At 41.0% G+C, this 144,179-nt stretch overlaps 1 protein-coding gene and 2 non-coding genes across 4 annotated transcripts; 1 reads left to right on the top strand and 2 right to left on the bottom strand.

Moving 5' to 3' along the window:
- Positions 1 to 69,307: 69,307 nt before the first annotated feature.
- Positions 69,308 to 127,715, bottom strand: LOC131225764 (putative pectinesterase 14). 2 transcript variants are annotated; one of them, XM_058221352.1, is made up of 5 exons: positions 127,204 to 127,715; positions 126,025 to 126,196; positions 74,718 to 74,924; positions 71,348 to 71,607; positions 69,308 to 69,748 (listed from the first exon to the last, which is right to left on the bottom strand). In XM_058221352.1, the coding sequence occupies exons 1-5, from the start codon at positions 127,662 to 127,664 to the stop codon at positions 69,529 to 69,531; spliced, it is 1,320 nt and encodes a 439-aa protein (XP_058077335.1). In that variant the 5' UTR covers positions 127,665 to 127,715; the 3' UTR covers positions 69,308 to 69,528. The 2 variants fall into 2 exon arrangements, with proteins under 2 accessions (XP_058077335.1, XP_058077336.1); XM_058221353.1 differs by lacking the exon at positions 74,718 to 74,924.
- On the bottom strand, positions 79,433 to 79,539 carry LOC131226458 (small nucleolar RNA R71). The gene has a single exon (XR_009161841.1). It is a non-coding gene; the product is annotated as a small nucleolar RNA R71 (small nucleolar RNA).
- On the top strand, positions 90,666 to 90,771 carry LOC131226360 (small nucleolar RNA R71). Its single transcript, XR_009161750.1, has one exon. It is a non-coding gene; the product is annotated as a small nucleolar RNA R71 (small nucleolar RNA).
- Positions 127,716 to 144,179: the final 16,464 nt, after the last annotated feature.

The following is a 144,179-nucleotide window of genomic DNA, read 5'->3' as shown; positions in this document are numbered from 1 at the left end:
CTTATGTATGATAGATGCATGCAGGTGGTGCTAGGTTGGAGAAATGTTGAGCTTGGAGCATGCAGCTGTCTTCTGGAGCTTTAATTTTTGATATATGTATTTCCCATTTAGCACTGTATTCAACTATTTATATTAGTGAATATGTGATGATGATGTTGCCTTTGTGATTTGGGTAAACTTGTGGTTATGCTTCTTTCGAGATAAATGTACGTTAAAAAATCCTCCTTGTAGGATCCTAGGATCGGAATCTGGCGTATGGGTGCTGGGAGCCGAGAATGGGGTACTACGGAGGCTGTCGGCACTGGATTCAGCGATCGAGAATTTTGTAAGCCTGGTTTCTGAGTTTAGGGTGTGACAAGAAGACATAGGGGGCTTTTACGTCGCCCATGGAATGCTGAGCAGTTAAAAGATCTACTACTCCTGAGGACTTAAGAAGTCCTCCGACCAGGAGCACGTCGACTGACCAACCTACTTGAGGAGGATGACCCCCCTTTCTAAAAGGGAAAAAGGTGCTTCCAACATTATCGCCATTCTTTCTACTGTTCAACGATTTGTACAATAAAAGAACTTCCCTAGGTTAGAGGAAGAGAACTTATTTCAAATTTTTATAATCCGAGCTACGCGAATTACTGAGGACTTCCCTTGGTACAAGGAAAAAACAGCCTTCAACCAGTCATCCAACTCATAGAGAAGAGGTTGGACCACTAATTAGTAACACTACTTAGATTGCACAATCTACAATAAGGACTTCCCTTAGTATAAGGGAAGAAAGTCATCTACCAAGTGCTCGGCCTACTACTATGTGAATGACTAGGACTCCCCTCAGTTGAAGGGAAGAAAATTCCCTCCTATTAATTCTACTGTACATGATGTACCACTAAACAATCGACTTATTGATCTTATGATTGCTCAACCAACAAGCTCTACTCCGTCCGACCTCTTCGATGCAAGTCATCACACAGTGTCAATCCACATTAACTTACTTCTCGAGCTTTTGAAGAATGCTCGGAAGTAGGGGACTACTGTTATGGATAAAAATTTACTAACCATATGAATAGACTCGAAGACTATGGATTGCTTGAGGGCTGAAAAATCACCCCTACCTCGAACTCGAGTACCAACCTTGACCAAAGAACTCGACCTCGATTACTAACTTTAGAAGTCAGCCTCAGATACCGACCTCAATCCCAGGAACCAACTTTGGAGGTCGTCTTTGGATATTGACCACCACCTTAGAATTAAATACACTTGTAATATATTAAGGATTCTCCTCCGAGATATTCACGAGGATCTCAGAAAATCAATTACGACATGTCTAGAGGAAAATATCTTTCATAACATGCAATCATCATATATGCCATGCCTATGGTGAAAGGTACGCAAAATCTTTCACCCAAAACCCCTCAATACTACTAGACCCAGATTCCTAGCCTGACTTTGGCATTAGAGGGTCCCCTGCTCTAGCTAGGGTCTCCTTTGTTTTCTTCTTATGCAGGTACTCGAAGGTCAGAAAAGGGTGGACCAGATTTTTGCATCAACAGTTTGGTGCCGTCTATGGGAATGACATCAAAGCCGTTCATGCTTTACCAAAAATTTACAATGGTGAAAAGAAAGAAGAAAGCTCTAGTTGTCATTGTTGCAGCCATCCTAGCTCTTCCTAAATCATCAGCCGAGTAGGGTGTCCAAACCTACCAACATACTAACCGACATCCAAAAAGTCGTTTACATCAATACACTCCCTTGAACACCAAGCTGGAGTAGGTACTGAAAGAAGCTGAGCTGAACCAATTAACCAAGCCCGGTAGTAAGGCTCATCGGTCAACTCTGAACTCAACAACAAATACTGAAGGATGTATCGACTAGAAGACATAAGGGGCTTTTACCTCGCCCATGGAATGCTGACTACTTAAAAGATCTACTACTCCTGAGGACTTAAGAAGTCCTCCAACCAGGAGCGCGTCGACTGACCAACCTACTTGACAAGGATGACCTCCCATTCTAAAAGGGAAAAAGGTGCTCTCAACATTATCGTCGTTCTTTCTACTATTCGACGATTTGTACAATATAAGAACTTCCCTAGGTCGGGGGAAGAGAACTTATTTCAAAATTTTCTAATCTGAGCTACGTGAACTACTGAGGACTTCCCTTGGTGCAACGGAAAAACAGTCCTCAACCAGTCATCCAACTCATAGAGAAGAGGTCGAACCACTAATTAGTAACACTACTTGGACTGTGCGATCTATAATAAGGACTTCCCTTAGTATAAGGGAAGAAAGTCATCTACCGAGTGCACGGCCTACTACAATGTGAACGACTAGGACTTCCCTCAGTTGAAGGGAAAAAAATTCCCTCTTATTAATTCTACTATGCATACCACTGAACAAGCGACTTATCGGTCTTACGATTGCTTGGCCCACTAGCTCTACTCCGTCCGACCTCTTCGGTGCAAGTCATCATAAAGTGTCAGTCCACACTAACTTACTTCTCGAGCTTCTAAAGAATGCTCGGAAGTAGGGGACTACTATTATGGATAAAAATGTACTGACCAGATGAATAGACTCGAAGACTATGGATTGCTTGAGGGCTGAAAAATCACCCTGACCTCGACCTCAGGTACCAACCTCGACCAAAGAACTCGAGATCGGTTACCAACTTTGGAGGTCAGCCTTGGATATCAACCTTGGTCTTGGGAGCCAACTTTGGAGGTCGGCTTCGGATATGGACCACCACCTTGGAATCAAATACACTTGCATTATATTAAGGATTCTCCTCTGAGATATTCACGAGGATCTCAGAAAATCAATTACGACACGTCCAGAGGAAGATATCTTCCGTAACACGCAATCATCATATACGCCATGCCTATGGTGAAAGGTACGCAGAATCTCTCACCCAAAACCCCTCAATACTACTAGACCCAGATTCTTAGCCTAACTTTGGCATTGGAGGGTCCCCTGCTCTAGCTAAGGTCTCCTTTGTCTTCTTCCTGTGCAAGTACTCGAAGGTCAGAAAAGGGTGGACCCAATTTTTGCATCAACAGTTTGGCGCCGTCTATGGGAATGACATCAAAGCCGTTCATGCTTTACTAGAAATCTACAATGGTGAAAAGAAAGAAGAAAGTTCTAGTTGCCATTGCTGTAGCCATCCCAACTCTTCCAAAATCATCAGCTGAGTAGGGTGTTCAGCCCTACCAACATACCAATCGACATCCACAAAGTTGCTTCCATCAGTACACTCCCTTGAACACCAAGCCGGAGTAGGTACCGAAAGAAGCCGAGATGAACCAATTAACCAAGCTCGGTAATAAGGCTCATCGGCCAACTCTAAACTCGACATCAAATACTGAAGGACATATCAACTACAAGACATAAGGGGTTTTACCTCGCCTATGGAATGCTGACCACTTAAAAGATCTACGACTCCTGAAGACTTATGAAGTCCTTTGACTAGGAGCACGTCGACTGACCGACCTATTCGTTAAGGATGACCTCCCTTTCTAAAAGAGGAAAAGGTGCTTGTGACATTATTGTCATGCTTTCTACTGTTCGACAATTTCTATAATAAAAGATCTTCCCCAGGTCAGGGAAGAGAACTTCTTTCAAATTTCTACAATCCAAGCTACGTGAACTATCGAGGACTTCCCTTGGTGCAAGGGAAAAACAGTTCTCAACTAGTCATCCAACTCATAGAGAAGAGGTCGGACCACTAATTAGTAACACTACTTGGACTGCGCGATCTATAATAAGGACTTCCCTTAGTATAAGGGAAGAAAGTTATCTACCGAGTGCTCGGCCTATTGCTATGTGAACGATTGAGACTTCCCTCAGTTGAAGGGAAGAAAATTCCCTCCTATTAATTCTACCATGCACGATCTACCATTGAACAATTAACTTATCGATCTTAAGATTGCTTGGACCACTAGCTCTACTCTGTCTGACCTCTTCGGCACAAGTCGTCAGACAGTGTCAGTCCACACTAGCTTACTTCCCGAGCTTCTGAAGAATGCTCGAAAGTAGGGGACTATTGTTACAGGTAATAATGGACTGACCAAATGAATAGACTCGATGACTATGGATTGCTTGAGGGCCGAAAAATCACCCCGACCTCGGCCTTGGGTACCAACCTCGACCAAAGAACTCGACCTCGGTTACCAACTTTAGAAATCGGCCTCGGATACCGACCTCTACCTTGGGAACCAACTTTGGAGGTCAGCTTCGGATATTCACAACTACCTCAAAATAAATACACTTGCAGTATATTAAGGATTATCTTCCAAGATATTCACGAGGATCTTGGGAAATCAATTACGACATGTCCGTAGGAAAATATCTTCTATAACACGCAATCACCCTATATGCCACACCTACAGTGAAAGGTATGCAAATCTCTCACCTAAAACCCCTCAATACTACTAGACCCAGATTCCTAGCCTGACTTTGGCATTGGAGGGTCCCTTGCTCTAGCCAGGGTCTCCTTTGTCTTCTTCCTATGTAGGTACTTGAAGGTCAAAAAAGGGTGGACCAAATTTTTGCATCAACAACATGTTCATGATAACATGTCTACCTTTAATAACATACTTGATTATAACATGTTTAGTGGATTATATGCCTATGGTTGTTTTGGACGTATTTATGGGAGCACCCTGATTAGCTGTGTTTTACTCCCAGCACGTAGTAGATCATGAGCGATGGTTTACTCATACAGATGACTTATACTTTTTCAGGCTGCATGCAAGAGTTGTTGGAGTTTGCTACTGTTGAGCTTATGCACCATCTTATATGTGACATGTCGAACAAGTTCATTTCTTGGATAAGTGTTGATATCATATACAAAATGTGTAACTACCTAATCAGATTAATCATTCAAAAAAAAAAATCCTCTGCCATAAGCTGTGTTTAGTGTTCGAGAAGTTCGCTAACCATTCACAAAGCCCCACGAGTGGAGAGGAAGTTTCTCTAACACGAGTTCGGAACTTGGGAAGTAGTAGTACCCGGGTTCCGAATTCGGGGTGTGACACTTCAACTCCAAGATCTAACACTTGCATACAATGCTCCTTTCAGTGACCAACGTGATGGGAGGTTAGGTAAAATCTCCTACAACTAATAGGAAGTTATAATCCATAGAAGATTCACCTAGATGGGTGTTGTATAGGGTTTAGATAAGGATTTAACTATTTTGTTCAAGTCTAATCTCTACAAGAAGGTGGAAATCAAGTTCATCTCCATCATTAAGGATGAAATCCTCTTTCAGGTGATAATCACAAGGAAGATAACTTAGATCTCATAGACTAAGAGGCTTGGGATGAGGGATATGATCATGGAATCACCTAAGCTTTCATTACACCAAAAACCATCCAAATGCCCAAAAACCAAATGCCTTATATATGGAGTTTGAGTTCGAATGGTAAAAAAAGTAGAGATAACGGATCTATCGATGGCATTGAGCATGGATTTGATGGCAAAAAAAAAGGTTTCTACCTGAATTATTACTGGACAGTTTACACACTACTACCCGATGCCATCAAGTGGTCTTCAATGGGATCGAGGGAACCCTTCGATGTCACCAAAGGTTCCTCGATTCCATAGAGAAACTCAGATAAAAAAAATTAGTTCTTGCTAGATAAATCTAAGTTACCTACTCGATTCCATCGAGTGGTCTTCGATGCCATCAAAGAACCCTTGAGGACTGCTGATGAGATCGAGTATTACTCGAAAATCTATTTGTTATAGGCATACAATTTCATAGTAGCGTTGCACCTCTTATAACCTTACTTATCATATTCTAATTAAGCTTCTAAGGATAAAGGATTATCAATAAGGTTTACCCATAAGGCTAAGGATCATCTATAGGTTGAAGTAGTTGTTTTGGGTCAAGGGTTAGAGTTATCAAAACACCTCATTTACCTATTCTTTGTTCCTTGATGCTCATGTCCTCTTGTGTTTTCGGTCTTTAACTCACAAGGGCTTAACCAGTTACATGACACACAGACTCACATGGTTGACAAACAAGATGTACAAATTAGTGCACTAACAATCTCCCACGTTGTCAATTACATGACAAAAACCTAATCTTGACAATTTCATGGTTTGTACCAATGCCTACCAACAAAATATAAAATATTACATGTCTAAGATTACAATGATTTACATATTTACATACAGGACTTGAGACATAACATTACCAATACTCCCCCATACTCGCTCCTTTTATCTTGTCAATTCCTACAACAACAAACCAATCCTGCAAAATAGAATTAAATTTTCTTTAGTGGGACTTGATTTTTCTCTCCCTTTTTTGTTAGTATTTCACAAAGAGTTAATTCCAATAAATATACCAACAAAAACATAGCATGGAACAACTCTACAAGTCATAGATTTACCAATTATATGGCAATACTAATATGAGTTTAAAGGGTGTATATAATCATTAAAACATGGAGATGCTTATTATAGTGATTTAAAAGATATACCAATTAAAGTAATAATGATTAATGATACTCTAAGCTAAAAACACATGATACCAAAATTCAACAACTTTAAAGCGTAAACTATTAAAATAAACGAGGCTTTATCCTCAGATTTACCAATTAAGCACAATATTATGCTAGATTCCTCAAATTTTTAATTAAGCTCATAATTGAGGCTGAAATCCTTAGATTTACTATTGAGCTCAAAGGTGAGGCTTGATACTATGATTTAACGATTCAGCCTAAATAGACCTTATAAGGCCACCTTCTTGAGGTGTTATAGTCTCCTAAGCCTCTAAGGAGGGATACTGTGGTGTATGCCATTAAGACAAGTAAGTGACTAAGGTCTTCATTGAAATTACAGTTTACACCGCTGATACTGAAGAATGAATATGAGGCAATGTCCTAGAGGGGGGTGAATAGGACTTTTCAAATAATTTTTCTATTTAAAAATCCTAATTGCCTAACTTAAATAATCATTCTCTTTTAAGCAAGCAAGGCAATATAACTCTAACGACTTCCAAACCAGTTAAAGGATCCAATAAAAAAGGCTATCAAAGATATGCAGATATAATGACTAGCCTAGTGTTGTGTGCTTGTGTGTGGAATGTGTTTCCTATCAGTGAATAACAATCATTCAATCATGTATACAAAATTAAACTTTAAGCATATATAAGTATGATTTAAACAGATGCGCAAATGATCATTCCAAACACAAGCATTTTTAATGGTTCGGCTATGTGCCTACTCCACTCCCGGCCTCCACACTCAATCCTAGAGTGCACCAGATTTCACTATAATGGTTTTAAAATAGGTTCACCATTAACCTTTATAGTCCTATACTAAGGACACAATTTATGCTCTCCGCAAGAGCAAAGATCCTACACCTAAAACCCACGTTTAGGCCCCACAGCCAAGGTCCTATACTAAGCACCTCAAGTTTAGGCCCGTTGGCCAAAGTCCCACACCAGGCACCTCATGTTTAGGCTCACTAGCCAAGGTCCCACACAAGGCACCTTATGTTTAGGCCCACCGGCTAAGGTCCCACACAAGGAACTTGTTCGAGTTTAAGGATGTCAAACTCTTAGCCTCAATCCTACAAGAGGAAGGAGACTAAACTCTTGAACTCTTAAATTGACACTTACTTGTCAGAATGAGTTCTCTTTTGTAGCTTGTCTTAGGTTGCTTAATCTTCACGCTCGCGTGCTTGAATCAGCTACCTGATGCTCCTCCGATCACGTAGCTTAGATTTACCTATTGGCTCGGCTTCATGATCAAGAACCTTGCATAAGATGTACCTAAAAGGTGACCATGGTTATGGGAGTTGGTTAAAACTCCTATCTAGGATAATGAGTGAATTTCCTATGGGATTCAACTGATGGATACACTAGAGTATGATTGAGACTACGGATATGCCTATGGGTTTCATCTCAATACTATAGTGAAGTCTTGAGATCATGTTCTTCATAAATAAGAGCTTTGAATGCTCATAAGTGATGAATCACAATGAAAAGAACATGAATCTCATGTGGATAGAGTCTAGGATGAGATATTTGATCTTGGGACAACTAAGGGACTCTGAATAGCCTTAATCCACGCTTTCTGCAAGTTTCCTCAAGCCACTTTTATAGATAAAAGCTTACAACGGATATAAAACGGCTAGTTTACACTACTACCGAGGTCAACTTCGGTATCACCAAACTTGCTTCGGTGGTACCGAAATATCAATCGGTAGTACTGAGTTTATCCCTCAAGTTGTTGTTTAAAATTTGTCCATTTCGGTGGCACCAAAAATTATTCGTCAGTGGCTATCGGTGTCACTGAATTATCCAATCGGTGATACCAAATTATAACGTGAGGTTGCTGGACAGTTTTGATCCCCTTCGGTAACACTGAAGGTATCTTCAGTGATATTTAGTGTTACCGAAGGTGACATTCTGTGACACCTTCCTAACGAAGGTGGACAGTTTTTTCCATTTTTGTCTTTTTAATCATTTAACAACTTGGGATTTGCTTAAGCCAATACTATAGGATATAAACTATGGATTTGGGATTGGCTTAGAATAGATGACCTAAGTAGGTATTCCTATTCGGGTCGAGATCATCTATATGCAAGGTCTAAGATCGCAGAAGCAGTTCTTTGTCTTCAATGTAGCTTTGATGCTTCTGATCCAATTGCATCGCCTGTCTTCACTTGCCAAGAACTCATCCGACTATAAGACACAGCTTGTCACGTAATTGAAAAACATGGGTGAAAATAAGTGCACTAAGAATCTCTCCCTTTGTCAATTACGTGACAAAAACAACCTAACCTATGACCATGTCATGGTCCATACTAATGACATGCCAAAACAAAAAGACTTACATATCAAACATTTAGATTTACAACTCAATACTTGACATGTAATACAAAATCACGCTGCTCCCCCTTAGTGTTTTCCAAGAATAACCTGCAATAAGGGAAATAAACAATTTCTGCAAGAAATAACATTGTTTTGGTGGATAAGTTTCTTCTCCCCCTTTTTATTAGTTATTGGCAAAGAGTTTATCAAGACATATTCCAATAACATATGAGAAGTGATAATGCAGAGGGTAAGAGAATAGAAGAGTCAGATGATATAAGTGTAAAGATCTTCATTCAGATAGTGAAATATATATCATCATAAGTAGTCAAACCATATGTTAGATAGAAAAGATAATCGTAGAAGGAATATCTAACATGTGTAGAAAGGATCTTACCATAAATTCATCAAAATTACTACTCTACGATTGGGTAGAATAAACCATTATCCAAAAAGAAAACACACAGGCCCTTAAGGGCATAAATATCCAAAAAGAAGTATTATGATTCAGCAACAACATAATGAAAATCATCTGAATGATCCACCCTCATACGAAGGAATATGAGAACGACAAGTCAGAACCAATTCAGTGATGTGTTCCCCAGTATGTTGAAGAGCGTCAAGATGCAATTCAATCTCGGAGAGTCGAATTTTGTACTGCCGGAGGCGAGCTTCTATGTTTGACCGTCCTTCAAGAAGAAGACACATTGGATTGTTTTGGCGAAGAAAACGCCCAGTGCTAGCTAATAATGGTCTTGGTGCAGGCACTGGAGTGAGACAAGAGTCTTAGCTAGTGGCTATAGGAGTTTCTTGAACATCTTCTTCACTACTCCATTCTTGATGAGTTTTGATGATTTTTAATTGGAGTAAGTTTTTCTTGGTAAGATACACGGCCGGATATATTGTATCATGAGTAGGTGGCAGTGCTAAAAACTTGGAGAGTTTGCAGATGATATTTGGAAAGGGAAGACTTGTGTGGTGAATACCTTTGACAACTTGAATTAACTATCTCAAGATTAGAGTGGGTAAACATATTTCAGTTCTTCGATAGATATCACAAATGGTATTCAGAACAATAGGTGAGAGTATATCTTTAAAAACTTCACATGGACATGCATTGGTACTCATTTTGTGAAGCACTTTTGTGGCAGAGTCCAGATGTAATGAAGACAAGTAATTTCTTTTATTTTTGGACATCATTGACTCAACACACAGTGTTCTTGTCACTTCTTTCCAGACACTTAGATCATTTAAACAACGATCAGTTGGTGAGTTATGTGTGACTGGAAGATTCAGAATTTGTCCAAGCATCAAAGGAGTGATATCCTTGGTTTAATTCATGTAATCGAGGCTGATTGAAGGAGGATCATCTTGAGTGTTATGATAAAAATAAAGAAATTGATAAATAAGGTCATATTATATTTCTCCTCCCCACCCCATTGATCTTAGGTAGATATCTATTCCATATGACTCTATGAGACTTGGTCTGATAAATCGATCAAAGGTAAATTCTCTTGCCTTGGTATTAGAATGTGGGTATGGAGTATAGGGTCTGATTCTTCTAAATGAGGTTTCTCCTTTTGCATCTTCCTTTCCTTTATTCTTGACCATGCTGTGCTAAAATCATAATTTAGAAATATTAAGCAATCATAAAGATATTTAATCCGGCCTCTAATATGAGCTTTTAAATCACAGTAAGTGTACATGGAATATTTTAGCAAAAATTTAAACCATTTATATTCAGCATTAACAGTTGACAAACATAGAGATTTTCAAAATACTATTATGAAGATAAGAGCCTAGAATATTATATAACAGATATGCTTAAATCATTTAACCTGAAAAGATACCATCTATAGAATTCCAATTATACCAGCAAACAAAATGGTTTAAACCTTGGATTCACACAAAGAAAAAAATCTGAAATAATTATATATATAAAATATTTGAAAGTATCCAGGAATCCTCAACACAACAAAATACAAAGCGAATATCAATTTTGTCACATCTAGGGAAGACCACTATCTGCATCATCTTACGGACATGACAGATGTGCTGCTATTTGTTGCACCGACTGTTGGAGTGAATGTAGTTTTTCTTCCAACGACTGCATAATCTATCCTAGTCTTAACCATTGCTTCAAAATTTGCACAAGAGCATCATTCTGAACGGTGGTAGGAGTAGAGGTTGGAACATAATCATCTAGTGTTTTTGTTTCATCCCTATTGTCTTGGAACTCTTCTTCTTCTGGCATTGGATTACTAGATTTACTTGCAGAAGTGAGATTCATTTTTCTGATGCTATGCACACTAATATTTGAGGCAGACAGGAATATCCCTTCGAGCTCCTTGAACCCACACTGAAAAGCCAACTTACACAACAAATGCCCGAAAGGTATTGCTATAAAATTTGACTCAATTGTTAAAAATATTTGATCATATATCAAGGTAGGCAGACAAATGGGCTCTCCTTTTCCAATGTGGTAAAGGGTTTCCACCATAAATGGTGTGAGCTCAGTATGCTTACCAAATCTGGGATATACATTAGAGATACAAATCAGATGAAGTATCCGGTAATCATAGGACATACTTGTAGCTCGTAAGGCAATCCCGTGATGTTAGGGTACGTTCTCCCCATTACATAGGAATTTTGTCCAAACACCCCATTTAGCTTCAGTGGGTAGTTGTAATTCATTGGGTTGTTCGGAGCACATGGATATCCCTATGAGAGTCGATATGCAATACGGGGTGATTTTCACTATTCGTCCATCACAATCAAACTCAAGACCCCTAGATAGAGTGCAATGAGATAAGAATGTTCTGACCAAGTTTTCTTTTACTGGCCCCCCAATTGATAAGATTGGTAGCCATTCTCGGTGAGAGAGAATTTCTTGGACCCTAAACTTTTCAATACACGTCACATCTACATCTCTTTCGCATATAATTTTTCTCTCCAAAAACCTAGTAGCAAAGTGCCTGGGAGGATTAAGGTTTGAAGGAGACCAAGGTCTTTGTGCTTGGCTCGAGGACGTCCTCTTTTTGAAACACAAGTTTTCTGCTTAGTTTCGGATGGTCCTGCCACGTCATGCTTCCTCTTGGAACGACTTTCACAGGGCTGAGATGTCTCTAGTCTTGAAAATCGATAGCTCTAAGGTAATCTTCTAATAATGTTTGAGATTTAAGCTTAGAAAATACCTTAGATTTGCTGACTTGTGCTTAGACAACCCTCCAGTCGTTTTTGGAACGACACAGGATAGGTGATAGACTGAGCAGAATTGAACAGATAGGGATTTAAATATATTGGCGCAGCTCGATTTCGGTAACACCGAAGATAAGTTCGGTGTTACCGAAATGTTCCTGGAGTTCAAATGATTGACTTCACATTTTTAAAAATTCCAAGATATAGTTGAGAGTGAAAGCCTTTTATGGAATATTTAAAATGTTCATAGACAAGAATCTTTAGATTTAAAAAAATGTTATATATATATATATATATACACACACTTTTTCTTATCAACACCTCCACTTTTTAAATTTCTTGACTCATTACCAAATATATATATACATACATACATACATGCATACATACATACATACATACATATATATATATATATATATATATATATATATATATATATACATACATATATATATATATATATATATATCAAAAGATGGGTCAAAGTAACTTGTTAATTCACATGGACCAAGTGTTATAAGGACCCGAAATGTTTTCAGGGCACTTGTATCTATTTTATGTTACCCATTAGGTAATCATTTTCTTTAAGTTAGAGGAGTATCTCTCTGAGTGACTTCCAAATGATTTAGATGTGACTTTGTGATTTATCTTGGAACTAGCATCAGATTTATTGACCATAGGACATTCCCATTTGTAGTGTCCTATCTTTCCACAGTGATGGAAATCAACCGAATATTTCTGATTTTGAGTAGTTGATTTGTCATCATTGATGAGGTAGGGGAGGATTCTGATTCATATCCTAGGCCTGTCATATTTTTGGATTTTCTTCTCATGCCTAGAAGTTTCTCAAAATTTTCAACTTTTAATTCTAGAAGTTCAATTTTCTTGATTAGATTGTCAAAAGTTATGCTCCTAACTCTAATTCCTCTCCCCTTTTTAATTTCCTCAAGATCAAGTTCTTTTTTCTCATCCGATTTTTTAAGACTGACTGTAGTGGTGGAGGCCATGAGAATTTTTAATGATTTTTTGTCTCCATCACTACTTAACTTATCCGAATTTGAATTTGAGTCATCAGTGTCATCCCAGGTGGCTGCCATGGCTTTTCCTTTGGATTTCTTTATAGGGTATTCTGTGGAGATGTGACCAAACTTTTTACAATTGTAGCATTGAAGCTCTTTGGACTTGTTGAAATTTCCAGTTTGGTGCTTGTGGTCCGGTTGAGCTCCCTTGTTGTTATATGGTCTTCCATGGTTCCTATTAAAGAATCTTTTGAATTTTTTAGCTAGGAGGGTAACTTCCTCATCTCCATCTTCGTTCTCACTATCTTCTTCCTCTTTTGTATTAAGGTTTTTAGAGGTTTTGAGAATAATATTTTTAGATTTTGTGGGTGGTTTGAAGTTTAGTTCAAAGATCTATAGGGAACCTACTAGTTCTACTTTCATTTCTTCTACATTTCTACACTCTTCAATGGTGGTGACCTTGGAGTTAAAGCGTTCCGGTAGGGATCTCAGAATTTTTTTACATATTTTGGGTATTGGAATTCTCTCTCTAAGTCCACCCATAGAGTTGTATATACTATTTACTTTTGTGAAAAAGTCCATGAATGTCTCATCTTCTTCCATCTTTATGTTTTCAAATTGAGATGTTAGAAGCTGAAGCATTGACATTTTCACTATATTGGTTCCTTCATGGATAGTTTTTAATAACTCCCATGCTACCTTCAAGTTTTCACACATACTTATTTGATGAAATACTTCTTGTGAAACTCTACAGTAGATTGCATTATGGCTTTAGCTTCGCACATCCTCATTTCCTTGTCATATTGGGTCCATTTGGCCTTTGGTTTTAGTTTGGTGATTGTTGTACCATCCTTAAGAACAATTTGTACTGTTGGTGCGATATAGCCTCTTTCAATAATCTTCCAAGCATCATCATCTAAGGCCTGGAGAAAATATATCATTCTGGCCTTCTAGTTTGCATAGTTTGTTCCATTAAAGATGGGTGGTCCTGAGACAGATGGTCCCTCTCCTTTGCCCATAATTCTTTCTTCAGTCAAGATCTTCCTCTAGGTTATTAGACCTTTTTCAGAGGAACCTCGCTCTAATACCAATTGAAATTGTGGCTTACATCGTTGATATTGAAGAATGAATATGAAGCAAATGTCCTAGAGGGGGGTGAATGGAATTCAAATAATTTTCCTATTTAAAAATCCTAATTGCCTAACTTAAATAATCATTCTCTTTTAAGTAAGCAAGGCAATATAACTCTTACGGCTTCCAAGCCAGTTAGAGGATCCAATCACAAAGGTTATCAAAGATATGTAGATATAATGACCAGCCTAGTGTTGTGTGCTTGTGTGTGGAATATGCTTCCTATTAGTGAATAACATTCATTCAATCATGTATATAAAATTAAACTTTAAGCATATATAAGCATGATTTAAATAGATGCGCAAATGATCATTCCAAACACAAGCATTTATAGTGATTTGACTACATGCCTACTCCACTCCCGGCCTCTACTCTCAATCCCATAGTGCACCAGATTTCACTATAATGGTTTTAAAACAGGTTCACCATTAACCTTTACAGTCATACACCAAGGACACAATTTATGCTCTCCACAAGAGCAAAGGTCCTACACCTAGAACCCACGTTTAGGCCCCACGGCCAACGTCCCACACTAGGCACCTCAAGTTTAGGCCCAACGGCCAAGGTCCCACATAAGGCACCTCACGTTTAGGCCCACCGGCTAAGGTCCCACACAAGGCACCACACGTTTAGGCCCACCGGCCAAGGTCCCACTCAAGGAACCTATTCGAGTTTGAGGATGTCAAACTCTTAGCCTCAATCCTACAAGAGGAAGGAGACTAAACTCGAACTCTTAAATTGACACTTACTTGTAGGAATGAGTTCTCTTTTGTAGCTTGTCTTGGGTTGCTTAATCTTCGCACTCACGTGCTTGAATCAGCTCCCCGATGCTCCCCCGATCACGTAGCTTGGATTTACCTATTGGCTCGGCTTCACGATTAAGAACCTTGCATGAGATGTACCTAAAAGGTGACCAAGGTTATGGGAGCTGGTCGAATCTCCTATCTAGGATAATCAGTGGATTTCCTAAGGGATTCAACCGATGGATACACTAGAGTATGATTGAGACTAAGGATATACCTATGGGTTTGGTCTCAATGCTATAGTGAAGTCTTGAGATCATGTTCTTCATAAATAAGAGCTTTGAATGCTCATGAGTGATGAATCACAATGAAAAGAACATGAATCTCATGTGGATAGAGTCTACGATGAGATATTTAAGCTTGGGACAACCTAGGGACTTTGAATAGCCTTAATCCACACTTTCTACAAGTTTCTTTAAGCCGCTTTTATAGACGAAAGCTTCCAACGAATATAAAATGGCTAGTTTACGGTGCTACCAAAGTCAACTTCGGTATCACCGAACTTGTTTCAGTGGTACCAAAATATCATTAGGTAGTACCGAATTTATCCCTTAAGTTGTGTTCAAAATATGTCCATTTCTATGGCATCGAACATTATTCATTGGTGGCTATCGGTGTCACCAAATTATCCAGTCAGTGATACCGAATTTTAATGTGAGGTTGCTGGACAATTTTGATCCCCTTCAGTAACACCGAAGGTATCTTCGGTGATACCAAATTTTAATGTGAGGTTACTGGACAGTTTTGATCCCCTTCGGTAACACTGAAGGTATCTTCGGTGATACCAAAGGTGACATTTGGTGACACCTTCTTCCTATCGAAGGTGGACAGTTTTTCCTATTTTTGTCCTTTTAATCATTTAACAACTTGGGATTTTCTTAAGTCAATACTATAGGATATAAACTATATGGACTTGGGATTGGCTTAGAATAGATGACCTAAGTAGGTATTCCTATTTGGGTTGGGATCATTTATATGCAAGGTCTAAGATCGTAGAAGCAGTTGTTTGTATTCAATGTAGCTTTGATGCTTCTGATCCAGTTGTGTCGCCGGTCTTCACTTGCCAATAACTCATCCGACTACAAGACACAACTTGTCACGTAATTGACAAACATGGGTGCAAATAAGTGCACTAACATTCAACACTAGAGGAGTCTTCTTAAGCGGATTCGGACTCCTCCGTATTATCCCATGTCGCCTGGATAGTTTTGTCTTTAGATCTTATTTTGATAGGGCAACTAGTGGCAAGATGTCCATAACCCTCATAGTTGTGACATTGGATTAGTTTAACTTGTTTAACAAATTTTCCTTTTCGTTTCTCAATTTTCTTATCCTTTTAATCACATTTCTTCCCTCTACTAAACTTGATGAATTTCTTAAATTTTCTAGATAATTTCTCCTCCTCATCCTCATCATCACTATCACTTTTAGATTTAACAATCTCATATCTATGTGAATGGTTATGAGATATTTTGAGACGGTTAATTTATTTGCACTAGAGGAAGCCTTAAATCATAGTTCATATGTTTGTAGGAAACCTAAGAGTTCATTTACTTTCATCTCATCTATATTTCTACACTTTTTTATCAATGCTATCTTGGGAGTAAACTCATCTAATAAGGATCTTAGTATTTTTCCTACATATACGCCCTTTTGGAATCCTCTCTTCTAAACCCCACTTGAAATTGTAAATATCATTCAATTTATAGTAGAATTTCATGAAAGTTTCAGACTCTTCCATTTTAATATTTTTAAAATTTGTCATTAAGAGTTAAGGTTTCAATCTCTTTACTGTGTTAGTTCCCTCATGGGAGACTTCCAATGTGTCTCACATTTCCTTCCCTATTTCACATATGCATATACATTTAAATTCATTGGGGGAAACTACATAGTAAATAACATTGAAAGATTTGACATCATAAGTATACTATGCTCTCTCATTGGCAGTCCATTTAGATTTATCTTTGGGAACGTTAATGGTTCTACCATCAACCACGATTTGTTCCATGGGCATCATCCATGCTTGTTCGGAAATAACCCAAATCATAGAGTCAATGGATATTAGAAAGACCCTCATCCCAGCCTTCCAATAGGCATAGTTAGACCCGTCAAAATATGACAGTCATGTGACGACACACCCCTCTTGGGTAGACTTCATTCTAAGGCTCCTTGGATCAACTCAAGGCATTTAATCCCTTTAAGAGCCACATGCTTTAATACCAACTGAAATTGTATATGGACGGTTCACAAGTTATGCACAGAAGCTTGGTGGAGCTAAGGAATGATGGTTATGTCATAGAATGGGGGTGATTAGGACCAAATAAAATTTTTACGTCTTAAACACAATTGCCTACTTAAACTATTATGCAAATTAAACTAAGAAAATTAACTCTAAGGCTTCCAAGCCAATAGAGAGTTTAATTATATAAACTACAAAAGATGTGACAATTAAGCAACATGTCTATAAATATGATAGTGTAAATTTGTGTGTGGGATGTGTTATCTATCAACTCTTAGCATTCGTCTAATCATGCATACATATAATTAAACATTCATCACATAAGCATAATTAAACAAGTGCTCAAAGACAATCCCAAACACAAGCATGTATAGTAGTTCGGTTTTCCTACTCTACTTCTCGCGAACGTACTCAACCCATGAGTGTTCTGGATTTCACTATCAGAGTTTTTAAACTAGGTTCACCTCTAACCTTTACAATCCTATACAAGGATCAGCTCCTACAAAACTCTTGGTTTTCTATAGGCTCACCGCGAACCTTGGTCTTACACAAGAACCTATGAACGTACACTTCCATCGGATGCTCGTTAAGGAGACTTAAGTTGGCTTTATATAGGTTAACCAACAACCTCGGTCCTAATTTAAGGACTTACGTTTAATCTCGTTGGAGGCTCTCTCGGATATTAACACATACACACCCATGTCTGGTGCCCTATATAAGGACTTGAATTTAGGTCCTACACAAGAACCTAGTCAAGTTTGGTAATTCAAACTCTACACTCAATTATACACAAGGAAGGAGTGTACATAGAATCTTACATATGATAACTTACTTATTGGATTGAGCTACTTTTGTAGCACCTTCTTAGGTTGCTTGATTGAAGCACGTGATACTCTCACATGGTTCAATCAGTGCCCCTTTACTCCCGTGATCATGATGCCGATGCTTCGCCAATGCTTCAATCCAGGATCAAACACCTTATATGCGATGCTCCTTTCAGTGGACAAGGTGATAGGAGGTTAGGTAGAATCTCCTATAACTATGAAAAGTTGTAATCCCTAAAAGATTCACCTATATGGGTGTTCTAGAGGGTTTAGACAAGGAATTAAATATTAGTTCAAGTCTAATCTCTAGAACAAGGTGGAGATCAAGTTCATCTTCAACATTGAGGATGAAATCCTCTTTTAAATGATAAATCATAAGGAAGATAACTTAGATCTCATGGACTAAGTATTAGTACATTGATTTGTGGATCTTGTTTATCAATCACAGTAGTTTATGTGTCATGTAGTCGATTGAGCCCTTGAAAGTTGAAGACTAACGACAAAAAAGGACATTAGCATCAAGGAGCAAAGAATAGGTAAATGAGGTGCCTTGGTGATCCTAACCCTTGATCTAGTACAACCCTTAAACCTCTAGATGATCCTTAGCCTTATAGGTAAACCTTGTTGATCATCTCTTAGCCTTAGAAGCTTAATTGAAAAATAATAAGTAAGGTTAAATGATGTGTAAAGCTGCTGTGAAATAGTGTGCCCAAAATAATAGTTTTCGAGTGATCTTCAATCCCATTGACAGGTTATCGATGAGACTCAATCTAATTAATGGTTCACTTGATCAGATCGAAGAATGAGTCCAACAACCAATAAAGATAATTCTGAATTTTCTTGATGGGATTGATATAAGGTTCAATCATATCGAATGGGCTTCAATTCCATCGAAGGGCCTTTCGATCCTATCGAAAGAGCTATTAATTAGTCGTTTTATAGCCATTGCAAATCAATTTCTTAGAAAAAGGCATTCCATGCTTGGGCATTTGGATGAATTTTTGGTATAATAGAAGTCTAGATGATTCCATGTTCTTATCCTTCATCCCAAGCCTTTAAAACAATGAGTTCTAAGTCATATTCCTTAGGATTAACTCTCTAATGAGGATTCCAACCTCCACCTTAAAGATGAGCTTAAACTCCACTTTTCTAGAGATTAGACCTAACCATATTGGTATACCCTTTGTCTAAATCCTCTAAATGACTCGTTCAGGTGAATCCCCTACGAATTACAACCTTCCATTAGTTGTAGGAGATTTTACCCAACCTCCCATCACCTTAGTTACCGCATCGGAGCATCACATGCAAGGTTTTTTTTTATCTTGGAGTTGAAGCATTAGCAACGCATCAGCGTCATGATCAGGGGAGAAATTGAGGAGTGGATTCAAGCATGGGAGAGCTTTGCAGAAGTTACTCAAGAACGACACATCAAAGGGGCCCAATTCGATAAGTAAGTGTCATTGAGTGAGTCTATACTCTTTTTCTTATATAAGATTGAGGGTAAGAGATTATAACCCAAATTCGATAAGTTCTTATGTAGGAATTAGTCTCTTATGTAAGGATGAATTCACTAGAAATGAGTGTGTACGTGTTAGTCTCTATAAGAGCATCCAGCGGGAGTAAACGTTGGTCCTTCGACTAGGACTATGTTGTTGGTTAACATATAAAAAACCAACTCAAGTCTATTACGGGAACCTCCAGTGGGAGTGTACATCAGTAGGTTCTTGTGTATGATCGGGGTTCATGGCGAGCCATTAGAAAACCACGTAGAGACTCTACCGAAAGTCGGTCCCTATGTAGGATGGTGAAGGTTAGAGTTGAACCTGATTTAAAACATCCAATAGTGAAATTCGGTACACAAATGGGTTGAGCACGTCCACCAGGAATGGAGTAGGGAAACCGAACCACTATACATGTCCATGTTTGGGATTGCCTTTAAGCACTTATTGAATTATGCTTATGTGATTGCATGTTTAATCACATGTATGCATGATTAGATGAATGTTATAAGTTGATAGGTAGTACATCCCACACAAAATTGTACACTATCATGTTTATAAACTAGTTGCTTAATTGTCATATCTTTTGTAGTCTATATGATTGGACCCTCTACTGGCTTAGCGACCTTAGAGTTAATTGCCTTAGTTTAATTTGCATATTAGTTTAAGTAGGAAATTGTGTTTTAAAAGTAAAAATTTTATTTGATCCTAATCACCCCTTTAGGACATAGCCATCATTCCTTATCTCCTCCAAGCTTTCGCACATATATCATGTGGGCTCACCACACATAATTTTACTAAGAGGCTTGGGATGAGGGATATGATCATGGATTCACCTAAGCTTGTATTGCACCAAAAACAGATCCAAATGCCCAAGAACCGAATGCTCTATATATGGAGTTAGAGCTTCAACAATAAAAAAAATGGACAGATAATGACTTTATCGATGGCATTGAGGGTGGCTTCGATGGCATCAAGAAAATCAAGTTTCTAGTTAAATTATTATTGAACAATTTACACACTGCTACCCAATGTCATCGAGTGGTCTTTGATGGGATTGAGGGTACTTCCTCGATTCCATCGAGAAACTCAGATAAAAAAATCATATCTTGCAAGACAGATCTGAGTTACCTACTCAATTACATCGAGTAGTCTTCGATGGCATTGAAGACCCCTCGATAACTAGTCGATGAGATCGAGCACCACTTGAAAGTGTGATGTTTTGGACACACGATTTCACAGTAGCTTATCACCTCTTATAGTCTTACTTATTATATTCTAATTAAACTTCTAAGGCTAAGGGATGATTAACAAGGTTTACGTATAAGGCTAAGGATTATCTAGAGATTAAGGGGTTATTTTGGGTCAAGGGTTGGGGTCACCAAGGCACCTCATTTACCTATTCTTTGCTCCTTGACAGTCATGTCCTCTTGTGTCTTCGATCTTCAGCTCCCAAGGGCCCAACCAACTACATGACACACAGACTCATGAGATTGACAAACAAATGAAGCTACTAAGGTAATGGGAGGATGTGGAATCTCCTACAACAAATGGATAGTTAGTTTTGATAAGGAGATTCACCTAGATGGATATTGTTGAGGCACAAAAAATATTCCATCTTTCTCTCTTTGAAAATCTCATTACATGCCCATTACATTAGCAGGGGAATTCCATTGTGCAGATCCTTCCCAGGGCTGTGCGCCCATAACAGTATAGAAGCCTTATGAAGTGTTGCTCCATGTTAGAAGAGGTTGTGCACTCCACATTCTAGGATAGAAGAAGAATGGATGTCATCTGATATAGAAGAATGAATGTCATCTGATATAGAAGAATGGATGTCATTTGATATAGAAGAATGGATGTCATCTGATATAGAAGAATGGATGGATATCATTTTGATATAGAAGAATAGATGGATATCATTTTGATATAGAGGAGTGCATGGGCATCATTTGGGATAGAGGAATGCATGGGCATCATCTGGGATAGAAGAGTGCATGGGCGTCATTTGGAATGGAGGGATGCATGGGCATCATCTGGTAAGGAAAGGAGGGATGGATGTTGCTTTGTATGAAGGGAGAAGTGGGTGAACACCACTACTTAAGGAAGAAAGGTTAGGAGTTGTATTAAAGAGAGAGAAGTGGTGGTGATCACCACTATTTAAAGAGGGAGGAGCCCAGGAGGCCTATAAATACCCCCTCCTCTCCTCATTTGGACAGGACAAGAAGTGAAGAGAAGTGAAGAGAAGAAAGGAAGAGAGAGGGAAGCCCTCTTGAGCGCAACCGCGCAAACCCCCTTGGAGAAGCTCTTGCATGCAACCGTGTAATCCCTTTAATGAAGGGCTTTTGTGCCACATTTCAAGAGGACTTTATCCTGAGGAAGGCCTTTGTGCCACTCTTTGTGGAAGCTGTCTTGAAGGAATCCTCTTGTGCGCAACTGCGCAAACCTCTTGAAGAATGCCTTTTGTGCCACTCCTTGTGGAAGGATGTCCTAAGACATGCCTTTTGCGCCACTTCTTGTGGAAGGATATCTTGAAGAATGCCTTTTGCACCACTTCTTGTGGCAGGATGTCTTAAAGATAGGCTTTTTGCATGTCACCGCGCCATCTTGTCCTAAAGAAGCTTTGTGCGCAACCGCGTAAACCTCCTAAAGGATGGCTCATACGCCACTTTGCATGGAAACCTATCCTGATGCAAGGGCTTCATGTGCCATTTTTAGTGGAAGGATGTCCTGAAGGAGAGGCTTTGTGCCATTTCATGCGGAAGCTTATCCAGAAGCAAGGGCTTTGCGCCATTTCATGTGGAAGCTTGTCCAGAGGGAAGGCCTTTGCGCCATTTCTCAAGGGAACATGTCCCGAAGGATGGTTCATGTGCCACTTTGCATGGGACTTTGTCCTAATGCAAGTCCTCTACGCCATGCCTTATGGAAACTTGTCCTAAGACAAGGCTCTTACGCCTCTTTATATGGATTCTTGTCCTGAGGATAGGTCTGGGCGCCTCTTTACATGGACTCATGTCCTGAAGGAAGGCCTTGTGCGCTCCCACATTTAGAAAGGCCTTATGCGCTCCCACCTTCAGAGAGAGAAGTGCGAGAAGACAGAAGTTGGAAAGTTTCAAGGAGCTCCCAGAGGAGAGAAGAAAAGTGAAGTATGATGGAAGATTCACGTAACCCAAGTTTGAGAAGTCTCTGCCATTTCCTCAATTGTTCACTTGCTCAACCCAAGTTCGTGAAGTTTCCAGATCAATACTTATCGTACAACCAAATCAAGGGCTTTAAGTCTGCACAACCCACCTGCCTTTGCGATGGACATCAAAAGCGTCGAAATGCTGCTAAAATTGACATCGAATTGCCATTGCGACTGCCTTCTCTTTCATTCATTGTGTTGATTCATTGTACTTTATTTTTAGAATTAAGGGAAATGCGAGGATGTAAATGAACTCAGACTAAATAAAACATTTTGTGATCATTGTTCTCTCATCCTTTCTTTATTATCATTGAATAAATTCCCCCAATGAAAATAGATATCCTAAAGATTGTAGACAAGGATTTACCTATTAGATTTGCATATAATCTCTAGAAAATGAAGCCCATCCACATCTTCATAATAGAGCTTGGAATGCTCATTAGAGTGATTAATCACAAGAAGAGAGACATGAAACTCTTTGGGATAGAGCTTATGAGTGTTGGTAAGGCTTTGGATACATTAGGGTATCTAAAACACCAAATTCCATCATTTTTGCAAAGATCTGAATGCCAAATATATAGACAAAAAGTTCTAACAGATATATAACAGATAATCGTCGATCGAATGTAACTTCAATTCAATCAACCTTATCTTTGATACGATCAAGAAATTTCAGGATATTATAATTTTTTTGTTAGGCTTTTCATATAATCTTCAATTAAAACTTTTGATCGATCGATCAGAACCTTCGATCGAATTGAGTCCAATCGATGAACTGTCGATTCAATCGATAGTTCTCATAAAACTACTATTTGGGGTTTCTGTTTTATAGTAGCTCTGAGCCTCTTAGAGCGTCGCTTATGATGATCATTTTAAGTGTAAGGTTGGGGATGATAGATACAAGGTTTTCTTATTTGAAATGTATCATCTAAAGGTAAGTTGTTTTGAAACTAAATGGGGTCTAGGGCTAGGATTTCCAATGCACCTCACTTTTACCTATCTTCAAGCCTTGATGCTTTAATGTCTTCCTAAGGAGGCTCAACCAAAACAAGACTCCCTAGCTCATGTCATTGACGAAATGAAGCACTGACAGTGGGTACTTGTTCTTAATGGTCACCTTGTTAAGTTGGCGGTAATTTATTCACAGTCTCATGGATCCATCTTTCTTCTTGACAAACAAAAAAGGTGCTCCCAAGGTTTAGGCACCAGTACGAATGAATCCTTGCTCTAATAATTTCTCTATTTTCTACTTCAGTTCCTTCAGTTCTACTGATGTCATTCGATACGGGGCCATAAACACTGGTGTACTCCCAAGGATTAATTTAATACAGAAATCAACCATCTAATGTGGAGGTAGTCTTGGTATATCCTGAAATACATCCCAGAACTCACAAACCAAATGAATTTAGTCCATGGTATCCTTTAGCTAGTCCTTCCCTTCTTCTTCTTCTTCTTTTTCTTCTACTATTGACAGTAGAAATGCTTTGCTTGCTCCTTCTTTCTACTTTTCTAAGTACTAAAATGATGGTTGCCCGGGTACTTGGAATGTTAAATAATAAATTTGGGCAACATTTTCTACTAGCCAATCCATCCCTAGGATAACCTTGAAATCTTCCATCTCTAATAGTATTAGGTCTACGGGCATAACATTGTTCATAATTTTAATGGGACATGATTTACATACTTGATTTATCGATGATAATCTTCCTAATAGGGTGCAGATCTGTAGCACCTCATAGTTTTCAGTACTCGGGTATTACCATGAAGATCTAACCTATTATAAATGCAAATCTAGCTTAATTCAGTATTCACATTTATTTTAACCTAAATCTAACCGTTGGTAAAAATATTCATCCATAGATCAAATCATTCATCTGTTGATTTCCAAAATGAACCATCAAAACATCAGAGAAACCAATTTTTAGGATTTCGGTGACCTTGCTAGACAAATAAAATCTTATATCATCATTTTCAGGACTCAAATAGTTAGATCCATCATCCATCGGACTCCCTAACTTACATTTATGCGAACTGACACTAATTCACCTTAATTCGGATAATTAAAATGCAAATTAATAGTATACAACAACCTAAATCAATCACTAAAACCCCTAACATCATTATGGACCAAATGAAGACCAATCGGACCGTTGAATTGTCAAGAATCAACACGTAAAGCTCAAAATTCACTTGATATTGCCCACCTTAAGGTTGTGCATAAAACCAGCAAGTGTACACCTGCAAAAGAACGAACCTAGAACTAGAGCTAGGCATTAAGTTGAGTCGGCCCGAATTGGGTCCAACTCAACTTGGTCCGAAAGTTTTCATGAACTAACCCGAACTCGATTCGATCCAGGACTGAGTCCAGGTCATTTGAGTCGATCCGATCCGATGCATTACTAGCCTCATCTGATCTGAGTTGGATCGAATTGGGTATTGTTCGGATCGGGCACTTTATTTATTTTTTATTTTTTTTAATTTTAAAATATATATATATATATATATATATGAAAAATTCCAAAAAATTGTATAAAAATAAGAAATTAAGGGTAACTTTCCTAAGTTATTAAATAACTAATTTTACATATGTTTAAAATATATTTGAGAGAAATAAAATAAATTAAGAGAGAGATTAAGACCACTTGAAGTGGAAATATAAGAGAGAGAGAGATTAAGAGTCCATACATCGCATATGCATGTCATTTGTGCCAGATCACATATTCCATGATCGTATATTTGTATATATTAATATGTTAGACCATTTAGATAGGTCATTTAACTATTAAAAACTTAAAATATCACAGATCTAACTTCCAAAGTAAAAAAACTACGTCCATAAAATGAACAAAGTAAATAAACCCTGTCCAAAATCAAAAGTAAATAAACCCTGTTCAATAACCTTTGTATGATGAATGCCTTTGTGGCGTGTAACCAGATAAACCTTGTCCGTAACTGTAATAATAACCCCCTCCTCCACCTCTACCTTCGTCGCCAGAATCATCCTTTTGTTCTCTTTTTTATGGCTTCAACTGCAGGAGAACTCTAGGCCGACTTCGATCTGGAGGTGTCCAAAAGATGGTCGTTCACCTCTGTTGAATCGGATGGTGGAGATGTCTTTCCATCGTCCTCATTCATAGATGCAACAAGTTTTTTCAGCCGCTTTTTATGATCTGATTTGTATGAGGTTCCCAACCACCTATAAAATACTATAAAACTTTTAAGAAACTTTGATGGTTTACTCATGCCTACTTCAGCATCATGTTGTCTCGGAGGTGGATGTTGTTGTCTGGTACTCCTTGATCTGGATGTCATTTTTAAGCTTTCTTTTATGGTCTCTTTATAATCGTCTTATTCTTGTTCCCTTAAATTTCTCTCTCGTTCTTCTTCTCTACTAACTGTGGAAGGCCTGGAACCGTAGGTAGTTCCTATGCTTAACCCTTCTTCATTTATAATAGGCCTACTTCTATATATTATGTGGCTAGTTGTATTGGTTGTAGTTGTAAAGGGATGGGTGTAGAAAGTCTTTATATTTGAGTCGTGAATGGCTCAAAATAAATCCCAGACTTTCTGAGGAGCTTTGCTACATGGTGCGGTGTCTCCTCCCCAACAAGCTAAATGTAATTTCAGCGATTTGTTTTATTTACGAATTACTTTCTACACAACTTACATTGTAACTTTATCTTTCTATATCTTGGGAGTAGACTTGGATTCCATAATCCCAAATATTTATCGATGCATCATCTTCTGATGACATATCTACAGGTGTATATCTGGTTAGGTTAAGGTAACATAAAAAAATAAGTTATAGTGATTAATGAACATAATTACCCAACAATATAATATGAGATTTAAGCAATATTAACTAATTGAATAGTACAAATGAAAAGATATAAATATCCATCTACCCATAAAATATTACAATTTAAGCCATCAAAAAATAATTATAAATATCCTGATATAACTTGTAAGCAAATGCAAGAGAAATAGAATGCAGTGTCTTATCCTATAGGTACTGTCTCATCTTGCCTGTGACTCTCCTCTTCCTTAAACTCCTCATCAACAGAGTTTCCTTCCCCTCATATCGGACACAGCCAATCCTATGTACAAATAAGCACTTTAACTGATTTAGGTATAAGTCAGCTTTGATACTTGTTCACGACCCTACTCCATGTACTAAAAATAGATTCTGAAGCCACGGTTGAAATTAGAATTGATAAAATGTCTCATGCCATTAACGAGAGCACGGGGTATTGTGAATAATGAGATTTCGTCTTCCACCAATCCAAAACATCAAATTCATCACTTTTAAATTTTACAAGTGGCTCCTTGAGATAGTTTTTAAGTTCTAATACAGGTGTCTGCATTTGAGTCTCATGTTGCTGTGGTACAAAAGACATGAAATCATCTATCGTTTCTTCTGGCGGTTCATCAACAGTAGAACTAGAACTCACCTGAGGAGATTTGTCTTTTGCGACGCACACATAGAAATTATATAAATCATTGACTGCATCACAAATCTTATCAACCTTAGGAGCACTCATCGCACCATATAACTTACTACATATGAATTTAACCATGATCATCTTGTATCGAGGATCAAGAACGACTGCAACAACCATTACCAGACTAAACTCAGACCAATACTTATCAAACTTTACCTTCATACCCATGTTCATTAATTGTAAAAAGTCAAGTCCACTACTGCTTTTGCACAAGGTATCTTTTACCTTCCAAAGTTCTGGCAAAAATATATTTGTTGTTGGATACTTGCTTCTCGAAAGTTTCTTCATAATGTTATAAAAAACTGTAAGGACCTTGCGAACTGATTCAGCTCTTGACCAATCATCTTCAGAAGGCAACCAAAGATACACACTATCACGCTCCGTGTAGTGAGAGAATGCATGTCTGAAAGCTATTGCTGAATTCAACATTTTTAAAAGTTGAATTCCAATGTGTCATGACGCCCAACTTCATCGTTCTCTGAGTTGAAAAATTCAACCGCTTCACGATCTCATTTCATGTATGTAATCATGAAGGTGACCCCCTATGTACTTTACACTCTCTCTTATGTTCTTTATCATTGACTCAATTTTTTTAAGGCCATCTTGTATAATCAAGTTTAGGATGTGGGCACAACATCTAACATGAAATATCTTTCCACCAAAATACAAGTCATCGGTGGCCCTAAACTGGTTCCGCAAATTCATTATCACACTATCATTTATAGAGGCATTATCTAGAGTTATTGAGGAGATTTTCTTCTCAATTCCCCACTCCATAAGACATTTGTACATGCAGTCTGAAATCATCAATCTAGTATGAGGAGCGCAAGATAACGAAAGTTTATGATTCTCTTGCAGAGCCTCCATTCGGCATCAACGTAGTGAGAAGTTAGTGACATATACCCCCTTTCGTTAATTAGATGTCATCCAAAAATCTGATGTCGGGCTAATTGAGGAAATTGATTCCAACTCTCCTTTCAACTTGAGCTTCTCATTTTCATACATCTTCATGCATACTCTCTTTATTGTTATACGAGAGACCTTCTCGTATTTGGGGTTAAGGCATCTAGCTAATTCGACAAAAGCAGGACTCTCTACCAATTGAAATGGTCTTTCATCGGTAATAATTAATTTAGTTGTCAACTCATTCACCAGCTCTTTGTTATACTTGTAGATGGACAATGTACCCTGCGATGAACCCACTAAAGATTGGGTAAATGAAAGTATCTGTTGCCTTGAGGTTTGAGTTCTCACTTTTTTTTATAACACTTCAAACTATGTTTCTTCAGAGTTGTGGTCAAACCATCTGCTTGCTTAGCATATTGAGTCTGGCAGTATTTGCATTGTATCTTTACGGTGTCGTTCTTCAGGGTTACTTCTTCAAAATCGTCCCACACTACCAATCGTTTTTTTCGCTTTTCCCCCAATATGTGACTGTGAGGTACTAGTATCAATGGACACCTCTTCATCTTCTAGTCTTAATCCTTCATCTTCCAGGATCATCGGTAATGACAAACCGCCTAGGGTATTGGAAAGACCCTCACTTTACATCTAATAGTTGAAATATATTAAATCATGTTAGCATTAGCAATTTAATACTAAAAGAGTTATACTAAATCTTAAATTAGTTACTCATCTCCCCATGCCTCTTTAGATAAGTTAATCTTCCATTACATTCTAATACCAAATATATAAGCAATGTGAAAATATTTGTCATTGGAAATGAAACGGAAGAAATATATCCAGAGAGAAATGAGAAAATAGACCGCAGATCAGGCATGATATGAAAGCATACTATCCACTAACCTTAAACTGTCCAAAATGGGATAATCTGAGTGATGTCTATGCTACCAAAAACACACTATATCTATGTATGGCCACAAAAATCCTCTAATGGGCAACTAATTATCTAACTCACAATCACAAGTCAAAATAATAAGCTATGCAAAATAAGCAATGTAATACATATTAAGCTAACTATACAATGCACAAAAATAAGATAAGCAAAAAAGCTAGTGTAATATAATTATACAAGCATATTAAGCAGTAAGCAATAAGCAATAAGCAACGTAAATGGTAATACCAAAAAGCAATGTAAATGGTAATTCCAACAAATTAACTACTAATTGCAATTTATGAATTAGGGTTTAGGGATTAGGTTTAGGGTTTATGGTTAGGATTTAGGGTTAGGGTTTAGGGTTAGGGTTAGGGGAGGGTTAAGGGTTAGGATTAGCCTCCACTGATTCCAATTTTTAGTTATCTATGTTATACATATCTAGGGTTGGCATAAGTTAGGTCAAATTGTAAGTCAATTGACTTGTCCCGCTTCTAGTTTGGTTGGGCTCATGCAAAAAATTTAGCTCATTCAAATAAAGGGGTACGATTGGGTTTAGCCCAACCCTATCCAAACGACCCATATAATGCATCAATGGGTGAGTCCAAATGATCTAATCTAACCCGACCCAACCAATAAAACAAAACAAAAATGCCCATCATATATTTTTAGTACATTATATATGAAGAGAAAATCTAACAGCCAATGCATGCTATCAAGGCGAGATCAAAATCACAATGCATACTTAAGTAAGAATCAATAAACAAAACTAATAACACTTATTGCATGTCAGCTTTAACCAAAATTACTTACATGTTTATCAAATGGGATAGGATCAAGTAATAATGACATTTCAAGGTTGAAATTTTGTGTATTAAGTAATATATCATTCACTGCCAATATTCAATTATTCACTGCCATTATGATGTTTATATGCCATCCAGCAAGCCAGGGCCGGACCACCAGCAAGCTAGGTTTGGACCACCAGTGAGCAAAGTCTAGACTAACAACGAGTTAGGATCAGACCACCAGCGAGCCAGGTTCGAACCAACAGCGAGCCAGGGCTGGACCACCAGCGAGCCAGGTTCAGACCAACAGCGAGCCAGGGTCGGACCACTAGTGAGCCAGGTCCGGACTATGATGCCCCGGTCACTACTTCAATGTGGGCGGGTGCGATGTGGGTGGGGCCTGAGGGCCTATGCGAGCTACCGCGCTGTACGAGCTACTATTGCAGTTGACTATAGCATAACTTGTCCCACATTGGAAGCACTGTCCGAAGTTATGATGGTTATATGTGGAGTTAGTACCTTCATAGTATGAGGCCTTTTGGGGGAAACCATGAGAACAAAACCATGCGGGTGTGAGCCCAGAGCGGACAATATCATACTGTACTGGTCGAGCTATTACACAGACCAACAGCGAGCCATGGCCGGACCAACATCAAGCTATGGTCGGACCACCAGCGAGCCAGTGCGGTCCATCAGCGAGCCAGGGTGGCCATCGCTCGAAAATACACAATAAAAATAAAAATAAATAAATGGAACCTACCTAGAGGAGGATGAATGGTCAAGATGTCTTGTCGGGCTGGGGCTGCTGAGCGGCCGGATCGAGATGGGTGGGTGCGGCACCGCTCGATCGGGCAGAGAAGAGGGGTTAGGGATTTAGGGCTCATTCGAGTAGAGAGTGTAATAAAAAATATTTTTTTTAAAAAAATATATATATATAGGACCCAACTGAATCAGATCGGATCGGTCTGGATTGGCCATTGACCCAAACTTGACTCGATGTACGGTCGAATTTGAGTGGGCCTGCTCAATCCGACCCGATCCTGGCCTTTGATTCGAGTCGGATCGGTTCGGATCGTGCCCAGTTCTACTTAGAACCCGGTCAAATTCGGGTTGACCCAACGAATTCTAAGAAAAGAGATTTTCTCTCTTTCTCTATTCCCACCAGTGAAGATTTAAATGGACAAATGACCATTTGATCATCAGAAGGCCCACCATCTGCTATTTTTTAGATGATCCAAATTGTTCATCTCCTGGGGCATAGTGTTCTGACCAAACTCTGGGTTTTTTCTCATGCTGACATATGTGTGCATGCACACAATTTTTGGTGCAAGCCAGAGTTGTGTTTCCAAAAGTGAAAAGTCATTTCGGAGTATCGAGCTGGAAATCCACATGCGCTTTCCTCTTGAAATCTCGACCCTCCTCCTTACTGAATCTCAACCTTATAGCCCAAGATGGTTTTAAGGTTTTCATTACAATAGAAGAGTTACTGCTAGAGGAATTCTTTCTATTAGTAAAATTAGATCTGAGATTGAATTTGGACCATTCGAAGACTTCTAGAAGATCTCTGAGACCATTTATATCATCGGATTTAGGGTTTTTGAGAGCCCTCCAGGTCAGCTGTGAGTTCTCATAAGAGGCCTCACTATGTCAGGCATTACTGCCCGCGGCTGAAATTCTCACTCACCACCAAGATTTCGGTGATATTTCCTCAAATGGTGTGTCCCATAATGATCAATAGGTAAATCCATGTCGTTCATGCCCATTGGATCAGAAGATTATCTATTAGATCTAAATACAACATTAATAAGGAGGTTATCTTCTTCGTTCATTCGAAAAACCCATCAATTGGTGATGGGGCCCACTTACTACTCTTGAACATTCATTAGGTGGCCCATAGTTCCAGAAAAACTTGCATGTTAGTTGTTTAAAACCATACAGTTAGATGAGGCCACGTCGACTGCTATTCAGCAAGAGATATACCAATTTTTACACTCGATCGGGTGTAATTAATCCAACAATTAGTTGGGTTCGAATCATCTATAAAAGGATTAGAGAACCCTATTAAAGGCCATCTTTTAGGGCTTCTCTTTCAAAATAGAAAGTCAGAGAGAGTTAGTGAGCATTGTTTCTCCTTTTGTTGCACTAAGTGGCTTGACCAAGTATCACATCGAGTCATTGGGTTGTGGAGCAAGTCCACTCGAGTCTGGTCTAGAGAAGAGAAGATAGAAGAAAGAAAGGAGAAAGGAGAGATAGATAGAAAGAAATAAGTGAGAAAGAGAGACCATTAGAGTAAAAAAGAAGAAGAAAGAGAATCAGAAAAGAAAAAGAAGAGAAGAAGCAGAGAGTCGATCCGAGTTGCTGACTTGCTACCTATAGATCGGGCTGAGTTCACCCTGGCTTGGACCTGTTTAGGTTCAGTATCCTTCCTGGTCAAGCTGTAGAGGAAGATAAGAGAAAGGAAAGGAAAATAAAGGAAAGGAAGAAGAAGGAAGAAGTAGAAGAAGAAAGAGAGGGAGGAGGTGCTCTGAGTTCTGGTTCTAGTTGTTGTCAAGTTGAGCGTTTTGACTCGCTTAGGATAAGTTGGTTCGAGTTTTGATCCCTCTATCTTATTGGATGTGGGTTGCAGAGACAAAAAAAAATTAAAAAATGGAAGAAGGGAAGTAAAAGAAAGGAAGAAAAAGAGTGTGGAAGGAGAAGAGAGTTGAGGGCTATGTTTAGTTAGTTGACTCACTCATCTCTGGGATGAGTCAAGTAAATTACAGGTCGAGTTTGGTTGGGTTAGCAGCATTGCATCAGGTAAATGCCTCTTGTATGTTCCATTTAATCAATGCAAGTTTGTGGTATTTCCTAGTTAATTTAATGTCTTACTGAGTTGGCTCAGTTGAGTCCATCGACTCCAAGGTTGTGGTTGATCTAAGGTCACTTGTTTAAGCCCATCTTTATAGTTGTTGGTTCGTGACATTCGAGGTCTTACTAATCCACAATTGTGCTTGAGATTGAGTTGGAGTCATGTTAAGTCAAACTAAGTCCTACCAAGTTAACTTGGATTCGAGTGTTTGATCTTACCCTAAAGAATAACATTCAAGTCTAGTTGGTGGTGTTCCATTGGATTTAGATCGGGAGTACATTAAGCTGCTCAAAGTCGAAAAATCAAGTGCTTTGATTCTGTAGTGATCACAACTTAAGCAAGAAGAAAATCCAGTCCAATGTGAGGTTTTCCACTTTAAGCTTTCCACTTAAGTTTGTTAATCTTGTTATGGATGATGTTTTAATTTCATGTATTTTGAATCTCTTGAGTTCTTGATTAATCTACTTGTCTCACTACATGCATATGCTAATCTTTTGTGTAATTGACTCTTGAATTAAATGATTGACTTGCCTCTTTAATTTTAGTAAGCATGAATGATTTGATTGCCACATGTTATCTCAAATTGAAATTGGTTAATCAATTAGATGTACGCCACTTGTGATTACTTGATGATATTTTTGGAGGTCCTCGAATTAGTGGATATTTTTGTCTAATAGATTAAATGGAATTTGTTATGGACTTACCGTCTTGTAGATCATTATGTCTATGTGGCTTTTGAGGATAATCATTTTTATTACATCTATGGATGGATTATTTTCCCTATGTGACTTTGATGGAATATGTGCCTTTTTATGGCTTTGATGGTTTATTTTGTATAAGCTTGCTAATTTTCAAGTTATTAGGCAGAGTTCTTGATGATTTTCGAATGACGTTGAAGTTCACGTGTTGAGTTTATATTCACCTTGCGGAGTTCACTTGTATTGTAATTTTCTAGTGAAGCTGAAGTTCACTTATTGATTTTCTAATCACCTTGCGGAGTTCCATATGATTTCTAGGTGAAGCCAAAGTTCACTTATTGATTTTTTAGTCACCTAGCGGAGTTCCATAGATTTTCGGGTGAAGCTGAAGTTCACTTGTTGATTTTGTAGTCATTTTGCGGAGTTTACATATAACGTGATTCTCTGAGTGAAGTAGAATGTCACATGTTGATCTATTTGATTATCTTGGTATGTTCACTCGTATTGCAGTTTCTAACACATTTTCTTAATGGTGGAATTATGTTGGTTGGCTATATTCTTTGTGTATATGATCATAAGTTAGAATTTCATTGTTGAATATATCTCTTTCTATGTCCTGCAAACTATACTTGATTATGAATATTGGGTGTATAATCTTAGAGGGTATTTCTCACTGTGATAGCCATTAACACTATCAAAACATATCAGTTAATGCACGTGTAGAGTGAGCCGACGCTATTCACATGGTTGCTGGAAAGGATCAGGTAGTTGAGGAGCTAGACAAGGTCCCAGTGGAGTATATTGAGCATCATCATTGAGCGTCATCATTAGTTGATATATATATATATATATATATAGAGAGAGAGAGAGAGAGAGAGAGAGAGAGAGAGAGAAAGTAATGCTCACACACAACTAGTTGGACATTGCATTTTTGTCCAACTAGGCATGCATTTAATGAAAGCAATCCCACTTAATTAATGAAAGTTAAGGCTTCCACCGCATGCTAATCCCTCTTAATTACCTTATAAAGAATGGTGGAGACTGTATTAGGTGTTACTCGTAACAGGGGTGACTCCTTGACCATGGGGCCCACCTTAAAGCATGTATCGTATATCCATACCGTCCATTATTTTTTCACAGATCATTTTAGTGCATGATTCTATAAATGAAGCAAATCCAAATATCAAGTGAACCACATTATAGGAAATAGTGGACATTAAATGCCCACCATTAAAAGCTCCTAAGGCCCATTGTTATGTTTATTTGCCATCTAACCTTTTGATAAGGTAACACAAATCTATATGAAGGGAAAACTCAAATATCAGCATAGGTAGGGCAGACCCCACGGCTAGGGAATACTAAGTTCTATGTTACACGAGTTACACACTAATCCTTTTGCTACTCAGATTGCGTAACAACTCACATTTGTGGTTAGGGGTGTACATGAACCGAGCTAACTTGGTTGGCTCGCTCGACTCGACTTGAAAAGCTCGAATCAACTCGACTTGAAAAGCTCGAATCAACTCGACTTGAACCTGAGTTCGAAACGAGTCGAGCTAATTTTTGGAGCTCAAAAATGAGTTCGAGCCGAGTTTAAGCTTGCCCCAGCTCAACTCGACTCAAATCCTTTTCCTCCCTCTCTCTCTAGTCTCTCCCTCCTCTCTGGCTTGCCCTGTCCGGCACACCTCTAATCTTCTTTTCAAGTTTTGATTTTTTAGATAATGGATGGAGAGAGAGAGAGAGAGAGAGAGAGAGAGAGAGAGAGAGAGAGAGACCTGCTGGAAATGAAGGGGATTTCTCCTAGCAAGATTTACAGATGGAAGCGTCATATCCGAGAGGTAAAAGACCGTTGGTGATGATCCTTCTGCAATCGTCTTTTCACTTGCAGATCTTGTTCTTCTCGATGATCTTCGTAGCATGAGCTAGAAGAATCCACTCTGAAATGCTCGTTCAAGGAACCAAGCTCTACAACACCCAGATCCATAGCTTAAGTGGTAGACTGAGTGAAAGATACCTCATTTCAATACTGAGGTCTTGGTATTGATTCCCTAAGAGAGGGTGGCTAACAGTGATGTGTGAACTGACAGTGGGTGTACTAACAAGCTAACCAAAAAAAGAAGGAACTAAGCTCTGCAAGATCAAGAGGTTTGTGCCTTTCTTATTGTACTGAAAATTGATAGATAATAGGATTCGAGGATTTCAACGATCTTGATCGAACTCGGCTCGAAAGCTTGAAAGCTTGAAGCTGGCTCGAACTCGGCTTGAACTAGTCCGATTGCTGACCAAGCCGAGCTGAGCTGGAGATGCTGGCTCGGTCACCGAGCCGAGCCAAGTTCGAGTAGGGTGTGCCTGGTGACCTAGCCGAGCCGAGCTGAGGCTAGCTCGACTCGGTTCGGCTCGATGTACACCCCTATTTATGGTTACATTCCTAGGAAACTTTTAAGTTCAACTACTTGGACTAAACGTTACGCCCATCATATGATAACTTATAAAGTATGATGTTTATATTTAATCTAGCCCTTTCAAAATTTTGGCCCCATAATTTGGATTGTATTTTTAAATGATCATTAATATCTACACATCAAATGCCCCACACCCTTTAAAATAACATTCAAATAGTGATAAAGAGAAAATAAGTTCTGGCCCCATATTTGTGTTTTCCTTTCATCCAGGTCTATGTGACCTAATGAGCAGGTTGGATGGAAATTAAACATTATAGTAGGCCATATGAAGTTCTCAATGGTAAGCATTCAATCACCATTATTTCTTATGGTGTAGTCCACCTAGGATTTTGATCTATCTCGATTTTGGGCACAAGCTATACTATGAGATATAAAAATTAATGAACGACGTGGATAAAACACTTACATCATGAGGATGGCCATAGATCACCAAACAACACCTACATCAGTAGCAGATGAGTCATTGTCGAACTCGACTCCCCATCTGGGTTAAAACTCCATCTATATCCAGTGGATGCGGAATGCCGATCATTGCCTTTGGCTGGAACTTTCAGAGACAGCAAGCTAAGAGGGACCACAATGATGTTTATGTCAAATACACACCGCATGTTTTTGCCGATCATGCTAGGAAATGGACAAAACAATGAGGCAGATCTAAAAATCATGTGGGCTGCAAGATGAAAAAAGTGGGAATGCTACTATTTAAACCTCCCTGGGTTCTACGGCCGTGATGTTTATATACCACCTATACTGTTCAAAAGGTCCTTCCAACTTAGGATGAATTGAAAATACAAAAATGTTAACCTAATCAAGAACTTCTATGGCCTCATAAATGTTTCACTGTAAATGTTCAATTCTTACCTTTTCTTATGTGACCCACTTGAGTTTTGGAGCTAACTCATTTTTACCGATGTCCTAACTTATCTTATAAAAATTGATAAAGGCCTTAGATTTATCATAAACATCACAGAAAGCTCACCTAGCTTTTGGAGGCAATTCCCTAGTTTCCAATAGAATAGGTAGGGGTGTACACAAACCGAGCTAGCTCGGTTAGCTCGCTCAACTTGACTCGAAAAAGCTCGATTCGACTCGGTTCGAAGCTAAGTTTGAGCCGAGTCGAGCTGATTTTTTTAGCTCGAAAATGAGTTCGATCCAAGTTCGAGCAAGCCCCAGCTTGACTCGACTCAAATCGAATCCAGCTCGAATCGAACTCGGATCGAACCAGTTCGGTGACTCGGTTACTTTACCATTGATGTTACTCACGAACTGTTTGATAAAATGACTCAACGAAATGTGGCTGGTTGCAAGGAAGGTATGTACATGAAACAAATACCCTTTTTCTCTTTGTTTTTCTTGGTTTTATGTTTCTTAGAAGGTGTTTGATAAAATACCTATAAAATCATTGCTTCTGTTTGTAAAATAGTGGAATTTTGAAGTTGCAGTTCAGATGTTTGTGCAATGCCTCAATGGCGAGCTCGGCTCAATCTTGGCTCGAACTCGGCTCAAGCAGGCCCGAGTTACTGACCAAACTGAGCCAAGCTAGCTAGTCAAGATCGAGGACCGAGCCGAGCCGAGTTCGAGCTGAGGTCAGCTAGTGGCCGAGCCGAGTTTGAGCTGTGGTCGACCAGTGGCCAAGCCAAGTTTGAGATGAGGTCAGCTAGTGGCCGAGCCGAGTTCGAGCTGAGGCCAGTTTAACTCGTTCGACTCGATGTACACCCCTCAGAATAGGAAAAGATATTATTAAATAAGGAGAGAGAAGCTATTAAATGAAGCGCTAGAGGAGAGGGAGGTTTGTTTTCAAATAAAATGAGATAATTGGACATGTCATACACGTGCGATGTATTTATATAATGAACCACATGTGTAAGAAATCTGGTCTATTAATCAGGTAGGTTACTTTGTAAGTATGTAAATAATATAAAATGTTATTTTTTTGTAATCAATAGTAGGATATTCTTTTACAAGAAACATGAGATGTTAGAAATTCATTCCATCTGTCCAAATTCAACTGGCATGTGTGGCTCTAATGATGGGATTCATTTATTAATTTTTTAAACATACAATTTAATTAGTGAACTCTATTTGATGAACAAACTGGATCTATGAGTACTTATGTAATACTAGATGTCACATGTACACATGAATAAAGAGAAGTATTTTTCATATTTAATGCACATTAGCTAGTTGGACCAATTTGAATAGTCCAACTAGTTGTGTGTGAGCATTTCTCATATATATATATATATATATATATATATATATATATATATATATATATATATATATATATATATATATATATATATATATGAGAGAAATGTTCCAATCTGGAAGGCCATCGATTGGAACATTTCCATTGCCTACCATGATTGCTTATGGACCCTATTATGTCACCATCTTTAGAGATTGTTATTAGTATGTTTAGGCCTGTTTCCATACATGCTTACTTGGAGTGGGCCCATTGCCATGAAAGCCCACTCAAGTATAGCCTTATAGGGCTCATTAGACTTGGATTCCGAGCGGGGCCCACCACTTGTGAATGGTATGTCTACCTTGTGGGATGTTTAGTGTTACGCTTTATGTTGGTTGGATGTTTACATTGTATTACTATGGTACTTCCTTTGGGAATAATACGTTGCTTACTCTATGTTAGACGTAGCATTACTCTTATGTTGTTTTAGCTTTACTCTTATGATTGAGATAACATTACCATTATACTTGATGAGGCATGGCATTACACGCCACATGTATGGTTGGCTATATGATTGTACATCATTATACTCGATTTGTATAATGTGTGTATGACATTGGATGATGGTTGATTATGGTTGAATACAATCGAATTAGGGACGTTGTCAAGGAGGTGGCACTCCTACTACCCAATGGACGGTGGTTGGAATTCATGACATGGTTTTGGCTTGCTTATGCGCGACAATGTTAAATTGATGACCCTAAGGTTTGGGGCTTTTTAGGGGACCCATATGAGATGGGGCCGCCCTGTATAAATGCATGGCTTGCATGACATGGTTGCATGACTTAGATTATAGACTCATACATTCATGCATTTTGCATGAGGCACTTGCATCTATACCCTAGGAACATCAAGGTTGTAGTAAACACCCTAGCGACATCAAAGGTTGTAGCTTCTATGACTATGCCGTGGTTGGCGTATATGATTATGGACACCAGAAATATGTTCTAAATATATTGAGCACATAGGATGTCCACAGGTGAAAGGCCTTAAACCCAATGGTCGCATGATGCTCTAATGTCGAGACTAAGTGGATAAATGAGTGCATGAGTGTCGAATACCAGTAAGTTGTATCTCCCCTTGTTGTGTAGTCGGTTAGAAAGGGGTTCAACCTCTCCTTCTTAGACTATGTGGTGGCAATGAGGTCAAGTCTGGCCAGCTTGAAAATGGGTCTGCTACTAAAAAACCAGGTGGGTATTGGCATTACCATTACCGAGACGAGTAGTGAGGTCTCTTACTATGACAACGGTTGTGCTATGCGAACCAGTGCTTGAGTATTCGGTGATCCCAAATGAAACTATATTAAGATGTGTATTAGACATCAAGATTGGCACGCTTGCACACATAACTGCATGTGACATTCGATTCGGTTGGTCTTTCGCATAGCCTTAGTATGGCTAGTTGCACGCATGGACATTGGCATGATTGGCCCTCCATCTTTGGTACTTAGTCTCATATTAATACACTATATGTGTAGTATGCATTATGCACACACACAGACACTCTACTAAGCTTCATATGAGCTTATGCGCATTTGTCTACATTGCGGCCTATGCTAGAACATACCAGCAATATTGAGACTGGAGCGTGCACCTGATCTTTTGAATTTTTTTTATATCATGTATTTACTTTATCAGCATTGTACCTTGAACCATTGTTTAGTGAAGATGTATATTGCTTGTGGAATTCATTGGTTATGCTCAGTTATTAAGTTTCCCTTGAAAATCCTCCTTATGGGATCTCACTTTTGAAACTTGGCGTATGCGAGGTAGGAGTTGAAATCGAGGTACTATGGAGGTTGTCACCTCTGGATTTAGGTTAAGACGAATGGGCGTTGGAAACCAAATTTGGGGCATGACATTGGTAGTTAGAAAACTTGAAGCTTATTTTTCAATATTTCATTTCGTTTTCTTATTTCCATTGTATTCTTTTCTAAAGGTTATAAGATGTTCACTATGTAACTTTCCCTGCTTATTTAACCTATTTTCCTTTTTAATGCATCATGAGATTAGCTCATTTAATGTTCGCTTTTTCTTTTGAGTATTATAGTTGATTTTTGAAATTAAGGGTGAAAGTTCAAAACTAAAAAGACCAAGAGTTTCATCTTATATCTTTAAGGCCAATGCATGAATTTTCGAAGCCACATTGAATAACTTTAAGATGTACTCTCAAATATTTTCTTGGCTATTACAGCGTGTGTTAGTTAATTGTATAGAAGTGAACTCTCCTCTACTTTATTTATTTTTTTTAAATCAAGTTTCTTTTTTTTTCATGATTTTTTTTTTTGTATTCTTAATGTTGGGCATCGCATCCTTCATTGTTTCAAAAATCAAATGCTTCATAATTTGAAATCAAAATTTATTATACTTGCCCTAACTATTAGTGCACCTTTTTTGTCAATCACATGAGTCCATGTGTTAGGGAGTTAGTTGAACCATTGGAAGTTGAAGATCGAAGACACAAGAGGATATAAAGCATGAAGGAGCAAACAACAAGTATATGAGGTTCATTGTGTTAATGCACTAATTTGTGCACCATATTTGTCTAAGGTTTAGGGTCATTGTGTAAAGGATTTGATTGAGCCTTTAGAAGCTTTAGACCAAAGTCACAAGTGGAGGAGCAACATCAAGGAGCAAAAAATAGTAAATGAGGTGCATTGGTGACACTAACCTTGACCCAATATAACACTTAAACCACTAGATGATCTCAACCTTAATAGGTATACCTTGTTGATCATCCCTTTGCCTTAGGACCCTTAATTGAACATACTTAGATTCCCTTTAGAACTATCAAGTTGTAGGAAAATCTATACAATTTCAGCAACCTTTGATACCACTAAACCCACCTTCCATCCCACCAAAATCGACGATAGCTACAACCAAATGCCACATTTAGTACTACCAAAGACTATGGTTAGTCTGACCAAAGGCCATATTCGGTGCCACTGAAAGTGCCAAAATTTGTCCAGCAGCTTTCCTATCTAATTCGGTGCGACCGAAGTTCAATTTGATCGAACTGAAGACTAGCTGTTTCTATCCATTTTATTACTGTTAAAACTTGATTTCTTTATTTAGAGCATCCGATCTTTGAGCATTTTTTATGGGTTTTTGGTGTAATAAAAGCTTAGGTGAATCTCCACTCATATCTCATACCCTAAGCATCAAATCCCATGAGATTTGATTTATCTTCTTGAGCTTTAACACTCTAATGAGGATTACAACCTCAATATTGAAGACGAACTCAATGTCCATCATTTTCATGGTATACTATTTATCTAAATACAATAGAACACACATCTATGTGAATCCCCTAAGATTACAACCTTTCATTAGTTATATAAGATTCACCCAACCTTCCATCCCCTTTGTCACTATAAAGGAGCATCGCATACAAGGTGTTTGATCATGAAGCTGAAGCATTGGCAGCGCATCAGCATCAATGATTGGGGGAGCAAAGGGGGATCTTATTAAAGTATGGGAGGACATCGATCTAGCAACCCAAGATAACACATAAAAGGGACTCATTTCGACAAGGGTCATGTATGAGTCCATGCACTCTTTCCCTATGTAAGATTGAGGGTAAGAGTTTGTAACACAAACTCGATAGGTTCTTGTGTAGGACCTAAGCTCTTGTGTAGGGCCAAATTCACCGGACAAGGGTATATACATGTTAACTCTATGGGAACCTTCGGCGAGAGTAAACATAGGTCATTGGACTAAGACCGAGGTTCATGTCTAACTTTTGAAAATCATGTAAGTCTCTAAGGTTAGCCGGTCCTTATGTAAGATTGTAAAGGTTAGAGGTGAACCTGATTTAAAACCTCTGATAGTGAAATCCGGTACACCCATGGGTTGAGTGCGTCTGCCATGAGTGGAGTAAGAAAACCGAACCACTATACATGCTTATGTTTGGAATTATTTTTTTAGCACTTTTCTAGTTATGCTTATGTGATTGGTTGATGAATTATATGTATGCATGATTAGACAAATGTTAGGATTTGATAGTTAGCACATCTCATACACTCATGTACACTATCATATATAGACTAGTTGCTTCTTTGGAATATGATTTGTATTCTATGTGATTGGACGCACCATTGGCTTGGAAGCCTTAATTGTAAATTGCTCTATTTAATTTAATTTGCATATTAGTTTAAGTAAGAAATTGTAGATTTAATTATCTAAAATTTTATTTGGTCCTGATCACTCCCTTCTAGGACACAACCTTCATCTTATAGCCCTGTCAAGCTTCCATGTATAGCCTGTGGCCACCACCACTTGCAATTTCACCTTGATGACCCTAACCCTTGACCCAAAATATCCTATACCTCTAGATGATCCTAAACTTATCATCTCTTAGCCTTAAAAGCCTAATTGGAATATAATAAGGCTAAAAGAAGTGCAAAGTTTTCGTAATAATTTCAGCCCAAAAATATTAGTTTTCGAGTGTAGGGCTGAATTCACTAGACACGAGTGTGTAAGTGTTAGTCTTCATAGGAGCCTTCGCCGGGAGTAAACGTGAGTCCTTAGACTAAGACCAAAGTTGTTGCTTAGCCGATAGAAAAACAACTAAAGTCTCTAATGGGAGCCTCTGATGGGAATGTATGCTTGATAGATTCTTGTATAGGACATCGGTCCTTTTATAGGGCTGTAAAGGTTAGAGGTAAACCTGATTTAAAACCTACGATAGTGAATACCGGTACACTCAAGGAGAGTGCGTCCATCGAGAGTAGAATAGGGAAACTGAACCACTATATATGGTTGTGTTTATGATTTTGAAATACGTACCTTTCTATTCATGATTATGCTTGAGCAGTTAAATCATATGAATGCTTGAATTAGGTTGTATGCTAGGCACTTGACTTGCAAAGCACACACAAGCTCACTATCTCTTTTAGATAAGTTGCTTCATTAGCATATATATTGTACTCTATGTGATTAATTGGAACCACTATTGGTTTGGAAGCCTTGGTGTTAATTTTTCTTACTTAGTTTAATTGGAAAATTGGTTTAAGTTAGGAAATTATGTTGAATTGGTATAATTTTTATTTGGTCCTCATTACCCCCCCTTAAGGACAACGATTCATTCTATAACTTTTATAAGCTTCTTCATATAGCCGTGGTATCCCACCATACAATTTCAATGCCTAAGTCCCATAACGTATAATATTTTTAACTTTGTACTAATGTCAGATGGCTTACGAGGTTCGTCATCTTCTAGGGCAAGGTATAAGCCAATGTAACTTAAGAAAATCTCAATAGATTATTTCCATTTGGAATAGTTGGTTTTAGTTAGAGACATTATGGAATTGTATTAAGTTGGAATGTTAAAAAAGTTCATAGCTGAATGTGCAAAATAGACACACATGTAAATTAATAAAATATCCTATCTAAGTAATTCATGAATACAAACTATATGTGCTTTAAAAAACATCACACAATGTACCATCATGCAATTGATTAAGGACTTCAATCGAATTACATAAATTGAAAATGGGCCTACTTTATCAATTCTGGCAAGAACTTGGCATATCATTGTGATTTCTCTTTTGGATAAAATCACAATAAACAAGTGGCTCTACTGAACATGAAGCCAATCAAGGTTCATTACATAAGGCATCGAATGCCTTTACGTGAGATGGATCTCTTAAACTTATGTTACCAGCACCATTCACTCTGCACTACTCATGTTTTACTAAACAATGACCTTATTTGTTTCAATCAAAATGGACCCAAATGCAACCTCATGCAATCCTAAACGTATATACAGGTTATTTAATTTCACATACGTGTTTAAGGTTTTAAAAAAAATCACCAATTGAGGTCACTTTGGTGGCTAGCATGTCACGTCTCAAACTCAGAAACTAGGCTCACAAAATTTTCGATCGCCGAATCCGGTACCGACAGCCTCCGTAGTACCCCATTCTCGACTTCCAGTGCCCATACACCAGATTTCGATCTTGGGATCCTACAAGGAGGATTTTTCAATGTACATTTATCTTGTAAGGAGCATAACCACAAGTTTACCCAAATTACAAAGGCAATATCATCATCACATATCCACTAATATAAACAGCTGAATACAGTGCTGAAAGGGAAATACATATATCAAAAATCAAAGCTCCAGAAGACAACTGCCCGCTCCAAGCTAAACACTGCTGCGACTTAATGCCACCTGCATGCATCTATTGTGCATAAGCTTATAGAAAGCTTAGAGGGTGGTGTAAGTATGTGCACAGGGTAAGTGCCAAGTATGCAATATCAAATCAATGCGAAAACATGCTGTTAAGTCCATAAATATCGTCAGCCTTATCCAGGCTATGCGATATAAAAACATAATAAGCCAATATCATATAGTGAGGAAACAATGTAGATCAGTTATGTAATGCGGAGACATAGTAAGCCAAATATCATATACTGACGAAATAATGTAGATCAGCTATGCAATGCAGAGACATAGTAAGTTAAATATCATATACTAAGGAAACAATGTAGATCAGCTATGCAATGCAGAGACATAGTAAGCCAAATATCATATACTAATGATGTAATGCAATATGTAAATCCTAATGAGTCCATAATACCATCAACCTTATTCAGACTATGCAAAATAGAAGGATAGTAAACCAAATGCTATGTGTTGAGGATGAAATGCAATATGTGTTGTGAATGAAATGACCAAGCTGGAGTATGAAGTCGGGATAATAGTACGTAGTATCGCAGGCTATGGGGTCCATCACAAGGGACTTCTATCCAAACTAGTCCCATACCTAAATTTGGATAGCCAGACTCAATGTGCTAAACTCCTGATCTCCGGTTGGTCGCACACCCCAACCGAAATCCTGGCCACTATAAAGGTACACACGATGACTTGATTACACACCACCAGCCTGAGTGGATAGTGAATGAATGAATGAATGAGTCAAATGCTGAGTACATAAGTCCTACTCAGTAAGTCCACATATCAGTGTAACTCATCTCTGAGATATCACCGGGGTCTAGTACACTCCACAATGGCTACCGCCTCCCTATCCGCACAACCAGTGAGTGAAAAAGACCTCACTATCTACCTAGCCAGTAGTCTGCTAATACCTACCCGGCTCATATATCCACTCTGTCTAGACGTTGGAGTATCCTTTGGTACTAAGAGGATTTTAGGACTCACCCAAGGACATCCTTTGTGCCCACAGTGCTAGAACCAAATATTTTTGGTATCCTATCTGGTCATCCACGATAAACCTGTGGAGGCCATAACCCTGATATCACTAGGGTACCAAGTGATCATGTCATAAATGTGAGATGCATGAGTCATACCATCCAGTCATGCGTCAAACCTGCGCATGCCAAGCGATTATGTGGGGCAACTCCGTCTCTCAGGAAGTCCCATAATAATCTGCCCAATGGCATGTGCTATGATCAATCACTCCTCATATCAAGCATACATATGATGCGCATGGGCATGGATTGTGGAGCTATACTAAGCATGTTATATGATGATGATATACTCTCCTCATGTCAAGGATGGGCCTAGACGACCTACTCATATCAAGAATGGGCTTAACGAGGCCTAAGGGAAGGTCATTATATGGACATTTAACCATCATTGCCCATCAATGTGGACATTCAACCAACATTATTCCCAAGGAGTGGCCCTCATAGGGCCAAACATATAGTGGGGCCCATGCCTCACACAAGGGCCTCAAATACACCACAATGGGCCTCATCATATGGGCCTTAAATACATCACAATGGACCTCACACATGGGCCACATATACATCACAATGGGCCTCACCACACAAGCTTATTATACATCACAATGGGCCGCTCACATGTGCCCAATATACATCACAATAGGCCACTCACAAGGGCCTAATATACATTACAATGGGCCACTCACACAGGCCTAATATACATCACAATGGGCCACTCACACGGGCCTAATATACATTACAATGGGATGCTCACATGGGCTTAATATACATCACAATGGGCCGCTCACACGGGCCGCAACAATGGGCCTCATATACATCAAGTGGGCCTCATCACATGGGCCACAACAATGGGCCTCATATACATTACATTGGGCCCCACACAAGGGCTTTATATACATCGCATTGGGCCTCACTCATGGGCCTCATATAGATCACATTGGGCCTCAATTACTTCACATTGGGCCTGGCCATCTAGGCCTTGAATACATCACAATGGGCCTCATACACGGGTTGTATATACACCACAATGGGCCACATCACATGAGGTGGGTAGTGTGTGTAACACATACATCCTAGTGGACCTCATGGACAACTTAAGGCCTGGAAGAAAATGGATGAACAATATGTATATAACACATACATCATGGTGGGCCTCACAAGACAATGGGGCTCATGACCTTAAAAATAGCTGGAAAAAGGATGGACAGCGAGTATATATAATAAGGTAGGCCCTGCACAAGCAGTAGGTGGGCTTCACACGTACAGTAGATGGGCCACACATGAGTGGCAGGTGGGTCGTACACGTGCAGTAGATGGACTGTGTAGAAAAAATATATCACAGTGGGGTCAGCATCTGCTGGCCAGCATGGGTAAAATATAACATTACAGTGGGCTCCACCATCTGAATAGCCAGATGGATGCATAGTGAATACAACACATTCCCCAAAGTGGGCCCCACCCACCCCACATTAAAAAGATGGACAGTGTGGGTATAAACCACATATATCATTATGGGTTCCCACAGCACTATCCAGAGATCTCTAGACGGTGGAGATACAAAATACATACATCAAGGTGGGTCCCATCCCACACGTGTTGCACGTGTAAGGTGGACCCAACACATTTTTTGAATGGATGGTTAGGATGTAACAGATGCATCACGGTTGGGCTCTCCAGCAGCACCATCTAGATGGATGGCCTGGAGAAGCACACACATCGTGTGGCCTCATATGGGACCATGGATGCACGGAGTGGATACAATACTATGTCCAGGTGGGTCCCACCAGCAATGGACGGCCGAATAAAACTGTAAGACCCTACCCCAAGTATCCATTTCGTTCCCCTACGTCTCGCAGTCCTACAAGTCGAATTCCGGTGACCCGTGACCTATGGATAGTGTTTGGGGTCATCCTTGAGTCGCGTCATGTAGACCCGACCTGGATCGACCCGAAACCTATGTCATTGCGTCCACATCTGCACCACGGTTCCAACGCCATGTCTCATGCATAAATTCGACATGTACATCTTGTGATTTCAACCCGAGCATTTCTTAGCCATTCATCATGTGGTGGGGCCCACTTCCTAGCCCTACATGTTTTTCAAGGTGGGCCGACCTAGCTGTAATTTCCTAAAAAGCTTATACCTAGCTTTTACCTAACCTAGCTACACTTATCATATCGTAGCTTAGGTTTGCTGTTTTAGAGAGTAATCATTTGCCTTGATCCCCACCCCCAATGATACATCATGAGATTTCTCTTCCCTAGCAAGGAGAGAAATCATGACATGGATATACCCTCCCTTCTCTCTCTCTCTCTCTCTCTCTCTCTCTCTCTCTCTCCTTCTCATTCTTCCATTCTTCCTCTAATCCTTGCAAAAAAATAAAAGCCCAAGCATTCTCCTCTCCTCCAACCCCTTCTTCCCCAATCTCCCCTCCATCCAGCCATTAGCAACCCATCTACACCCTTCAATCATCTTCCTCTTGAAGTCTAGAACTTGGATCTTGGTGTTTTAAAGGCCTTCTTCAAGGTGGGTGCCCCATCAAGCTTCTTCATCTCTTCATCTTCTTCCCTTTCTTCTTTTCTTTTTTCTACATGCATGGAAGCATGTAGGACCCACCAATCCATGGTGGAGATCCTACATGGCTCCTAAGATGAGGCCATGGGCCTAGATCCTCCATATTTCCATCCATGGTGGGCCATTCTCCATGGACCCATCATGATGCTTTCTCCTTCTCATTTCTTGCACCTCATGGGCCATCTAGGCCTTGTATGCATGTGGGAAAAAGGATCCCTACCCTTTAGCAAGTTCCTTTGATGTATTATAGCATGCATGTATCATACAACATAGTGGACGGTGTGGATTTGGGTGTGGGAGGTCCATTAGTGGCGGGACCTTCCATCAATGGCTGATTTGCTTCTTCTCTCTCCCTTTCTCTCTATTTTTCTCCTATGTATTCTGATGATGTGTGGCCCACCAAGGAGAGGTCAGCAACATCTCAGACCCCCAGCTAGATGGGACGTTCAAGCCCACCTTGATTGGACGTCCAAACCTACCATGCATGCATGGTTTGGGTGGCCTCCAAAATGGCTTTTTCATGGGGGTTCTGACTGAAATCATGGGTCTAAAATTTTTTTAACTTATCAAGGTGGACCCCACATATTGAATCAGGGCCATAAACCCTTTGATTAATTTGTATGGGCTGAAATATGGACAACCTATATTGTTGTCCAGATTTCGGGCCCAGTTGGAGCATGAGTTTTGAGCTACTGTTTGCAGGCCATTCTATCCCAAATTTCTTTAGGGGTTTTGTTGTGTGTGGATCCCACTTTGATGTGGAATGGGGCCCACACCCTATCTCCCATGATTGAGGCCCATGGGATGGGCCAAAGTAGGCTAACTGCCCAGAAATTTCTAAACAATTCAGCAACACAATAAGGTGGAAATGTGCATGTTTACCTGATTTTCTGGAATAAGTGGGCCACCCCAGTGAACCCCACTTGTTGTCCATGAGTAGGACCACCATTCACATAAATTTTCCAAGGGTTTAGGTAGGTTTAAGCCCACTCCATGTGGTCCCAAACATATGGACAACAAGATTTCTGCAACAACCAGATTTTTGTAACATGTATGGTTGCCATTTTATTTTAAAGTATTTATCATGCTTATAAAAATTTGAAATTTATTCTTGAGGTGGCCCACCCTTGTTGGGACCCACCTACAATATTTGGGGCCATTTGGATAACTGGAAATCAGAGTGTGGTGGCTGGACTGGCCCACCTGGCTGGACGTCCAGCAAGGCTGGCCGTCCCCACCTATTTGTGGCCCACCATGATGTATGTTTTATCCACTTGTCCATCCATTGTGGGACCCACTTGGACGTGGCCCACCTTGGTGTGGAATGTCCAAGGTGGGGGCCCACCATGTGCATTGCATAGGGCTAGACGTCTAGCCCATTGGACCGCCCAGCCCATTATGGGACACCCCATGTGGGCTGTATGCTAGACCCTGGTCCAGCAGTATGGCCCACCTAATTCTTTGTGTCCCTTAGTATACTCCTATGTGATGGGACCCTCTAGCCTGATTGCTGGGCCACTTGGACTTGGGTCCCAATCAGATGAGCATTTTTTTGGGCTCCAACAGGCCTATAAAGTTGGTGGAACAAAAATCTAGCAATATAGTAAATGTACATTGCCTTTGGGTTGAGATTTTTAGGAGTGAGGCCCACCACATTGTAAGGACCTTGGAGAGATTAATTCATGCTCTTAATCCCCTAATTTTGGGCTTAATTAATGCACTCTTGAGGCCCACCATAATTAGGTTATTTGGGTCCATGTATGTAATAAGATTTTTAGACTCTTTAGGCCCAAATGGGCTAGAACTTTCTAAATAGGCTAGTGGACTCTTAAGCTATATTTCCCATAATATTTGTTGGGTTAGTAGGCTGGATTATATGAGTGGTTGGGCCCTTGGTTGCCCACCAAATCAACTATATCCTTGGGCTAGAACGTAGGCCCAACTTGCTTGGCTAGAACATGATTATTGCCCATGTGGTTGGGGTAATGGGCTGCCCACTAGGCCCACCACAATATATGGATTTGGTAACCCTTATGTTGGGCCCTAACCTCCCTTATGGGTCCATAGTCTTGCATATGGGTTGGGCTATGTATGTTGCCCTTTATACCTATGTATTGGATAGGCCTTGGGCCATTTATTTGAGGCTCAATATGAATGTGTGTGGAATGTTATGGCTGTCCATTTCTTATTCATGGTGATGTTTGAACCTTGGGCCTTGATCTGTGATCAATTAGTGATGGGCTACCTTCTTGGGACAATAGTGGTTGAATGTCCACATTGGTGGCCCCAAGGTAGGTCTACTTGCTTCTATGAGTGGTTAAAGGTCCACCATAAACCCTAGCTAGGCCCATTTCATTTACTTGGGCCCATGTCATTGTCCTTCCTTAGCCTTGTGGGCTACCCCAGACTATCGGGCCCCCACTAGAGGTTGATTCCTTATAAAAATTTGTCTAAGTACCTAGACCTAGTCCCTTCTTGGATAGGCGGAGAGTACGACATCGTACATCGCCGCATGACGCATCTTGTTCATCTTCATGACCCATATACATCATTGTGTGCTTGGTTGGCATTGTGTGTGTGTGGTTATGGTTGTGCCATTAGGCAAGATATTATGGCTTTCTAGAGGGATGGAGTTCCCCTCTTGAGCACATAGGATACTTTGAGCTGATGCATGACTGGTATGGGTGATTATTGCATCTGGCATTTCATTACATGATTTATATTCGCCCTTGCTTCATCAAGGTTGTAGCCTCCACAGGAGTATCATGGATGGCCGAATTGGACACCAGAAATATATCTTGAGCATATAGGGCACTTAAGATGTCCTCGAATGAAAGCCCCTAAACCTTCATGGTACCAAGAAGACACCTCAATGCCGAGACCTAGTTGAAAACATGAGCGCCCGAGTGCCTTATACCATTAGGCTGCGTCTCCCACTGTCGCGAGGTCGGTTGAGATGGGATGTGGCCTTATCCGCCTGAGTGAGTGGGCATAGCTAGGCTGAGTCTGACCAACTCATGAGTGGGTCTGCTACCGTCGAGCCTCTTAGTGATTGGTGTCCACAGGCGGGTAATGAGATCTCTTACGCCTGCTTGACTGTGCGGGTCTTGGAGAGCGGCAGTCAGCCAATAGTGTACTTGACCCTGGTGGTTTCCCTATAGTGAAACTGTATATGATTTGTGGACTTGATATGAGGACTGGCATGTATTTCTTTGCATAGCCTTGGTATAGCTTGTTGTATTCATGATTGTCATAGCTTAGCCTTAATATGACTAGTGGCATTGACAGTGTTCATGGTTCATGCCGAGCTTCTGCATTCTCTGATATTTCTTTCCGGCACTGGTATTACACACACTTACACCGCCCTCTACGCTTTCTATAAGGTTATGCACGATCGATGCTTGCAGGTGATTCTAGGTAGCTGCAGTAGCTAAGGAGCTTTCGGAGCGTGCCGAGGAGCTGTTGGAGTTTCCCTTATTCTACTTATGTATTTCCCCTTTGAGCCATGTACCTGTACTAAGTTTTAATTCCTAGTGGATTTGTGATATGTTCCTATGGTTACTATGTTATGATCTTGGGGATGCTCTGATTGGATTCAGACTTATATTATAAATCCTCCTTGTGGGATCCCAGGATCGGAACCTGGTGAATGGATGCTAGGAGCCGAGAATGGGACACTACGGAGGCTGTTGCGGCCGGAACTGGCTATCGGGTTCCTTATGAGTCCGGTCACCGAGTCTGGGGTGTGACAAATACATCATGGTAGTCTCCAAACAGCACCGTCCAGTGGACGGTGTGAATACAGGATACATACTACAAGGTGGGCCCCACCCCACACGTGCAGCACGTGTGGGGTGGGCCCCACATTCAGCCAAGCGGACAGACGGTTTGGATATACACATGCCTCATGCTTGGCCCATAGAACTTGCTAACATGAAGCCAATAGCTGTTGTTGCTCGTGGGTCCCCACCGTCCAGATGGACGGTTAGGATATAACATATACCTCATGATCAGGCTGTCCCCAGATGGACGGTCTGGATATAATACATACCTTATGATCAGACACATAGAACTTGCTGTCATTAAGACAATAGCTATATTGCTAGTGTAATCGTACACTAGCCAATTCATTTCACAGAGGTGGGTCCCACGTGGGGCCCACTAGATATATATGCATATATATATATATATATATATATATATATATATATTAGTCTGCCCACGTCCAGCGACCACCGTCCAGTGGACTGGACAATGTGGTCGCAAGACACATACATCACCTGGGCCTCATGTCCAGATGCTGAACGTGTGGATGAAACATATACATTATGTGGGTCTCACCGTCCAGCTAGACGGTGGACAGTGTGGGTCAAAACGTACATCGTGGTGCACCACCCCATCCAGGGACAGTGTGGTTTACAACACATTCATTAAGGTGAGCCATCAATAAGGAAAGAGAGAGATCAGGTGTGTGACGGAGGACCTCTGCCACTATAAGCTCCCCTCCATGCCTTACAACACATACATGAAAATGAGTCCCATCACAAATGGGACTTACATCAAAATCAAGATCTCAGGCTATGAACACTCACCGATTTTGCTCCTTCTTGGCTCCTTGGACTCCTAAACTCCTTGGCTTTCCCTTTGATGGTGGAAGATGAAGATTGAAGGGTGGAGATGGGAGATCTTGGGGTAGGAAGTGGGCCACACATGGCTCTTCTCATGGAGAGCTTGGACATTTTCTCTCTTTGGTAGCTTGGAATGGAGTGAGAAATGAGAGGAGAGAGAGGAGCGGTGTTGTAAGGATAGATGACATAGAAGGTATGGTACTTGTTGACTTTTGGGATGAGAGGAGTGGGCTAAGCATGGGTTGCTTTGACTTGGTGAAGAGAGAGGGATGGGTGAGTGATGGGTTGTGATGGGATGTACTTGACTTGATGATGTGATTGATTTGATATATTCTCTTGGGTTTTACAAATGTGTGGCATTTTTACGAAATATGCGCGGGCCCACAACTCCTGGCCTAGGTATCGCATCGGCACGCGAGATGCTGTGTTGGAACCGCGGTGACGGCGCGGTTGCAAGAGTACAAGTCTCGGGTCGAGTCAACTCGGGTTGATAGGGTATGACTCAGGATCGCACGTAAACTTCGATTACAGATCGCGAGACTCCGAAATTCGACAGGGAAGACCGCGGGAGTCTACGGAACGGTACGGTCTAGGATACGGGTTTTACATAGCACAAATACTCAAGGACCGTATTGTGATCCTATCCTTAACAAGCCACATTAAAAAAGTATGATTTAAACCATGTTATATCTAATATTGACCATTGATAAGTTGTGGACATTTTGAGTAAAACAAATGATTAGATTTTATCTTCCTTTTACCTCAACCAATGCTTCATATTAGCTCTTAAAGCATGCGTAAGGACCTAAAAGTTTTAGAACTAATCAAGACTTAATATAGGAATATAAAAGAATGGTTAGTCATTTTTCTTAATTCCAGCTAACAATTTGCTTTCATATGGACCCACTTTTATTGCATTCTAAGAACTTGAGTATGTTGTGGGTATGTCCATAATATTCAAGTTTATTTTCATGGATTGTTTTGATCATATCTACATGATGGGCCTATTCTTTAGTCAATTTGAGCTTATAGATGTTTCCAGAACATGTCAATTAGGCTAGGAAGTGAATTTAACTTAATTTGTTTTGAAATGAATCAAATCCATTTAAAACATCCCGTAATAACTACGATTCATTTCGCCATATTTGGGAAGGATATGTCTAATCCGACAGATTAATCTCAAAGAGAATCGAGAACATCACCCAAATTGAATTTCATCTCATTTTGATTAGTGAGTCATGAGATAAGGCCCACTCAATGTATAATCGATCTTAAATGTCTAAGAACTTTGCAATTCGAACTTCGATCTGGATGAGTAACCATTCATAATGAAGCTCTTGATGATCTAAGTAACACAAATTAATTATATTTCTAGAAAGAAGATGAAAACTTGTCAGAAAAGGCCCACAATCTACTAACATCACGGGCACTACACATGGGCCGACACACACATGTATTTCTTGGCCCTATGTGCTGCACCAGCAACCCAATGGCTATGGGGTTCGATCCATAACAAGTAAAGGGTGGGTCCTACATCCTCAAGTGGTCTTACAATTAGATCCAAGGATGGATGATCATATTTGAACACAAACATTATATACACACAATCGGATTACAATGAATGATGTGGAATGCGTGGGGACATGTGAGCCTTTAGATTTAGAAGTTTTCATAAATTTTAATCCCTTCAAAACTCTAGCTACTGAATTTGTATATTTTAATTTTATAAGACTTTAGGAAAACCCCAATATTGAAAACCTACTTGATTAAACTAATCAAGGGAGGAGGAGAGAAAAATGAGGGAAAGAGGGTAACAACGTCACCCTTCTCCCTCTCATGCCTAAGGCCGAATGACCTCTTGCACATAGGAAATGAAACATTTGCCTATTCAATAGGCCCGACATGGCCCACGATTAGATTATTTGAATTGTCCTTTATTTTACTATCCTCATGACATTTCTAACAAGCCCCATATGTATATCTAATTTCTGAATGGTGTCCATGATCCAATTTCAATAACTTAAAATGCATTGACTAGATCTACATTATGCATTAAGATCCTATTACATCCTGGAAATCCAATTCAAAAGGTAATGTAAGATTAATCATTGGATGTGAGATTCCAATGCACCAAGAGTACATCAAACTGCAATCGAAGGTATCTTTGGTACATCGAACCTCGTTTGATATTATCGAACAATCGCCTATTCTTTCTAATAATAAAATGAAAGAACTTCTAGAAATCTCAAAAGCATCGATTGTTGTTCGATATCATCAATGTCATGCCCCAAACTTAGAAATCGGGCTCACAAAATTCTTGATCGCCGAATCCGACGCTGACAGCCTCCGTAGTATCCCATTATCGGCTCCCGACACTCATATGCCATATTTCGATCTTGGGGTCTTATAAGGAGGATTTTCAATGTGAATTTTTTTTACCGGTTAATCTGTTTAGGCGGTTACACATTTTGTATATGGTATCAACGCATATCGAAGAGACGAACCTGTTCGACATGTCACACATAATATGGTGCACCAGCTCAACAGTAATGAAGGAAACAATAGCAAACTCCAACAGCTCTTGTATGCATCTTGAAAAAGTGTAAGTCATACGTATGAGCAAACCACAGCTCGTGAGTCTACTGCGTGGCGGGAGTAAAACATGTCTTATCAGGGCTCCCCCATAAAGACATCTAAGACAACTATAGGCATGTTATCAATTAATCATGTTATCATAAGTGAGTAGGTTATCAATTAAGCATGTCATATAACTATACAGGTTATCATGAACATGACATCAATAATAGGCATGTCACTCAACAAGCGACTATGAACCATTAGAATAGTCAATCATCATGAACAAGATAATCAAATTTCATTTTCTACTATATGATATACGATGGAAAGGCAATGGCAAGGTTGACATGTAATCGTTTAAGTACAAAGACATAATAAACCAAATGTCATATGCTGAGGATGCAATGCAATATACAAATCCTAATGAATCCACGAATATGTGGGACAAGATTCTGCCTTCACTGTGTGCACAATAGCCTGCCAGCATAGTAGCCTGCCAACCACTGGTAGCTCACCCAGGCCTGCTAGGCCTAACCCACATCAACATCCACCCACATGTGACCACAGTGACGGGGCGTCACAATATATCATATGCAGAGGATGTAATGCAATATGTAATGCAAAAGAAATGATAAAGCTAGAGTGTGTAGTCGGAATGATAGTATGTGGTATCGCAAGCTGTGAGGTTCATCACAAGGGACTTCTATCCAAACCAGTCTCATACCTAAATTTGGATAGCTAGACTCAATGTGGTAAACTCCTGATCTCAAGTTGGTCGCGCGCCCAATCGAAATCCTGGCCATTGTAAAGGTATACATAATAATTTGGTTGCGCACCACTAGCCCAAGTGAATAGCGAATGAATGAATGAATGAATGAGTCAGATGCTGAGTACGCAACTCCTGCTCAGTAAGTCCACATATCAATACAGTTCCTCTCTAGATATCATCAGGGTCTAATACATTATATACCAGATTATCGCCCCACACCAAACGCACAACCACACAAGTGAAAGAGACCTTACTATCCGCCTGGCCAATAGTCTGTCAATATCTATCCGACATGTCGATAGCAGACCCATTTATGAGATGGTCAAACTCAGCCTAGTAATTGCCCCTTACCCTCGGACGGGTAAGGCCACATCCCCTTCCAACCGACCACGACACAGTAGAAAACCCGGCATCCTGGTATTCGGCTCTCATGCACTAATACATTCACTCGGTCTAGGCATTGGAGCATTCTCCATGGTATCATAAGGGTTTGAGGACTTTCACCCTGGGACATCCTTCGCGCCACCGTGCTTGACAAGAATTTCTAGTATCCAATCCTGCCATCCACGCTATATCTGCGGAGGCTATAACCCTGATGTCACTAGGGCGTACAGTAATCATAATCACACAATGCAAGATGCATGAGTCACACAATCCAGTCATGCATCAATCCTGCATATAACGTGTGTTCATGTGAGATAACTCCGCCTATCAAGGAGTCCCATAAACAATCCACCCAATGGCACATGTTATGATTAATCACTCCTCATAACAAACTTGCAAATGATGTGTATGGGCATGTATCATGATGCTATACTAAGCGTATTCTGAGTCTGTCGTACTAGACTAGGCACACTAGCATGACTATCAGATATAAACAATAATCAACCTAAACATAAGAATAACCAATGTGACGTGAGGGTCCATATATTTAAGTGTCTTCAATAGCACACTGAGGCCCTATACCTCTTATGAATACTTAACAAATGGCCACCAGGGCTCCTATAACACGAACATACATAAGGTGCATAGGTTATGGTGGTACACAAGTTCTAACATGTATCATCATTATCATAGACATCATTCAACATCAAATTTATCCTCATAACATATATCATGCAATCATGTGCATAGAGTACATAATATATAGGGATTCACATGCATCATCAATATTATGGCCAGTCCAATACTATCATTATACATGCCCTAGCATTAGTTGTCTATCATGCATAAGGTTATCCTTACGTCCACTAACATCATTTGTTTATTATTATCCATGCATCAAGTAAAATATGGAATTCTAATCCACATTATCATTACGACAATCAATACGTGCATTATTATTACTTGGATATCAAGCATGGTAGTCAACTAGCATGCTTTGTCATCATGCATATATAAAATATCGTCATCATTACCATGAGGATCATTTTCACTTCATAATTAACATAAACAATGTCATAAGTGTTATAAATAATTACTCATCCATCATCAATGCATATGTTCTAATTCACCATCCATTAAATCATATCTATCGTTTCAACCAACAACTCACAATCATCATTATCATGTTACCATACATGTATCATCATCTCACCCATCACTAGGTGTGTCCTACCTAGTGTGACTTCCACACTGGACTTGAACTACATGCAAGTGAAAAGGCCGAGCTATATGTCCTAGAGGGGGGAGGGGGGGGGGGGGGTGAATAGGACTATGCTAATTTTTTTAAAAAATAGCAGAATTTAAATAAATTAAATGCAGATAGCAATAGACAATCTTACATTGCTGAAATTAAATACTACCTCAAATGTACGAGTATTAAGAGGTTGATACAGATGTTGTTTTAAGGACAACCTTACACCATAAAAACCAAGGGTTTATGGCAGGACAACCTTACTAGAATGGTCTGAGTATCAAAAACTCAAACTGATATAGAGGAATAAAGAAATAAATAGCAATGAAAGAAATTTAAGCTATTACAACATTCCCACACATCCACATAAGGATTACAACATTCTCCACAAATGTAAAAATGAAAATTATAATCATCCACAAAAGAAATAAACAATCAATCCACAAGACACAAAGAATTATAGTGGTTTGCTTGTGTGTACACCAACTGTTAAACAACACCCACACAACTACTCCACTCCTAATATCCTCACACAATGGATATTAGCGTTCACTATGAAAATAAGTTTTTTCAGGTTCACCTAAAACCCTCACAATTGTGTCTTTCAAGTGGGCTTACACAATTCAAAAACCCTACACTCTGAGTTTTCTTGATCACCTCAGACAAACCAAAATAGAGAGATTTTTCTGGCACAATCTCAATGAAACTAAAAATAGAAATTTACAATAATGTAAAATACATAGATATTCTCCTTTAGATGTAGCCTAGAAGAACCAAGTCGGAATAAAAGTTCAACGTTGAAGTTCAATGTCCAAACTCACTTATGAAATGGTTCTAGGTTCTAAATTGATTTTAGATTTAAAGCACCTTGGGCTAGCTTGATTTGATTTTGATTCTAAGAAATGGGAATGCTTCAATCCCTCTTTCAAATAAAATTGGAATGTAAAAATTCAAAATCAAATGCAAAGAAAGCTAATAAAAGAAAATATTAAATGAGCACAATATAACTTTAAAAAATTACTAACTTATCTCTCAGAGTGGCCTATTGATTTTGCTTGAATTCAATGAAAAACTCTGAAATTCGTGCTCTATTTATAGGTGAAGAAATCACATTCACGACTGGTCCTGTGGTCTGCACAACTGGTCGTAAGACTAATAGATTTTTGAAATTTTGAGTGCGATCGGATAAAGCCGTTCCACGACTGGTCGTAGTCCCTTCATGACCAGTCAAGGGACCTTCATGACTGGTCGTGACCTGTCCACGACTAGTCATGTGGAGCCAGATTTAGTTGCTAAACTTTGAGTCGTGGCTGCAGGACTGGTCGACAATGAGTCGAACACTATTCACACGACCGGTTGAGCAGTCTCCAGGACTGGTCGTGGCTTAACAAAAAAATTCTGAAAATTTGTAACAAACTTAGGACTAGTCGTGGAATTTCTTAGACTGGTCGAGCCAGTGCTAGGACTAGTCGAACATAGTTCAGAACTAGTCAAGAAACAGTTTATTCACTTATAAAATGAGTCAATTGAATTATGTATTCAAAATGACCTACCCTAAGGTTAATCCAAGGCCAATCACACCTTATATATGAAGTATGAACATTGAAACTTCTTTTCCTTCGGTTGATAGATGATGTTTGAAGTTCATGAAGCTTGTGATCATTACACATGATGAACCTTGAACTTGAAACCTTTTGAAGCTTCAACTTGAAATATATTCAACCTTGAATTAGTAACTTTAAGAAGCTTGTTCTTGAAATATCTTGAATCTTGAGCTTGAGATTCAAAGTATAGGAACTTTGTCTTGACTTGGAGCTTGAACTATGAATCTTGAACCTTGAACGCACGCTTGATGTTGTACTTGAACATGAACAAGTACACTTGCTTTTGACGTTCTTGAAGTAAGGACCTTTGTTCTTGTACATGAGATGTACTGTCTTAAAACATATAGTAGCGCTACACAAGACAAAGATTCAAAGAGGTTTTGGCACTACAAAATTTGACAATATAGGACCTCAAAACCATAGCACTTACAGCAAGACATGGGGTCGTATAGGTCAAGTGTGAGTGTAAGGCCCGTATCCTAGACCGTACCGTTCTGTTGGCTTCCGCGGTCCTTCTAGTCGAATTTCGGCAATCTTTGACCCGTATCCGACGTTTGTGCACAATCCTAAGCTGGGTCCCGCATACCGAGGTCAGTTCGAACTAGAACTTATATCATAGCGACAGCGCCGTCGCCGCGGTTCCAACGCCGTGACTCGCGCACCGAACCGATGCCCAGGCCAGGAGATGTGGGCCAGCATTCGTTCCGAAGAAACGCCGCGTGTTGTGAATTTTGGGGGAATCTCTACATCATGTCCCATCAATCAATCAATGTCAAGTACAACCATACCTCCAGTACAACAATCCATCCCTCTTTTTCCATAAGTCAAGCCTCTCTCTCCCTACCCATTCCTCTTTTTCCAAAATTCAAACACAACCATACCTCTTTTACAAAATTTTCAAACAAACCCATCACTCCATCACCTCTTATCATTCCCATCACCTCACTCTCTCTCTCATTTCTCAAATCTCCCAAGCAACCCAAACTCCATACGTCCAAGCTCCTCACTCCCAACTCCAAGTGTGGCCCACTCTTCCCACCTTCTCATCTTCCATCTCAACCTTCCAATCATCATTTACCACCATCAAAACCCCATCAACATTCATCAAAAGGCAAGCTAAGGAGCATAGGAGCCTAAGGGAGCAAGGAGGAGGCCTAGAGGTGGGTGATCCACCATTGATTTCAACTTTTGGGCCCACTTGTTGGTGGGACCCATTATGATGTATGTATTGTGTTCATGAGGGGCCCATAGTGGCGGGGCCCCCCTCCATCACGTCTCTCTCATCTTTCTTTCTCTCTCTTTCCTTATTTTCTTTGCGATAATATGACGGCGCGGCCCACCCTGATAGACCCCACCATGAAGTATGTAACTCACCCATGCCATCCATCATTGTGGGACCCACCTGAAGGATGTGTTGATTTACACCTTCCAGCCCATTAGCGGGCTTGGATGGAAGGAAAAACACAAATATCAGTGATCCAAACAGGTGGGCCACGGCCATGTGGGACCCACCATAATGCTTGTGTTATATCTATGACCGCTGGACGTGATGAGAGTGTGGTGGTTAACGTGGAGTGCATGCAATGACATGGGTATGTACTAACGAGCTAAAAAGAAAAAGTGCTCTTGGGGTGGGCCGCTCATGCAGGCCCCACCTTGATGTATGTAGATAATTCACGCCGTCCATTTCATTTCTCAGCCCACTTTAGGCGTTGAGATGAAAGGTGAACCCAATCCAGCTATCTGGCAGGCCATAACATAAGAAATAGGGGGTTTCTACCGTTAAAACCCACCTGATGATTCTACACACCGAAACATACCCAATATTGGGCTTGTTTTGCCGGTCTTGAGCCATGGAATGCAATGACTGGGACAGATTTACCAGATGTGGGCCCCACCTAGGAAATTCCTCAGAAAAATGAATTTTTCTAAAAAAATAATAATAATAAAAGCAGCAACAGCAGCAGCGTCCACTGCTGCCAGCCGTTGCCCCGTAGACAGAAGAGGTGGGGACCCACGGTCCCAGCCGTGGGCCCCACCATGATGTGTGTGAACATCAACACCATTCATTTGATGGGCTCCTAGGTGAGTGGGCCCCCTCCCAAAAATCAGCCGTACATGGGACATGGGTGGCCCACGCCACATGAACAGTGGTGATTGAGTGTCTACCGTTGAAACCCTTCTGGGTTGTCTCCAGTTTTGAATTAAATATGAAATTTGTTTTTCCTGTTCATCCAGGACCATGTGACCTTGTCAACGGTTAGATGATAAATAAATGTTATGGTGGGCCCCACGTGGGACCCACTGATATAAGTATTTTATCCACTCTATCCCCACATGAAGGAAGTGGGGTGGTTGGTGGACGTCACTGCAGCTATATGGCTACTGTAGTGATGTTACCAAGGTCTATGGGGCCTACCTTGGCTAATGTGGTGTTTATCCACACCGTCCATAGGCAGTGGACCCCTCATAATGAATGTTTTATCCACGCTGTTCACCATAACACGTGGAACTGACCGTGATGTACGTGTTTAACCCACTACCCATCTTTGTTTGCCAAATCATTGGCTACCTTATGAGGCCCACCTTGATACATATAAGGCCCATTGTTGAGGCCCGCTTTGATTTGTATAAGGCCCATTATTGAGGCCCACCTTAAATTGTATAAGGCCCATTGTGATGTGTGCAAGGCCCATGGGTTATGGCCCATTGCAATGTACATATGGCCCATTTATGAGGCCCATATGATTAGGCCCATCTTGATGTAGTTATGGCCCATCCACTGATACATATGAGGCCCATTTGATGTACTGGAGGCCCATGGGTTGAGGTTCAATAGGACGTACATAAGGCCCATTATAGGGCTATGCTTTGGGAGCAATGATGGTTTGATGTCCACATTGCAAGGATGATGTTGGTTAAATGTCCGCATTGTCACTCTCCCTAGGGCCCATTGATAGGCCCATACTTGTAATGTGTAGGCCGTCTAGGCTCATCTTCGCTGTGTATAGAGCCCATCACTGTATAACATGATTCATAATTATATGCATCATATATATGCTTGATATGAGGAGTGACTGATCATAGCATATGCCTTCGGGCAGATTGTTTATGGACTCCCTGACAGGCGTAGTTACCCTACCTGAGCGTGTGGTACGTGCAGGACTGTTGCATGACTGGTAGTATGATTCATGCACTTGCATTTGTGTGATTATGATTATTGTATGCCCTAGCGACATCAGGGCCATAGCCTCCACAGACACGTCGTGGGTGGCTGAGTTAGATACCAAAAATACTGATTCTAGCATCGAGGCACCATAGATGTCCTTGGGTAAAAATTCCTAAACTCGATGGTACCAGAGGATGACTCCAACGTCGAGACTGAGTGGATATATGAGCACACGAGGGCCGAATACCAGGAGGCCGCGTCTCCCACTGTGTCATGGTCTGTTGGAAAGGGGTGTGGCCTTACTCGCCCGAGAGTAGGGGGCAATACTAGGCTAAGTTTGACCAGCTCGTAAATGGGTCTGTTATCGATGTGCCGTATAGGTATTGACAGACTATTGGCCAGGCGGATAGTGAGGTTTCTTATGCTCACTTGGACTATGCAGCTGAGAGAGTGGCAGTGCCATTTGGAGTGTAGTAAACCTTGGTGATTATCCTGAATAAGAACTGTACTGATGTATGAAGAGGATTGACATGCTTGAGCTGCATCTTGCATCGCATGGTCTTAACATAACCGATATCATTCATATCTTGCACCGCATAGCCTTGGTACGGCTGATTGCATTCATGTACTTATCAGCATGATTTCGCATTACTCTGACCTTACATTCTGAGCACGCTCATAATGCGCACACACTTACACCACCCTCTAAGCTTTCTATAAGCTTATGCATGATTGATGCATGCAGGTGATGTCAGGACGTAGCCGTAGCATAGTAGCAGCAGGAGCGTGCAGTCGAGCTTTTGGAGTTTCCATTATTTGCACTATCTTGTATTTCCCTTTATACATATTGTACTCAAAGTTTTTTATCATAGTGAATTTTGTGATGGTGTTCTTGTGGTTATTGTTCGTGGGTTATGCTTATGGTTATGCTCATTACAAATCAAATTGATGATTAGAAATCCTCCTTGTAGCATCCCAGGATCGGAACCTGGCGTATGGGCGCCGGAAGCCGAGAATGGGGTAGTACAGAGGTTGTCAGTGCCGGATTCGGCGATCGAAAATTTTGTGAGCCCGGTTTTCGAGTTCGGGGCGTGATAGTGAGTCTCACTTGGTGAATCAATAAGCCAACTCAAAGGCATAAATGTCCAACCACAACACTTTCAATGATGTGGATCTAGTTCCACAACTAAGTAGGCCTCACACATTCCACTAACTAGAAATAATACATAATCTCAAACATAAAGGATAACATGCTAACATCTTTCATGTCATATATCATATTGGGCCCACTAGCTAAATACACAACAAACCAAGAAAAGCCCAATTATCCAGTTAGTGCATTGTAAAATAGGTCTCTCTAAGCGTGGTCCACTTGACGAGAGGTAGTATGAAAGGCACACTGCCCAGTAGGCAATGGGCTTGCCCAATAGGCTCAAGGAAGGCTACCATTGTGGGTTTTTCACTCCCCAACGATTTCTCTTAGTGTTGGGCCCGTATGGGCCTTATGGTTGCATCATTTAGATGGACCCAAGGCCCCCTATGTCTTAAGAGAACATCTGGATAGCAAGATCTATCCACTAAATATTTTACAAGTTATACAACACTAATTTACAAAACATGTCAGGTGGACCTCATTACATGAAAGGTAGGGCCCATACAAGATAGCCTATGCTAGATGACCCACTTTAGGTTTTTAAGCCCAACAATATTTAAGAGTTATTTTTCAGAGTTTAGATGCTGCATTAAATGCTTTGGGAAGGTGGACCCTACCGATGTGGCGCCACATAAATTTTACATCAAATAGATTTTTGGTGCAATGTTGGTTCTGGGTAATTTTCAATTCAAATTTATGATCATGTGGGACCCACATTTGGTGACAGGAATGATCCATCTGGTAGCTTTATGTATGAGCTTTACAAATTATAAGGCAGTCCTCATTGGTTGGGTGAGTACAATTTGCGGTGATGTCCCAAACATGGGTACTTGGATAAACTGTGCAGGAAATATAGTACAGAATTAGTTTTGGCCCGATTTGAGTACGTCCTATGATCACAGGGGACCACCTTTCAATCTCCCATCAGGTGCCCTTGGTTGTACTATATATGTACTTCAAAAACTATAAGCTGGGACCAACTGGTTATGAACACATAATATTTGGTATGGGGCCAAACATGGGTACTTTAATTTTCTGCATAGAATTTTCTGCACAATTGTGCCTTACCCCATTTTGGGATCCACTCCCTGATCATGTGGGGTTTGATTTGGCCCAAGTAAAATATTATTTATATATTCCTTAGTATAGGTTAAAGGTTCCAAGTGGTGGTTTACTCATATCGCTAGTGTGTGGTCCACTACAGAGGCCCAAAGTTGGTACAAAACACAAATAATCAGACAGTTTTCAGCAGTGGGGTCTGTCACAACTTAGGGCCCAATTTCCAAACACTTAGGGAATCATTCTTGACAAAAAGGTGGGACATCCTAACTCACTTATATAATGATTAAACATCCCCAAAGTGGGACCCTTAACTACAGAGTGTGGGGTCCACTACAAAGTGTTAAAGAGGCCTACATGCAATACAATTAAGTACTTATAAAATTTTAGCAAACGAAAAGTGCAAAGGAAATGAAATAGATCTAATGCCAAGTGGGGGTCACACACTAGCGAAGCATAGATAAGGAACACACAACAATGTGCATGAGTGTCCATTTAAAATGTATAAATCACAAGTGATCCAACACCTAAGTGGGTCAATGAGAGGATAATTGTTATGCATAACATAGATCCAACATATTCATCAAGTAGCACATAAAATATATTGATGAAATCTCTATGATCAGATTCTCTGTTGGAAGATCTAATGCAATGGATGGTTTGGGAACAAGTCATTCATGCCATTTATAGGTCTCCAACCATACAGAGCCTTTGATCCATCTAGATCACGTATAGAAATTCAAGATTTGTCCTTGCAGAGGTATCTATCAGTCCAGAATTTTCTAAATTTTATCATGAAATAATCTGACCATAGGGACCATCCATATGATTATTAATTATCTCAAGGATGTTAAGAACAAATATCAAATGCACCTGACCATTGGAATCACGGATATGACCCAAACAAGAATGGTCATAACAAGCTCCCAAATACATCTTTCGTATAAGGCCAAGATCTCAGCCGTCCGAACTCCAATTGAAGCTTCTTATATACCGTTAGAAAACTAGTTCGATTTTCTACGAATCCAACGAAATATATATATATTTAATATAGTCATTAAAGGAATTAAAAATGGGTCCGTTTTAGGCAAATCAGAATCCTACATATGCTACTGGACAACAGCCAAATAAACTTGATGTTACGGATGATTGGACCGTTAGATGGCTACGAAATTTGGTCCAGAGTTAGGTCATATTATGGTTAATATTATTTCTAAGTTTTAACTCTGATCTTAGCATAATTGATTTTATACGAAATTTACAAGTTGTTGTCTAGATACAAAAACGAGATTACATGTGAAGGTTATGGATATAATGTTCATCATAGTAGACCATACTAACATGGGCCACTTTGCTGGCCACCATAGCCATAAATACATGCACACAAGAACTCCACACTAGTGGGACCCATACATATTAAGAAAATAAAAAGAGGAAGAAAGAGGAGGATGAGGAGGGTGGAAGAAGGGGTATAGACTCACCTCAATGGATGGATGGTTGGATGATGATGTATGGTCCAATCCCTCTTGATCAATGGTGGGCCACACCTTGGCCCTACTCTCTCTCACTCTCTCTAAAAATCTCAGAATTTTTCTAAGTATAGGAAAAGAATAAGTGCAAGAGAGCTCCTACTCTTATATAGGGAATTGAGGGGTTGAGGTGAGAAGATGATGTGGCAAGTTTATGAGATCTTATTAGTGCTAAAAGTGAGGTGGAATGTGATGTATGGTATGGGTAGTGGATGGATGAGGTGGATGGTGCTAAGCATGCATTAGCCAAGGTGGAAGAAATCTAGACATGCATTGGCTAATGGATAGATAAGGGTTATGGGTTGTAGGTGATGCATGGTGGATGATGAAGTGGAGTGTTGTAATTCATTATTTGAAGTGATGTGGCACAAATCAGGACTTGCATTGGATGCATGTATAAGATGAGGTGGACATGAACCATGATTAGTTTCTAAGGCATGAGGAGAGAGCTAATGATGAGTTTTAGGATATAATCAAATTTTATCTTATAATGCTTATCTTATATGTGCTAGCTTCTTATTTTTTTCATGTAGTAATTGTCCCATTTGTTAGTAATTTTCATGTTTTAAAAGTGGGCTTTAGGCCCACATGGGCTCAAGTCCAATAGGCCTAGCATAATAAAGGTTGCTTGTGTTACTGGATATATAATTTGGGCCTTACATTCGATGGGTCATATCTCACTAACGGAGCGTCGAATTGATGCGCAGTTTTCACCATTGCGATCACAACAACGACGCGGTCCACATGATAGAGGTCTCAAGATCATCCGGAATAAATCACTTAGGCGAGTTTTCTAGTTGCACTAGGGTGTAGTGTATGGTCTATCAACGGTGCGAGTTGGGACACGTGTGCACAAGAGCAACGTTGCAAAAGACTGGGATCCCACAATCAAAGTCCATACTTCGATAGCATAGAATGACTCTCGATTACTTCGACCTTGAAATTCTTCCTAAGAAACAGAATATACTCTAAATGTTCCTCGATGACATCGAAACCTCCTCGATGTTAATCGAGAGTAAATTGTCGATAGAATCAAAGTCTATTAGATAGCATCGAAACTTAGTCAGTTTTGTCTAACAAGTTTTATTAAAGAAAACCTATTTTGTTCGAGTTCATCGAAGACCATTCGATATCATCGAAATTCAAACTTCGATGGATCAAAGGGCTCTTTGATAGAATTGAACATGAGATAAAACTGTTCAACAACATTTATGTATTTTAACAAAGAAATCTTGATGGAATCAAGTGTCCCTCGATGAATCGAAGTGCACATTGATATCATCGAAAGATGCTTGATTAAAAACAGTCAAAATCTATTCTACTCTCAAATAAATATATTGAGTAGAGAGTCAATGTAATAGAATATGTTGTGTCCTTGTGTAGGACGTGTAGCCTTGCGTAGGTTGTGCCTTGTGTAGGCTTGGGTTGCCTTGTGTAGGCTCCTAGTGCTGTGTCCTTAGGTAGGATGAGTCGCCTTGTATAGGCATTTAAGGGGACCTTGTGTAGGTCCCTTAGTTGACCTTATGTAGGTTGTGAAGGTTCATGGTTAACCTGATTTAAAACCATTGGATAACGAAATCCAGTACACTTTAAGAGAGAGTGCGTCTGCTAAGAGTGGAGTAGGCAAGTAGCTGAACCACTGTACATGATCGTGTTTGCGATTACCTTGAGTACATTTATCTGGTTATGCTTATGTTCATTATATATTCACAATGATGCATGATTTAGTTAATGTATAAGTGTTGATAGAAGTCACATCCCACACACAATATACATTATCCTTATAGGCTTTGCTTTTACATATAAATCTTGTATAAACCTTTGTGAATTGGACTCTCTATTGGGTTAGAACTCATAGAGTTACTTTACCTTACTTCCTTGTTTTAGAAGTTAGGCATAGTTTGTTATTAATAGATAACAAGTTTTGAAAAGTCCTATTCACCTTCCTCTATGACATCTAGTCATACTTCATACTTCAGTACTAGTGGCTTAATTGCAATTTCAAGCACAACAAGAATGACCCAAAACTAGTCGTTTCTCACAGGCATACAATCATGTGATAAACATGAAATCATTAAAACATCATCGATTAAGGTCACAAAATGAATCAACACACACCACTCATCATATAAACACAAGCAAGAAAAACTTTTAACAGAAAATAATGGCTTAAATTAGACCACATGCCCAAAAATAATCCATCCTTTAATCTACACCATTGACAACATGGTAAAATTGAAATGGATGAATCTCCTAATCCAAGAGTCCGTTTGTGCTCAATTTTTTATTTGATCCTCGTTTAGAGAAATATCATCTGGATAGTCCAATCATCAAATGGACATCGATCACATTGTTGAAAAAAAATAAAAATTGATGCTTATTGTGAAAAAGGACCGCTCTAGGTTCGAAACGCAGTGGAGAAAAAGAAATGTTTTGAAAATTTAATGAAACAGATTGAGCCAAGGATCCCCATTTTGATAATCTCAGATTTCACACATAACCTAATCACATGAATGAAAAGTCATTTATGTTGATGTCAATGATAATGTTGTACTTTAATCCTCTGCACCTTCCACCCTTCAAGAAACCTGAGATGAACGGTAGGTTTTCTTGTACATATAGGTAAGGAGACTAATACCTATATTTATAAAAGATTACTGGAGTAATTTAACCCATTACAACTCCTCCTCTAATAATCTCCACACTATAATAGTTCATGTTTGAGTCAATTACTCTAGAGTCCATTTCTATACAAAGAACTTTGGAGGCATAGTAGAGTCCAAGCTCATCACCTATTACATATATGAGCTAATCACAACTTATATGGGGCCCACATGTATATGCTCAGCCCAAATATCCAACGGTCAACATATTTGATCAATTTGAGACATTAACCATGTAGACCCACCTAATAGAAGTCTTACAAAGAGTGCACATGTTAAGTTCATCTTTCCTGTATTAGAGATTGTGGATTTGATTCATTGTCTCCCTTATATATATTTTATTAATGTACACCATATAATTTACCAGATGTCTCTCTTTAAGCTTACAAAGAGACCAAGTTGGGTCCTAGTCATACACATGAGCAAGTTTCCCTTTGACTCTACTAAAAAGATCACGGTGTTGAGTTGACTTGGTCGAGTTTTTAGTCGACACAATGAGTTTTAAAACTATGGCGCCACCCAAAGAAAAGGCTAAGTTTGCATAAGTGACTTGAATTGTTAACGCTCCTCTTAATCATTAAAACTTCATAGCCACAACATGAATAATAAAGAAGGGAATTATAGTATGATCATTTCCACTTTATTCAAATAACAATTGGAATAGAATTTAATAGTGTATACAAACACACCCAACAAAGTCCATATGTTCCTTTTACATTTATTTGTCCTTTCATACTTAGATATGTAAGTCTCCTAATAAAACCATAATGAGTTCTTTATTTTCTCCTCAAGCAATGTTAGATGGTCTAAATATTATGAGGAATCATTTCTAAGACCTGAGTTTCAGCCTCCTTTGCTTGTGCTATCACTGCACTTGAATGTATCCTCTGTGTCGTCGATGATGTCGATCGCAATTGGGAGGATCCGAGGAGTTATTTGGAAGAAAAAGCCAATCGTTCCCATCTATATATGAAATGTCCATGAATGGAATTGCTTCAGTATGACTCAATTGCTTGGAGTACGATGCTCTTAATGTGTAGGTGGCTCCTGGTCCCATGCACCCATATTCCCCGAAGTATATGGTCCTGCAAAATGCATGCATGCTTAGAAGTAAATTCACATTATTTTAAGTATGATTTTGAAAGAATGTATGGATGCATTATAAGTGGAAATGAAACATGCATGATCATACTTCAGAAATCCCAAAACTCAACTCGACTCGGTGTCCAGTCAACTTAGGTTGACTTGGAGACTCAAACAAGTCTTAATTTGATTCGAATGAGGTCGTAAGTCCAGTATGATTCGTAACGGTAGTAGTTACTTTCGATCACTAGAAGGCATTTTTATAGGGCAACTGACTTGGTTTGAGTCACGCCAAGTTGTCAAGCCAATTTGAAATGTCTAGTTGAGTCGGAACCAAGTGACACTCACCGAGTTCGTAAGAGACTTGGCTTGTAATCTTGTCGAGACGAGTTGACTCAACCATTTTCAAGATAAGTCAATGAGTTCCAGAACTGTGCATGTGATCAGTCTGGATCATTCATTAAGAAGTGCACATTTTGAACATGTTATACTAAATATCAGGGTGGTGTATTCTATTAAACAAGCCACAAACATGTGTAATTTGGACCTCTGGACTTTGTTTCTTAACCACCCATTTTTCTAATGTCCACTGTGTATTCTACCTGATGAATGTTCGGACCTCCAACATGTGTCACATCCTTGGTTAGAGAAGGCCACATATGGTAGTTTTAATGTGGACTCGTGTTCTATCAAAGCCATTTTAAAGCAATTGAACTAATCACTTACAGCAAGAAGGACACTAAAATTTCCTACTGACATGCAAACTTTGTAGGACATCCTTACCATGCAAATGGTAGGACCCACTATAAAGATCACTTGACACAAAAACCAGTCCGGTCCACTCATCAGGTGGGTCAAACCTATAAACAGAGTCAGACCATCGATTGCTCAATTTCTCAAAATGTGGTCCATCTGATCCACTGACAGGTCTGATTTTTGTGCCGGATGATCTTCATGATGGATGCTACAGTTGGCATGGTGCGCTACCATGTTGGAGAGAGACACGCTTGGAGAACAAACTAGCATTCTTCAGGCTATACCTTATTAGTTATCTTTAAGCAAAGGTGTTGCTATTTTCACTTACCCTTCACTGATTTGAAATACACCCAATTTCCATTTTTAAGGTTGGTGCAGATGAGTTCTCTAGAGGTGCATTTGGTTGCAACAAAAAAAAATCATGAAATATAACATTTAACACCAAATCAAATTGATTAATAATGAAATATCATGATATTTGGTGCAACAAAATGCATTATAAAGAAAAGATCGAATAACTCAGATATGCCTATGAAAGTGGCACTGAACATAAAAGATTATGCTTGTTCATCCAGTGGGCACCGTGTAGATGGGCCATAGCCTGAAATCAAACACAAACTATTATAACATCCAATTGAAGGGCTTTCAATGGCTATGAATTGGCCGGTAAAACAATATTCAACCTACGATCCGCATTCGAACGGTGAAAGTCCACTAACTTTGGTCACATCCCATCCATGGTATGCTAACTAGATGAACGATCTGGTTCAGATCCATTCCTTAAATTAAATTAGGAAATTATAAAACAGGAAAAAAGAAGGCAGTACTAAGGATCAACCACAGACTGGTCTCTAGAGGGGTCACTCCAATCATTCCATCCATCTGACGCTATGATGTTAGACATGTAGGTTCTGGCGAAGACGACAGAAGCATATGGACCCCATGCTCGGCCGAGCCAAACCCTCCCTGATCCTCCAATGCTGCAATTGACAAATGAAAATCCTGTTCTCTCAGCCATTGATTGCCTGCCATGGGCTGTGATGGCTCCAGTTATCGTCTGTACCCCAATTGGAACTTGATTTGCTATCGAATTGATAGTGCAGTCCTGCCCATAGCCAAAACTATATATCAGTATGTTTATCACACAATTTTCATGAGGAAAGAGATGGTGGGCCACAAAAGTGAGATGGAGATGGGCTTCTCCATACATAAGCCTTATGGTACTAGCGAGATAGGATCTTTATATCAATATAGATCATTGAGATCTAGAGACTGGAAGGAGCATCTACAGCTATATATATAACATATGACATTAATAGTTTTAGACTTTTTTCCTTGCAATTAATTTTAAACTTTAGTTATTATAGGATAAAATTATCATTAAAAATATATTTATTTGGTAAATAATTGTTCATATTTTACTTCCAAAGACAGCATAAATGACCAAGAATAAAATTTTCATTAAACGTTACTCTCTCTCTCACTCTCTCTCTCTCTCTCTAAGAGAGAAAGAGAGAGAGAGATTTTACTAACATTCCTACCTTCCTGGGGACATTAGCAACATCCAAACCTTTTAAATCACACACGAGGTGAATCAATAAGAACATTCATTCATTTATATAACTAGGAGCAAAACATTGTGCCAGAATCACGCCAATCTAATGAGCCTAACCCTTTTAATAGAAACAATTTGATACAACCATCCATTGTTTATGAGCCATAAATCACATGGTTAAAATCATTAACCAAAGTGTTAGTTTAGAATCATAAGAAATACAAAATGGGATAGATAATGATTGGACATATTTTGTTTCTCCGGTCAATCTTGACCATCCATTTTCATGCTATTGATTTGAAGCTCAGGATCACCTTATTGGCATGACTTTTTCACTATGGCTTGCACGTAGTTGTATGAATGAATGAATAATTCAGATCAACAATTCGTCACATCATATGCCATTAAAAAGGTTTGGGGACATTGTTAATGTCCTTAGGAAGGTGGGAATGTTATCAAAACCCCCCCAGACACATATATGGAAAATTTATTATTAGGTCAAGCTTCCCATGAGGCCAAGCTTTATGGGCCCCACACTAATGTGCATCGAACATCCACCCCATCAGTCATATGCAACTTAAGTGGGCCACATAACAGACAATAGTTGAAAGTGGATGCCCACTCATTAAAACCTTCTTGATTGTTTATAGGGCCCGTTAAGATGTTGTTCAAACATCCAACCCATCTATTGTGTGTGTCCCACTTGGATGAGGTGTCATACCAAATTTAAGGTATTTCTAAAACTCATGTGGCCCTCACCAAGTGCTTTTTGGATGTTTTCTGCAAGATTTCACATAGTTTCAGATGGTGTGATCAACCTAAGATCTGAATACGAATGATTTTTGAGACATCCCACAATCTAGATGGGACCCACTAATGCACGGTGTGCATGTTTGACACACATAATGGCCGAGCCAATAGAGCTCGACCTCATGGGAAGCTCCTATGATGGGAGTTGTAAGTGGGATGCCCCACTTTGTCTTTGCACATGTGCACACCCCAAGCATGTGGGGGTCCATCCTAGTGGACTGCTCAGGTTAGCCCACACCCTTACCAGTGGAATTTGATGGTAATTCTCTACCTCTCCTACCCACACCCCTACCAGTGGAATTTGACGGTAATTCTCTACCTCTCTTACATTTGAGATAATTGGAAAGAAACTTCCTATGTTTTTTTTTTTTTTGGTTAGCTTGTTAGTACACCCACTGTCAGTTCACACTTCACTGTTAGCCACCCCCTCTAGGGAATCGATACCAAGACTGAGAACGGCAAAAAACATGGTGGATTCTCTGAGCACATGTATGCATTTGTATTGAATGTTTTTGTATTTATTGAAACATAGCATTAGCCTATATGGGATCCATTATGTCTCAATTAAAATATGGAGTTTCTAAAACTTTTATTCTACAATGTTTCATGAAATCCAACATATATGTATATATTCTATCCTTAGTCCAATTGCATTGCATATGTTGTACCATTAGTTGAGATTAAAAAATAAATAAATAAATAAATAAATAAAATAGTACTAAAAGAAACATTTAATGGTGATTGTTGGATGGAATTTTCTGTAATCCCTACATGCATTGGTGTGACAAACAAGCACCACATGGGGAATGTGCATTAGATCCCCAACATCCATTAGGTACACTACCTTTATTCATGTGACTCTTCTCACCAATATGAATGTACTTTAAAAAATAACTACATTTTAAAAATTATTAGACCACACCATGTGAATTAAGAGGTTTTATGCAAATTCTTACACTATCTCCTATGATGAGACCCACTTGAGTTTTGAATCAGTGTGATCGAGGCCTAATATTGATGGTACCTGATGGACAGGGTGGATCTTATTAACATGAAGTCATCCATCCACAGCACCAAATATTCATGCGCCTCAAACTAATGACAAGATACACGGGGTTTTATTAAGAAGGTATTTTGGTCATTTATATAAATTATCTTTGTTGACTCTTTGACCAAGTATATAAAAAATATATAATAAAATTCTTAAGCTACAACTGTAATTAGACAATTACTAGGTCGGTAACTGTATTTATATTGTGAATACAAATGTTTGATGGTAATTTTTCCTATTTTAACAAAGAAATTATAGGTCTTGTTGCATCAGACCATATTAAGTATAAGATGAGTTCAGCTCACACTATGAGGCCCGTGGTTAAGTTATCCAGACCGCTAGCTTATAGGACCCATTGCATTGCATATCAGAGATGCCTAGAAAATCTCCTAAACTGGAAGATCCTAACCCTTTAATTACCATTGTTATGAGAATAGATGTTAGAGAAAAATGCAATAAAAAAAATCAAGATGTAGATGGCTTGAAACCTTCAATCTAGAAGAACTTTGGGTCTTCCTTTTGAAGATGCATGTACAACACAAATTCTAACTTTGTACACGCGTGCAAGATCACAACCTTTCATCACATCATGATTACTATGAACAAACCTTGACCCAAAATAATCAGGTGGGTCTCACACCTGCGAGAAAAATCAATGACTATGATTTATATTTAGTGCACACATGCATGCGATCAACCTAATTTTTAGGCTAAGGAATATTCAGTGCAGGATTTGCACGATGAATGTCTTGGATTCCACACATGTGCCACATTAGCCTAGAATTTTTAGTTGAAATACCTGGTAAAGCGACTGCCCGTTTCCAAAGATAAAATCAATGGACCCTTGGATGAAACACTCCCTGAAATAATGCCGTCCACGATCATCATGAAGTGTATCCTGGCTTCCATAAAAGCCACAACCATAAAATGCAACCTGATCCCCTGCAATCCTAAGTGCTACTGCTTGATTCCCAACATCGCCAGGAGACGCCATGGGAGCTGTATTCTTCATCAACAATCATACAATTATTCAAAAACCACTCACCTTAGAAATGCAGTTGAATAAACTATATGTCATCCATGCAATAGACCACAAAATTAACAGTCTCAATAACTCCTCATGTTTGTCACGTGTACTGAGGAGGAACCTGCAAAGAATTGGATCCACTACAAAGATTTGTAGGATAAGAATACAAAATCAAGCCCCAATCCTTCTATCATGTGCGCCCCTTGGTGTTCTCCTTGGTGCCCAAAAATGAGGCTGACCCAACAACTTAGGTGGGCCACAACATAATTTTAGAGGTTTTGCCCCAAATCCTCTAAAATTATGTTGTTTCCTAGCTACCTGACTTTTAGATTGGCATGATTTTTTGGGTGTCCATCCATCCTACTTGGATACATCCATTGGGAGTGGATTCGGCCTAACATACCTAGGTATAAAAGGGAATCATTTGATACTTTAGAAAAGTACAATAAGTAGGAAGTTAGAAGTTATACACGTAGTATGTCTTAACTCAAGCTAAACCAACTTAAGTTGTAAAACCTAATGTCACTAAGTCACCATCTAAAGTAAGATTAGTACATTCCTACCTGCCTATTGAATTAGGACCATTGGATAGTTCTCATCACTAACCGTTTGATAAATGATAGCTAATTTTGTAGTTAGATAATCAAATAATAGTACCTTTTGGGTTATGATATTGTTGCTATTCAATTTGGACACCCGGCCACAAATATAGTGAATGGCTCAATTTCAAACATGTGTACGTATGTATGTGTTGGGCATATCAGAGTCATATTCGACTTGAACCGAGTTGAACACCTTGTGACCCAGGCACCGAAGTAGCTGGATTAGGACTAGATCTATGAATATTGGTGTTGAGGGTTAAATATTGCATATTAGACCCCAGTTATTACTTGATTTTATGAACATGATACTGTTTAACGGCCTATTTTAATCACGTTTGTGTTGCATGGTGAATTTAGGAATCTGGACTGAAAAAGGCTACTAAAAGCATGGATTTAATGCTCAGAAATCACCAAAGGGATAGACCTCAGAGGACCAAGAACAAAGAATTTACACGCTAAAGATCTGAGAAAATCAAGTGATTGAAATTTAAGTGGCCTAAAATCGTCCCGAATGCAAGATCACAGGGTTCCCACCATCTGTTTGGCCCGAAACTTTATATCTGGCCTAAGGACCATAAAGTAACCATACATATAAAATTTCAGTCGTTGGATCTCTGTAAAAGGGGCCCAATGGACAGATCAACCACCAAATCACTAATTTAGGGCCCACCTGATCTCTGGATATGCCTCATTATTGGTCTCAACCCCTTTAAAATTAGGTGGAGAAATGAATGGGCGGTGTAGATTTTCCAGAGAAAGATCAAAAATAGGCCCCACTTACAGGAGCGTGTGCACATGTATTGTACGCACTGGTAAAACACCGAACAAGCAGAGTTGGTCAGCGTGCGCTGACCCAACTCCTGCTTAAATTCAAATATCGGCCACGTAAACAGACAGGAACTTACGGACGGATTCAGGTGGGCCACCATCATCATACATTTCAATGATCCACACCATTCACTAAATTTATGAGGTCAAACCAACAGTACCCTGATCTGCGGCCTGATTTCCTCAGTTGTTTCATGTACTTAAAGAATTCAAACGGAGGACGGATGATAGAGTAAAAATCCTGATGGGCCACACCGAATTCGAGCCATACCACGTCATTTCCGATTGGTTTTGCGAAAGAAATCCAATGGACGGAATGGATTTCCTGGCCGGCTTCGATCATAAGCCCCACCAATCGTCAGTGTAAGAAAAAGCTGCGCGAAGTCTATTTTACGAACGGAACTGGCAATCCAAGTGGGCCACTATAATTGTCCAGAAGGATGATGTGAGCCGTCCACTAGGATCGTAGGGCAAAACCGTCCGGGCCTTAGTCTTATTCCCGTGCTTCCAAGTTATCATTCAAGTGAAGGACGTATTGCGAACAAGAAGTGTGAACCGCATGCACGCGCTGGCCTCCGATGGAACGAGTTGTGGGCCTCTATCTTGAAGGTGATAGAAAATCCACACCGTCCATCCTGTAGGTATGGAAAATTCGATTAAGATCTAGGAGATTATTCGCCGATCAGCAAGGAAAGTGGGGAGTTGGGGGCGCTGTCTTCTTGACTGCATAACAAGACTTATGCAGAGGAGTTCTTGGCTACATAAACAGGACGTATGCACTCCAACCGACTTCCGGACGACCGACTTGCCTTATCTCTATAAAAGGGAGAGAGAAAGAGAGAGCATGGATTATCTTTGGAAGGAAGGACGTGAAGAGAAGAGGAGAGAGAGAGAGACGTGTGAAGCGGGCCGGCAATGAGTTTGTTTTATCTTTTCTTTTTAGTTTCTTTTTTTTCTTCCTTGGATGTTTTTAAGAGATTTAGTTTGATCATATCCATGTCTAGCTAAACCTCTTAGCTAGGGCTAAGACGTGAAGCTTGTAGCATGATGGGATGTTTTCTACAGTTTGATTCATGTTTAAGTTGAATGCTCTTTGATTTTAGTTTGATTATAAGAGATACTTTTAGTTTTTAATGGTTTGTTGTGACTTAAATTACAATAGATCCGCGATAGCTTTGAGTATGCTCTTTTCATTATAGGAATTGAGAACTTGGGAACCCTGTTGTTCACCATTGTCTCATGGGCATGGTTGGGTGATGGAATCCTTCCTAACGTTCCTAATTCCCTTGGATTGATTGTGGATTGGCTAACTTCTGTTGTTTGCTTTGTCTCATGGGTATGGTTTTGTGATGGAATCAAGCCGAATTCACATCCTTCTCATCTCTTGAAAACTAGATCAAAAGGAAGTTCATATTTGTGTTTTAATGGATTATCTTCCAACTGGATGAAGATAGGACTCTAAATCCAGTTGTGTTCTTGAATCAAGCGTAGATCTCCCTGATCTCTACAAGTGGATCCTTGGCACCCTAGTTTCCCACCTTTGAATTCTACAAATTTTGGTTTAAGATTTCACTATTATTCCCTTAAATTTTCTTGATTTAGATTACATCTTCGCCTAAATCTGGTTCTAGTTACTTTGAGATTACATACAAGGTTCAGTCCCTATGGATTCAACCTCGGTCTTACCGAGATTAGTACTACATCGCAACCCTATACTTGGGGTGTGAACAATTTTTTAGCACCATTGCCGGGGACTGATGGTTACATTTTTCTGGGATTAGCTAGTGCTTTAGAATTAGGTTAAGATTAAGGTTTTTCTACATCTGGGTTTTTCTATTTGATTTCTAGAAACTAACCTAATTTTCCTGTTTTGTAGGACCCTGATATAAGCTTTCTAAATTGGTAATCTCTTTCTAATTTTTCTTCCTTTTTGTTTTTAGGATTAGGTTTTATTTCTATCTCCAGAAACTTCTTCTTTCTTTCTTTTAAAATAAAAAATAAAAAAATTTTAGGTTTTCTTTTGTTTTTAGAAACTAACTTGTTTTCTAATTTAGGTTTAGAACCTTCCTGATTAATTTTTAGAAACTAGGTTAGTTATTTCTTTTTTTTAGAACTTTTTCTAGTCTTAGAAAATAACTCATCTTTTTAATTTTTATTTTTTAGAAACTTTCTTATTTTAGAACTTTTCTTTTTATAAACTAACTTACCCTCTAATTTCAGTTTAAAACTTTCCTAACTTGTTTTAGAAATTTTCTATTTTCTTTTAGGAATTTTTCCCTTTTTAGAAACTAGTTTACTTTCTATTTTAGGAACTTTCTAATTTTAGACTTTCTATTTTTAGAAACTAACTTGTTTTGTTTTATTTTGCAGGTTTTTAACTTAAGAACTTCGAATTTGGTAACTCCTTTTCAACTCTTTTCTCTTTATTTCTAGATTTCTATTTATTTTCTTATATTTTAGGTTTAGTCTAAAATCTAAATTGGGGGCTGCGAGTGTGTCATGCCCAAGTGGGTCCGTGACAACACTCGACGTCTCTTGACTAAAGGAGGATTGGTTAAGGGGTTGACTATCCATCGTAGGATTAGACACCACTCGAGATCCCCAGAGTTAATTGAAGTGATGGTTGCAAACCAACCTCCTCTACCCCAACCTAGGGTGGAGGACATCCAGGATGAGAATGAGGTGCATCAAACACCCCTGCCTCGTACTTTATGAGATTATTTACAACCGGTGGGGGTGAGTACACCCTCATGCATGATTTTTCTAAAAAATACGGGACACATGAATATCAAGTCAGGGGTGATCCAACTCCTTCCTAAATTTCATAGGCTTAAGTCAGAAAATCCATATTTACACCTGAAAGAGTTTGATAAGTTCATAGCCACTTTATATTTTCCAAATGTGTCTGAGGACATAGTCAAGCTAAAACTCTTTTCCTTTTCTTTGAAAGAGAAAGCTAAGACATGGTTGCATTCACTACGTCCTAGATCTATTGGCAAATGGAATGATATGTAAAGGGAGTTCATAAAGAAATTTTTTCCACATCATAAAATGAACACCCTTAAAAAATCAATCATGAACTTCACCCAAAAGGAGGATGAAACATTCTTCTAATGTTGGGAAAGGTTAAAGGATCTTGTCAGTTCATGCCCACAACATGGTTTTGAAACGTGGCGCATTACACACTTTTTCTATGATAGACGGATATCTTCCATGCGCCAATTGGTTAAGACGATGTGCAATGGGGAATTCATGAATAAAAATGTCGATGATGTGTGGAACCACTTGGATAGACTTATGAAAAATGCACAATCATGGGACACATACCCCAAATCAAGCACCATGTCTAAGCCGACTCAATCTAAGGAGACGGGTGGAATGTATCTCTTGAAAGAGAACGATGATATCAATTCTAAAGTGACTAATCTCATAAGGAAATTCGAGGCCATGGAATTAAAGAAGGATAAGGTTAATGAAACTGTTTGAGGTATTTGTGATGGCAACATTCACGCAACTGAAAATTGTCTAACAATACCTGCCTTTCGAGGGTTGCTAAATGAGGAATCCAATGCCATAAACAATTATCAAAGACCTTTCAATGGACCTACCTCCAATACATACAATCCTAGTTGGAGAAATCATCGAAACTTCAGTTGGAGGAATGGATAAATGGCTACCTTTCAAGGTTTCTTCAATCAAATTCCAAATCAAGTGAAACCTCAAGAGGATCTGGTTCAAAAACATATTCGAGACCAAGAGCTACTCAACCAGGACATCAAAGCGGCTTTGGGATCATTTACGACATCTATTCAAAGAATAGAGTTGCAATTAACAATTGGGGGAAAGGGGATGCTTCCTGCTCAACCTCTCCCCAATCCTAAACCGCAATATGAGATAAGTGATCCAAGCTCTTCAAATCAGATGGAGCAAGATAAATCTATCACCACCCTTAGGAGTGGGAAGATAATTGACCAATCTATTCCGGTAAGGGCTAAAAAGTCTAAGGACCTGAAAGAGGATAACGATGATAGACCTAGCACTACTCCACAAGAATTGGACCTGAAACCTTTAGAGAAGCCGATTATTCCATTCCCCCAACGGTTGGTTACACCAAAACCTATCTTTAACTCTCAAGACATTCTAGAGGTGTTGAAACAAGTGAAGGTCAATATTCCTCTACATGATGTCGTAAAACAAATACCTTCATATGTCAAATTCCTGAAAGACTTGTGCACGATCAAAAGACGGCAAAATATTCAAAAGAAAATCTTCTTGATTGAGAAAGTGAGTATCATCCTAAAGCAAGATGTGCCACAGAAATTCAAAGATCCCGGTAGCCCAACCATATCATGTGTAATTGGAAACTATCGAATTGAGCATGTACTTCTTGACTTAGGAGTGAGCATCAATCTGATTCCCTACTCGGTGTACAAGCAGTTAGAATTGGGTAAATTTAAACCTACCTTAACCACATTATAACTTATTGATCACTCTGTTCGTGTGCCAAGAGGGATAATTGAGGATGTGTTGGTCCAGGTTGACAGATTCTACTACCCTGTAGATTTTATCATCTTGGATACCAAACCCATCAGTAACATGAGCACTCAAATTCCCGTCATTCTTGGTTGCCCATTCCTTGCCACTTTAAACACAATTATCAATTGCACGAATGGTGTCATGAGTATGTTTTTCAGGAATATGACGTTGAAGTTAAACATCTTTTTCAACACGGGCAGACCATTAGAGGATGATGACGATTTCCACGACATTAACATGATTGACTCTTTCGTAGAAGATAGGACACCTTTAACCTTATCCTCTGACCCTCTAAAGATGTGCCTGGCCCACTCCCATGATTTCAATGATGACATGATTAGGGAATGGTTGCCATGCTTAATACTGCGTCGGTACTTGAAGTTAACCGGTGGAGGCCACAATTTGAAGAATTACCTCAAACCGAAGAAGTGCCTCTGCCGTCTAACCTCAAGGCACCAAAGCTTGACCTAAAACCTTTGCCTTCTGATTTGAAATATATATATTTAGGTCAAGATGAGACATACCTGGTGGTGATCTCTGCCCACCTAGAGAAAGAACAGGAAAGTATGATCATATCCACTCTCATTGAGCATAAGGGAGCCATTGAATGGACAATTACGGACCTCAAGGGAATTGACCCTTTGATTTGTACTCACCGCATTTATCTTGAGGATATTGCGCAGACTTCTCGTCAACCACAACGTAGACTAAATCCAAACATGAAGGAAGTGGTTAAGGCCGAGGTTCTTAAACTATTAGATGTGGGTATCATATACCCTATATCTGATAATCAATTAGTGAGTCCAACTCAAGTGGTTCCTACGAAGTCTGGAATCACCATCGTAGCCAATGCTAATAGTGAACTCATGCTAACTAGAGTTACTACTGGTTGGAGAATGTGCATTGACTATAGGAAGTTGAATATTATCACGAGGAAGGACCACTTTCTTTGCCCTTCATTGATCAGATCTTGGAAAGGTTAGCTGGTCATTTCTATTACTGTTTTCTTGAAAGGTATTCAGGCTATAATCAGATAGAGATAGCCCCTGAAGATCAGGAAAAGACTACGTTTACATGTCCCTATGACACCTTTGCTTACCGAAGGATGCCACTCGGACTATGCAATGCCCCTGCCACCTTTCAGCGATGTATGATGAGTATCTTTTCTGATATGGTGGGGCAAGATCTAGTAGTCTTCATAGATGATTTCTTCGTCTTCAGTCCATCTTTCAGCGAGTTCTTAAAGAGTCTTAAATGTGTGCTAAAAAGATGTGAAGAAAAGAACTTGGTACTTAATTGGGAGAAGTGTCATTTCATGGTTTGTAAGGGAATTGTCCTTGGACATATCATCTCGTCCAAAGGAATCGAGGTAGATAAGGCTAAAATCAATCTTATCTCTAACCTACCTCCACCCAAGAACATACGGAACGTGCGATCTTTTATAGGACACGCCGGGTTTTACAGACGATTCATAAAGGACTGTAGTCTCATCTCTCACCTTTTATGTAATCTACTTCAAAAAGATGCACCATATGAGTAGACTAAGCCATGCCAGAAAGCTTTCACTAAGCTTAAGGGCATGTTAACTACTGCATGTTCACACCCCAAGTGCAGGGTTGTGATGTAGTAATAAACTCGGTAAGACCGAGGTCGAATCCACAGGGACTGATACCTGTACGTTATCTGAAACCAAGTAGAACTAGAACTAGCCTAAGATGTAATCAAAATCAAATGTAAATTTAAGGAATAATTGTGGAATAATTATCTAAAACTTTAAGGAATTCAGAGGAAGAAAACTAGGGATTCAGAGGCTCCACTTGTAGAGATCAGGGAGATCTATGCCAGTATCACAAATTATGAAAATTCACTGAACTGCCATTGATATAGGTTTCAAGAGATGAAAGGTGTATGAATTAGAATGGATTCCATCATCTAACCATGCCCAGGAGACAAAGTAAACAACAGGATTAAACTAATTACCAACCAATCAACAATGTATGAAGATCAGGAAGGGTACTGTCATCCTACCATGCCCAGGAGACGATGGTGAACAACAGGGCCTCCTGACGTCATAAACATTAAAAGAGGAAGAGAAATATTCAAAGCCATTGCAAATCCATTGTAATTTCAGTCACAACAGACCATTAAATACTGAGAAAATATTCCTTGAATTATCAACTTAAAAATCACATTAAGTTCAGAAATTTTAAATTAAATGCATAGAATAAACTCTCCCATCTCGCTACAGGCTTCACCTCTTAGCCCTAGCTAAGAGGTTCAGCCCAACATGAATGGGCTGGATCCAAAACAAAGCAAAATAAAATAAAAAGAAAAATAAATAAATAAAAAATACCAAACTCCAACTTCTCTCTTTTGTGCAATAAGCCAAACCGATCCGTCCTCCACCCGTTCTTGGCTCCCCGTTTTTCTCTCCGTTTCTCTTCCTTCGTTCCCCCAAAAAAGACAACTTCTCTTGGCCTCCACGGCTTTCTTTATAGGCTGATGGAGGTGATGGCTGCGTGATGAGAAGGGCTTCCGCATTCCTCTTTACGCAGCATGTTTGTAACCGAGCTGGACTTCCTGTTTTGCACAGGGAAAACCGTATACATCCTTGCATTCGACGAATCGTCTCGAGTGGCCGATCATTTATCTTACCCGTCTGACATCATGGTTGGAACCTTCCTTATCTTGAGAATCCTCTGGACGGTCCGGATCACTGATCCGGCCTTGATAGTGATCACAGAACGGCCCACCGTGGCCGTTTTTCACGGACGCGCGTCCATGCGTAAGCAGGAAACGCTGTGACAATCGGTGGGCCCCACAGTATAGTTTTTAGAGAAATTCACCCTGTTCATTGGATTCCTGACGAAAAACTGGTCAGGAAGGGTGGGTTTTCTTAAAATTCTGCATGGCCCATTGTATCAGATCCCTTCACCGTCCATCTTGCTTTTGGACGATCAAGAATGGATCTTCGGGACTTTTTTGGAAATTTGCCACCTAGGCATGAATGATATGGCCCTTGTGATTCTCATGGACTGTCTGGATCAGTCATCTGGACCATGATGGTGGCCCATAGAGATCGACCGGCGCCCCTGTTTCATGACAGAAAAAGAGTTCACGTAAACAGAGTGTGTTGCCATGCACTCTTAGTGCAAAAAGTGTAGTATATACACTGTATAATGATTATGAGAAATCCACACCATTCATCTTGTTCTCCATTTCATTTGAACCGTGGGGGCCAAAGTTAAAGCGTATCTGGACAGCGGGTGGGCCCCAAATCAGGATTTTATGGACTGATCTGTTAGTTCAGCCACTTTCACGAGGATCCAATGGCTGAAATTTGACGTGTACGGTTAGTTTTTGGTCCTCGAGCCATGTATAAAGTTTTGAGCTGATCGGATGGCGAGAACCCCGTGATCTTGCATTTTTCACCAATTTCGGACCTCTTTAATGTGAATGGCCTGCTTTCCTCGGATCCTTGATGCATAATTCCATCGATCTTCGTCTCCTGGAGTCCGTCCCTTGCTCTGATGACTTCGGAGTGTCAAATTCATGCTTTTGATACTATTTTTCAGTCCACGCTCCTGATCCCACCTTGCAACAGAAACATGATTAAAATGAGATATTAAATGGTACCATGTTCATAAATCTAGGCAACAACTGGGTCTGATATGCAATATTTGACCCTCAACACAACCCCTAACCAGCATTTTGCTAGTCCCGAGCAAAGTATGCGAAAAATAAGTTGAGAATTATAGAACAATTTTTATAAACTCGAGTGATTTTTGTAGAATAATCCAGATATGAGAATTCTCAGATTCATGAATGTTGGATATTGCTTTCTCTTAGACTCAAGCACACGGTAAACTTCATAATCAATTTCAAGGTATTATTCCATTAATTAGAAAAATTCTAATCATTGAGATCTATGAGCATACAGTGTAATCTCAGCTTATCATCATTAAAATTCACTTCTCTGTTTCAGGATATCATTGGTAACCAATAAGAAGATTCATGATAACCAAAACTTGCCTCACAGATCATCTTTTCATTCCTTCAGCTTTTGATTTTTCCATTAAAAGTAACGCCAAGAAGGGGAATCAAATCCTCACCTACAGGGAGCAAACCTATGATGAAGACTGTACACCCAATTTTTTTGTTCACATATCATTCATAGGGAATTAAATCTACACCTATAGGGAGCAAACCTATGGTGTAGACCATTCGCCCAATCCTTTCAATTTCTCAGGTTAGTTCCTTTCAAGCTTAGTGAGTACCAAGTAAATCCTTCAATATCAAACTGAAACCTTAACGTGAAAGCGAGATGTGACATGTGAGATCATAACTCAATCAATGTTTACAACTTCTAATTTTGGATTAACAATTCAAACTTAACTATGAAATCCAATAGATAACTGAATCCAAGCGTCTTAAATTACCAACATTACGTATCTTGAAATTCCAAGTGCCCTAGATGGCCGTCAAAAAGCCCTTCGAATTCACAAGAAAGTCCAGAAAAATTTTAAAAATTTCACAATTTTTGTTCAAGACTAAGAAAATGCTGATTAGGAAACCTAATCTCCCACCCCCAACCTAAAATCTACATTGTCCTCAATGTAAAAAAAATAAGCATGCAATGCACATGGGACAACAAAAATATAAGAGGAGTGATGGAAAGATAGTACCTGGATGGAGAATCAAGAGGGACACTTTCCAAGAGATCGCAGCATGGAATCCGGTCAGCACGAGAGAGAAAGTGACACAAAACTAACAAAAATAAAATCCTACCTATACCACTTTCGCAGGTGCTCTCGATTACATTTAGCGCATGCAACAAGCCTTTAAACCCCTAGGTTACCCCTAGTGGACGAGTTGTAGTCTCGTGAGGGTTTGCGGCAATGCTACCCACAAACATTGAACTAATGAATGAGAAAAGTGAAATGAAGAGCTGGGTTGCCTCCCAGGAGCGCTAAGTTTACGTCTTCAGCCAGACCAAAGCAAACTACCCTAGTCCTATGAAAGTGATAAACCTACCTATACCTCCATCAGACTAGGAGATCAATCCTGGTAAACAGGATCAGTCAGAGGCATAGACATGTCCTCTGAATCAAATTTCTTGACAAATAGCTTTAATCGATGTCCATTCACTTTAAACTCTTTGCCATTGTCGGGATCCTGAATCTCGACGGCCCCATGATGATAAGCATTGATAACAGTAAAAGGGTCGGTCCATCGAGATCGAAGCTTACCCGAAAAGAGATGTAACCAAGAATTATACAAAATGACTTTCTGACCTAGCGTGAATGATTTTTGCAAAATATGTTGGTCATGAAATGCCTTCATCCTATCCTTGTAAAGTCTCAAGTTCTCGTACGCATCGTTACGGATTTCTTCAAGTTCATTCAACTGAAGTTTGCGTAGCGAGTCAGCGTTGTCTAGATTGAAATTCATATTTTTGATCGCCCAGTAGGCTCTATGTTCCAACTCCACTGGCAGATGACAAGCCTTCCCATAGACAATTCTAAAGGGAGACGTTCCAATAGGTGTTTTAAAAGCAGTACGGTAAGCCCATAAGGCATCGGCCAATCAGACTGACCAATCCTTACAGTCAGGGTTAACTGTTTTCTCCAAGATGTGTTTGATCTCCCTATTAGAAATCTCAACTTGTCCACTTGTCTGTGGATGGTATGGGGTGCTCACCTTATGAGAGATACCGTATTTCTTCATTAAGTTCTCGAATGGTCTATTACAAAAGTGTAAGCCACCATCACTAATGATGGCTCGAGGCGTTCCAAACCGGGAAAGGATGTTCTCTTTTAGGAATTTAATGACCGTACGATAGTCATTCTTTCGACACGGAATCGCTTCAACCCATTTAGTGACATAATCCACTGCGAGCAAAATATACAGATTTCCAAACGATTGGAGGAATGGTCCCATGAAATAAATACCCCAACAATCAAATGCTTCAATGATCAAAATGGGGTTTAGAGATATCATATTTCGACGGGACAATGCTCCCAACTTCTGACAACACTCACAAGCTTTGCAAAACTCATGAGTATCCCTAAACATAGTAGGCCAGTAAAAACCACACTGCAGAATCTTGGCCATAGTCTTTTTAGCAGAAAAGTGACCACCACAGGCCTGAGAGTGATAGAAGGAGAAGACACGTTGTCATCTGGTACACATCTCCTTAGAATTTGGTCGGGCAATATTTAAATAAGTAAGGATCATCCCAGAAAAGTTGCGCACCTCGGTGAAAAATTTCTTCTTATCTTGCGAGTCCACTGTGTATGGCACCTGTAACAAGATAATTAGCAATATCGGCGAACCAAGGTGAATGGGAGACTACAACAGTTGTTCATCGGGGAACATATCATTGATATGGGGTCGTCTCAAGGGACTCAGAGGTATCAAGGCGAGAAAGGTGATCAGCCACTACGTTCTCTACTCCCTTTTTATCTTTAATTTCCAAATCGAATTCTTGAAGTAGGAGGATCCATCGTATCAGGCGGGGCTTAGAATCATTCTTAGAAAGAAGATACTTAAGTGCCGCATGATACGTGTAGATAATGATCTTGTATCCGATCAAGTAGGACCTAAATTTGTCCAAGGCGAACACTACGGCTAAGAGTTCCTTTTCCGTAGTCGAGTAGTTCACTGGGAAGGATTTAGAGTCCTACTTGCGTAATGAATAATGTAAGGCCGCTTATCTTTTCTATGACCTAGAACCACTCCAAGAGCATAATCAGAAGCGTAGCACATAATCTCAAAAGGAAGGCTCAAGTCGTGTTGCTGCATGATAGGTTCAGTGGTAAACGTGCTCTTAAGCTTGGTTAAAGCTTCCTGGAGTTGCTCAATCAACTAATACGTAGCATACTTTTGAAGAAGATTACATAAAGGACGAGAGAGAAGACTAAAGTCCTTTATGAATCGCCTGTAAAATCCTGCGTGTCCTAAAAAGGATCGCACGTCTCTGATGTTCTTGGGTGGAGGTAGGTTAGAGATAAGATCTATTTTTGCCTTATCTACCTCGATTCCCTTGGACGAGATGATATGCCCAAGGACAATTCCCTTCTGAACCATGAAATGGCACTTCTCCCAATTAAGTACCAAGTTCTTTTCTTCACATCTTTTCAGCACACATTTAAGACTTTCCAAGCACTTGTTGAAAGATGGACCGTAAACAGAGAAGTCGTCCATGAAGACCTCTAGATATTGCCCCACTATGTCAAAAAAAACACTAAGCATACATCGCTGAAAAGTGGCGGGGGCATTACATAGTCCGAATGGCATCCTTCGATAGGCAAAGGTGCCGTAGGGACATGTAAATGTGGTCTTTTCCTGGTCTTCAGGGGCTATCTCTATCTGGTTGTAGCCCGAATACCCGTCAAGAAAACTATAATAGGAATGACCAGCTAACCTTTCCAGGATCTGATCAATGAATGGTAAGGGAAAGTGGTCTTTCCTTGTGACGGTATTCAACTTCCTGTAGTCAATGCACATTCTCCAACCAGTAGTGACTCTAGTTGGCACGAGTTCATTATTAGCATTGGCTACGATGGTGATTCCGGACTTCTTAGGGACCACTTGAGTTGGACTCACCCACTGACTATCAGATATAGGGTATATAATACCCACGTCCAGTAGTTTAAGAACCTCGGTTTTAACCACTTCCTTCATGTTTGGATTTAGTCTACGTTGTGGTTGCCGAGCGGTTTTTGCATTATCCTCAAGATATATGTGGTGAGTACAAATCGAGGGATCGATTCCTTTGAGGTCCGCTATCGTCCATCCCAGGGCTCCTTTATGCTCAATGAGAGTAGATATAAGCATACTCTCCTGTTCTTTCTCCGGTGGGCAGAGATCACCACCGGGTATGTCTCATCTTGACCCAAATATGCATATTTCAAATCGGAGGGCAAAGGTTTTAGGTCAAGCTTCGGCGGCTTGAGGTTAGACGGTAGAGGCACTACATCGGTTTGTGGTAATTCTTCAAATTGTGGCCTCCATCGGTTAACTTCAAGTACCGGTGCAGTATCAAGCAAGGCGCACGTCTCCCTAATCATGTCATGATCAAAATCATGGGAGTGGGCCGGGCACGTCTCTAGATGGTCGGAGGATAAGGTCAGAGGTATCGTATCTTCCACGAAAGAGTCAATCATGTTAATGTCGTGGAAATCGTCATCATCCTCGGATTGCTGCCGTTATTAAAAAAATGTTTGACTCCAATGTCAAATTTCCTATATACATAGTCATGATACCATTCCTACAATTGATAATTGCATTTGATGTGGCAAGGAATGGGCGACCAAGAATGACAGGAATTCTGAGTGCTCATGTTATTGATGGGTTCGGTGTCCAGGATGATAAAGTCTACAGGGTAGTAAAATCTATCAACTTGGACCAACACATCCTCAATTATCCCTCTTGGTACACGACCAGAGCGATCAGCAAGTTGTAGTGTGGTTAGGGTGGGTTTTAATTCACCCAAACCTAAGCTGTTTGTATACCAAGTAGGGAATCAGATTTACGCTCGCTCCTAAGTCAAGAAGTGCGTGATCAATTCGATGGTTCCCGATTACACATGATATGGTTGGGCTACCAGGATCCTTGAATTTCTGCGGCACGTCTTGCTTCAGGATGGCACTCACTTTCTCGATCAAGAAGATTTTCTTTTGAATAATTTTCCGTCGCTTGGTCGTGCATAAGTCTTTTAGGAATTTGGCATATGAAGGTATCTGTTTAACGACATCAAGTAGAGGAATGTTGACTTTCACTTGTTTCAACACCTCTAGGATATCCCGAGAGTTAGAGAGAGGTTTTGGTGAAACCAACCGTTGGGGAATGGAGCAACCGGCTTCTCTAAAAGTTCTGGTTCTACTTTTTGTGGGGCATCATTGGATCCATCATTGTTGTCCTCTTTTGGTTCTTGAGGCTTTTCGGGCCTAACCGGAAGAGTTTTATCAATGATCTTCCCACTCCTAAGAGTGGTGATGGATTTAGCATGTCCCATCTGATTTGAAGAGCTGGGATCATTATTCTCGTACTGCGGTTTAGGATTGGGGAGAGGTTGTGCAGGAAGCATCCCCTTTTCTATAACCGTCATACGAGAATCTATCTTTTGCATAAAATCTGTAATTCCCCGCATTGCTTGAGCCGGCTCTTGTATGGGATTTTGAACCGGTTCCTCTTGAGGTTTCACTTGATTTGGATTTTGATTGAAGAAACCTGGAGGAGTCGCCGTTTGTCCATTCCTCCAACTAAAGTTTGGATGATTTTTCCAGCCAGGATTGTATGTGTTGGAGTTAGGTCCAATAAAAGGTCTTTGATAGTTATTTACGGCATTGGCTTGTTCATTCAACACTCCTCGAAAGGCGGGTATTGTAGGACAATTTTCAGTTGTGTGAATGTTGCAATCACAAATGCCGCAAACAATTTCATTGACCTTATCCTTCTTTCCTTCCATGGCCTCAACTTTCCTTATGAGCGTAGTCACTTTACACTTGAGATCATCCTCTTCTTTCAAGAGGTATAATCCACCTTTCTCCTTTAATTGAGTCGGCCTAGACGTGGTGTTCGACTTTGGGTAATAGTCCCAAGATTGTGTTTTTCAGCCAAACTATCGAGGTAGTCCCATACCTCGTCGATATCTTTATTAATGAACTCTCCATTACACATTGTCTCGACCATTTGGCGCATGGAAGATGTCACTCCATCATAGAAAAAATTTGTAATGCGCCACGTTTCAAATCCGTGTTGTGGGCATGAACTGACCAAATCTTTGAATCTTTCCCAACATTGAAAGAATGTTTCATCTTCCTTTTGGGCAAAGTTCATGATCGCTTTTCGAGGGTAATCGTTTTATGATGTGGGAAGAATTTTTTTATGAATTCCCTCTGCATTCGTTCCACGTGCCAATGGATCTAGGACGTAGTGAATGTAACCACGTCTTAGCTTTCTCTTTTAAGGAAAAAGGAAAGAGTTTCAGCCTAATTGTATCCTCAGATACATTAGGAAAACATAATGTAGCTATTATCTCATCGAACTCTTTCAAATGTAAATATGGACTTTGATTCAAGTCCATGGAATTTGGGAAGGAGTTGGATAACTCCTGGCTTGATGTCCATTCATGTCCTGTGTTTTCAGGAAAAATCATGCATGAGGGCGTACTCACTCCCGCCGGTTGTAGAAAATCTCGTAAAGTACGAGGCGGGGGTGCTTGTTGCACCTCATTCTCATCATGGTTATCCTCCACCCTGGGTGGAAGTAGAGGAGGTTGGTCTTCAGCCATAACCTCAGTTAACTCAGGGGATTTCGAGCGGTGTCTAATCCTGCGATGGATAGTCAACCCCTCAACCACTCCTCCTTCAGTCAAGAGACGTCGAGTGTCGTCACGGGCCCACTTGGGCATGAAACACTCGCAGCCCTCAATTCACAGCCTAATCCTAAGGAAGGAAAAAAAGAAAATCTAAAACGAAAGAGAGGGAGAATTGGAAAGGAATTACCAAATTGAGGCTCCTAAGTTAAGGACCTGCAAAATAAAACAAGAATAAGTTAGATTCTATAAAGTAGAGAAACGATACTTTAAAAGAAAAATAACAGTAAAGTAATTTCTAAAAGAAAGTATTCTTTAAAGAAAAACGGAAATTTCTAAAGTAAACTAGGAAAGCCTAAACTAAAAAGTAAATTACTACAAGAAAATTGAAAAATAGAGAGTAGGGAAGGAGTGTACCAAAATAGAGATTTCTATCTTAAAGGCCTACAAAATAGGAAACAAGTTAGTTCTAACAATCAAATAGAAATAAAAATCTAAAACTAAAGTTAATAAAATCCTAATCTTATCCTAATTCTAAAACTAATTAATTTCAGAAAATTGTAACTATCAGTCCCCGGCAACGGCGCTTGTTCACACCCCAAGTGCAGGGTTGTGATGTAGTAATAAACTCGGTAAGACCGAGGTCGAATCCACAGGGACTGATACCTGTACGTTATCTGAAACCAAGTAGAACTAGAACTAGCCTAAGATGTAATCAAAATCAAATGTAAATTTAAGGAATAATTGTGGAATAATTATCTAAAACTTTAAGGAATTCAGAGGAAGAAAACTAGGGATTCAGAGGCTCCACTTGTAGAGATCAGGGAGATCTATGCCAGTATCACAAATTATGGAAATTTACTGAACTGCCATTGATATAGGTTTCAAGAGATGAAAGGTGTATGAATTAGAATGGATTCCATCATCTAACCATGCCCAGGAGACAAAGTAAACAACAGGATTAAACTAATTACCAACCAATCAACAATGTATGAAGATCAGGAAGGGTACTGTCATCCTACCATGCCCAGGAGACGATGGTGAACAACAGGGCCTCCTGACGTCATAAACATTAAAAGAGAAAGAGAAATATTCAAAGCCATTGCAAATCCATTGTAATTTCAGTCACAACAGACCATTAAATACTGAGAAAATATTCCTTGAATTATCAACTTAAAAATCACATTAAGTTCAGAAATTTTAAATTAAATGCATAGAATAAACTCTCCCATCTCGCTACAGGCTTCACCTCTTAGCCCTAGCTAAGAGGATTAGCCTAGCATGATCATGCTAGAACCACAGAAAAACAAATAAAGGAAAGAAAAGAAAAATAAATAAATAAAAAATACCAAACTCCAACTTCTCTCTTTTGTGCAATAAGCCAAACCGATCCGTCCTCCACCCGTTCTTGGCTCCCCGTTTTTCTCTCCGTTTCTCTTCCTTCGTTCCCCCAAAAAAAAGACAACTTCTCTTGGCCTCCACGGCTTTCTTTATAGGCTGATGGAGGTGATGGCTGCGTGATGAGAAGGGCTTCCGCATTCCTCTTTACGCAGCATGTTTGTAACCGAGCTGGACTTCCTGTTTTGCACAGGGAAAACCGTATACATCCTTGCATTCGACGAATCGTCTCGAGTGGCCGATCATCTACCTTACCCGTCTGACATCATGGTTGGAACCTTCCTTATCTTGAGAATCCTCTGGACGGTCCGGATCACTGATCCGGCCTTGATAGTGATCACAGAACGGCCCACTGTGGCCGTTTTTCACGGACGCTCGTCCATGCGTAAGCAGGAAACGCTGTGACAATCGGTGGGCCCCACAGTATAGTTTTTAGAGAAATCCACCCCGTTCATTGGATTCCTGACGAAAAACTGGTCAGGAAGGGTGGGTTTTCTTAAAATTCTGCATGGCCCATTGTATCAGATCCCTTCACCGTCCATCTTGCTTTTGGACGATCAAGAATGGATCTTCGGGACTTTTTTGGAAATTTGCCACCTAGGCATGAATGATATGGCCCTTGTGATTCTCATGGACTGTCTGGATCAGTCATCTGGACCATGATGGTGGCCCATAGAGATCGACCGACGCCCCTGTTTCATGACAGAAAAAGAGTTCACGTAAACAGAGTGTGTTGCCATGCACTCTTAGTGCAAAAAGTGTAGTATATACACTGTATAATGATTATGAGAAATCCACACCATTCATCTTGTTCTCCATTTCATTTGAACCGTGGGGGCCAAAGTTAAAGCGTATCTGGACAGCGGGTGGGCCCCAAATCAGGATTTTATGGACTGATCTGTTAGTTCAGCCACTTTCACGAGGATCCAATGGCTGAAATTTGACGTGTACGGTTAGTTTTTGGTCCTCGAGCCATGTATAAAGTTTTGAGCTGATCGGATGGCGAGAACCCCGTGATCTTGCATTTTTCACCAATTTCGGACCTCTTTAATGTGAATGGCCTGCTTTCCTCGGATCCTTGATGCATAATTCCATCGATCTTCGTCTCCTGGAGTCCGTCCCTTGCCTTGGGTGTCATCAGAGCGTTAAATCCATGCATTTACCACCTTTTTTCAGTCCAGGCTCTTAAACACACCCTGCATTACAAACACGATTAAATCAGGTCTTTAAACAATACTACGTTTGTAAATCCAGGTAAGAACTGGGTCTGATATGCAATATTTGACCCTCAACACTGCACCTATCATACAGCCACCCTACTGGAGTCTTCCTTTTGAACTTATGTGCGATGCGTCTGATTATGCACTTGGGGTGGTTTTAGGCCAGAGAATAAAAAAGAAGCCCTACGTTATTCATTACGCAAGTAAGACTATAAATCCTGCCCAAGTGAACTACTCGACTACGGAAAAAGAACTCTTAGCCATAGTATTCGCTTTGGACAAATTTAGGTCCTACTTGATCAGATCCAAGATCATCATTTACATAGATCATGCGGCGTTCAAGTATCTTATTACTAAGAATAATGTTAAGCCCCGCTTGATAAGATGGATCCTCTACTCCAAGAATTTGATTTAGAAATTAAAGATAAAAAGGGAGTAGAGAACATAGTGGCTAACCATCTTTCCCGCCTTAATCCTTCTAATTCTCTTGAGACAGCACATATCAATGACATATTCCCTGACGAACAATTGTTCAGAGTCTCCCATTCACCTTGGTTCGCTGATATTGCTAATTATCTTGCCACAGGTTTCATACCGACACATTAGACTGCTCAAGATAAGAGAAAAATTTTCATCGAGGTGTGCAACTTTTTCTGAGGTGATTCATATTTGTTTAAATATTGCTCATACTAAATCTTAAGGAGATGTGTGCTAGACGATGAGCATCAGAGTATCATCTCCTTCTGTCACTCACAGGCCTGTGGTGATCACTTTTTTACTAAAAAGACCACGGCCAAGATTCTACAGTGTGACTTTTATTAGCCCACTATGTTCAGGAACACTCATGAGTTTTGCAAGGTTTATGAGCGTTGTCAGAAATTAGGAGCATTGTCCCATCGAATTATGATGCCCTTGAACCCCATTCTTATTATAAAGGCATTTGATTGTTGGGGCATCGATTTCATGAGACTATTCTCCCAATCCTTTGGAAACCTATATATTTTACTTATCGTAGACTATGTCACTAAATGGGTTGAAGCGATTCCATGTCGGAACAATGACCATCGCATGGTTATTAAATTCTTAAATGAGAATATTCTTTACTAGTTCGGAATGTCTCGAGCCATCATTAGTGATGGGGGCTCACACTTTTGTAATAGACCATTCGAGAGTTTAATAAAGAAATATGGTATCTCTCACAAGGTGAGCACCCCATACGACCTACAGACAAGTGGGCAAGCTGAGATTTCAAATAGGGAGATCAAATACATCCTGGAGAAAATGGTTAACCCTGACCATAAGGATTGGTCAATCCCGATTGACCAATCCTTATGGGCTTACCGTACTACATTTAAGACCCCTATTAGAATGTCTCCCTTTAGACTTGTTTATGGGAAGGTTTGTCACTTGCCTGTGGAGTTGGAACATAGAGCCTACTGGGCGATCAAAAATCTAAATTTCAATTTGGATGACGCTGGCTCGCTATACAAACTTCAGTTGAATGAACTTGAAGAAATCCGGAACGATGCATACGAGAACTCCAAAATTTACAAGGATAGGATGAAAGCGTTTCATGACCAACACATTATGCGAAATTAATTCAGGCCAGGTCAGAAAGTCCTTTTATATAATTCTTTGTTACATCTCTTTTTGGGTAAGCTCTAATCTCGTTGGACCGGCCCTTTCACCGTTATCAATGTTTATCCTCATGGGGTTATCGAGATTTGAAATCCAGACAATGGCAATGACTTTAAAGTAAATGGACATCGATTAAAGTCATTTGTCGAGAAATTTGATTCAGAGAACATGTCCATGCCCCTGAATGATCCTGTTTACGAGGATTGATCTCCTAGTCTGACGGAGGTACAAGTAGGTTTACTGCTTTCATAGGACTAGGGTAGTTTATTTTTTGTCGTTCTAGGTTAATCGGCTTTATGCCATTAGGTTAGTTTGCTATCCCGTTGTTTTAGGATAGTTTACTTTTGTTGGATTAACTCTTGTGCTGAGCTGCCTTCACGTTGAAATATCTTTGAGAAAAAGCTGCTTAACTCTGTCATCAGGTACTATCTTTCCATCACTTCTTCTTTACTTTCGTTGTCTCACGTGCATTGCATGCTTATTTTTTTACATTGAGGACAATGTAGATTTTTGGTTGGGGATGGGAGATTAGGTTACCTAATCAATGTTTTCTCAGTCTTGAGCAAAAATTGTGAAAATTGAAGAAATTTTGTTGAAAATTCTTGTGAATTTGAAGTGATTTTGATGGCCATCTTGATTTTAGAAGTATAAGATACGTAATGTTAGTAATTTATGACTCTTGGATTCAGCTATCTTTAGATTTCACTGTTAAGTTCGAATGGCTAATCCATGATTCGAAGTTTTAAATATTGATTGAGTCATGATTTCACATGTCACATCTAGCTTACATATTAAGGTTTCAGTTCGATATTGAATTATTAACCTGGTAATCACTAAGCATGGAAGGAACCAGCCTGGGGAATTTGTCCATCATGTTCATTGAAAAAAAAAAAAGAGAATACCCAGCTAAAAAATAGTTGTATTAAAAAACAGCTACCTGTTAAAGATCTTTAAAAAGGTTGACACAGCGTGAAGCCATCGATGGAAAAATCAAAAGACTAAAGTGTAAAAAGGCTGAACTGTAAGGCAAGTTTCGGTTTAGGTTGGGATATCCAAGAATGCTCTGTTTGATTATCAATGTTATCATGAAAATTGACAATTGGACTCTTAATGTCGAGAAGCCGAGATTACACTGTACACCCATGAAACTTAATGTTTAGAATTGTTCTAATTAATGGATTAATACATTGAACTTAACTATGAAGTTTACCGTGCGCTTGAGTCCAGGACAAAGTAATGCCCAACATTCATGAATCGTAGAATTATAGTATTTGGATTATTTTTCAAAATTCACTGGGTTTACAGAAATTGTCCCGTAATTCTTAAATTATTTTTCGCATACTTTGCTCAGGAGTAGAAAAATTCTCATTGGGGATTGTGTTGAGGGTCAAATATTATATATTAGACCCCAGTTATGACCTAATTTTATGAACATAATACTGTTTAATGGCCTATTTTAATCGTGTTTGTGTTGCAAGGTGAATTTAGGAGCCTGGACTGAAAAAGGGTACTAAAAGCATGGATTTAACGCTTAAAAATCACCAAGGAAAGGGACAGACCTTAAAGGACCGAGAACGAAGAATTTACACACTAAAGATCCGAGAAAATCAAGCGATTGAAGTTCAAGCGGCCTGAAATTGTCCTGAATATAAGATAACAGGGTTCCCACCATTCGTTTGGCCCGAAACTTTATATCTGGCCTAAGGACCATAAAGTAATCATACACATAAAATTTCAGCTGTTGGATCTTTGTGGAAGTGGCCCAATGGACAGATCAACCACCAAATCAGTAATTTGGGGCCCACCCGATCTTGGATATACCTCACTATTGGTCTCAACCCCTTTAAAATTAGGTGGAGAAACGGATGGGCGGTGTAGATTTTCTACGAAAACATAAAAAATAGGCCCCACTTATAAGAGCGTGTGCACGTGTATTGTACGCACTGGCAAAACACCGAACAAGCGGAGTTGGTCAGCGTGCGCTGACCCGACTCCTGCTCAAATTCAAATATCGACCATGTAAACAGATAGGGACTTACAGACGGATTCAGGTGGGCCACTATCATCATACATTTTGATGATCCACACCGTTCATTAAATTCATGAGGTCAAACCAACAGTACCCTGATCTGCGGCCTGATTTCCTCAGTTATTTTATGTACTTGAAGAATCCAAACGGAGGACGGACGGTAGAGTAAAAAGCCTGATGGGCCACACCGAATTCGAGCCATACCACATCATTTTCGATTGGTTTTTCGAAAGAAATCCAATGGACGAAATGGATTTCCTGGTCGGCTTCAATCATAAGCCCCACCCATCGTCAGCGCAAGAAAAAGCTGCGCGAATTTTATTTTGTAAACAGAACTGGCGATCCAGGTTGGCCACTATGATTGTCTAGAAGGATTATCTAAGCCATCCACTAGGATCGTAGGGCAAAACCATCCAGGCCTTAGTCTTATTCCCGTGTTTCCAAGCTATCATTCAAGTGAAGGACGTATCGTGAACAAGAAGTGCGAACCGCATGCACACGCTGGCTTCTGATGGGACGAGTTGTGGGCCTCTGTCTTGAAGGTGATAGAAAATTCACACCGTCCATCCTGTAAGGATGGAAAATTCGATTAAGATCTGGGAGATTATTCACCGATCAGCAAGGAAAGTGGGCAGTTGGGGGTGTTGTCTTCTTGACTGCATAACAAGACTTACACAGAGGAGTTCTTGGCTGCGTAAACAGGATGTACGCACTCCAACTGACTTCCAGACGAGCAACTTACCTTATCTCTATAAAAGGGAGAGAGAAAGAGAGAGCATGGATCATCTTTGGAAGGAAGGACGTGAAGAGAAGAGGGGAGAGAGAGAGAGAGAGAGAGAGAGAGAGAGAGAGAGAGTGTGTGTGTGTGTGTGTGTGAGAGAGAGAGAGAGAGAGAGAGAGAGAGAGAGAGAGAGAGAGAGACGTGTGAAGTGGGTCGGCAACGAGTTTGTTTTATCTTTTCTCTTTAGTTTCTTTTTTTTTTTCTTCCTTGGATGTTTTTAAGAGATTTAGTTTGATCATATCCATGTCTAACTAAACCTCTTAGCTAGGGTTAAGAGGTGAAGCTTGTAGCGTGATGGGATGTTTTCTACAGTTTGATTCATGTTTAAGTTGAATGCTTTTTTATTTTAGTTTGATTATAAGAGATACTTTTAGTTTTTAATAGTTTGTTGTGACTTAAAGTACAATAGATCTGTGATAGCTTTGAGTATACTCTTTTCGTTATAGGAATTGGGAACTTGGGAACCCTGTTGTTCACCATCGTCTCATGGGCATGGTTGGGTGATGGAATCCTTCCTAATGTTCATAATTCCGTTAGATTGATTGTGGATTGGCTAACTTCTATTATTTGCTTTGTCTCGTGGGCATGGTTTTGTGATGGAATCAAGCCGAATTCCCATCCTTCTCATCTCTTGAAAACTAGATCAAAAGGAAGTTCATATTTGTGTTTTAATGGATTATCTTCCAACTGGATGAAGATAGGACTCTAAATCCAGTTGTGTTCTTGAATCAAGCGTAGATCTCCCTGATCTCTACAAGTGGATCCTTGGCCCATAGTTTCCTACCTTTGAATTCTACAAGTTTTAGTTTAAGATTTCACTATTATTCCCTTAAAATTTCCTGATTTAGATTACATCTTCGCCTAGTTCTAGTTCTAGTTACTTTCAGATTATGTACAAGGTTCAAACCTTGTGGATTTGACCTTGGTCTTACCGAGATTATTACTACATCGCAACCCTATACTTGGGGTGTGAATAATTGGCCTGACTACTCAGCCACTGATTGATAAGGAGAGAAGGTGATTTATGAAGGGGATCATTAGTCCTTCAGATGGATTCTTTTTTCCTTAAAGATAAGAACTTTTATCACACTATGATAGCTTGGTCGTGTTCATCTATAAAAATAATATAAAGAAAGAAAATAGAAAATTAAAGTTAAATGTCAATTTTATTTCTTTGAGTATAAGCGTAGTACATTTGGCACATGAAAGTAAAAGAAAGTAAAATAAATTATCGACAATAATTTCAACAAGACAATCATGGGTTGGACAGGCTTCTGGACATGGACTGTCGTGAGACAGTTGTGGGAACTTGGACGATCATGAGATGGAAACAATTTGGTCGACAGGATGTGACTAAGGAATTACTGATTAGGGACTTAGGGATTTGAAGGGGATCTGATGACGAGGTTGTGGATATTTATCTAAACTAAATCAACTTGCTGTCATGATGCATTGTACAAAACTGGAGAACTACAATAAGCTAAGCTATGTTAAGATAAGTGTCCATGAAAGATGAAAGATTGACAAGCAAGTTGAACTAAAAAGTGATTGTTTGATTTGGACTAGCAAGGGCCCAAAGCTCTTCATTCTATGCTGCTTTTATAGGCTTGGGTGAGGGAGTGGCCTTGTGTATGGTTCCTTGGCTTTTAAGATTAACATTCCTTAACTCGATATGCTTTTATTTTGAGACAGGTCCAATTAGACATCATGATACCATGTATAGTCATATTTCTATTTCTAAATAGTCTTCTCTTCTTGGTGCTTCGTTTATGAGTATATAGCTACATATGGCCAATTAGATCTAGCCATGTGTCATCGTATATCATTGCTTATGTTCAATTGTTTTTTTATGCATGATCTCTGAGTGTCTTGCACATGTATAGCCTTTGGTTGCCTACCACATGTCGCTGAGAGGATGATCACCTCTTGAGTTTTAGTCATGCATACATCTCTGAATATCTTAGCCTTCCTTGCATGACACGTGTCTTCTAAAGAGAGGAGCTTGAAATCCTCATGATCCCCCTTTCGTACTTCATGAGTACCTTTTCTTTACCTATGTATGAGTGTGTCGACATATCACGACATTCTACTCATCGGATCTGGGTACGACAAATTGAGTGTAAACAAATATACCTAAGTTAAGCCCATAATTTTGATAGTTTATTTTGCAATACTTGTATACCAAATATGCAATCTCTAAGTAATTTCCATGTGCCTAATATATCATCCATCACATTATGCTAGAGTATCAAAGTTTTTTTGGGGTATAAAAGACCAACTAGTTGCCCCTTGATTACATGCCATGTTGGACCGAATTCTATTATCACTAACTCACCTCCAGTTCTCTAAGTTTGAATATATTTATTGTAAGGCCTGTATCACAACCCGTACCATTCCGTAGGCTTCCGCGGTCCTCCCGGTCAAATTTTGACAACCCGTGATCTGTAACCGGCATTTGCGCGTAACCTTGAGTCGTATCCTATATTCCAGAGTCGGCTCAACCCGAGACTTGTACCCTACCGACCGCGCCGTCACCGCGGTTCTGACGCCTCGTAATACACGCCAAGGCGATACCCGGGCCAGGAGATGTGGCCGGCGATCAGTTCGTAGAAACGCCGCGCATTTGCAATCCTAAGAGAATCTCTACAACATGTCAAATCAATCCCATCAATCACCTCTCATGTCAAGTATAAAACCCCATCCCCAAGCAACCCTAAAGTCAAAACAACCCATCTCTCACATGTCAAAGTACACATCACCCATCACTCACCTTTTCACCCATCACACCCATCCCTCTCTCTTATAACCTCTCTCTCTCATCTCTCTCTCTCCCATTCTCCCAAGCAAGAGAGAACAATCGTCCATGGCTTCCCAAGGGAGAGGAGAGAAGCTAGTGTGGCCCACCTTCCTACCTCCCATCTCCACCATCCAATGATCATCTCCACCGTTAAAATGCATCCCTTGGAGCTCTAGGATGCGTTGATGGAAAAAGAGGTCCAAGAAGATCAAAAGTGGGTATTTCTATAGGCCTAGAATTCTTATTTCAATGATGGGCCAAGTGAGGCCTACCGATCGATGGTATGGATCTCATTTTTGACCCTAGATGTGGTCGATGGCCCACCTTGATTCTCATTAACATTCCATGATGGGGCCATTCTCCATGGACCCCATCATGATGTTTACTCTCTAGTTTGAAAGGGGTCATCTAGACCTTCCATTTTGATGGAGAAGGAATCTCCACCATTGATTTTTGATTGGTGGGCCCACATGAATTGGGACCCACATGATGTATGATTGAATGCATGGAAGGGAGGGCCCATAGTGTTGAGGCCCATCCATCATCACGTATCTTTCTCTCTCTCTCTCTCTCTCTCTCTCTCTCTCTCTCTCCTTCCTTTATTTTGTGGCCCACTTAATGAGTGTATGTGATGTCCAAACCGTCCATTAAATGGACCCCATGGCTATCCAAAAATGGGGAACAACCCACTTTGCTACCCCTTTGGTGGGTCTAAATGATGGGAAAACACAAATATCATATTGATCTAGGTGAGCCACGTCTACGTGGGACCCACCTTATTATGTATTCACGTCGTCTAGCGTCCCTGGACACTGGACGTGGAACGGTGAAGTGTGAATGACAGTGTGGTGTACTGACAAGCTAACAAAAAAATAATATATCGGCTTGTTTCCAAGCTTTGGGTGGGCCACTCTTATAGGCTCCACCTGGATGTATGGGTCTTATCCACGCCGTCCATTCCATTCCCTAGCCAATTTTAGGCGTTGAGCCGATAAATGAGGCCAATTTGATTATCTGGCGGGCCATAGTATAGAAAGCAATGGCTTCACCATTAAAATCCACTCCGACTTTTCTATACGCCAAAACGTGCCAAATATTGGGCTTGTTTGGTCCGTCTCGGGCCATAAAATCTAATGGGTGGAGTGGATCCACCTGATGCGGGCCCCACCTAAGAAAAACCTCAAAAATAAAAAAAATATAGCAGGCAGCAGGTGCTGCCACTGACGCCAGAGGACGCGCAGCAGCTTCCTGCTGCTGCGTTACTTAAAGGGGCAAGGACCGTTGGGTCCCAACCACGGACCCCACTGTGATGTGTGTGAACATCAACACCATGCATTTAGTGGGGCCCCTTTGGGGCAGTGGGCCTCCCAAAAATCGGCCTTATGTGGGACTCAGGTGGTCCACCCTACAGGAAACAGTGGTGAGTTGAACATCTGCCACTGAAACCCTTTTGGGTCAGAAGTTTTGGATCATTATGAAATTTATTTTTCCTCTCCTGCCGGGTTCGTGTGACCTTATTAACAGATTGGATGGAGATAAATGTTATGGTGGGCCCCACGTGGGACTCACTGATGTATGTATGTATACCCACACCGTCCACAGTACTAGACGATGGGACCCACCCCACATGTGGGGCTGCACCTGGTATATATATATATATATATTATTGTATATGTTATATATATTATATATATTATATATATTATATATTATATACATGATAGTGGGCCCTTCGTGGGACCCACCTCTGCCTTTCTAGTGCAGCAAGTTGCACGTACAGCAGCTATATTGCTGCTCCTTTTGATGGCAGCAAGCCCGTAGGCCCCACATTGATGTATGTATTTCTACACCGTCCATTGTTTGGACGGAGGGGCCCACCATGATGCACATGTTGTATCCATACCGTCCAACCACTTGTGAGATCATTTTATGGCATGGGAAAATGAGTGAGTCAGATCCAAAGATTAAGTGGACCCCCCACCATTTAAATAATGGACAGTGACATCCACCGTTCAAACTTCTAAGGGCCACAGTAGTTTGTTTTCACTTCATCTATTGCTATGTTAACTTATGAATTGGTTGGATCTCAAATATATTACGGCAGGCCACACCATGATGTGATCATCCATTGATCAGGTGGACCACACCATAGAAATAGTGGAGGATTGAATGTCTATCATTGAAACCCATTTGGGTCATGGAAGTTCTGGGTCAATGGGGAATTGTTCTCCCTCTTAATCCAGGCCTTGATGACCTTATGATTAGATTGGTTGGAAAATGAACTTTATGGTGGGCCCTATGATTTATTTAACAGTGCAAGTTTATTATCTCCACTATTATTTGTGGTATGGTCCAAATGATCCTTTCATATGATTCTTTTTGGGGATGTATGAGACCCACCTTGATATATACATGAGGCCCATTGGTGTGGCCTGATTTGATATATATGAAGCCCATTGGTGCGGCTCGATTTGATATACATGAGGCTTATTGGCGCGGCCCGATTTGATATATATGAGGCCCATTAGCACGACCCGATTTGATATAGATGAGGCCCATTGGTGTGGCCCAATTTGATATACATGAAGCCCATTGGTGCGACCCATCATGATGTATTTTGGCCCATGGGCGAGGCCCGCCCATTTATATTGTTAAGCCCATGTAATGAGGCCCACTCGATATGTGGGCCTAGTATTGAGGCTCGTGCGATGAGGCTCATATGATATATTTGACGCTCAGGTGCAAGGCCCACCTGTTGTGTATTCGAGGCCTGATGTGATGTATATTGGCCCATATAATGAGGCTGATGTGACATAAATGAGGCCCATTGTGATTGTATGTGAGGCTATGGGCCCACTATATGTTTGGCCCTATGTAGGTCACTCCTTGGGAGCAATGTTGGTTAGATGTCCACATTATTGGGCAATGACGGTTAGATGTCCTCATTGTGACCTTCCCTTAGGCCTTGTTAGGCCCATTCTCTTCGTGGGTTAACCCAAATAAGTAGGCCCCATTCTCCATAGATGAATAGCTCCGTGCTATCGGATTTGATATAACCACGGCCGAGAGTCGATCTTTGCATTATGGTTGATTGGTTGTCCATCTATGAACCCCACCTTGTTTATATATGCTGGTTGTCGGTGCCGATTATCAATGCTGATCGTCGGTGCTGATTATCGATGTTGATTATCGGTACCGATTATCGAGGCCGATTCCGATTGTCGAGGCCGATTGTATAGGCCGATTCCGATTGTCGAGGTCGAGTATCAAGGCCGATTTCGATTGTTGAGGCCGATTTCGATTACCAAGGCCGATTGTCGAGACCTATATGATGTATATACGACCCGTAGTCGAGGCCCATTGTGATGTATTTGAGGCCCATGGGCAAGACCCATTGCGATGTATTTGAGGCACATGGGCAAGGCCTATTGTGATGTATTCATGGCCGATGGGCAAGGCCCATTGTGATGTATTCATGGCCTATGGGTAAGGCCCCTTGTGACATGTATTAGGCCCATGATGCATGACCCATTGTGATGTATTCGAGACCCCATGTGTAGGGCCCACATGTCATGTATTTAAGGCCTATGAGTAAGGCTCACCTGTTGTGTATATGTGGCCCTTGAGTAAGGCCCATTGTGTTGCATATTAGGCCTTTGTGTAAGGTCGTGGGCCCATTATATGTTTGGCTTTATGTGAACCATTCCTTAGGGGCAATGTTGGTTAAATGTCCACATTGTCGAAGCTGATTGTTGATGCCGATTATTGATACCAATTATGAGTATGTGACAACATAGCATCATGATACATGCTTATATGCATTATCTGCATGTTTATTATGAGAAATAATTAATCATTGCATATGCCATAGTGCCGGTTGTTTATGAGACTCCCTGATAGGCGGAGTGGGCCCACATGAGCACGCGGTATACGCAAGTTTGATGCATGACTAGATGGTATGACTCATGCACCTCACATTTTATGATATGACCACCATATGCCCTAGCAACATCAGAGCCGTAGCCTCCATAGGCATATCATGGATGGCCAGATGGGACACCATAAATCTGTTCTACATGAGGTGTTATAGATATTCCTAGGTGAAAGTCCCAGAACACTCTTGGTTTCAGAGGTTGCTCCAACGTCTAGACCGAGTGGATGCATGAGAGCATGAGGGTCGTATACCGTTAGGCCGCATCTCCCACTATGTCGTGGTCGGTTGGAAGGGGGTACAACCTTACCTGCCCAAGAGGAGGGGTCAATGTTAGGCTAAGTCTGACCAACTCGAGGAATGGGTCCGCTATCGATGAGCCAGGCTCGATATTGGCAGGCGAATAGTGAGGTCTCTTCCACCTACCTTGTTGCGCGCGATGGGGTGGCAATCTGGTTTGGAGTGTAATAGACCCTGATGATTCTCCAGAGAGGAATCGTACTGATATGTGGACTTATTGAACAGGAATTACATATTCATTCATTCATTCATTCACTATCCACTCGGGCTGGTGGTGCGTAACTATTTGTTACGTGTACCTTCGCATGGCCAGGATTTCGGTTGGGCGTGCCACTAACTTGAGACCAGGAGTTTACCACATTGAGTCTGACTATCCAAATTTAGGTATGGGACTGGTTTGGATAGAAGTCCCTTGTGATGGACCCCGTAGCCTGCGATACTATGTACTATCATCCCAACCTCACACTCCAGCTTAGTCATTTCATTCGCATCGCATATTGCATCCGCATGCATATGACATTTTGAGTTGTTATATTTTCTATACTTATATAGCATAGACAGACTTGACAGGATTTACATATTGCATTGTACCATCGGCATCTGATATTTGGCTCTCTATAACTACTCATTTGCATAGTTGATCTGTATTGCATACTTTGATATTGTATGATTCATGATCTTGCTAGTAATTCCAATATTGTATGATTAATGTATTGTATTGAGTACTTGACACTTATCTTGTACACACACTTACACCACCCTTTAAACTTTCTAAAGCTTATGCATGATAGATGCGTGCAGGTGATGTTAGGTTGTAACAGCATTGGGTTTGGAGCGCACGGCGATCTTCTAGAGCTTTGATTTTGTTATATGTATTTTCCTTTCAGCACTGTTTTCGAATGTTTATATTAGCGGATATGTTTCAATGATGTTGCCTTTGTGATTTGGGTATACTTGTGGTTATGCTTCTTACGAGTTAAATGTGCATTGAAAAATCCTCCTTGTAGGATCTTAGGATGGGAATCTGGCGTATGGACGCTGGGAGCTAAGAATGGGGTACTACGGAGGCTGTCGGCACCGGATTCAACGATCAAAAATTTTGTGAGCCCGGTTTCCGAGTTTGGGGCGTGACATTTATCTTTTTCTTAAAGGTTTTATTCAAACTTTCTACTATCTCCTATGGAGGCTTTAAGGCATACAACGTGAGTCTCGATGAGGCAAAACACCTAGGTGTGCTTGAATTTTCTAAAATAGAAATAGTATATTCCATGGAAGATCCAATCTCTTAATTCAAGACTAATAAGCATGAAGGATAATCGTTATAATTGGTTAAGTCAATCATACTAGCATGCCATTTTTTGTGTAAAAGGTGTTTTAAAAATAGTCTTTCTAAAAAAATATTAATATATTTTTTATTTAATAATAAGTGGTTGTTTTGGATCATGGCCAATTGATCAGTTAACATTTTTCTTCAAGTTCCAATAGGCGAGGCTCAATTTGAGGCCTGATCCATCTTATGGTACAGTGATGATGAAGTGGAGGAATAGATATAATGTGTACTTGCATTAAAGAGTTCCAAACTTGTGAAGACCTTAAGGAACTATAAAAATAGTGATGGCATTCTGTTTGTTGGATTAAGGATCTTAGGTAGAGACATAGGTGCCATTTGCTAAATTCAAAAATAAGGTCTAAAAATTAATTTAAGTGGTGAACTTTAGTACTTAGAGTACTGAAAAAATTGTTTAGTAATTTGTCTAAGAAAAGTCCTGGTATGTGAAAATGAGCACTTTTTTCACAAAAAAAAAAAACGTGTTTGGTAAAACACAAACTACAAATATCTAAATATTGGAAATTTGTCATATTTACCCATATTGTCTCAATTTCTATCTTTTGTAGAGTACGAGATGAAACATGTTATTACTATGCCTCCAAATTTGGCACACTTATGTCCATTCCAAAATTTGCACACATTTTCTTATATTTGAATTTCTACTTTTCCTCATTATTTATATTTAAATATATTCAATCTTTATATGATAGGCGCTTAAACATGACTTTCTATTAGTATTGCACACGAGTCAATCTGAGTCGAGCTCGGCTCGGCTCGATTCGGTCGGTAGTTAACCCCAGCTCGAACTCAACTCGGCTTAGTCCTCGAGCATGTCTTGCTAGCTTGACTCAGTTCGATCAGCAGATCGAGCCAAGTTTGAGCATGTTTTTTATTTTCTCAAATAGGTAGAATGCATCTTCAAATTCTCATAGAATGTAAAACAGTAACAATATTTCACAGATATTTCATCAAACACCTAAACAGTAGCATCAAAATCAAATACCGGGCGAGCAGCATCAAAATCAAACAGCCGACATATCCATTCCTTTATCACCAACACTTCGTTGAGTCATTTCATCAAACACTCGGTGAGCAGGATTCATATCAAAGTAACCGAGTCACCGAGCTGATTTGATCTGAGTCGATTCGAGTCAAGGTTCGATCTGAGTCGAGTCAAGCTTGGGCAAGCACGAACTCGGCTTGAGATTCTTTCGAGCTCCAAAAACCAAGCTCAACTCGGTCCAAATCCAATTTCAAGTTGAGGCGAGTCGAGATTTTTCGAGTCGAATTGAGTGAGTTGACTAAGCTAACTTGACTCATTACAACTCCACTTTCTACCTTTAAAATAATTAGGTGTTCCTATTATCACTCAATGATTATTGTGGCTTGACTACCAATCCCTAATTTATATACTTAATTCCTAATTAGCCAAGGAAATAGCCAACTCTCTACCATTTGCTATTATACTAACCCTTATAAAAGCTATTATATCTTTATTACCAATTCATGTATATATATTAACTACTTTATAGGTTAGTAAATGAAATTGATTGATCTTAATAATATTTCCTCTTAAATTATGTGCCATCAAACCACGTGAGATGTAAAAATTGTGAATTGGGAGCCAATATGCAAGCCAATTGAGGACAAGGGCTTTGAATTCATAATATGAAAGACACGAACAAAACCTTTATTATAGAATTGAGATGCTAATTTTAATGTCAAAACCAAACCAATGGTCAGAACCTCTAAATTTGAATAATGAAGAATGAATACCTCCGAAACACCATAAATGATAAGCAATGTCCTTTATTTAAAAGAACATGTTGGTAGTTAGAAAATAGTTAACTAATGGTTCCTTTTAGATCATTAGAAATCAATCCATAGAAAAAATTTGAACCAATGGTTGGTGTAATGTATGATGACAATTTAATCCAAACCTTCAAATTTAACATAAAACAAATATTTGTTAAATCTAAATTAAAATCATGGAATACCAATTCGGTAAACATCATCTAAGACACACCATTATACTTCAATGATTGTCCAACATTGGTTTTATTTGGAAAATGATGAAAGATTTTGGGCTCCTTCATGTAATGGCCTCACTTCCATTAAGTTAGCCAAAGAGATTTCCTTTAGGGAACCTTAAGAGGAAACATGATGATACTTAATTAGTCGAAGCCCCATCTATTGTGGGAAAATGCCCGCATGTGACCAATGTAAGCAAGGCTAAAGCACAAAAGAAAATGGGCAAACAAAAGCCAAAAGGGTCAAACCAAAATAAGAGACAAAAGACACAAGGATTTATGTGGTTAGAAAATATGCCTACTATATGGGGCAACAATAGAACTCTCTTCTTCACTAGAAATAAGAGAAATGGAAATATAAGGCTTACCTCTTTCCCACATATATAATGAATTCTATACCAAGGAATACCCCATAAGATGAATTAATGGAACACATATCTTTACAAAGTACTCTCTTAATATAGACCACACCCGCGAGAAAAAGCCATGGAAAAACCTAGAGAAATAGGCTTCACTATGTAGTTGTATGGATGTATGCAAAGAGAGAGAGAGAGAGAGAGAGAGAGAGAGAGAGAGAGAGAGAGAGAGAGAGAGAAGGAAAGGCAGAGATGTCTCCCACTGAGAGACATCATCTTCCACTGCCACAACACCATTTTGACCAAGGTACCCCTTATGGCCGCAAGGTTGCTATAAAAATAAGGAGAGAGCTTTTGGCAAGTGATATATGTCCCTCATCGTTCTCATAAATGGAAGGCCATCATTTATTAAAGAGGTACCACATTGTTAAGAATGAACAGATTACCCAAAGAATAGATAATGCAACCATGGTTCAAGCTACAAGATTCCCTTGCCATAAGCTCAAAGAATAGATAATGCAATACCCCCTTTGGCATGTCCCAATGATGGCTGAAAAGAGAATCAAAATGAGGATAAACTACTTTACGTCCTATGAGTGTAGCATCTTTCCTTATGAGATCACCTTCAATCTCCTTAAATGAGGATAAGTTTCTTAAATGTATATGTAGCACATTGACCCATGTAAAATGCATCTTTGTACGTGTGTTCCACCTAACCTCATAGGTGCATCGCACCCCTAGTACATGACCCTTAGCTCCATAAGCATACATGAACAATCTCCCTTAAGATGATAAACCGCTCCCACATCCATCAACCTCCTCGCAATGGCATAAACTTTAGCCCATACTTTCTAGTCTCCTTGTGTGGGATAAGTAGCATTTTGACCTCTTCACATGAGGATAAAATGTTTAGATGTGTACCTTCGACATGTTGAGTTTGATTATCAACAAACACTTGTGAAGAATAACAACCATAGCCATCTCAAAAGGGGCATCAATTGAAAATGCAAAAATCATCCACATTCGTTTCTGACAGTAATGAAGCTTATCGGTAGCCATGGTTCAACTATTTGGATCTCCTTGCAATAATACCAAATTTTAGGTCATCCTTTATGCACTTTTGGCATGGGCAATTAAGATTTTTCCAACATATTTCCTAGGCCACAAACACTACGTGTACTTAAGCTCTAGAGTTACACAAATCTATGCATGCATCATTGATATGATGAACATCATATTGGCACTAACTCCTCAAGTGGGCAATACATGACAGGACTATACGTTAACAATTTATGCCAGCAGCAATGCTAAGATGATAGAAGCCCAAGAGGCACTCAGCCTTTACGTTGTCAACTCTAGCTTTACACCCTCTTGACCATTAGATGCTCGATGTATCAGGGTGATATGATGAGTTATGTTTGATGTTAGAAGCAGATGGACCAAATGTTGGAGTTGTGTCCTGAAAACCAATGTGAATTTGCTCATTGATGACATGAATGTGATACTGAGATTCTATCTATAGATTATGATATCCATAGGTCCTAGATGGATATGCCATGTCGGTGTGTCATAAACATATGGGAATATGAGTTAAAGGGAAGAGCTTCTTCTAATTGTCCTTTGGAACTAGGGATTCCTCTAATTGTCAAATGGTAACTGAATAAGGAAGAGTTGTGGGCTATGGATGTCAATACCATGTTATTCTATGACCACCTAGTATGTTAAAGGACAAACACATGGTTATTGTTATTGTATAGTCATCCTTTGTAAGGGAAATGATCATGACAAGTTAGGATATAAGGTCTTCACCATTGGGTTCTATGACGAGTAGTTGCTTTGCCCTACCTTACATATGAGTAGTGTGAGTGTGCTATGGAAATATGTTTCTATTGTTGGACCAAATGAGAACTTTCATTGGTAGATCAATTCAAGTTTGCAAATCAAGAGACCTATCATGCTTAAACTATAACTAACTGGTGGATATACGAAATTTTATTAATCCTTAGGTTCGAGGACATGTGAAGATTTCAAGGCCTTTTAAAGAAAAAAAAAAAGAAAAAAAAAAAGAAACTCATCTGCTAATCTTTTCATATATATCACCAAAATTTACAATTCGAGCTTCCCAGGAGTAAAAAGACCTGGGGAGAGCCTATCATAACTAAGAGCAAAGGGGAGGCAAGGAGACCCATGGGGACAACATCCTACAAGGAGGGCTGAACAGCCGCGAAGACAACCCAGGACTGCGGAGAAGCTCAAACGAGGCTGCAAAATGAAACGGAGCACCAGGTTAAATCGCTCTAATCATACCCAACCCCAAGTTATTTAGAAAGAGAAGACCTCTGACCTGGGAAGGGAGGTTTGCAACATAGTCTACCAATGAAGACTCTTGGCTGGCGCTACCCAGGGGGACCATGGCATCGGCCAGACCATTTCCCTCCTTGAAAATGTGTGACAACACCACTTGATCTCTGGATTTTAGATTCTCAATTATGGACAACCAAAATCTTCACTTCCAACTTGAGATAGCGGTCCCCGACAGAAAATTTACTAATAGTTGGGAATCCAATTCGACAATCATCTTCACCTGACCTCTACTGAGACAAAAACACAACCCATCATGAATAGCCCTTAGCTCAGCATAGATATTGGGTCCTACACCATAGCCTTCAGCACAAGCAAATAGAAACTCACCTTTGTCACTTCTACAAATACCCCCCCCCCCCCAAGAATAAACTTGGGTTTCCCCTAGCCGACCCATCCACATTTTTTTTAACCCAGCCGTTGGATGGCTTCTGCCATTTCACAACCAAATCAGAAAACTGAAACTGGACCGAGCTTGAAGACACACTGGGGGCTGCAGGATCAGAAGCGCCGGATAAAGAGGAGTCACCGGATAGAGCTGGCAGATGCTCAACTCCAAGGAGAAGTGAGCTGAAGAGGTGGGGCCTCTGATTCACACCCTTTCCTTGGCCACTGATGAAGAAAATCCACCAACGAACATGAGAAATCAGCTGAGAAAGCGAGGGAGATTTCCCATAAAAAACTACTACATTTCTGGCCTTCCAAGTCTCCCAGATAATGAGACAAGAGACTAGTTTCTGGGCAGTGGATGATCTCGTCCTGGTGGCCTGGACGGTCCACCATTGGGCTAGCCTCTGCTCTACCAATGAGGCTCCCAGGACATTGATACCGAACATTCCCTCGAATAAAGACTAGGAGGATTTCACAAGGCTGCCCGGTAACACCCCGTACTTTTCAGTACTCGAGTGTTAAGGAAGACCCAATAATTCATTTTAAATGGGATATAACTGTATATATATATATATATATATATATATATATATATATTAATACAAAATAATTTTATAATTATTAGTAACAGTACGTATGTTACTTAAATTACTTAAATTATGCTATATATATAATAAATTGTATACCAACACATTATTATATAATCAATGTATATTAATTAACATTTACATTTTATAATATATTATACCATATATAAAATATATGTCTCTTAATATTAATTTTGCTATACTAATATATGCATGTATAATCATGAAAATACATTATAAATAGGGGTGCACACAGGTCGGTTTGGTCTGGTTCTGGGGTGAAATCGGAATCGAACCGTTCCTAATGGTTCTAGGATATTTGGAACCGGAACCAGACCGTTGGCACCCTAGAACCAAACCAGAACTAAACCGTTAAAACCGGTTCGGTTCCGGATCGGTTCCATGGTTCTGGGCTTTTTATAATCTAGCCTAATTGCATGTTTAATTTTATTATCTAGCCCATGTCCATCCATGTTGTGGTCCATTTGATGAATGGTTTAGATATTGTATAAGGTGTGCAAAAATACATTTATGAAAATAATAAAATGGTGCATTATAAACCATAAATCATGAGTCAAATATGGAAACAATCAAAAGGTTCTTGGTTCGGTTCCAAGTTCGGTTCTAGGTTCAGTTCCACGGTTCAGTTCTACAGATTGGATCCACGGTTTGGTTCTACAGATCGGTTCGGTTCGGTTCTACATACCCCCAAACCGAAAACCGAACCGATGTAACCGGTTCTTTGATTTTTGGAACCGGAACCGGAACTGGTGCACTCTGGAACCAGACCAAACCGGACCGTTTGGTCGGTTCCGATCCGGTTCCACGGTTCTACTGGTTCAATGTGCACCCCTAATTATAAATATTAATGATTGTAAATAAATACTTATCTTTAACTATTAATTTATTATACTAAACAAGTATGTATATATATTGTTATTATATAATCTAAAATAGATAGTGGCCCTGATAGGCTCGCCAGTTAGATGAACGACCCTGATTGTGAGTGTGGATCCCGAATCTCCATCGGATCAAGGATACATGACACTAAATTGCCATATTTCAATTAATATGGCCTACTTAAGCATGGGATCTGCCTCATTCTTTAGGCTGGGCCCTAATAGGGGCTGACAAAACAGAAGGACAGAGCGGATTTATTGAAGTCATCGTGGTGGGCCCCATCAGAGATGCGTGTGCAAGAATTGCGCGTGCACCAGCCGTGCACTGGACTGGAGGAGCCAGTCAATCGAGTTTGTCCCGATATCTCCCGAAATGGAGATTTCTCTCCAGCGTTCTCTCCAACGCTATTTGAAACAGCTGGCACCATACGTTGATCGGTGGCCCACCGTCATGGATCGTTCTCACGATCTGAACTGCCCATCTTGTAGAGGGCCCGAAGATGATCAGAACCATGGTGATCCACCTGCTGGAGTGCACTTACACACACACGAGGACCGACGCAAATAGGGCCTGCAAACACAGGATCCCCAAAAATGGAAATTCCATTCTGCTGCTGCTTGGCGATCCGCGTGAGCCTGCAGGGGCGGATCTGGACCGTCCAAAGCGAGGATATCTCGACCGTCCAACCTTCCGTTTAAGGATTTCAGCCCTGCCAAAGACCAAACAGTGGGCAGTTTTGCTGCGCCCGCCGTTTTCACTTTCCTCCCTGCCACGGATTGAATCTAGGCCATTCAATCTTGATCCAACGGCTCTGGGGAGTTAGGGTAAGCATAAGAAGCGTGAAGAAATCGAGCAACAAAGGCTCACCCACCATTTTTGGCGGCCACGCTCGAAAACCGCCGTTTTCCCCCTCCTTCCGAACCCACCACCCAAACCTTCTTAGAGCTTCAAGAGAGCTTATCCATAAGCTCCCTAGGGTCCCTACGAACCATCCCACGCTGTCAGATTGAAGGGAGAAGCAATGGGAGAGAGTCCGCCATTAACGGCCGCCCTCTCCTCCACCGTTTTTCCTTTGCCACACTGAGTTGGATCGGCTCAGTCAAGCTGAGTGATTCCAGCATTATGGTCAAAATGAGGCAAGAAATAAGTAGAAGAAGTCAGAGATAAAGAGGGAGGACGGGGAGAAAGAGAACGTGAGAGAGAGAAGGTGGTGCGGCTGTGCTGCCACACCCGTCTGAGTCGGGTCAGGTTGCGGGTCGAGTCGGGGATCCTTCCCTGTCTAGAGAGGAAGAAGAAGAAAGTGGAGAGAAGGAGAGCAGGAGAAGAAGGCAAAGAAAGGAAGAAGGAGGAAGGAAGAAAAGAGAGAGAGAGAGTTGCAAGTCGAGTCAACTCGCTGACGAGTTGAGTCTGAGTTGACTCGGTCCAGATTATTGCTAGATATTCCAGCATTTTAAGGGAGAGAGAGAGAGAGAGAGAGAGAGAGAGAGAGAGAGAGAGAGAGAGAGAGTTGCGAGTCGAGTCAACTCGCAGACGAGTTGAGAACTTGCAGACGAGTTGAGTCCAAGTTGACTCGGTCCAGATTATTGCTCGATATTCCAGCATTTTAAGAAAAAAGGGGAGAGAGAGAGGGGAGAAAGAAAGAAAGAAGAAAGGAAGAAGGGAGCTTGGGTTGGAGTTGTTGTCGAGTCGACTTGTTAAGCAACTTAGCCGCTATCATTTTGGTGGGTCATAGTTGCATCCACGCTTTACCGGTTGACCCAGATCTGACTCACCGAGACAAACTTCAAGTCAAGGTAAATCAAAACCCATTTCATTTGTTTGCTTCTGAGTTGACTCAACAAGTCTTCACGAAGTTTATTGACCCTTGAAGCCAAGCATTTAGCATGTTCATTGATATGTTGATTTGGTCATGGTCGCATGTGTATCAATTAGGGTTGAATCGATCGGGCTACATTCGTGCTACCTAGTAGGCCACACACAACTAGGTTATTTGACCAAGGTGAGGACTCACCCTTTGAGCTTCCCACTTAAATTCATCAACCTGGACATGAACGAAGCTTTAATTCTATATTGTTAGGAACTCTAAATTATTTAGTTTACTTATATTTATTACATGAATATGTTAATATGGTGCATGATTGGTTCAAGTAACGTATCAATGTTGTGTCTCTTTAATACTAGTAACATGAATGGTTTGGTTGCCACATGTTGTAGAGTTTGCTAATTAACCAAATGTTGTTGTTTGTGATTATCTCATGGATTGAATATAACATGTTAAGGACTTACCATCTCGCAGGCCCTATTTAACTTATACGGGCTTGATCAAACACCTGCCTTATATAGCTTGGACCACACTTTGCCTTAAATGGATTGGACCGCATAATTACTCCATGTGGCTTAGACCGTTAAATTTACCCTTGGTGGCCTTGATGGAACATTGGTGCCTTTTGTGGCTAGTTGATTCTCTTTTCATTTTTCAGCGTTCAATCGTATGGTGATTTCTAGGTGGAGCGGGTGTTCGCTTAGTGATTTCCTAGCTATCTTGCGGTGTTTACATACGATATGTTTTCCGGGTGAAGTAGAGTTTTGCATATTGGGTTGTTAGCCATCTTGCGGTGTTCGGTTGTACTATGATTTCCGAGTCGAGCGGGTGTTCGCCTAGCGATTTTCTAGCCATCTTGCGGTGTTCACGTACGATACGATTTTTGGGGTCTTGAGTTTTTATATTGCTTATTTCATCTTGTCATGCTCAGTTGTACCATGATTTTCGGATGGATGGGGTATTCGCTTAGCAATTTCCTAGCTATCTTGCAATGTTCACGTACGATATGATTTTCGGGTGAAGTAAACGTTTGAAACTTGATTTTCTAGTCATTTTATGGAGGTCGTAAGATTGACTGTTTTGACTATCTGGACACGTCCCTTTACATTGCGGTTTTCATTATATTCCCTTAATGTTGAAATTGTTTTAACTAGCTTAATTCTGAATGTATGATCATGATTCTTGAATTGCGTTGTTTAAAATGTCCCTTCTCATATATTGTGATTTATGTTGGATTATGAATTATGAGTGTGTAATCTTAGTGGGTGCTCCTCACTGCGATATGTAAGACCCGTAACCTAGCCTGTACCATTCCATAAACTTCTACGGTTCCCTCTAGTCGAGTTTCGGCGACCCGGGACGAGTAGATAGCATTGGCGCATGCTCTTGAGTCACATCCTGTAAACCCGAGCCGACTCAAAATGAGACCTATGTCATTTTGACCGTGCCGTCGCCGCGGTTCCGACGATGCGTCTTGTGCGTCAATACGATGCTCAGATTATAAGATCCGGCCCGTGCATTATCTAGGCCGTTGATCGCTTGATTGTGGGACCCACCTATCCCTATTGTTGTACTTCCCTAGAAACATTAATTACTATGATGTCACCCTAGGGGTGACATCACCCTACCATACCACCTTACCTTCCCTTTTCCCCATAAGTCAAACTCATTAATTCCCATTACCTCACCATCCCTCTCTCCCATCACTCCCTTACATCATTTCTCTCTTTCACTTCTCTCCATTCCAAGCAATCCCTCCATGGAGCAACCCACGTCCATGGCTCCCATGAGAGAGCTAGTGTGGCCCACCTCCCTATCTCCCATCTCCACCATCCAATGATCATCTCCACCATTGAAATTGTTTCTTTGGGGCTCTATCATGCATTGGCGGAAGAAGGAAGAAGAGATCTCGAGGTGGGTGCTCCTTTCTTTTCCTCTCATTTTTTTTGTGATGTGTGGCCCACTTGGATGAATCCCATCTTGAGGTATGTTTTATCCCAACCGTATAAGTCATGTGGACCCTACTTTATAGTGATGGAAACACACAAATATCAAGTTGATTTAAATATGGTGGGCCACGTTCATGTGGGACCCACCTTGGTGACACGTGGACCACCTACACGTAGGACCCACTATGATGATTGTGTTATACCTATGCTGTCCAACGTCCAAGGGACGCTGGACAGGGAGTGGCTAAAGTGGTGTGCGTGCACTGAAATGGTGGTGTACTAATAAGCAAAGGAGAGGAAGAAGAATAGTATTTGGAGGTGGGCTGCTCATGCAGGCCCCACCTTGATGTATGTATAAAATCCACGCCGCTCATTTCACTTCTCATCTCATTTTAGGCGTTGAGCCAAAAGATGAGGCTAATCTGATAATCAAGCGGGCCATACTGTAGGAAATGGTAATTTTTACCGTTGAAAACTCACCCAACGATTCTACATGCTGAAAAATACTCAATATTGGTCTTGTTTGGTCAATATTGAGCCGTGAGATGCAATGGTCAGGATAAATTTTCCTGATGAGGGCCCCACCTAAGAAATTCCCTAGAAAAATTGGATTTAGAGAAAAAAAAAAACACAGAATCATAAGGCAGCAACGCTGTTGCTGTCAGAAGACTGCATGGGCGGGCGGACGGCCTGGCTGGACTTGACGGCTCCAGCCGTGGGCCCCACGTGATGCATTTTGAACATCGAAACCGTGCATTTGATGGGTCCCCATGGACCAGCCGTCCATCCCAAAAATTAGCTGTATACGGAACTCAGGTGGGCCATACCATCTACAATCATGTGATAACATGCCTAAAAATATAAAATCATCTGGTGGGGCCTCCTTGAGTTTTGGATGTGATTGAAACTTGGTTTGGACCCCTAATTTTATGGGACACATATAATGGATGGAGTAGATCTGGTTAATGTGGGTCCCACCTAGGATAAAAGAAAAAATAAATAAATATGCATGCATGTACATTGACGTCCAGACTCTCTGGACGTCCAACGTTAAGTAGGGAGGGTCCCATTGGCCCCAATGGTGGACCCTACCATGATGTATGTTCTACATCCATGTCATTCATTTAATAGGTTCCCTTTTTTGATACGTTGGTTCTAAAAATCAGTCATAGAAAGTTCTCGTATGGCCCACACCATCACCTTTCATGCGGTGGTATGTCAAGCCACATGGAATCAACTGCTGGGGTCCACATGCAGCTTGGATCCACCTGAAACTCGGTTTGGACTCTTAAATTGGTGGGACACACATAATGAATGGGTGGGATTTGTGAACTACATCATGGTGGACCCTAGGATCACATAACCGTACCAAAAGTTTGGTGGACAAATAAATATTACAGTGGCTCAGTCCACGTGACCTTATAAATAGGTTGTATGGCAAGTAAACATTGCAGTGGGCCCCTGGCCCATGTGACTTTATCAACAGATTGGATGCAAGTAAACATTTCAGTGGGTCCCATGATCATGTGACCCTATCACAAGGTTGAAAAAAAAATAAATAATAATAATAAAAATAAATAAATAAATAAATAAATACTGTAGTGGGCCCCAGGTCTGTATGACCTTATCAACAGGTTTGAATGGAAATAAACATTTTGGTGGGCCCCAGGTCTATAAGACCTTATCAACAGGTTGGATGCAAATAGATGTTATAGTGGCCCAAGTTGGATGATAAATAAATATTACAGTGGGCCCTAGGCCCATGTGACCCTATGACTAGTTTGGATGGAAGATAAACATCATGTTGGCCTCATTTTTGGATGGACAGTATGTTGGGCCCTAGGTTGGGTGGAAAATAAACATTTTGGTGGGTCTTACTTAAGACTTATTTATGTATGTGTTGTGTCTACAACTGTGGACCTCCATCATGGAACATGTGACTTATCTATTCCTTCCATCCCTATGGGACCCACTATGATGCATGTGTTTCATCCAACCGTCCAACCATTTTTGGAAAATGATCCTTTTTTTTTAGGTTTGGGACGAAAATAAGTCAGATTTACTTATCAAGTGGACCATAGTGCACGGTGAGGATTGAACGGCTATCTTTGAAATCTTGAGACCCTATGATTAGATTAGATGGGAAATAAATGTTATGGCGGACCTTGAAAATTTTAGTAGTGGAAATCATTATCACCACTTATATTGAGTGTGGCCCATTTAACATACATGGGGCCCATTGATGTGGCCAATTTGATGTATGTATGACCATGTTATGAGGCCTACTTTGATGTATGTTGTGGCCCATTTGTCAGGCCCACTTTGATGTATCTTTATCCACGCCATCCAGGGCAGGCACCCCATTATGATATATATATCAGGGCCCATGGGTCGAGGCCCATTAGTGCTGCTATTTGATACAACCCACTTGATGTGTACGAGGCCCATTAGGGCGGCCCATTGATGCAAGGCCTATTGTGACATGTATTAGGCCCATGACGCGTGACCCATTTGATGTGTATAAGACCCATGGGTAGGGCCCACATATTATGTATTTGAAGCCCATGAGCAGAGCCCACGGGAGGGTGATATATGGGCCCCATTAATGTGGCCCACTTGTATTTGAGGCCCACGGGTTGCGGCCCATGGGTCGTGGCCCATTGTGATATATACTCGGCCCATACGTCGTGGCCCATTGAGATGTGTTTCCGACCCATTTAGTGAGGCCATTGTGAAATATTCCTACTCTTGTGATGAGGCCCATTGAGATGTATTTCGGCTCATTGATGCGGCCCACTTGTTGAATTGAGGCCCATTGGTGTGGCGTGCGGCCCAATGTATCGACCCACCGTGATGTGTAGGTCCACGTGCTGTATGTGTAAGGCCCACCTGTGATGACTATTTGAGGCCCACTTGTTGGATATTTGGGCCCATCTTATGTTTGACTCTATGTGGACCACTCCTTGGGAGCAATGTTGGTTAAATGTTCACATTGCTTGGCAGCAGTGATGATTGGATGTCCTCATTGTGACTCTTGCTTAAGCCTTATCATGCCCATTCTCATCATTCTCTTAGTGGGTTAACCCAAATAAGTGGGCCCCATTTACCATGGACGGATGGCTCCATGCTACCAGATTTGATATAACCATGGTCGATGGCTGATCTTTATATTATGATTGATCAGATGTTCATCTATGGACCCAGTCTTGTCTATGTGACCGGTCGTCGGTGTTGATTATCGAAGCTGATTGTCGGTGCTAATTATCGATGTAGATTATCGGTGTCGATTTGTCGAGGTCGATTGTATTGGCCGGTTCCGATTGTCGAGGCCGATTCTGAGTATCGAATTCGATTGCCATGGCCGATTGTCGAGACCTGCATGATGTATATGTGACCCGTAGTTGAGGGCCATTGTGATATGTATTAAGCCTACGATGCATGGTCCATTTAATGAATTCAAGACCCATGTGTAGGGCCCACATGTCCTGTGTTTGAGGCCTATGGGCAAGGCCCATTGTGATGTATTCATGGCCCATGGGCAAGGCCCATTGTGATATGTATTAGACCCATGAGCAGGGTCCACCTGTTGTGTATATGTGGCCTTTGAGTAAGACCCATTGTGTTATATATTAGGCCCTTGTGTGAGGCCGTGGGCCCATTATATGTTTGACTCTATGTAGGCCATTCCTTGGGGGCAATGTTGGTTAAGTGTCCACATGGTCGAGGTCGATTATCGATGCTGGTTGTGGATACCGATTATGAGTATGTGACAGGATAGCATCATGATACATGCCCATACGCATCATCTGCATGTTTGTTATGAGAGGTGGTTGATCATTGCATATGTCATTGAGCATGTTGTTATGAGACTCCCGATAGGTGGAGGTTATCTCACATGAGCACACGGTATGTGCGGGGATCGATGCATGATGGATTGTATGACTCATGCATCTCGCATTATGATTACTATACGCCCTAGCGACATCGGTCGTAGCCTCCACAGGCATATCGTGGATGGCCAAATAGGACACCGAAATATTTGGTTCAGCATATGGGCGCTATAGATGTCCCCTGGGTGAAAATCCCTAAACCTCCGTGGCCGGGAGACGCCCAACGTCGAGGACCGAGTGGATACATGAGCGCCCGAGTGCCAAATACCAGGAGGCCGCGTCTCCCACTGTGTCGTGGTCGGTTGGGAGGGGGTGTGGCCTTACTCGCCCGAGGGTAGGGGGCAATACTAGGCTGAGTTTGACCAGCTCGTGAATGGGTCCGCTATCGACGTGCCGGATAGGTATTGGTAGACTATTGGCAAGGCGGATAGTGAGGTTTCTTATGCTCACTTGGACTGTGCGGCTGGGAGAGCGGCAGTGCCATTTGGAGTGTACTAAACCCCGGTGATGATCCCAGAGATGAACCGTACTGATATGTAGATTTAGTGAGCAGGAGTTGCATACTCATTCATGCATTCATTCATTCACTATCTACTCGGGTTGGTGGTAAGCAACTAGTTGATACGTATGCCTTCGCAATGGCCAGGATTTCGGTTGGGGCGCGCGACTAACCTGAGATCAGGAGTCTACCACATTGAGTCTGACTATCCAAATTTAGGTATGGGACTGGTTTGGATAGAAGTCTCTTGTGATGGACCCCATAGCCTGCGATACTACGTACTACCATCCCGACTTCACACTCCATTATGGTCATTCCATCCGCACCGCATATTGCATTACATCCGCGGCATACGACATCTTGGGTTACTGTGTTTCTACATTTATATGGTTTAGATATGGCTGACGTATTTGTGAACACATAAGGAATTATATACCCAATTGCATTTATATGGTTATATGGTCTAGGTACGACTGATGCTATTTGTGTTACTCATCAGAAATGTATATTGTATTGCATCCTCTACATTTGATATTTGGCTCTTTATGACTCCTCGTTTGCGTAGCTGTTATATATTGCGTATATATCGATTGGCTCATGGACTTGTTCATATTTCCGCTTACTCTGTTATCGTATGATCTATGATCTTGTGAGTATTTCTGTTTACTCAGATAATTCATGATCTTGCTAGTATATTTGCTTATTCCGATATTGTACAGTTTATGGATTACCAGTACTTCCAGTTTGTATGATAATGGCATTGTATCGAATACTTGGCACTTACCTTGTGCACACACTTACACCACCCTCTAAGCTTTCTATAAGCTTATGCACGATAGATGCGTGCAGGTGTTTTTAGGTTGCAGCAGCGTTGAGCTTGGAGCGTGCAGTTGTATTCTGGAGCTTTGATTTCGATATATATATTTCCCTTTCAGCATTGTATTCAAATGATTATATTAGTGGATATGTGATGATGATGTTGCCTTTATGATTTGGGTATACTTGTGGTTATACTTATTACGAGATAAATGTACATTGGCAAAAAAAAAAATCCTCCTTGTAGGATCCCAGGATCGGAATCTGGCGTGTGAACGCTAGGATCCGAGAATGGGGTACTACGGAGGCTGTCGGCACCAGATTCGGCAATCGGGATTTCTATGAATCCGATTTCCGGGTTTGGGGCGTGACATGATAGCTATTGACGCTATCAAACCGTAACACTTGATGCAAGTGTAGAGCGAGCCGATGCTGTTTACTGGGTTGCTAGAGCAGAGCATGTAGCTAAGGAGCTAGACGGGGTCCCTGCGGCTCATATTGAGCTCCACCACTAGTTGATAGATTCCTACTTTGTTTAATGAACTTGGTTATTTGTGATTGTATAAGTCTTGTATGGGCGCTACGTTTGGATTTTTATTATAGTTAGAACATTTTTATTTCAATGCATGGTTTACTCTAGCTTCGTTGCTGTTGACTCTGATTAGTGATTAACGGTTCAAATTTACACTGAATTTTCGAAGTTAACACTCGAGTTTTTGAGAAACGGGTCATATACTCGGGTCCTGAAAACACAGTGCGTTACATGCCCTCTAGGAAGAGATGCTCAATGGACTCTCCCGAGTGGCCTGAGAGGCCTTGAGAAGAACTGCCATAGCAGCACATACACTTGGACGCCAGTTGTATACCCCTCGCTGGCACTGCACCATCCACCGGCACTGTCTTCATCAGGACTTTCCAAATAAACAGAGATATTTTTGGGGGAAGTTTTACATGCCAGACCCATTTCAAGGCCTTGATTACATGTGCTTTGACTTGCTTTACAAGGCATCTTATGGCAAACAAAAATAAGTATAGTTGGTTACATACATCAAGGACCGATTAATGCTCACATGTTTTAAACAAATGATCCACTAATTTTCTATGAACTATCTTATGGTGAGATCTTTGAGATTAGATATTCATAAAGTTTTTTGTTTTTCTACTAAGTCAATCTTTTCAAATATTAAAGTTTTATTTTAACTATATATATTTAAAATGTTTTAACCATACTTGATGATACTCTGATGGTTTAAATCTTATGCTCTATCTATTGATTTGCATGGGAGTTAGATCAGTGATTGATGGCCATCGCAGTGGGAAATTAGATCAATATTATATACATAGGCAAGATCGCATGTTTAAGATGTAATGGGCATACTGAAGTCTGTAAAGTAGTGACCACCATACTTATGTTATCTCCTTAAAACTAAAGATGTCAATGGGCCGGGCTTAGGCCTAAAAATCAGAATTTTGAATAGAGCCGACCCAACGGCTCGGCCCGAAACAGTACAAAATCCGGGACGAGACCTAACCTAGGCCTAGCCGTTGATCATCCTACTTAAAACCGTAACTCATTATAAATAGATCTTATCCGTTATGAAATAGAGAAAGAGCCTTGTACATCCCTAACTCCCTTGGCATCACGAGAGAGAGAGAGAGAGAGAGAGAGAGAGAGAGAGAGGAAACCCCTCTTTCCTTCTACCACCCTTCACACATACACATCTAACACATGTGGGGCCCACTCTTGGATGGCTTTGTGTATCCCCTAGCCGTGCTCAGGAACTGATCGTGGTGACTCTCATCTCCTCTTTTGTACAGGATATGTCAAGGAGAGCCCTTTTGGTTTCAAGGATTGACATTAACAAAAACAAAGAATTTCTCAATGTCTCAATCAAGGTAACCCTAGTCATAGGAATTTGTATTTTATCTTTTCTAAAAACTTGATAATGTCTAAAAGGGGATCGTAGGCTTAATATTTTAAATCCAGATTTAAAAAAAAATAAAAAAAAATAAAAAATAAAAAATAAAAAAAATCCTAAACTATATATGGTGCATTTCGAAAATCCTGATTTAGCTTGGGACACTTAACATATGAGCGAGTGTCACTACACGTTCAATCAGCAACCATGTAATGGGCATCTAGTGCATGCCGATTTAGGCACACGACCCTTACCAAAGAACTAGACGTTGGATACTGACTTCGGCTTGACACCAGCAGTGCTTGTGCTTCCCGAATAAGCTGCACCAAGCGGCACAAAACTAGAAGTTACCATTGGTTTAACATCATATGCAGGCATAAGGCCTACCACAAAGGCATTTCAACCGTCAAGCGACTTGTCGTCCAATCACAACGCAACACACACGCTGAATTGGAACAATCCACTCTTGTTGAATATATGTCTATGCTAGACCGTCTAATTGATAGTTCACCTCTTGAGTAGAGCATAGCCCCACCTCAATCAATCACCCAACTCGTCTGCTTTTAATAGTGGTCTATAAATATCTTGTGGTCGGAAGCCTAGACTCATCCGATCAGGTGAATATTGGGTTCACTCCTATCCTACACTAGAACTGAACATTGGACAGTCCAGATGGATTAGCAGGTTGTCTGGGGTACACACAAACAAACTTCACCAACATGGATGGAGGTTAGAGACAGCTAGGAGTGTACACGAACCAAGCTAGCTCGGTTAGCTTGCTCGACTCGACTCAAAAAAGCTCGATTCGACTCAGTTCAAAGCTGAGTTCAAGCTGTATCGAGCTGATTTTTTGAGCTTGAAAATGGGTCCGAGCCAAGTTTGAGCTGGCACCAGCTCGACTCGACTCAGATCGAACCCGGCTCGAATCGAACTCGGATCGAAGCAGTTCGGTGACTCGATTACTTTGATATTGATGTTGCTCACCAAGTGTTTGATAAAATCACTCAATGAAGTGTGACCGGTGGCAAGGAAGGTATGTTTATGAAACAAATACCCTTTTTTTTTTTTCTTGATTTTTGTATTGCTTAGAACGTGTTTGATAAAATACCTGTAAAACCATTTCTGTTGTTTTACATACAATGGGATTTTGAAGGTGTAGTACAGGTGTTTATGGAAATGCTGCACAGGCGAACTCGGCTCGAACTGACCCAAGTTGCTCACCGAATCGAGCCGAGCTAGCCAGTCAGGCTCGAGGACTGAGCCGAGCCGAGTTCGAGCTGAGGTCAGCTAGTGGCAAAGCCGAGTCAAGCTGAGGCCAGCTCGACTTGGTTCAGCTCGATGTACACCCCTAGGGATAGCCTAGAAATAAAAGAGCAATGATTGCTCTTAGGGAACCATCTAAGTTACAGTGCCCCTAATTACACTAGGAGAAGACAGTCATCCAATGCACGTTCCATTGACTACCCACGCAAGCATTAGAGCAATATGACAAATATTAACCATTTAATCGATGCAATTAAAATGAATGGTCAATATTGTTTACAAAATATATATATATATATATATATATATATATATATATATATATATATATATATATATATATATATATATATATATCACTTTTGTTAGGCAATCATAATCATCCGATCCATGGAATGAAAACCTGATGGCGATGGAAAATAAGGCCAAATCAAGGATGGATTGGATCATCCAATCAATGGGAATTTTGCATCATAGCTCATGAAATGTGTTCTGGACTTAATAAACAAACAGTTACAGATTGATTGAGAGCACTGGAGAATTTCTAAAGAAAAAAAAGATAAGGTAAATGCTGGGAAGTGCACACCTGAAAACTGATGTTGTAAGCTACGAAGTTGGAAGCGAAGATGGAAACAGATGCGCTGTAGAAAGTCCCTCCTGTGGAATTGGCTGTATCGTTCCAAGCAATGGATGTATTGAGATAACCTTGTCCTTGGATGGTTATGTTCGTCTTGTTCACACCCAAACTGACTTTCTCCCTGTGCCCAATTCGAATCAATACAATTCCTTCCATGGTTAAAGACTCGGTGACTCAGAACAAGTCAGGACTCGCCAGAGTCAGGGCTGAATCGGCATTGACTCAGGTCAGGTCCTATAGAGACTGAGTCGACTCATCGCATCTGACTCGTCCAAGTTTCTAAACAATGACTCTGGCCCACTTGTGCAATTTTTAGCTCCAAAATGCTGAGGCTACTATGCACGAGGTAAGATTGCAGCACGTGTGACAACTCCGAATATGTGTGCGACACTCCGAATATGTGCGCCCCTTCCCTTTTCCGACTAACTAGAAACCTCCCGCCGCAGATTCGTGGTCTGATTCTGTTGGAGAGAGTAGGGCTGGGTTCCATTAGGCAGTCCCTTCTGGGATGTGGAGTCTTGCTGCGTAAATAGTCCCTATTTTCAGCTTCCTTACGATAGACCTCCGGATCCTTTTTTTCGGGAGGTTACCCGAATGCGTACAAGGTGATGTAAAGTCTTCATTATATGTGAAAGGATTCTTAGATTAAAAAATAAATAAAAATCCGATAAGCCTCACCATGGGTATGGAAAAATCAGGCTGGTCCACTCAGACCACATCTGTAGTGGAAAAATAGATGGTTACCGAAAAACTAACCAACGGTCCATATTCTTACATTCAGTGTAGTGGTTTGGACTAACCGATGAGTGGAGCAGAAGCCTGATATTAGGACATGGCATGTTGAGTGTGTACCCCACCTGATGAATGGCAATAACAATTCCGAGTCCGAGTTCGTTTTGCCTATATTGCCACTGATGATCTCCATCATGAGTTGCCACCCCACATGGTACATGATCTTATGATCAGAACCGTCCATCTTGTTCAGAATCGTTCATTCAGCTTAAGTTTCTTATGACCCCATAAAACACTGCACCAGAACATGGACGATTCTGATGACCAGACGGTCTCATCATGTGGGCCGCATAAGGAAAACAAATGCAAATCAAGAAGTAAGATAGAATGAATAACCTGTAAACACTGGCCGCGATTAGGATGAGGGTCCAAGTGGGACTTCCATCAGGAACGGCGTCCAGAGCCTTCTGGACACTGCTGAAGTTGGCGCATCCCTTGGGATCAACGGTCAAGACGAGAGACGGTTTCGCATAACCAGACGCGATCATGGACGTCCACCTGGCATCGTTGCACTCGGTCCTGCGCTTCCTCCGGTGATGAAGTGAATGGTGGCCTCTAGATGCTCTCCGAGCGATACGTCTAATGAGAGAGAAGAACTCCGCGAGCACACTCTCTTGTGTGCCCCACCTAACAATACCATTATCATAAGTAGAGATGCTTGCACTGGTATCAGGAGAGGGAGGAGAAGGGAAGGTAATAAGAACAAGGAGAATGGAAATGAGTGCAATTGCTATGGGTGCAACGAAAAAGCAACATGTTTTGTATCCATGGTTCGTACTTGCATTGTTGTTGGGCATGTTGTTAGTTTCGAATGTAGGTGATGGGTGATTTGACTTGGGGTTGATTTGTTTTTCATATTTATTGGAGAGAGAGAGAAGGGGGGGCGGTGGGGGGTGGAATGGCGTAGGAGGGAAGAAAGAGGTGGGGAGAGATGATTGCTGCTTTAGATAAAAAAGGAAAAGTAGGGAAGATGATGGAGAGTGTAGTGGAGATTGGACAGTGCATACGCTAAGATCTGGCATTCTTATTTCGAGAGAGATTCGTTGAAGTTTTTGGAAATGTGGGGTGCAGACTCCCATTATGGTTCGCCGACGTTTTTAAAAGGGTGGTGATTCAATGAATGCCTACCCCCACGCGAATGGACGCGAATTGGCTGGTGACCCCTCCCCCAGCCAGGTAACGGCTGGAAAAGCTATGTGGGCCACCACGATGTGTGTGTTTTATCCACACCGTCCACTCAATTTGCCAGCTCACTTTAGGGCATGAGCCCAAAACTGAAGCAGAGCAAAGGCTTAGGTGAACCACACCAAAACAGTGGGGATTGAACATTTAATTTTGAAAACTTTTTTAGGGCTTACCACTGTGTTTATTTTCAATCTAATTTATTCGGAAAGTCATATAACCATGGATGTGATGTTGTTATTTCAATCTTGGTCATGTGTTAGTGCACTTATTTTTATGTATTTTATTTGTCAATTACTCAAGCATAAAAGTAGGCCTTTATGTAGTGCAGTCAATCCTTTTGATGTTTCCTTCTTATAAGGAGTATTGCGGTCAGATGAAGTTGATTGGCGTGCATCAAAACTTTCACTTTCTCCATTTTCTCTTTGAGAGCAGGCTTATATCTCAACTGTTGGAGCATAAAATTTGGTTAAGGAAAGAAGCTTCAAGAAGAAGAATTGGAGAAAGAAATAAAGCATAGAAGTGAAGACAAGATGAGTTACGCGGGTCCTGAGTTGTGCAGGACCCAAGTTGCGTAGGACCTAAGTTGCGCGGGTCATGAGTTGCGTGGGACCCAAGTTGCGCGGGACCCCAGTTGCGCAGGACCTAAGTTGCGCGGGTCCGCGCAACTCGCCGAAGTTGCGCCGTGCCACGCTACCCTTTGCAGGATATGTTTAGTCGGTGATGCGAAGTGGGGTTCACAGCACGGGGTTTGAGGGCTTACACGTGTGGAAGCCTATAAATACCCCCCTACCCCCTCATTTGCAGAATCAGATGTTCGGAAGACTAGTGCCTCTAACAGGTATTGGAGATGGAGAGAAGGAGAGGGAGTGTAGAGTGCAAAAGGTCGGGCCACGCTACTCCTTGTGAGTTGTGCGGGGCCGCGCAACTGTAACGCCTCAAATTTTGTAACGACCTTGGAAATTTTTGTGCTAATCTTTCCTTAAGTAGTTGTTTTTGGGGTAATTAGCGCTTTACTTGATTGCTTGTGAAATTCGCATCAATCACTTTAAATTGTATCTGCATGGCTCTAAACGTGTAGATTAGTGAGCGCTACGTTACTCTGAAATTTGGGATCCATCGCTAAATCCAGTTGTTCTAGGAATTTTTTGGAAGATCTGGATCGGACCTAGACCGCGCGTCGAAAGTCCGATGGCGATGATCTTAGGCTGTTGCGGTCACTGAGTTGGGCTTGGTCTTCACCTCAAAAATCAAGTCGATCTGATGTTCTGGGTCGATTTGGTTGAGCTCGGAGTGAAGAGTGTGAGAACGGTTGGAATTTAATAAGCTTTTATTGAAATCTGAGTCGTGTCGCTTGCGCGACGATTTTAAGCATTAGGGACCGTTGGATTTCGACCCAATTTCACCCTCAGGATCGGGATGGTTGGCCCAGGCATATCCTAGTGCTTGTGGACATGATCGAGATTCCGTGACCATTGAATTGAGTGTGGTCCGCCACGGGCTGATCTGAAGAGCCGGTCGGTGCGAAAACTCAACGACCTAGATCCATGGTCGGTGAGCTTAAGTCCGACCTTTCGTGGTTATAGGCCCACCAGAAGTGCTTCGTTGGATCGAGAAAGGCGTACTTTGGTTATAACCTAAGTATACCTTGACCCTGGGGTTATTTCCATCATTTTAAGGCCTATATATAGTCCTTAAACCCTAGCTCTCATTTCCATACGAATTTTCTCTAACCCTAGCTTGGAGAGAGAGTAGAAAAGAGAGAGTTAGTGAGAGAGATTGGTTGGTGAATCATCTTGATTCTTCCTTGTTCTTCTTCACCTTTGAATCTTCACTTTGAATCGTTCCTCTGACGATTCTGAGTTCTTTTGGGGTAAGTTAACCTAACCCTAACCTGTGTTAGAGCTTAGATTAGACTTGGTGTTGTTGTATCTCATTTCTATCCTTATTTTAGGGTATTCTAGCGCCGTTGACGAAGACAACTCGTCTAAATCAGTTCGGCGGTTCTTTCTTTGCTTAAGGTGCGGACTTTAAGTGTATAGGTTATGGTTTTCAAGGCTTTCAATCCCAGTTAGTGATTTATTCTTGTTATGGATGAGATTTCACATGTCAAATGTTATGTTTGCATTGCTTTCCTGATATGCATGTGCTATATTGAGATTTGTGTATTCTAAGTGTATTTATAAAGTACCGTATACGTATAAAATACGCACTTGTGCTTGCCATGATTATTGGTCATGTATGTATGCTAGATGCATGTATGACAACTCCTTGGTAAAGGGAATTGTCTAAGTGCATGTATTCCAACATACGTCATGTATGTTATTCCTTGTATGCTAAGTGTTTGTAGAAATGCATGAATGACCTAAGTGTAACTGATTACACTAAATGCAGGCGTTGAGAAGTGGTTCTCAATACTTCTATGGATGCGCATGATTTCCTTTATGCATTTACATTCCAAGTTATTTAAATTCAAGCATTCCTATGCTTATATTTATGTTAAGTTGATATTCTTCAGATGTGTATGCACCATGATTTGAGTGGTTGTTCCATTACTGTTTTACATTCCATATAAATATCTGTAGTAGTGTAGGATATTTTGGACTATGCCTTAGTCCAGGAGATCGGTAATTGACCCTATATTCGTGGTTGAGATTGCTTTCGCCACGTAGGACGTATTAGACGAACCCGAGCCGTATTAGAGTTGGCGGCAGTGGTTTGGCCACGCGGAGTGTTTGCGCACTCTATGTCGTTCAATTCAACGTGCGCTCGTGCTAGTCGAGTTCGTTAAGTAACCCGATTGTCCGATGTATGTTAACCATGTATGGACGCTACTGCTTGAATCTAGGGTACCGAACTTACCAGTGAAATCCTAATAACCATGGTACCTGATCCGCTAAGACTCATGAGCCGGACATGGTGGTATGGGACACCGTGGTCGAGCTATCGGCCTACGCTGGGGTGACGAGCCTCCCCGTAGTGACCAGTGAGCAATCGAAAACTTGTGAGCTGAATATGGTGGTATGGGACACTATATTCGTGCTGTCGGCCTACATTGATTGGTGACGAGCCCTTTGTAGTGACCTCGAGCATACCTAGATACCGCAAGGAGGTGACGAGCCGATCTGTGGTAGTAAGGGCATGAAAGTCGTGCATTGATTGGTGACGAGCCCTTTGCTACGACCTTAAATATAAAATCGTATGAGATGTCTAGGATTGACGACCCTAGTATGGATCACTGTTTGGATGGTGACATGAGGAAGGTATCTTAGTTTCCCAATCCTGTTGTGTGAAATGGACTAATAACAACTTGGTAATCATATCCATGCACCGCATTTGCATGTGCTTTGTAGATGTGGCGCACTTTGAGGCGATGTCATGCGTAACGTAAGATGAAGACGCTGAGGGTGTACGCGTGAGGGCACGCATCATACCGCATTCATACTTGCATTAATAAGAGTACTTAGGATTTATTTAATCGTCTTGCTTTACATTACTGTTTGATTGAGCTGATAACATGTTAACCGGTGCCTTATTGTTCCACCGAGTTGATCACTCACTCCCACGTTTCGGGCGGTGTTACACACCCACCGGACTCTGTCTTAGGCCCCGATGTTGCAGATGTGGATGCGACGTCGAGGCAGAGCAGCTGGATGACGACGAGGCCGCCTTCTCCTATATGCGGTTTTCGAGACGGGTTCTAGCGAGCCTCGATCCTATTGCGCGGGATCTATGGGATTACTATTTTGGGAACTGAAATGATGTAACTTGTACTTATAATTTTGATGAATAACACTTTTACACGATCTAGTTGTATATGTAATTCAGGGGCTTACACTTGTACACATATTTTACTATAAGTCTTCCGCTTGCTTTATTCACTTATCCCTGAATCATATCTGCGTTTTGGCTTAATCTATCCCATGTTTATGTGCTAATACAGTCAACATACATCATTCATTAATTATGTTGCATAAGTGATGTTTTGGAACTCGGGAGCTGAGTTATGCTCGACCCCCGAATTTCAGGGCGTTACAAGTTGGTATCAGAGCATGATCTGGATTAAACCGGACCTGGGTTATGGTCACACACCGCACGTTGTCGCCACTATAGTGTAATTGGGTACGGGTCTATTATCGCTTTGTGTTTGTGCTCCGTAGTTTCTATCAGCGAAAGTTTCCTGAAAACCTTAGCCGAGATCGAGTCTGTACTCCTACCTGATCACACACAGCGACCCGAAATCTTTTCTAGACCCTCTATTAATGAGTGTAGATGGTCTATCTTCCCATTATTCATTTTTAAACCTTCCAGAAATCGCCGGTTGAACCAGATTTCTGTCAGAATGACCCGATAGGCTTCAAACTACACAAGGGGCCAATCGGGGCATTTTCTGTGGGACCCAGGGGGGACCACATCATTTGGACCAAGGAGGACCAGGAGGACCTCACCAAATCGGCGAGGCATCACCGATATGTCCAGAGACCGGCGATGCCATCGCTGGCCAGGCGGGCCGGGCCGACGCGGGCCGATCGTCCCTAGGCTCAATGTGGCCCACCCCTCCACGGTTTTCATTTTAAAACCCTTCCATATACCTCCTTCCTTCACAACACCCACCTCCAAGCTTTTCTTTTCTTCCAAAACCTCTCCAAACTCTCTCAAATCTCTCCCAAATCTTTATCTTCCTTCCATTTTCGTGCAAACCCATCACCCCATTCTCAAATCTTCTATTCCATTGCTGATTTCTCCATCTTTCCCTCTCATTTGAGCCCTTTCATTCCCTTTTTGGCTCATAGTTGTGTGGAAGCTTCACCATCTTCCTATTTCTCTCTTTCTCTCATTTCTCATGGCCCTCTTTGAGATTGTGACGGCCATCTTTTCCATTTCCTCCCTTCTTTCCTTGATGGGGAAGAAGAGAGCGCCCGTGGATGAAGCCGGGCCGAGCCGCCCAACCCGTGCACGGAGGCCGAGAGGTGCCGCCGCTAGCACGTCCGCCACGCGCGAGTTCCAGACGAAGCGGGACCTCGATCCTCGAGCTCCTGTCAGTAGGACCTTGTTGGCGGAATTGTCGCATGGAGTCTATGAGGGGCGTAGAGTCCTTTTTGAGGCTCATGTTGATCCGCGGCTCTTTGGAGAGTTCTTTTTATTGGAGAGCCTAGAAGGGGCCGGTTGGGGTCCCTTGTTCGAAGGCGAGTATCGCGCGAATGCTAGCATTGTTCGGGCCTTTTATGCCAACATTCTGGAGCCTTCGCTGGATCCTCTGCAGTTCAAGATTCCCTGTGGTAGCGGTCGAGTTGGAATTGTCAATATTGCTTTGATATCCCGACTCTTGAAGGTGCCACTTGGGGAAGTGCAGCGAGAAGAATGTGGACAGTGTGCGCGAGAGGGATCGTCGCACCCGATCCTTGTGTGGTCGTCTGGTTGAATGGCAGCCGAATAGGAGTCTTCTGGCTTCTTATATGACGGGCGACTTCCGTTGGCTGCACCACATCTTTACGTTCAATGTATATCCAAGGTGGAGCAACCGCAGCGAGTGTACGCGCCTGATGGTAGATTTTCTATATCAGGTGGGGCAGGATGCGAAGTTGTGTGTGCCGACGTACGTCCTGTGTCAGATTATTCTCATCGCTCGTTCGAGTAGACGGACCGAGTCTCTTCCCTTTGGCCGCCTCATTTGCAAGATCGCACATGAGTTTGGCTATAGGCTTGGAGTGGAGAACCGGTTCCTGTTCTCCATATCAACTTGAGGACCCTTAAGCGCTGATGGAGGTTGGTTTTGGTCGGCTTGCCTCCGAGGGTGAGGCCGGGTCTGAGAGTGGTGATGATGAGAGTTATCCTGAAGGCGGTGCGGAGTCAGAAGCAGAGCAAGACGAGGAAGAGATTGAGGCACGAGATTCGAGTGATCGCTCTCCTCTTGTGGTGCCAGAGCCAGAGCAGGTTGCCAGATATGCCCGTCTTACACGGCTTGAAGAAGGGCAAGCTGCTTTACGCCAGGATATGGTGGATCTTCGAGGCTTTGTTAAGCATAAGCTTAGGAAGATGTCTCGGACCTTGAAGTCTATCCTGTGTTGCTTGCAGGATAAGGGTGCTCCGCCTCCATCTCCTGATTCCGATGAGTAGCATCGTCGTGGCCGTCTTTGCTTTGTTTGTGTTTTCTTTCTGTGTGTAGCCGCTGTTGGCTTGTAGTTGGAGTGTTGTAGTTGTTGTAGCTGTTTGTGGTTGTAGTTGTTGTGGTTGTTTGAAGTGTTAGGTGTTGTTGTTTTCATGCTTTCCTAGGCGTGATTCATGTATTGTTGCACTACTTGTATTGCGACGATTTTGATTAATGGAATGCATGTTGTTTGTCTTTGGAGTTGTGCTGTGCTGTGTTGTTGTGTGGATGGATTATGTGACTTAGAATCTGACAGGTTGCATCCTCTGATTTAATGTAGGGATGCCTCCTAAGGGTTCGAAGACTTGGGCCCGTCTCTCCTTGAGTCGCTTGTCGGGGTTCCTCCCTTGAGCGATAGCCGGTCAGATCCACAGACGGGCCCATCTCATGCCGGGTTGGGTCGACACCTATGGCTCCTCCATCACACCCTCGGTTCCTGAGCCGAGCCATGCACCTTCATCTACTCCACTGTTGATAGGTTTGAGCATATGATGTTGTTGATGCGGCAGCAGCAGCAGCAGCAGCAGCAGGAGTTCCTCTCCTCCATGGTTGGCATCTTTGCTCAGAGTAGGGGAGACTCCAACTGTTTCACCTATGCCTCCATCCGGGAGTGCCGGTGCCAGTGTTAGTGCCGGCACATTCGACCGAATCCACCGCAAGCGACCTCCTACTTTTGCGGGTTCTCAAAGACCCCAGCACGCCGAGTATTGGATTGACCGCATCTCTAAGATGCTGAGGCCGTTGCACTGCTCTGAGGTCGAGCAGGTTGAGCTTGCCACCTTCATGTTTGAGAAGGAGGCCAGTTTGTGGTGGGACAGTGTGCTTCGCACTGTCGAGGAGGACTTCGTGTGGTCATGGCAGGCGTTTGAGGCGCGCTTCCACGAGAAGTATTTCCCGGTGACGTACCGACATGAGAAGGAGAGTGAGTTCCTTCGCCTCCGCCAGGGAGGGTTGTCGGTTACGGAGTATGAGAACCGGTTTACTGAGTTGGGGCGGTATGTTCCTTTGATCCTGGGTGATCAGCCGATGAGGATGCGGCGTTTTTCTGAGGGGCTGCGACCTGAGATCCGATCGAAGATTTGCTGTGCCAGCATTTCTTCATATGCGGAGCTAGTGAGCATGTCCTTGCGAGCAGAGCAGGACGGAGATAGAGCGTCCCGCATGCGAGCACCGATGCCTCCTAGGCCGAGACCGGATTTCCAGGGTGCACCTTTCCTTGGCAAGAGGCCGCGTGTTGATTCTCCTCCTAGGCGTTCAGCGCCGCCCGCTCAGCAGATGAGAGCTGATCTGAGATGTTCTTATTGTGGGAAGGTTGGGCACTTGGACCGTTTCTGCTTTTCCCGTATGCGAGCAGGTGGTTTTACTCCACCGCAGAGGGTTAGCCGTCCGATGCCTCAGGTTATTTCTCCTCCTCCTCTTCGATCAGCGCCAGCTCATCCATCCTTCAGACCTGCAGTTCCTGGTTTCAGGCCACCTCAGCAGCCCATGGTTCCTCCGCCGAATCGTCAGCAGCAGGCTCGTGTTCATGCGCTTTCAGCAGAAGCGCCTATGTCTGACTTGGTGCCGAGGTCCTTTGAGGTGACAGCGCATATAGAAGGTATTCCCGTTTCTGTGCTAGTGGATACAGGGTCCACTACTTCTCTTATTTCTTATGCGGCAGTTAGGCGTTTGGGTTTGAGATCTGTTCCTATACCTGGAGTGACGCTTACTACCGCTACGGGGATGTCCTCTGCCTTGGGCAAGCGTTATATAGATTGTTTAGTCGATCTGGGAAGTGGATCGATCCGTGTTGATTTGCTAGTCGCACCGCTTTATCACTACGATGTTATTATGGGTATGGATTGGCTCACGAGGATGCGAGCTGAGATTGATTGTGAAGCGAGATCAGTGACGATCCATGGACCTGAGGGCGAGATTGTTACTTTCCCAGTTCAGGTCAGTTACCCTATTCGTATTGATTTTTATTCTTCTCTGTTGGAGAGTTCGGCCGAGTCGGCGTTGGTTAGTACGCCGGTAGTTCAGGAGTTTGAAGATGTGTTTGAGTCGATTCCTGGATTACCTCCTCAGCGTGAGATTGATTTTGCTATCGATCTTATGCCTGGTGCGGCGCCCATTTCTTTACCCACCTATCGGATGCCTCCGAGTGAAATGGAGGAGTTGAGGAAGCAGATAGATGGTTTGCTAGAATTGGGTTTTATTCGGCCCAGTGTGTCTCCTTTGGAGCACCTGTGCTATTTGTGAAGAAGAAGGATGGTTCCTTGCGATTGTGTATTGATTATCGCAGTTGAACTTCTGGTAATCGTGAAGAATAAGTACCCCTTGCCCGGGATTGATGATCTGTTTGATCGGTTGAAGGGGGCACGGTACTTCTCGAAGGTTGATCTGCGATCGGTATCATCGATTGCGCGTCAAGGATGGAGGCGTGCGAAGACCGCTTCGAGGACCGGCCGGTCATTATGAGTTCCTTGTGATGTCGTTGGTCTCGCGCCGGCCGTGTTCATGGATCGAATGAACAGGTTTCGGCCGTTTCTGTTTCGATTCGTCATTGTATTTATTGATGACATCTTGATTTATTCGGCGAGCCGGCGAGCACGAGGAGCACTTAAGAGCGGTTTTGGGTACTCTTAGGGAGCATCGGCTTTTCGCACAGTTCAAGAAGTGTGATTTCCGGAAAGAGGAAGTCAAGTTCTGGGACATGTGGTGTCCAAGGAAGGTATAGCCGTCGACCTTGCCAAGGTAGGTGCAGTGCAGGAAGCCTGGTTCGATTTTCGAGGTGAGGAGTTTTCTTGGCCTTGCAGGATACTATCGACGCTTTATTCGGGACTTCTCGAAGATTGCCGGACCGTTGTCGCGGTGACACGGAAGGATTTGAAGTTTGCTTGGAGTGAGCAGCGGAGTTAGCTTTTCAGGGTGAAGGACAAGTTGACGTCCGCCCCTGTGCTAGTATTGCGAGCAAGGGGTTAAGTATATTATATACACCGACGCCTCTCGCGTTGGCCGGGTTGTGTCCTTATGCGGAAGGACAGGTGATTGCTTATGCTTCGCGTCGATTAAGGAAACACGAAGAGAATTACCCTACGCACGACATGGAATAACACATGTCATCTTCGCATTAAAGCTTTGGAGACATTACCTCTATGGTGAGGAGTTCGAGCTCTTTTGCGACCACAAGAGCCTTAAGTATATTTTCACGCAGCGTGATTTGAATATGAGGCGGCGCAGGTGGATGGAAACATTGAAGGACTTCAAGTTCGATGTTTCTTACCATCCTGGTAAGGCGAACCTTGTGGCGGATGCGTTGAGTCGCAAGAAGGCTTTGGAGTTTGCGGCTCCGTTGATGTAGAGTGGGAGATGTTGGAGTTCGTGCGCGATTTTGAGCGAAGCTTACGGTGGTTGAGCCGTATGAGGTTATCGCACATATTCGTGTACAGCCCCTTATCGACGAGAGGATCGTTGCAGCTCAGGTAGATGATGAGCTTTTGGTGAAGATGAGGCAGCGGGTTGGTACAGATGAGAACTCCGACTGGAGTGTTAGTTCTGATGGGGGCCTACATTTTCGTGGCCGGTTATGTGTTCCTGACATTCCTGACTTGAGATGTGAGGTTCTCGAGTTAGCCCATAGTTCTAAGCTTGCAATGCATCCAGGTAGCACGAAGATGTATCAGGATATGAAGAGGTCTTATTGGTGGGACAATATGAAGGTCCAGATTGCTGAATTTGTTTCTTGTTATCTCACGTGCCAGCAGGTCAAGGCAGAGCATCGCCGACCTCCTGGGTTGCTGCAGCCCATGCCCATAGCTGAATGGAAGTGGGATTTCATCTCTATGGATTTTATTTCTGGGTTGCAGAGGACGAGGAAGGGATTTGACTCTATCTGGGTGATCGTCGATCGATTAACGAAGTCGGCGCATTTCTTACCGATCAGAGTCACTTACTCTGCAGACGAGTTGGCTAGGTTGTATATCAAGGAGATAGTGCGTCTGCATGGAGTTCCCTTGGAGATTGTGTCTGATAGAGACACGCGTTTTACATCTATCTTCTGGACTCGTATCCGGAAGCAATGGGTGTGAAACAGTTCAACATCGCGTTTCATCCGCAAACAGATGGGCGGACGGAGCGCGTGAATCAAGTCCTGGAGGATATGTTGCGAGCTTGTGTTTTGGATTTCAAAGACAGTTGGGATGATTGTCTTGAGTATGCCGAGTTCGCGTATAATAATAGTTTCCAGCGAGTATCGGCATGGCTCCCTACGAGGCGTTGTATGGTCGCCGTGCGAGCACCACATTGTTGGGCGAAATTGGTGAGCGTAGTTTGCTTGGCCCGAAGTTGGTGCAGGTGACTTGAGAGAAGGTTGACATCATTCGACATCGACTTCTAGCAGCGCAGAAGAGTTATGTTGATACGAGGCGTCGACCGCTTGAGTTTGCGGTGGGAGACCATGTGTTTCTAAAGGTCTCTCCTATGAAGGAGTTCCGCGGTTCGGTAAGAAGGGGAAGGCGACGCCGAGATTTATTGGTCCATTTCAAGTTCGGATCGAGTGGGAGCGGTAGCTTACCGCCTTGCTTTGCCCACACCTCTTGCGGGCGTGCATAACGTATTTCATGTTTCTATCTGAAGAAGTACGTTCCTGATCCTTCGCATATTATCGGTTGGGAGCAAGTGAAGTTAAGTGAGGATGCCACTTATGTACTGCGACTGACTAGTATACTGGAAAGAAAGGAGCAGGTGCTGCGTAGCAATGATATCCCTCTCGTGAAGTTGCTATGGACACATCATGGCGTATAAGAGGCTACTTGGGAATCTGAAGCTCAGGAAGACCTACCCTCTGATCCTCGAGGATTATATGAAGGTATGAATTTCGAGGACGAAATTTTCTTTAAGGGGGGTAGATTGTAACGACCTTGGAAATTTTTGTGCTAATCTTTCCTTAAGTAGTTGTTTTTGGGGTAATTAGCGCTTTACTTGATTGCTTGTGAAATTCGCATCAATCACTTTAAATTGTATCTGCATGGCTCTAAACGTGTAGATTAGTGAGTGCTACGTTACTCTGAAATCTGGGATCCATCGCTAAATCCAGTTGTTCGGGGATTTTTGGAAGATTTGGATCGGACTGACCGCGCGTCGAAAGTCCGATGGCGATGATCTTAGGTTATTGGGTCACAGAGTTGGGCTTGGTCTTCACCTCAAAAATCAAGTCGATCGGATTTAGGTCGATTTGGTTGAGCTCGGAGTGAAGAGTGTGAGAACGGTTGGAATTTAATAAGCTTTTATTGAAATCTGAGTCGTGTCGCTTGCGCGACGATTTTAAGCATTCTGACCGTTGGATTCTGACCCAATTTCACCCTCTGATCAGGATGGTTGGCCCAGGCATATCCTAGTGCTTGTGGACCTGATCGAGATTCCGTGACCGTTGAATTGAGTGTGGTCCGCCACGGCTGATCTGAAGAGCCGGTCGGTACGAAAACTCAACCTGACCTAGATCCATGGTCAGTGAGCTTAAGTCTGACCTTTCGTGGTTATAGGCCCACCAGAAGTGCTTCGTTGGATCGAGAAAGGCGTACTTTGGTTATAACCTAAGTATACCTTGACCCTGGGGTTATTTCCATCATTTTAAGGCCTATATATAGTCCTTAAACCCTAGCTCTCATTTCCATACGAATTTTCTCTAACCCTAGCTTGGAGAGAGAGTGGAAAAGAGAGAGTTAGTGAGAGAGATTGGTTGGTGAATCATCTTGATTCTTCCTTGTTCTTCTTCACCTTTGAATCTTCACTTTGAATCGTTCCTCTGACGATTTTGAGTTCTTTTGGGGTAAGTTAACCTAACCCTAACCTATGTTAGAGCTTAGATTAGACTTGGTGTTGTTGTATCTCATTTCTATCCTTATTTTAGGGTATTCTAGCGCCGTTGACGAAGACAACTCGTCTAAATCAGTTTGGCGGTTCTTTCTTTGCTTAAGGTGCGGACTTTAAGTGTATAGGTTATGGTTTTCAAGGCTTTCAATCCCAGTTAGTGATTTATTCTTGTTATGGATGAGATTTCACATGTCAAATGTTATGTTTGCATTGCTTTCCTGATATGCATGTGCTATATTGAGATTTGTGTATTCTAAGTGTATTTATAAAGTACCGTATACGTATAAAATACGCACTTGTGCTTGCCATGATTATTGGTCATGTATGTATGCTAGATGCATGTATGACAACTCCTTGGTAAAGGGAATTGTCTAAGTGCATGTATTCCAACATACGTCATGTATGTTATTCCTTGTATGCTAAGTGTTTGTAGAAATGCATGAATGACCTAAGTGTAACTGATTACACTAAATGCAGGCGTTGAGAAGTGGTTCTCAATACTTCTATGGATGCGCATGATTTCCTTTATGCATTTACATTCCAAGTTATTTAAATTCAAGCATTCCTATGCTTACATTTATGTTAAGTTGATATTCTTCAGATGTGTATGCACCATGATTTGAGTGGTTGTTCCATTACTGTTTTACATTCCATATAAATATCTGTAGTAGTGTAGGATATTTTGGACTATGCCTTAGTCCAGGAGATCGGTAATTGACCCTATATTCGTGGTTGAGATTGCTTTCGCCACGTGAGACGTATTAGACGAACCCGAGCCGTATTAGAGTTGGCGGCAGTGGTTTGGCCACGCGGAGTGTTTGCGCACTCTATGTCGTTCAATTCAACGTGCGCTCGTGCTAGTCGAGTTCGTTAAGTAACCCGATTGTCCGATGTATGTTAACCATGTATGGACGCTACTGCTTGAATCTAGGGTACCGAACTTACCAGTGAAATCCTAATAACCATGGTACCTGATCCGCTAAGACTCATGAGCCGGACATGGTGGTATGGGACACCGTGGTCGAGCTGTCGGCCTACGCTGGGGTGACGAGCCTCCCCGTAGTGACCAGTGAGCAACTTAACTCGTGAGCCGATTATGGTGGTATGGGACACTATATTCGTGCTGTCGGCCTACATTGATTGGTGACGAGCCCTTTGTAGTGACCTCGAGCATACCTAGATACCGCAAGGAGGTGACGAGCCGATCTGTGGTAGTAAGGGCATGAAAGGCGTGCATTGATTGGTGACGAGCCCTTTGCTACGACCTTAAATATAAAATCGTATGAGATGTCTAGGATTGACGACCCTAGTATGGATCACTGTTTGGATGGTGACATGAGGAAGGTATCTTAGTTTCCCAATCCTGTTGTGTGAAATGGACTAATAACAACTTGGTAATCATATCCATGCACCGCATTTGCATGTGCTTTGTAGATGTGGCGCACTTTGAGGCGATGTCATGCGTAACGTAAGATGAAGACGCTGAGGGTGTACGCGTGAGGGCACGCATCATACCGCATTCATACTTGCATTAATAAGAGTACTTAGGATTTATTTAATTGTCCTGCTTTATCATTACTGTTTGATTGAACTGATAACATGTTAACCAGTGCCTTATTGTTCCACTGAGTTGATCACTCACTCCCACGTTTCTGGGGCGGTGTTACACACCCACCAGACTCTGTCTTAGGCCCTGATGTTGCAGATGTGGATGCGACGTCTGAGGCAGAGCGGGAGCTGGATGACGACGAGGCTGCCTTCTCCTATATGCAGTTTTCAGACGGGTTCTAGCGAGCCTCGGTCTGTTGCGCGGGATCTATGGGATTACTATTTTGGGAACTGAAATGATGTAACTTGTACTTATAATTTTGATGAATAACACTTTTACACGATCTGGTTGTATATGTAATTCAGGGGCTTACACTTGTACACATATTTTACTATAAGTCTTCCGCTTGCTTTATTCACTTATCCCTGAATCATATCTGCGTTTTGGCTTAATCTATCCCATGTTTATGTGCTAATACAGTCAACATACATTATTTATTAATTATGTTGCATAAGTGATGTTTTGGAACTCGGGAGCTGAGTTATGCTCGACCCCCGAATTTCAGGGCGTTACAAATTTCGAGGGTTGAGCAAAGGCTCAACTCCCGAGATCCGTCGCATCACTAATGCAACATAGATAATGATGATTAAATGTTGTCCGTATTAGTGCATTAAACATGAATGAGATTACACTAAATTAGCATATCATACTCTAGAGATGATTAAATTAAGCAAGTGGAAGACTATGATAGATATATAAAGTATATAAGTGGTTATAAACCTCTAGAGTATGATAATGTCACCAGGCTGAATATATACATGTTTGTTCTAAAATATACAAAATGATGAAGTGTAATGTCCAACTAATTCATATCCCTGTAATCCCATCGATCAGTACATGGTCTACATAGACCCGCTTGATAGCTGCATATAGGAGAACTCCTCCTCATCGTCATAAAAGTCTGCCTCTGCCTCGTAAGTCGTATCATCATCTGCAACTACAATAGAGTCTGGTTGGTGTTTTAAAACACCGTCCCAGAGTGGGAGTGAGTGATCAACTCAATGGAGCTATAAGGCAAAGGTTAACATGTTATCAATTCAGTCAAGCAGTAATGATAAAGCAGTACAACAAGCATTTCCTAACTACTCTGGTTAATGCAAGAATGGTATGCCATAATGATGCATGCCCTCGCCTGCACTCCCTCAGCGACATCATCTCACGATCGCGCATGGCAAACTCCCTAAACGTGCACTTCCTAGCCAAAGCACATGCAATGTGGTGCATGTTCATGTTAGCCAAGTAATTTATTAGGCTTATTCATACAACAGATTCGGGAAGCTAAGGTACCTCCCTTTATATCATTTACCCAAACAATGATCCATCTAGGGTCGTCGGTCCTAGTTAATCACATACGATAGGCAAGTTATAGGACAACATCACCCCAGATTTGAAAAGCAGTGGATAGGCAAGTTCAGGTCACTATGGGGAGGCTCATCATCTCAGTGTAGACCTAGTTTATACTCAAGGTCACTATGGAAAGGCTCGTCACCTTAGCGTAGGCCGACAGCTCGAATATAGTGTCCCATATCACCGTATTCGGCTCACGAGTTTGTATTGCTCACTGGACACTATGAGGAGGCTCGTCACCCCAGCGGAGGCCGACAACTCGACCACGGTGTCCCATACCACCATGCCCAACTCATGAGTCTTAGCGGATGATGGTACCAAGGTTAAACGGGCTTTGCATTGGTAAGTAGTACCTTAGATTCAAGTAGTAGCATCCATACATGGTAAACACACATTAGGCCAATTGGGTTACTTGACAAGTTCGATTGATACGAGCGCACACTAAATTAATCGACATGAAGTGCATACGCACTCCTCGTGGCCTAACCATTGTCGATAATCATCGTACGACTCAGATTCATCGAACGGGTTCGTTGTGGCGAAACTAATTCAGCCACTCGATCGGAAGCTATTACCGATTGCCTGGACTACATATTAGTCCTAATCATACTCAAATACAATAGGCATTCATATGTGATACTCAAAACAACATTTAACAACCAATTCAAATATAAATCTCATTTGAGCATTATAACAACAAATAGTGCACATGTTATCATACATGGGCATTTCATCCATAAATCACTTAGTAGCGAGATATGTTACATGAAGGAAACTATAACTATAGATAAGGTAATTGAGAGTCCTATCTCAACACCCTCATTAAATACATTTTAACAAGTAATTTCTCATTCAGACATTTTATCAAACACTTAGACTACACATTTCAACATACATGTAATAAATTAGTTATAACATATATTATGGCAAATCCTTTCACAAAGGAGTTGTCATACATATAACAATCATGTATTCTCAATTAATAATCATGGCAAGCACGAATCATAATTTCATATTCATTCAAACATTTCAACAAACACGTGAAATGCATTATATATTCACATAGTTCACACACATCTATAATTTATCGAATATGTCATAACTAAGATCATATGGCAACAATCAAGTCAGACATAAATCATTGCCGACATTGAAAGCCTTGAAAACCATAAC

This window comes from Magnolia sinica, chromosome 14 (assembly GCF_029962835.1).
Source record: "Magnolia sinica isolate HGM2019 chromosome 14, MsV1, whole genome shotgun sequence".
NCBI lineage: Eukaryota > Viridiplantae > Streptophyta > Magnoliopsida > Magnoliales > Magnoliaceae > Magnolia > Magnolia sinica.
The sequence above is the reverse complement of the archived record's forward strand: the minus strand, read 5'-3'. Positions and strand labels throughout refer to the sequence as shown.

Bases quoted from the DNA above. Each gene is read 5' to 3' on its own strand.
- LOC131225764 (XM_058221352.1), bottom strand. From the start codon at position 127,664: ATGCCCAACAACAATGCAAGTACGAACCATGGATACAAAACATGTTGC. The intron at 71,608-74,717 runs GTATTTCAACTA...GGCTATGGGCAG, and splicing joins ACGGGCAGTCGCTTTACCAG to GACTGCACTATCAATTCGAT. The intron at 69,749-71,347 runs GTCTGTGGTTGA...TGCATTTTGCAG, and splicing joins AGTGACCCCTCTAGAGACCA to GACCATATACTTCGGGGAAT.